Here is a 144179-nt window from a genome sequence, read left to right as displayed (position 1 = left end):
GGTCAGGAAGCAGACAGACTGGCTAAACCGATCGTCTGCTAGCCGCCTCACGTCACCAAAGTCAGTTAACTCTAGATATCACTCTATAGAGACTGTGTCTGTTCCCCGAACTAGAAAATACAGAAAACATCCAAACCAAAGTAATAGTAACAATTTAATTGATGTTCAACAAATAAAAAAACGATATAATACAGATAAACACATGATAAAGCTTGGCTTATTAAATATTAGATCCCTTTCTTCAAAAGCACTTTTTGTAAATGATATGTTCACTGACCATAAACTAGATGTGCTTTGTCTGACAGAAACCTGGCTAAAACAAGATGATTACATTACTTTAAACGAGTCTACACCCCAAGATTACTGTTACAAACATGAACCGCGTCCAAAAGGTAAAGGGGGAGGTGTTGCTACAATTTATAGAAATATTTTCAGTATCTCTCAGAGGTTGGGTTTCAAGTATAATTCGTTCGAAGTAATGGTGCTTCATATAACGTTATCCAAAGAAACAAGTGTTAATGATAAATCCCCTACAGGCCACCAGGGCACCATACAGACTTTATTAAAGAATTTTCTGATCTTCTATCGGAGTTAGTGCTGACTGCAGATAAAGTCCTAATCGTTGGTGATTTTAATATCCATGTTGATAATGACAGAGATTCGTTAGGATCAGCATTTATAGACATTCTAAACTCAATTGGTGTTAAACAACACGTGTCAGGACCTACTCATTGTCGAAATCATACTCTAGATTTAATACTGTCACATGGAATTGATGTCAGTGGCGTTGAAATTTTGCAGCAGAGCGATGATATCTCAGATCATTATCTAGTCTCCTGTATATTCCATATAGCTAAAGCTGTAAAGCCAACTTCTTGTTACAAATATGGTAGAACCATTACCTCTACCACAAAAGACTGCTTTATAAATAATCTTCCTGACTTATCTCAGTTCCTCAGCATATCCAATAGCTCAGAACAACTTGATGATGTAACAGGAACTATGGACTCTCTCTTTTCTAGCACTTTAGATGCGGTTGCTCCTTTACGCTTAAGGACAATTAAGGATAAGAGTCCAACACCGTGGTATAATGAGCACACTCGCCCTAAAGAGAGCAGCCCGGAAAATGGAGCGCAGCTGGAGGAAAACTAAATTAGAGGTATTTCGTTTAGCTTGGCGGAAAGTACCCTATCCTACAGAAAAGCATTAAAAACTGCTAGATCTGATTACTTTTCGTCTCTTCTAGAAGAAAACAAACATAACCCCCGATATTTATTCAATACAGTAACTAAATTAACGAAAAATCAAGCATCAACAGGTGTTGACATTTCCCAACAGCACAGCAGTAATGACTTTATGAACTACTTCACTTCCAAGATCGATACTATCAGAGATAAAATTGTATCCCTGCTGCCGTCAGCTACAGTATCGCATCAGATAGCGCACTATAGACCCCCTGAGGAACAATTCCACTCATTCTCTACTGTAGGAGAGGAAGAATTGTATAAACTTGTTAAATCATCTAAACCAACATCATGTATGTTAGACCCGATTCCATCTAAACTACTAAAAGAGCTGCTTCCAGAAGTCATAGATCCTCTTTTGGCTATTATTAATTCATCATTGTCATTAGGATATGTCCCCAAAACCTTCAAATTGGCTGTTATTAAGCCTCTCATTAAAAAACCACAACTTGACCCCAAAGATCTAGTTAATTACAGACCGATCTCAAATCTCCCTTTTCTGTCAAAGATACTAGAAAAGGTAGTATCCTCACAATTATATTCCTTCCTACAGAAAAATGATATCTGTGAGGAATTCCAGTCAGGATTTAGATCGTATCATAGTACTGAGACTGCTCTCATTAGAGTTACAAATGACCTGCTTCTATCATCTGATCGTGGTTGTATCTCTTTATTAGTTCTACTGGATCTTAGCGCTGCGTTCGACACTATCGACCACAACATTCTTTTGAATAGACTACAAAACTTTGTTGGCATTAGTGGAAGTGCCTTAGCATGGTTCAAATCGTACTTATCTGACCGCCATCAGTTCGTAGCAGTGAATGAAGAGGTATCATATCGATCACAAGTGCAGTATGGAGTACCTCAAGGCTCAGTACTAGGGCCGTTACTTTTCACGCTCTATATGTTACCCTTGGGAGATATTATCAGGAGACATGGTGTTAGCTTTCACTGTTATGCTGATGATACTCAGCTCTATATTTCTTCGCGGCCCGGTGAAACACACCAAATTGAGAAACTAACGGAATGCATAGTCGATATAAAAACTGGATGACGAGTAATTTTTACTGCTAAATTCTGAAAAACAGAGGTGTTAATTATCGGACCTAAAACCCCACATGTAACCTAGAACATTATCTAACACTTGACGGCTGCTCTGTCAATTCTTCTTCATCAGTCAGGAACCTAGGTGTGCTGTTCGATAGCAATCTGTCATTTGAAAGCCATGTTTCTAGCATCTGTAAAACTGCATTTTTCATCTCAAAAGCATATCTAAATTGCGACCAATGCTCTCAACGTCAAATGCAGAAATGTTAATTCATGCGTTTATGACCTCAAGGTTAGACTATTGTAATGCTTTATTGGGTGGTTGTTCTGCACGCTTGATCAACAAACTACAGTTGGTCCAAAATGCAGCAGCTAGAGTCCTTACTAGAACCAGGAAATATGACCATATTAGCCCGGTTCTGTCAACACTGCACTGGCTCCCTATCAAGCATCGGATAGATTTTAAAATCTTGTTAATTACTTATAAAGCCCTGAATGGTTTAGCTCCTCAGTACTTGAGCGAGCTCTTATCGCATTATAGTCCTCCACGTCCGCTGCGTTCTCAAAACTCTGGCCGTTTGATAATACCTAGAATATCAAAATTGACTGCGGGCGGCAGATCCTTTTCCTATTTAGCACCCAAACTCTGGAACAGTCTACCTAACACTGTTCGGGAGGCAGACACACTCTGTCAGTTTAAATCTAGATTAAAGACCCATCTCTTTAGCCTGGCTTACACATAACACATTAATACGCTTCTATTATTCAAATCCGTTAAAGGATTGTTAGGCTGCATTAATTAGATCAACCGAACCGGGAACACTCCCCATAACACACGATGTACTCGTTACATCGTAAGTTGAATGGCATCTGCGCTAATGTTTGTCTGTTTCTTTCCTAGTCTGTTTCTCGGTCCGTGTCCGATCAGATGGTGGGTCGGCGCCGGAGGTGACGTCTGCAGCCCTGATCGCCGGGCGGAGACCAGGACGCCCGGATGACCCCAGAGATATATCCCCAGATATATCAACCAAAAATAACAAAATAACTAAAATATAATAAAATACCTAACTACATAATACTACTATTGTTAGAAATTGCAACAAAATTAAAATAGAAATAGAAACTTTTGAACTGCGGGTTTCGCCTGGTCAGAGGGGAACTGGCCCCGACTGAGCCTGGTTTCTCCCAAGGTTTTTTTTCTCCATTCTGTCACAGAGGAGTTTTGGTTCCTTGCCGCTGTCGCCTCTGGCTTGCTCAGTTGGGGACACTTAATTTCTAGCGATTATCGCCGATTTGATTGCACAGATACTATTTAAACTAAACTGAGCTAGACAATGACATCTCTGAATTCAATAATGAAATGCCTTTAACTGAAAATTGAGTGTTTAATCTTATCATTATACATTACTGACACTCTATCCTCCAATTTGATACTGTTAAGTGCTTTGACACAATCTGTATTGTAAAAGCGCTATATAAATAAAGGTGACTTGACTTCTAGACAATTCAACATGGCTGAGAAGGCTGAAACATAATCTGTTTACAAGTACTGCTTTTATTGAGACAATTACAGCAGCATGTGATAGACAGTAATAATTACAATGATTAATATAGTACAATATATCCATTGACACATGTACAGAACGTATAGGCAAACTGTTTTCATTAAAAAAAAAAACATGCCTAACAATAATGATATATTTATATTGAAATTTAGACTACACATTATACATAGATATAGTCAGAAATGTAACTATATATTCACAATTTACATTTATATATGTACATATGTTCATGAGAGACAAAAAAAACATCCTTTTGTAGAAAGACTTGTCAAAGGCTTGTCTGAAGCGAAGCCAAACATGAATAAATTCATACATTCAGATCTGCATATTTGTGGTGGAGAGAATATAGGGCTGAGCTTTACTGGAATGTGACAGCCAGCACTCTGGATACGTCTCCTGATGGAAACAGATGTGAAACTTAGCGCTGTTCAGATGGAAAATGCTTATTTTTAACTACAGGTGACACAGTTTAGCAATCTGTGTACCATAACACAGAGGAAACACCTAATCGTCTTGCTTCCATTAAGGGACTTTATCTCACATTCAGTGATATAGCCACAGGGTATACGCTTGCAATGAGCCGCCTGAAAAAGAACAGGAGAGGAAACGGCAGCTGACATGTTACATAACGCGAATGCCACCATGTTAGAGACGTGCAGCGTTTAGTGTCTGCACAGACTGCTCAACAGCGTACGGCTTGGCAAATCTCCTCACCTTCTGCTTATGTATATTGACAGGCTTATTTTTAAACTGAAGTTTGAGGACATCTGTGGTAAAAGCACAGTGCTTATCAGCAGTACCTAGCTAGTCAATACATTTGATTTGAGTTCGGTACTTGAGATGAGAACAGTAAGCTTCAGTGCAAGGTCACAAAGGCCCCAGTGAACGAAAGCATTCTCTCAGGCAACTTCGTCGTCCTTCCTAAGTCAACGTGAACCTTTGTAAGAAACCAAAGGACAAGATGATTAAATTTCCCCCTTCAGCTACACAGACTCGAAATACAAGAGGGAATATACAGCAAGGTCACGACAGTCTCCATAGCGTAGACCAGCGACATGTTTGTTTGTCCAAGTCATTTCCCTCCCAGTATTTCCATGAGGTAACTAGTGAAAGGTAGAAGAGAAGAGATATAAGAATTTAACAACTGTGATGTAAATGCAGTTGTCTAAAGGTTTTTAAGTGGTTAAAGAGACACTTGCAATGAAAGTGAATATGGGCCATTTCATGAATTTTAAAATACTCACTGTTTCAATATATAAGTCACAAGTAAACAATATCCATGTATTAACATGAATTCAGAGGTGAGAAATTTAGGTTATTTGAATATGTTACTGACACACTATTATAGGTTTTAATCATATTTTGAATCAGTTTTTTATTTTTATATCTTCCATTTGCAGTTTCATTTTAGTTTAAGTTTAAAATGTAAAACAAAATTGAAACTAAAGTTAGAGCCTTTAAAAAAACGTACGTTATTTGAAATAAAATAAACATTATTGAAATAAGCGTGATAAAAAAAAGAGTACATAATAAACAAAGTGTGTGTGTGTGTGTGTATATATATATATATATATATATATATATATATAATTTCACTTTTATTTTAAGTTATAGTGCATCAAGTTCAAATAAATTAAAATGAGAAATGTTGCCTCATTTTAATGATAATTTTTCAGTATTTTATTTCAGTTAATGTTTATTTTATTTCAAATAATAAAAGTTTCTAAAGGGTCTACTTTTAGTTTCAATTTAGTTTTAATTTTAGTTAACTATAATAACCCTGGATTTTATTATGTTCATTATATTCAACTTTACAACATTGTCATCATTACAACATAATGCCATTAGCCCTAAAACACCTGTAAAAAAATGTGTATGTATATATATAACATTGCTAATATATCTATGCAAATGCATATATTTTTCCTAAAATTCTTCATAAAATTATTAGCTTCACATTTCTGCTTTTAAATCCTCCAAAAATTGCCAGTTGCCACTCTGTGAGACAAGGAGAGACATTTATGTATTTATTTATTTACGGTAATTAATTAGTTAGTTAGTTAGTTAGTTTGTTTGACAAAAAAAGTAGTGAATACACTCAATTCGTCAAGGATAACACAATAAAGTTTAAAATAAAACTTGTTTCCATTGTGGTCCTTGATGTAAAGCACAAACTCCACTCCCGGTAACAGGTACACTGGCACTGCATTATAAATTACAATAAAATTCCACATTTACAAAAATTTACAATCACAAATAACCACGTACGTAATACAAATTCATCAACAAAACAACCTACTTTTAGCTTTAGTTATTGTGATTTATTTATTTGTGGTAATCAACATTTACTTTTTAAAAAAGCCAAGTGACATGTTTGTTTGTTTGCGTTTGTTTGTTTGTTGAAGTCGACTCCCTCCCTCGATCTTCGTGAGGGACGAGTGAAAGGTAGAATAGAGGAGATACGACGGGGACGGGTAAAGGGAAACATCAGCACGTCTGGGCATAATCAGTTACTATGACACTCCGAAGGATCAAAAGCAATGAGCTGCTGACTGTTTAATAAACTGGGAGCTTACGCTGCAGTATGCTCTTAACTATGATTCATTACTGTCACTAGGTCCTGTATGAAAATAAAAGAGGTGCCTGAGGAGTCTGCTCAATTCCAGCCGCACTAAATTGCCATAAATTGCCTTCGCATTGCACGTCAAGACTTTGTATGGAGTTCACTTTCACACTTTTTTAAAGATCCAATTAAAAATACATGAAAAGAAGAATTTTAGAAATCCTCGCAAGTAGCTAAAGGGTTTAAAGTTTATGTATTGGAAGTATAGGCTGATATTATATTCATTAGAGGCTTTCGTTTAATTACAAAGGTGGAATTTTAATGCTAAATAACCAAGATGATAATTCAGATACAGATGTCAATCATATTACTGAAGTCAATATGCAAATTAAATCTGCATGCTCAGTTTGCAATTAGTATTCAGAATCAAATGACTGTATATGGATGACAGTGCATCTAATTGTTAAAAAATACTGATTAAGGAGTGTAGAAAAAAAACAGCTACAATATTAAGAATTTGTGGATACCCTTGAGATTGAGAAACGTGTTTGATTGTGTGCACTATATTATGCATTTTAATACTTCTGTATTAAAATGCATCACTATGTTTGCTGGTAATACTGCAAAAGCAGAGAAGCAAGAAGAGAAAGTTCACCTTTAGAAGAAACGTGTGTGTTTGCTAGAGACTTTAGTGTGCCCTTGCCCTACCTGGATCATGAGAGAAAGGGATTCTGGGAGTGTGAAAGAAATCTGAGGTGAATGCCCTAAAACAGTTCCCACACAATAAAGACTTCACACTCCTCTAGTATAACATGATCTATAATTTATCGTGCTGCATTCATTATCATTCCCATGACTCTTCGCTTGAGAAGCTGGACAGTACACGGGAAGGCTGCTGTCATAAGCAGTTATGAAAAATGTATGTATTTAAAACGTCAATTACTGTGAAAAGCCCGTTGAAGTTGCACTTTTGATGTATATTTTAAATGCACAAATTTAAGATTTTTCACAGTGCAAAACAGCTTGAGGCGCATCCAGACTGACAGTCGCATATGGAGATGCCAATCTTCTGAAGATGAGATCGCCAACAAGTAAATTCAACAAAACGAAGGCTGATCTGAAAATGTCATAACTTTACTGTGATGTAAATGCAGTTGTCTAAAGAGTTTTAAGTGAATGGGGTCAATCCATAAATTATGCAATTACGCTAAATTCACATACTTGTTTCTCCAAAAAAAATAACGCTATACAGCCCGCTAATAATTTATTTAGAAATGTGCATTCTGAGTCCCACTGCCAGTTTACCCAATGGCATTTTGACACCCGGGTTGCCATTTGGCAGAAAACAGCATATTGCAGCAATGGAAACCAGCAGATTCTACCCGGCCTACAAAGCCTCAGCATCCATCTAAAAAGCTACATCTACATCTAAAGGGCGGAGGGGCAGAGGGGCACATTGTGTTGTTGTGAGGAGAGATTTGTCACTGACACTGATTTGGATTCCCCTTTTAACACTGTTTGCTTGAGCTTGTAAATAATTTGTACATCATTGTAAATTTTGAGGGTTTGTGAAAGTAAGGAGTTTGACGACATTATTGTTTATTGTAAACCTTTTGATCTCTGTTTTTGGCTAGGAAGTTAGGTTAATATATTGTATTTTATTTTATTTTCTTTTGGTTAAGGCTTAGGTAAGAGGTTTTGTGATTGTATTGTTTGTTATTTTGGTCAACTCCCGAAGAGAAGTTCCCTATTTATTTGTTTGACTGTTGCATTTTTGTTTGGTTTCATTAAAACCCTCAAAAGATTCCCTGCTTCCACTCTTTCATTTCATGTTGCATCCTTAACCCCTAGACAGGGCGTAATAATGTATATATATATATATATATATATATATATATATATATATATACATACATACATACATACACTACGACGGCGTTTTAGTGCCACGTTAAAAATATATAAAAAATCTAAGATTACGAGATTACAGTCGTAATATATCGAGAATAAAATCGAAATTACGAGAATAAAGTTGAAATATTATGACAATAAAGTCGAAATGTTTCGAGAATAAAGTCGAAATATTATGAGAATAAAGTCGAAATGTTTCGAGAATAAAATCTAATTGTTTTGAGAATTTAAATTGAAGAAATTAAAGTTATAATATTTTGAGAGTATAGCCTACATTGCGCATGGCCCGCATTGAGAGCACCGGGAGAAGTTGCCAGGCCTCCGGAATTGATTTGAATATTGTTGCATCCGAGTGGCCGCATCATGTTACTGGGATGTCAATTTTAAGGACTCGTGGAAACAGCTTAATATCAAGAATATGATATTTATTAACAGACTGAATAGGAACAACTGTTTATTTTAACATCAGCTCACACACTCAGTCGACATTCCTTTGGGGGGCGCTGTAGCTCTCTTATTTAACCCTTTTTTAATACACTACAAATATATGTGGGATTATTAGCAGAAATCATACCATGTGTCATACTCGCGGGGACAGTATGCTTGGAAATAATATTTCATGTCTTCCATTGCATTCATTATTTAGTGCGCCAGCCACCCAATAGCAATAGCTTAAGCTTTGTGCTTTTAGTGCTTTTAATATAAAACAAAGTCTCAGCTTTCAAAATCAGTTTTATAACGAAACACGTTTTGTGTCTTAAAATAATGTGATTTTCAAGATCATTAATGTGGCGTGACAGATCGCTGTATGTGAATCAATTCATTAAATTATTGTGAAAATTCCACCACCTGCTCCGCAAAAACATCTGTGGCGTCCAAACTTTCATTCCTCACACAGCCTGTTCAATTAATCAGCAACATTCTAAACGTTCTAAAGGTTGAAGTGAACTCAAATTTGTTAACATGCGTAATATTGTTGTCTTTTATGCTGTAAACGTTAAGTGACTATTCACAAACTGTTTTATTCATGGTATATTGTAAATGAGGACATAATATTTAACGTCTTCCATACATTTCTTGTAGCGCGCCAGCCAACCAGTAATCGCAACAATTTTGTGCTTTGTTGCTTTTACACACAGCTCAGATTTCAAATTCTGTCAGATTTATAACGAAATACAAATTATAAATGTGTTTTTTCTCTTTATTTAAAGTTTATAGCAAGATATAAAGTGAATGAACATCATAAGGCATGAAAAAAAAATGAAAATGCCTAATTCATAATGAAAATAATGTCTCGTCGTTCCTTGTTGTAATCGGAAAGATGATTGACTCACATGCCGCTTGACAAACACATTATTGCAATATAGCCGACATCGCTATAAAACTGACAGATTTTGAAAACTGAGATTTGGAATATCTCCCGGTGTTCCAATCCAGGCCATTTGCATGCGCAAAAGGCTCGAATAGCCTATCTCACAATATTATAACTAATATTTATTCTCGAAATATTTCGACTTTATTTTTAAAACATTTAGACTTTATTCTCGTAATTTCGACTTTATTCTCTAAATATTTCGACTTTATTCTCGTAGTGTTTCGACTTTATTCTCGTAGTGTTTCGACTTTATTCTCGTAATATTTTGACTTTATTCTTGTAATTTCGGCTTTATTCTCGAAATATTATGACTTTAATCTCGTAATTTTAGATTTTTTTAATTTTTTAACGTGGCACAAAAAATCATCGTACATACACACACACATATATAGCCTATATATCATATTTTCAGTTTTTGCTTTTTAATAAATTTACTGTTGTTGTTGTTTCAACATTACCTTGGAATGTTTATTTAAAAACAATCCTGCACTACATTTCCTCCATTGAAAACCATATGTGATGTGAAAATATGAATATAAATTTAAAAAAAAAATTGTGAAAGCAGTTTCATGCTGACTAATGACTTGGAGTGGTAACCAGATGGCTGTAGGTTCAGGGGGAAAAAAAAGAAAAAAGAAAAAAAAAACATTTTGGGTGGTGGGGGTGCAATCCAGGGGGCAAAGTGCTTCAGACAAGAAATTTTACTCCAGGCTGATCCATAGAGACCAGTTTCTGTAATAACTGTACTGTAAGTCAAAGCCTCAGCTAAAGTGCAAATTAATAATTAACACTATGACTGGCATGATGTTAGTCATATTGTTAAAGCTTTGGGATGGTGTTGTTAGAATCGTAGGTTCAGTGCCAGGTATGGATCAGTGTGAACTCCAAAGTTACTGAGGGAATTTCACCTTCATTGTGTTCAGCACTCAACCCCAGATTGCTCCAGAGGGACTGTTCCTGCAATTAGCATACTGCAATTTATTTTGGATGAAAGCATCTGTTACATGACAAGTAATGAAATGAGATACAAATGCCCTGTTCAAACAGGAGAAATACGGCATAACAACTGAGTCAAAACATGTTTCAATATGCTCAGGTGTAGCAAAGATGCCAGTGGCATCTGTTGTTATGGGACATGGCATTGAAGTTTCTTGAGGAAGACAGAGTAAAGCGTTCAGTTAAATTTTACCACATGAGTGTTACCTGAATTAAAAGTGAGTTTCATTCAACTAATATTACTGAGGTAAAGTCAGGCTGATGATACACGGGGCAACTTCTTGAGCAATTTTGCAGCGAAAACTTTTGAGCAATGTTGCTTGGGCCATTTGTCTTATTTGTTTGCCCGTTGACAGCAACATTGCCCAAAGTTGCCCAGCAACATTGCTCAAAAAGTTGACCCGTGTATCATCAGCCTAAGTAATAATTAAGATAGAACCACAGAAACTTGTGTGCCAATTGTCATTTGACAACAATTATGTTTTCAGTTGTTGCAATGCTGTTAGTTGTGTAATGTCTTAATACCATCCAGCGTAATCAAATCAATTGGCTGTGTTTAATTTGAGAAATTAACCAGTCAGATTCAAATCTGTATGGAGAGTAATTACTGATTTACTGTACTCATTTGCTTGAATGCAAACTATCTTCAAGTCTAAACCTCAGATGGTCCTTGAACATTGCTTAAAGAAAGCACTGTGGTTGGTTGCTTTGATTTTGATTGGACGACCCCATCCTGTGTAAAGTTTCGAAATAAACAGCAATGTCTACTTTATGATGACAGTCAAAAGTACAGCATGTATATGTGATACTATTCACAAAATTCCTTTATCCTTAATGCCTTATAAAATCTTCAGACAAGCATTTGGATAATTACGCAAGTATACTTTCCTTGAACCTGAAGGGTAAATCCAGGGTAAGTACAACTTAATCTCTTAAAGCTTGATGTTCTACATACTGTAAATTGCTGACTGATTGACTGAATAGTTTGTTTAATAAAGACTGTAAATGTACAAATATCTGCAAAGCAACATTCTGTTGGACTGGATTGTATAGTGTAAGGATGCCACTTTATAAACATGCTAAATATAATAACGTTTAATGAGGATTTGTGTACAACTGAGATAACTCAAGTAACATTTTAGAAAATAATCCATGAAATTGCTTCAGATTTCTGTTTATAAAATCTCCAGTACACTTGCACAATAGACTTCGGTAACACTTTAGCATACTGTTCCGTCGTTAATGAATAACTACACAGGAACAAATGACTAATGCACTATTAACACTGTAGTAACTACTATTAACTAACAAGAAACTCTGATTAACGATTTATTAAGTAATAACGCTAAGTTGAAACTGGTAGTTCACTATTAGCTAACCAATAACTATTTTTTTTTTTTTTCATATATCCTGAGAACTCCTAAGAACTACTTTATACAGGTTCATAATTAATGTGAATTATGCATAATGAATAATTAATTCCAAAATGAAGATCATGGTAACCCACTAGTAATGACTCAAGTATTACCAAATCCTTCTAAATGAACTACTAATTACTTGGATCAGTATTCTAAAGTGAAAATCATCATAACTTCCTAATATTGACTGATGTCATTGTGAGCTTTTGAGATATATGTAAGGTTTTGGATAGTAATGACTCAAGTGTTACTACATCCTTCTGAAGAAACTACTAATTATTTGGATCAGTATTCTAAAGTGAAGATCACGGTAACCCACTAGTAATGATTTAAGTGTTACCAAATCTAGCAAAATTAATTACTAACCAGGACCTTACAAAAACCTCAAAAGTTTACAATGACTTCAGTAATTACTAGATAATTATCATGTTATTCACTTTAGAATACTGATCCAAAAAATTACTAATTCCTTTAGAAGGATGTAGTAACACATGAATAATTACTATTCAATATTTTACAAAACCCTCAAAAGCTTACAATGATTTCAGTCAATACTAGAGTTATCATGATCTTCACTTTAGAATACTGATCCAAATAATTAGTATTTCCTTCTGAAGAATTTGGTAATACTTGCGTCATTACTAGAGGGTTACCATGACCTTTACTTTAGAATGAATTATACATTATGTATTATTCATATTAATTATCAACCTGTATACAGTAGTTCTTAGTAGTTCTTGGGGAGGTATGAAAAAAATAATAGTTACTGATTAGCTAATAGTGAACTACCACATTCGACTAAGCACTATTACTTACTAATTCATTGTTAGTTACTAGCAGTTACTAGAGTGCTAATATTGCATTACTCATGTGTTCTTGTGTAGTTATTCATTAATGATTGAACAGTATTCTAAAGTGTTACCTAGACTTCTATTGTAAGAATGATTTTCTATATGTAAAAATTGGCCTGCAAATGGTTAATAAACTGAATGGGTCGTGCAGAAGAACATTGTTTTGGTTGTGCTTCGGATGCCTCTGGGCATGTGCGTGTAAATGTGGTTAGAAGCACTGATGTACTGAAGTCATCTGAGCAGTTAAGTCGTATGCTGTTGTTTTGATTAATTGGAAACAGTGATGTTTTTTAAGTTAATGACGCTACAAAAGTTCACAAGTTGTCAGCTCTGAACCTTTGTGGATAAAATGTAACCAAAACAAAGGCTCAAGAGATAACCAGTTTAGATAGTTGCAAGTTGAATATTTAGACAACTATAACGTTGTTAATTTAGCAACCCATTAGATTTATAATTTATATAGTTAAAAATCCTTAAAAATAAAATCTAGCACAGCACAACAACCCATAATGAAATTCCCCTTTACAAGCTAACGCTATATAATTAACTCACTCTGCTCTGTTAGAGAGCTTCATCTATTGGTTAAATAAAATATCTTACCTGTTGAGGGAGAAAGAATCCATCTCCGGGTCGGTTTTAAGTCCTTTAAGCCACCTCTAAAAACCCAAGCCAATGTTGATTCAGGTTTTATTATGGACTCAATTTTCGTGAAATCCATCCCAACAGATCCAAAATATAAACACTTATTATAGGCTTACTGTAGTGATTCAGAGTAGGAAAACAGTTTGGAAGATGTATGCGCTCATTATTATTATCTATATATATATATATATATATATATATATAATATTATATTATATATATATACTGTATATATATATATTCTGTCACACAGTGTACCTTTAAGTTGAATTTAAAGTGGAATATTCCTTAAAATTCTTAATATGGATTTATTTATTTATATTTATTCAGACTTGTTAGCGGGTTTGCTTCAGTTCATTTGGCACAAAAGAACAATTTGCCAAAGTGTCAAGGTTATGTTAAATGTAGATATATTAGATATGGACATTAGCAAGGAGATTTTACGGCATGAAAGCATATCCATGTCATTTAAAAGCAATGCACTTGTAAGGTTGAGACATTAATAAAAATATTTAATTGTTTTTGAAGAGACAGTGCTAATGTGGCCTGATTTATTGTCTCTGTGAGCTCCTGTTCTGGTGCTGAAGAATTTAGCAGCTACATCCTAATAGAAGTAATGAGAAATCCCTCTTGCTGACAAATCTATTAAAGCACCAATTTACTTTCTAGAGCTGCTGTAGGTGATATTTATGATGCAAATGTGCGAGGGGGAGACAGAGCTGACGACCAAGTCATTAACAGTAAATGTATCTGCATTTGCATTTTGAGTGTCTCAGTTTAAAGATGATTTTTAGACACCCTGAGCTTTTACCTCCTTTATATTCCCCCACAGGCTTGGTGGCAAGAATCCTTTTAATGACAACCTACCATAATGTAGGTTTGCTTCATGAGTGACAATGAGTTTAAAGGCAGTTTTCTCACTTAGACAGGCTGTTAAACGGCAGCTGTACTCAAGGACACTCATTTGCATATTATCACTTCACAGGTTTTTAAAAGAAAATATAAGCTATCTATATATATATATACACATTTACACAGTTTCCACATTGTGATGCATTAATTTGGTAATTAAACAGCAAGTGGGTGAATGAAATACACATTACAGCTATGCGGCATAAGAACTGAAATTCTGTGTATTTAGTATTTTTGAGAAAATTAAATTAGAGTCAGTGAACTCAGAATGAACAATGAGGAGTGAAAAAGACCCAATTCAACATCACCTTAATCCCCATGACAGCTAATAGGGTTAATTAAAATAAAAAAAAAACAGAGAACAAAGACTCACATACCCATTAGCTTTTCCAGCTAAGCTCGGAGAAATATTAGAAGAGCCTGAACTTATTCGTCCATAAATAAATAATGTTGAGGGCTGCTTATGAGGGCATCTGGCTCCCCAGCCCCATATTAGCACTCAAGGGGCTATGGATCCTGATAAAGCTCTATTCTGCCTCCAATATGACTGCATGGAAATGAAACTGTCCATTTAGGAAGGCATTGAGAAGATGGGGGACGGCTTAGCTGTGGTCTTAGATGTGTAATAATGTTCATTTCCTGTTACAATACATTTAATCTGTAAAGTAATTGTGTGATTTAACAAATAAAACTCAATAAAAAGGACAGATGGCTCTAATGCAGGGTCCAAGATTAACTTTTTGCTACACCTGCCAGTGGTGGGTGAATTGAGATAGTTTGTCATAAACGTTTTTATTTGCAATAATACTGTACTTTACATATACATGTGTGTGCGTGCATGTGTGTGTGTGTTCAATTCAATTCAATACACGTTTATTTGTGTAGCGCTTTTCACGATACAAATCGTTGCAAAGCAATTAACCTGTTTAGTGTTTATTCTGTATATTATTGTATATATCTAACAATAATAAATGTAACTCTTTCCAACATTAGTGCCAATAATATGTTTAATATCTTTGCAATAATATTTTAATTTTAAAATAAGCACTTATATTCCAAATAAGACAAAATGTGTGCATATTTTAACTGTTCAAATTGATTACTTAGCAAAAATAAATAAATTAAAGAAAAAATTTTTTTTCTTTATTCCCCTAAATAAATTTCAAACCTTTATTTGTTTAACTATTTTAAAGTAACCATTGGTGTCTTTTAATTTAAAAAAATAAAAGTAAAAATTTGGCCCTTTTGGTCTAAACTCGCTCTTTTTTATTTATTCGCTCATCTAAGCACATTTGGCACTTGGCAAGTGTTCATTTTGGAACCCACTTCTACCTTTTTCTTTCCTATGATATTAAATCTTTGCAGTGTTCCAGGTGCACCATTGCATGACCATGGAGACGTTACCCTGTTATGAGCAGTGCAAAGACTTATATATTAGATGCCAAGAATATTAGGCTATATGATAAGAAACAACAGCAACAGCGTTTAAAGGAGGTGGTGGAATGCATAAAGAGAAAAAATATGTTTACTCCAGCTATCAGCCTTTGTTTGGAATTATATTAATCAAGTTGTGAAAGTACGAGAGCTGTAATATGACCTAATTGACAGGTGCAGAAGCTTCATTAAATCTGAGTGAAAGCTTCAGAAGCAGCAATCAAACCAGAAGGCATCTGCTGTCATGATGAATGAATGTGCATCAGTTCTCTGCAGTGATATATATCAGTAGGACTTGTGAAATGCTGTAATTATGCATGGCCGATCAAAAGCAAGTCCATCCCTCTCTCGCACAAACACACATGCTGTCATGATTGTTGCATGAGTCTCTGAAGATGAGATTTGATCCTAAGTAACTGTGTTAGGCTGTTCTACATGCATTGGGCTTTCCAGCATATAAATGAAGGCCAGTGGAAACGCTGTTTGATTATTGATCATTCCCTTGTTTGTGAACAGAAGCAGAAAACTCTCACAGATTTACATAGACATTGAGCTTGTGCACCATTCAGAACCCAATTGAGAATGTCTATAATTCAAATGTGATTCAATTCTTGAGTTCAAATTCAGTCAGCAAACAGAATGCCATCTTATAGTTTGAATTGGAATTCAAACGATAGTAAAATCCTGTCATCATGTACTTACCCTCATGTCGTTCTCAAACATATGGATCTCTCTTTTCTGTGGAACACAAAAGACATTCTGAAGACTCTGCTGGCCCATGCAATTACAATGAATGAGAGCTGAAGCTTTCAAGCTTCAAAAAGGACATAAAAGCAGAGTAAAAACAGTCCACAGCAAGTCTTCTGAGGCCATATAGCGTTGTGTGATGATCAGACTGCAATTTAAGCAGCTTGTGCTCTTAAATGTTATTGCTGAAACCATTAAGCCTCGTTCAGACTGTCAGCCCAAATCCGATTTTGTGTATATCCGGATGGAATCGGATTTGAATAACTGACTGTCCACACTCTTTAATTTTTACTGAATGTGCACAGTTTGCAATACAGATGTTGTCTGACCGTCGCGGTTGTGCTGTAGTAGTAGGCTATTATTTTGTCGTGTGAGGCAGCGGCAGAAGCGCAGGAAGCTTGAATGTCTGGCTTTATTCCGTGCTAGTTCGTTGCCGTTCAGACTGTCAGCCCAAATCCGATTTGTGCAAATCCTTTTCGAGCTACATTCGTATGTGGTTTGGAATCCTATTCAAATCGCATTTCTGGAAATCCGTTTCAGTCTGAACGGTCAGATCGGATTTAGCATAGCTTTTTCACGTCCTCACGCCACGTAAAACGTAAACACGTCAGACGTTTTTGCAGAAAACATGCTGAACATCTTTGCAGAAACAAGCTTGTGTCGTTGCGAAGTGCAAGTCAAGCGAAAACAACCAGCCTATAATGTTAAAAATCCACCAACTAATTTTTTTATAAAACCAATAAATCATGAAGTCTCTCCAAAAGAGCTGTTTCAGATTCTCCCTCTGTTCAGGTCACTGAGGGGGGAAAGTCCTGCACATTTGTGACGCTCTCTGCCCTATTAGCATACACACAGCCCTGAGTGAGAAGCTGCGGTCCACCATTACTGGAGATATATACAATGTCAGCGCCAAAGAGGCTTTACAAGTGTTGTGTTTTGGGATGCACTAATGAACATAGGAGTCACCATAATCTCCCCCTATCTGAGCCGAGGACACTGTGGTTAAATTTCATTTTCGAAGGAAATATCCTGGAAAAAATCAGTATGGTCCCCTAAACCGTCCCCTTGGAATTATAAGGTTCTATCTGACATTTTTGTCAAAATTGAGTTATTCACATATTCTTATTCTGTGACAACTTATTTACATTAAGTGATTTAGTTTTTTTTAAAGTTTGGTACATTTTAGGACTTTTTATTTAGAAAACTAAAGGGTTCTATCTACTAAGTCTAACTCTAACTTGGTTCTATAAGGTTATATCTGTGAATCAGCCAATCAGCACTTCCAATGCAAGCAAGAGGACCAATCAGGATCAACGTTCTTTGTCATGTCGCCAGACTGATCCTTAACAGCAGGAAAGATTAAACATTAAACAACAATAATTATGTGCCTGCATAATCAATAAGTGCAATTGCCTTTATTCGACAAAGTGGCACTGTTTACAACATAATGATGAAGTGATTTTTCACTCATAATTAGCGCATGCATAAAACAAATAATCATCTGCAAAAATTGAACTGGCTTGAATGGCTTTACTGCAGAGCAATTACTGTAAATAATGAAATATAAGTGTCACTGTCGTTTGACGCTGGATGGTGAATAGTGATCAATGTTGTTTTTGAAGATGCTGAAAACAATAGTTTTGAGAATATATTGAGATCGTGAATATGAGCCAGATGCTGAATGTATACTGTGGAAATACGCTCTGACCACGGCAGTGATGGTAAAATCATCTGCTCAAATCGAACCCTTCTAAGTTTCAAAAGGTATAGTATGCTTATTTTATTTTATTTTATTATTATTATTATTTTTTTTTTATGTTCTTAAAATATCAGGAGAGTTTGCTATTGCAGCAATTAGAGATCTGCCCGTGCTGGATATAAGTCTGGGTCGCTAAAGACCCGAATATGTAATGATTGGCGAAATATTCATGCAGTTTAAAGTCTTAAAATGTCTTAAATTTTATAACATTAAGCCTTCAAATAGTCAACAATTTAAATGATGGGGTCTTACAACAATAAACGTCAGCATGTTATCTCGGCCATACTGATTTAAAGAGAATGTCATTTTCCCTGTCCCGCTTTCTGTGGAATAAAGTCCTGGTCAGATGGATTAGAGCAGGGTTCCTCAAATCTTTCCCTGGAGGGTTAATCTGCTGCAGAGTTTAGCTCCAACCCTGATCAAACTCACCTACCTGTGACTCTCTAATGATCTTGAAGACTCTGATTAGCATGCTCAGGTGTGTTTGATTAGGGTTAGAGCTAAACTCTTGAGGATCCCTGGATTAGAGTAACGTTAGCTGCCTTAACTGTTCCCTCAATAATGTGTTTAATTACCTATTATAATCCTAGCTAAAATTAACATTAGCACTGAACAAAATATTTAGTATTGCCCTTTGTGCCTAACTTAACCAAGAAAAAAAATATTTATAAATGTGATAAAGAAAGCATTACATTTACCTTTCTTATACATGTTGACACATTGTTACAACACTAATTTTATGTTTCAAAACAAATTATAAAAAAAAATATATTTGTATTTCTTGAAAATGGTTGCTTCAATTAATGTTTTGCAAGATAGAACCTTATTATTCCAAGCGGAAAATTATTTTTTTTAATTCGAAGGTTCTATCTGCATTTGACTTGTTCCAAAAATCCCCTTTTAAAAATTTGAGAGGATTCGTGCGGAACATCAGCTCCAGACAAAGTAAGTATCATGCGTTTGTTTTCCAAATTGCCTTTCTGAAATAGCTTTTTGGCACTCTGTAAGGCTAATTGCTAAATCTATCATTGTCTCTGCCTGTTTTCACTGATGCTGCCTTCAAGTGCTACCAGAATGATCGTGAATAGGAATGTGGTGGTTAAAAGTTGCATATGAAAGCAATTTGAGTCGATTGCTTGAAGTTGTCGAGCTCATAATCAGAAGTGGGACTTATAAAGTTTGTGATAGCATGAGACCAGCTATGTTGTTATTTTTATCCCGCCGTGCTCCCCATCTGTGTAATTCATAAACGCGAATTTATTATGCACAGTATGATGACTGTCTTTGAAACAGAGTATGTTTTCTGTAAAGATAACAGGCTTGTACTAATAGTGGAATGATTATTTGCAAAGGCTAGCACTGCTAATGCCAGAGCTTGAGCTCTTGAAACTCCGCCCTCTTCTCCGGGAGCAACAGCTCATTTACATTTAATGCAACACACTCAAAATCAGAGATTGAGGTCTCTGCAGAGCAAAAGTGGGTGTTTCTGAATTGCTAGGCATTTTCAAGCTGCTGGGTGTTTCTAAATCATGCAATCAAAATGATCCCCCTGACCTAACCCCACCCCTAAACCTACCGTCACTATGACGTCAGCCAATCAAGTAACATGGTCAAAAAACGCCCCGATCTGGTAACTCCCATTACTTTGCTGCAGAGACCTATACTTGCAAAATCAAGCCTTTGGGCTCATACCCTAAAAGTGGAAATTTTAACAAGCTATAAAAATGTATCTCATGCATTCATGACCTCTAGACCGGACTATTGCAATGCACTGTTAGCTGGTTGTCCTGCATCTTCAATAAACAAGCTACAGATAGTCCAAAATGCAGTGGCTAGAGTCCTTACCAGGTCAAGAAAATGTGATCATATTACCCCAATTTTACGGCCTCTGCACTGGCTACCTCTTAAGTTCCGTATCAGTTACAAAATATTATTACTTGCCTATAAGGCCCTAAATGGTTTATCTCCTGCGTGCCTAACTTCTATCTCGCTACAATCCATCACTCTCCCTAAGGTCGCAAAACTCTTGGTGAAGACTCTTGGTAGTTCGTAGGATAGCAAAGTCTACTAAAGGAGGTAGAGCTTTTTCACATGTGGCTCCCAAACTCTGGAATAGCCTTCCTGATAACGTTCGGGGTTCAGACACACTCTCTCTGTTTAAATCTAGATTAAAGACAAATCTCTTTAGCCAAGCATTCACATAATGCATCATAATCTTGTACTGCAGTTATATCATTATTATTCTTTAGCATGGGTTGAACAAATCATTTTTACTTGAATGGTACAGCAGCTACGCTAATTATGTCTCTATTTGTTTCTCTGTTTTTGCCGCGGGATTAACATCCCATAGTAACTAGGGATTACACAAGCTTCAGTCTGGATCCAACCCTTAAAAGATCTGAGATGACCGAACACCTGAGAAGAGATGATGCCAACCCCTCAGAGGATGCCAACCCTCAGACAATATACAGAATTACCAAATTTTGCCATAAATTAAATATATTAAGTTTCCACAATATATAAATATATTGTAGAGACTTAATTTCCTGTAAAGCTGCTTTGCAACGATTTGAATAGTAAAAAGCGCTAAACAAATAAACTGGGGTATTTTGAGCTAAAACTTCACAAATATGCTCTGGGGACATCAGAGACTTATTTTACATCTTGTAGAAAGGGGCATAATAGGTCCCCTTTAAAAAATCACTACAGTAATGTTTGGAACTATATGCGTGTCTTGACAGAATTTACATTTTTGGGTAAACTAGTATAATAAAAAAAATTAATGAAATTCAAAGAAATTCCTGTAACTAAGTGTAATTTTAAATTATGTACTGTATGTACACCATTTTCAAGTTTGGGGTCGGTAAGATTATGTTTTCGAAAAGGTCCCCAATACTCACCAAGACTGCATTTATTTGATAAAAATCAGTTTAAAAAGTAACTGAAATATTGTTGCAAATAAAAACATTTTAAAATGTAATTTATTTCTGTGGTGTCAAAGCACCATTATTCCAGTCTTCAGTGTCACATGAACCTTCAGAAATCATTATAATATATGATTTGCTGTGCAAAAACATTTTCTTATCATTATCAATGTTGAAAACAGTTGTGCTGTTTAATATTTTTGTGGAAATTGTCATACATTCGCTGAAAAAAAAAATGGTGTTGAAACAATTTCACTCAGAAATTTCACTCAACTTGTAAATGACAAAGAAACTGCAAGTAAATGTGAAATTTTAAAGTGGAAATATTTTCCTGAAGAAATTGTATTTTCTTGTGAAACATACTCCAATCTTTGTTTTATTTACAACTTTGAAAATAATTTTTACAGTGTTGATATTGGGATTCTTTGATGAACAGAAAGTTCAAAAGAACAGCATTTATTTGAAATCAAAATCTTTTGTATCATTATAAATGTCTTAACCGTCGTTGTCACACACAAAAAAAAGTGCATTTTATCCAAGTATTCTTGTCATTCCGGTTGAACAACCTGTGAGACATGGGCAGCATTAATTCTTAAAATACTAATTTTTGCCCACAAAAAAACAGTCTGACAATGGCTAAGACAGACTTTAAGAATTACCGCAAATCATTTTAAATGAAAAACCTCCGGATTCTAGATGAAGTGAAACAGATTGAGTATCTTGGAGCAACTCATCCAGTATGAGGGGTGATAAAATCATATGGCATTTGAGCTCTGCTTAATGGCTGAGTACATGAACCCCAAAGATCTATATTAAAATCAAGCTTGGGTTTGGATTGTTGCGATGGGGATCTCAGTCAAACACTGTGCTTTTGTTTCCATGCCAGATAAACTCTGTATTTGTTTCTGCAGATAACATCAGACAGGAAAGAAAAGGAAATTATAGCAAGTCATCTCAAAAACAAGAACAATGGCCCCCAAAATATTTTGCTTCTGCACGTTCGCATTGTGTTTTCAGAGCGTGTCGTCTTCCCCAGAGCGGGAGGGTTTAGAGGATGAATGTCCTGAAACAATCCTTGATGATGAGGGTGTGAAGCAGGCGAGAGGCTCATCAAGTCTACAGGGAGTCTCGTGTCCAGAAATCCCTGCAGGGGTCTCGGTTTCCTGCTCGTGTTGTTCAACACTGTCTGGCCCAGTGGGCTGCGGTGGTCTGCGAGGATGTCCTGCATCAATCTAAAAGCTGTCGGCCCAGCTGACCTCATCGCACCACAGGAGAGACAGATCCCGGACCTCTTTATCTGTGGCCATGCTCTGGGTGTTTTCTTCCTGTTGTATCTGTTACTCTACACATCACTCTAGTAAGGTAATGACAGAATCATCTGAGGAAAGAGAAAGTGGCACACAGGAAATTAATAGTGGGGGAATGTATCCAGACCTGGGCGGACATGGAGTGAAACAGCTGAGCGTATAACTCATATAGTCAATATGATATCAAAATCCACACTATTAACTTTGTTATTACACATTCCTGGTCTTGTGCACAAGTGATCAGTACATGTTGATCAAAAGAAAAACGTGTGCCTTTGTAATTGTTCGTCAAAATTTATCTAAATTGACTTTCTTAATGGCTGACATTGCTAAAACATAAAAATAATGTTAATGTTAATAGCAGTGCTCCTCAACCTTTTGATCTCAAGGCCCTTCATTGTCAAATATGATATGAAAAGCCATAAAGATACTTCCACTCTGATCTTGCAAGAAAAACGTAACTATTTTATGAGGTAGTGCTTTCATATGTATTTGTATGATGTGAATCATAAGCAAAATGTACAATATTTAGGGGGAGTAAGCATAAAGGCCCAACATAAACGTAACCATCACTGGGGCATGCATGAGCAAATCATATGAAAATGTACAAATTCATACAAATTAGCCACCAATTTGCCAAAACATAAAATAGTAGAAATTATTCAATAATATAATTACAAATTAATAAAATAATTAAATTCCATTATTCCAGATGTTTACATTACTAAACTTTCTACTGCATTTAAACTTTTTAGTACCAGTATTTTATTATTATTATACACAAATATATTATTTTCTCAGCTATTTCTACCCAATAAAATATTTTAGAGCTTGATATAACTACAAAAAGTTACATTCATTAGAAAATTCACTTTATAATCACTTCAAATGACCGTGAGAACCCTGGTTTATTAAAAAAAAAAAAAAAAAAAAAAACAGTTGCTGAACTGACTACAAAAAGAAATATGATTTCAGCTTGCATCTTGATTGTTGTTGTGTTTTTTTCTTTCTTATATTAATGCTATTGTATTACTTAGTATTATTTTTAATTGTTTTAAGCTATCTTGCGGCCCTTGGAAGTATGCTGATGCCCCCTAGTGGGGCCCGGCCCTCTGGTGGAGAATCACTGATTTAAAGGGATAGTTCATGCAAAATTACAATTTTGTCATCATTTACTCACCCTTTAGAGCAGGATGGGCCAGGCCACTTTCCTTCAGAGTTTAGCTCCAACCCTAATCAAACACACCTGAACCAGCTAATCATTGTCTGGCTACAGGCAGGTGAGTTTTATCAGGGTGGATCAAATCTCTGCAGGAAAGTGGCCTGGAAGGGCCAAGTTTGCCCATCACTGCTTTAGAGCATTGGTCTCAAACTCAATTCCCGGAGGGCCACAGCTCTGCACTGTTAACTCCGACCCAAATCAAACACACCTGATCCAGTTAATCAAGGTCTTCAGGATTACTAGAAACTTCCAAGCAGGTGTGATTTGGAGCTGGTTGGAGCTAAACTCTACAGAGCTGTGGCGCTCCAGGAACTGAGTTTGAGACCACTGCTTTAGAGTGACATGAGGATGAGTAAATGCTGTATTTTTATTTTGGGGTGAACTATTAATTCAAGCAGTATCACACTAGCAAAAATATTGTGATTTGTTTCTACTATATGATCAAGGACAAGAATTTAACTGAAGAATTTACTATATGTTTCAGACAAAGTTTGGCCAATTAGCTTCTGTGTATTTCTTTGCTGCAAGAGAAATTAATTCCCAAAATAATCAATGATGTCTAACTTTTTAACAAAGATTTTAGCAATAACAAATAAAAAAAGATTTGAAAAAGAAGCATTACCATTGGTAATTAGTCCAGTTGCTCTTGACCTTCAGCCTCCATGACAAAGTCACCATCTCATTTCCCAGCAGGAAGAAACTAATAAATAAGGCCAAAAATTCCCTCTCTGCAATCGACTGCAACTTGCATTCATGTCTGACTTCATTTTTATGTGCAACACCCACTTTACCAATCATTACCCAGTGGATGAAATCAAGTCCTGATAATTTTTCTCATGTTGAAAATCTGTTCTAAGTTTCATGTTATCGTCCGTGACAGGTGAAAAATATTAAATAAAGCAAAAAGAGAAATGCAAATGCGTTGCACAAAGCATAGCAAGTAAACTTTTCACATGGCACACAATACAGTCTAATCCAAGATCTCAAAAGCATGCCTTCAAATAACCTTTAGAAAACAGCCAGCCTCCCAGTAATTGGGACTCATCTCCACAAAGCTGTAAATACACAGTTGCTCGCGATCTTTTTGATAATCTGCGGCTGTAAACAGCATCATACTGGTGACCTTTAGCAGGGTTTGTTGCATGCATGTTAAACCCAAAGTCCTCTTCCTCTCACTCTGATGCTCCTATGCTTGGCTCTGAATAGTGGCCCTCTATGTCTAGCCTTGGAGGAATCAATTACTATTGATTTTTTTACAAAGTTCTGTTCACTCTCCAGGGCCGAGTCAGAGAAAGGGGACAAAGGGGATGAAAACCACTGGTGAATTACTAAAGTAACCTGCTTTACTGTGGGAGAGAGAAATTATTGAGTGCAAATAAGATGAGCACAGTACGACGGACCAGGTGAATGCACGTAAATGACGCCATCTGCACCACTTAAAACCTCTAGTCGTATTGGAGTGGAGCTAAACCATAGGTTCCTCCACACGGCTGCTGTCTACCTCTCTTTATTGAGCCACCATGGGAAGAGATCCAGATGTCTGACTTCTTGTACGATTGAGAAACCAACGGGAACAGCAGCAGTGTGCAAGCATACTAAAAAGAGCTGTAGTTCTCAACTCACAACAACACAGGCTAGTTAAAGGGATAGTTCACCCCAAAAATAATAATTCTGACATTTATGTCGTTCCAAACTTCTATGAATTTCTGCCTTCTGTAGAACACAAAACAGAAGTTACGCAGAATGCTCACACTGCCCTTTTCCATAATGGAAGTTAAGACCCTGTATCTCTTGTTTCTTGTTTATACTTTTGCATATGTAAACTTTGTGCATCCTAAGGCTATCACATATACATCATATTCATTATATCATTATCATGGATGAAAGAAATCACAATAACAATATAGTGGAGAAAAATATTGCTATCAGTCAAATTAATCTCTACACATGCTGGGTTATTTCTGTAAACACGTTGTTGGGTTAATTGTGCTGGGTCATAATTCTGGGTTGTTTGAGGTACTCTAAACACACAGTTGGGTTGCTCATGCTGGGTCAAATGGACTGCAAGGGGTTCTTTCACCACTGAACACTTGGGTTGGGTTATTTTGACCCAACCGGTTTGTTTATTTTCCCTCTTCATCAAATTTTCTGGATTCATCACTTGTCTAGTCGTCAGACGGTCACACAACTCGCAGCAAGCAGGATTATAAGGTAAAATAATATGATGATGTGATTATTTACCTCTATTTGAGCACACTGATTTCAAGGTTAATGTGATATTTGATCTGTCGCTGTGCGGGTTAACGTTAGCGTTATTCTGTGAATGAAGTAGCCGCTTACATTTTTAGTTGACAAAAAAGGCCTCAACAATCTTTTTATAGTTATATAAAAGTTGTGTGTGTGTATATATGTATATATATATATATATATATATATATATATGTGTGTGTGTGTGTGTATGTGTGTGCGCGCGCGTGCAAAGTTTTATATACTTATTTTAACGCCTCATGGAAAAGGCATATCGTTAGGTCAGAAATACAGGGATAAGTGCAGTTAATTACTGTCTGTGTAACATTTCTGTATGGGTTTGTAATGTTTTGTCAGAATTAGATTATTTCGTACTAAAATTGATGTAAAATTGTCTGCAACGTACCGAATCCAACAATAACTTCCATTTTCACGCTCTTTTTTCCTCTGGTTACGTTAGCTGCATAGCTACCCTTAAAGTTAAACCACGATATTACACGGTATGTAATATTATTCTTAAATGGTATGTAATATTATTCCTAAATATTGTTACTTAAATGTAATGCTGTGTTAGCTACAGTATGTAAAGTGACTTAATCTCTCATGATCTTTGAGGTCCTTTTACTCTTCCTCTGTTTTAGTGAATGCTTGTGTTGCTTTAATCAGGACACAAGAGGTTTATCCAGGTTAACAGTAAGTTAGAGAGGCCATGTAAAGTGCTCTTTATATGTTACTGTTAGAAATAATAATTTGTATTTGAGATTGGTGAATAATAGGCAGATCACTGAATTTCCAGGCTAGCATACTGTATGGTTTTGCTAGCTTTTAACCCAGTTTTTCATCCTTATTTTACAGAATCTGTTTTGCCTCCCAAATTTTTTTTTAGAAATGGTGGATTCACAGCAATGGGTCTACAAGCATCCCAGAAATCTTGAAGGAGTTCCCCAGGCTTCTAGGAAAACTTGGCATGGTAAGAAATAATTTTGATTTTATGGTTTCGTTTACAGAAATTTGAAATGGTTAAATTGTTAGTGGGGTTGTGCAGATAGACGATAGTATAGTGTATTGACGATAGTCAGAAATATCGCTGAGAACTGATGTCTTTGTCGATAGTCAAGGCGATATTATAGGGGCTGCCCCACATCTTTTAAATTTGAGCACATTGTTTTCTGTGAGTGTACACAGCAGCAGCACCTCTGCCAACATCACTAACATTTACATATTCCTAATAAATTACATTATGTTTGTCTCAGGAAGTCATCAATGTAGGTTGATTAAGTCACACTTCAGCCATGCTATTGTCACATGGTCTGCCTGTGTCATTTGTTTCTGATCCAATCTATTTAAATCCAATCCAATCCAAGCTAATTAAAGAAATGAAGGCATTTTCACAGGAAAAGTGTTTCAATGTGTCGTTTTGATTGTGAGATCAGTTTTTCAGCTTGCACTGTATTACTCTTATGGTTTAGATAAGTAAGTAAGTATATAAGTCGTGACGTATTGTCAAGTATGGTGACCTATATATATATATATTGGGGGCTTTAAATACCCCATAATTTATGCCATGTTGGTTGGATGAAATTTAGGTAGACAACCAAGAAGTGCCAGTAAGCAGAAAGAAACCTAAATCAGTAACACGATAAATATTTTGTTTGAGCAACCTTTACCAGACCCAGTTCTCAGGAAAACCCTAATGGTTTGGCTTATTTCCATAAAATACACTTAATCGCTATTTATTTAAGTCAACTTAAATGTTACAACTTGTAAAAATGTAAGTTATGTTGCAAGACTAAGTGTTGTGTAATTAACAGGTGGGGACCAACATGGTGATGCATTCCTGCACATTCTGTGCCTTGGTGACGAGACAACGACATCGACATCCCACACCTTCGCCATTGTTTCAGGCCATGCCATTGAAACGGACTTGTTGCTTGAGGCTGTTTATCTTTTTCAAGTCCTTTTTTGTGCTTGATGTTAGCTACACTAACATCTTCCTTCCTGGGAACTTCTCCAGCATGCAGTATATCATATGGATGGACATGAGTCTTCATGTGTGAAGTAGTTAAGGGCAACAGTTTTTTCTGGCCACTTATAACATTTTAATTTTTTGTCACATGTATTGTCTGTTGTAGTTCTCTTTGTTTGGCTTAGTTTTAATGGCACAATGTTTGGACTGATTCTCATGTGGCAATAACCAGTTTCATAGTTATGATGCTGCAATGTTGACAAAGAATAGGAATCTACAGTACCTAGTTTACAAAGTTTTGTGTTTTAAAGAGACTGATCTACAAAAACCGTTGTTTTATTTGTGTTTGTAGGGGTGGGATGTAATGTGTAACAGTAGCACCCATTCAAAAATTGTTTTAAAAAGAAATATGAAAACTCATTAAATTGATATTTACAGTTGCATTTTTGCTTTTGTGTAATTGTATTACAGAAAAATAATAATTTTGCATTCCTTTGTGATTGTTATTTATTATTATTGGTAATATTGGTAAATATAAAGGTAGCAAGGCAATGAGACAACATATAACCCAATGTTTGGGTAATGTTTAACCCAGCAACACAGTTAACCTGATCCACTGTTAAATAAACAACCCAGCATTCTGCGTCAAATGGTTAAACCCAGCACTTGGGTCAAAACAATCCAGCACATGTTCTGTCCCATAGTTACCCAGCGGCTATTTTAATGCTGGGTTATTTTTTTCTACCTAACCGCTGGGTTGAGCTCGTTTCCTGTGAAACTTCTCAACAACGCAGCTGCTGAGAGCACGGGCTTTTTAAGTCGACAGGAGCTACCGATTTGATGCACTCTTTCGGGGAAACAGAGGTTTGTATACGTTTTATTTATAAAGTCTTTAATGTGGTGTAAATTATATTATTTTACGCAACGTAAGGACGAGATGTCAGTCAGCTGCGGTCGTTTCGCGCTGGACACGCCTTTGCATTGCATAACATAAATAGGTTTTATTCGTTATAATACTGAGTGTAATTAATTTGATGTTAGTTCTCTAATCTCAGTACTGTTTGTTTTTGGAGTCAGTCACACCATCTCTCAGCTAGGAGTGAAACGCGAGGCCGCGGTCTAAAGATCGCAGTTCCCCCGCGAACAGCAGCCCTCCTGGCTCAGATTTCGGCGGCACACCGGCACGAGAATTAGCACTATTTCGGTAAAAAGTGATTATAGAGAACGGTTAAATACACTTGAATTAAAATGCTATTTCTATATGCCTTTTTTATTACTAAAATGCTTGTTAAACGAGTTTAAATGTATGTAATATTGTAAACTATGCTGTATTCACCCAAATAAATTCAGTTTGTCTTGTATTATGTCCTGTATTTTGTCCATGGGCGTTCTTGCTTAATAATAAATGTTCATCGTTTGATTATTGCTGTTGCCCATAGTAATTCTGTGTGATTTTTTTTATTTTATTTTTTATTTATTTTTTATTTTATTATTATTTTTTTTTAATATCCAGCCCATTTTAAGCCAGCAATATACTTTTTAAACAATATATTAAACTCAGCATGGTGGGTAAAAAAGTTTAACCCAACCAGCTGGGTCAAAATAACCCAGCATGTGTTCTGTCCAATATTTACCCAGTGCTAGGTTGCCAAATAACCCAAGTTGGGTTGTTTTTAACCCAGCATTTTTTAGTGTACACTAAAAAAATGCTGGGTTAAATACAACCCAGCACTGGGTAAAATATGGACAAAGCCAGCAATTGGGTTGTTTTGACCCAGCAGTTGGATTACTTTTAAACATTTAATCCAACTGTTGGTTGAAAACAAACCAATCGTTGGGTTTGTCCATATTTAATCCAGCATTTTTTAGAGTGACTATTTATTTATTTATTTGTAATTTTTTTGTGGGTAGAGGAAACTCACTTTTGGTTTCTATGTGCCAGTATAGTAGCAATATACTGGCTGTATCTAAATATGCATTCTTCTTTACTTAATACTAAATTTACATAATTTAGATAAATACTAAACGGTGCATAATGAAACTTCTGAGAGATCATAGACAGTTTTCATTGCATGTACTGCATTAAGAAAATCAGTTAATATAAAGATTTTTTCATATAAACTATTAACAAAATTATAATTTTAGTAGTATTTTCATGTTGTGACCACAAGGGTTTGAAACATTTATGACGTGTCCATGTGCACTTACTAGACTGCAGGGTTGGCAGGTCTGCAAAACAAAACTAGCCCAATCACATTTTTTCCATGGTTAACCCCTCTGTTGGGGGTCTGCTCCATCAAAACCGCATTCCGGCTCGGGGAGGAAAGAGGAGGTATTTGGGGGTGGGACTTGGCAACCCTGCCTGACTGTCATTCTAGTGTTTAATGTTGAGCAGGACTGTAGTCTTGTAGCCTCAGATGGACTGGACTAGGAAGAATGGCTTGAAAAATACTGTATAAATTGTATAGTCCACTTTTATAATACAATTACAGACATTTTTGAAGCTCAACAGCACACTGCTGTTTTTCATAACAGAAAAAGAACAGTAAAAAGAAACTCATACAGGTCTGGAATGACATGACTGAGTAAATGATGACAGAATTGCCATATCTTTTCATGAACGGACCCTTTATCCATGGTTCTCTAGATAATTTAACAGCTATTATTGTTGGTCATATTGAAACAATTCTCAGTTTTCCTGTTCCTCTAATGAGACCAATGCATTATCTTTCTTAGCGCAGTTGCAGTTAGAGGTCAGCGTGCGCACAAAGGGCCCTCTGTTGATCGGTATTCAACACATTTTTCATCGTCCCTCTGCCCTTGACTAGAGGCGCGGCGTAAAATGAAAAATTTGCATCTCAAAGGTAAATAAGCATAATTTGACGGTCTTATTTTCACTGAGGTTAGATGTGAAACAGTTGGGAACATTTAGGAGCTTTTTGAAAGGTTTGTTCCCTACATCTCGCATCTAGCTACAGCTATCCTGATCATGTTAAATGTGCAATTAAACCAACAGTCAGGTAAGTGTGTACTCACTCCACAAAGGAAGGAAAGGAACTAATGCGCAAGTCTTACTAGGCAGATTTAAGGCTTCCTGTCTCAGGGCTTGTGGGATGCGGACTGATGCCGCAGACATTGAAGCGCTGCAGGGGAGTAGAGGAAGTGACAGATGATTTCACCTCACGGGCTGAGCTCTAATGGCCTGTGAATGACTCTCACAATCCCCACTACTAACTGTCATAATTAGCCAACACAATCGGGCTGAATGGCGATGAACACAGTCTTCATCTGGCCTGTAAAGACTTTGGAGCGCTGATCAGACTGCAGATCGAGCAGGGGAGGGGTAGATGTCCGGGGCAGTGAGAGAGGAGACAGTATTAGAATGTGATCATAAACAGCTGGGTGGGATTCGCAGTGATGCAGTGGACTCAAATGTTGTGAGATGCCTACCTGGTATGAGTGGTGAAGGTTTAGCTGGTAAAGCTTTGTTGGAAGCTCCACATTAGCTCCTGCTGGTCGATGTTGTAACTACACCATCTGGGGCCAAAAAGTAACTTTTTCCACTGATGGTAGAAAAAAAGTAGCTGCATTCTGATGAAATACCCTTATGAAGAATAATGTTTTTATTGTAGTCAAAGTGTAGTAACCATGTTTTTTTGTTGGCGTATTAATTACCAATTGTATAACCACAGTTTTACTATAATATAAATAATGGTTAGTGTAGCAGAATCATGGCTAATTTGTTGTTACCATGGTTTTTTGGTTTTATTTGTAGTAAAATCATGGTTAATTTTAGTATGGGTAATTTTGTTAAGAAACTATTTTTTTTTTCTTTTCTTTTCACCTTGAGGTATCAGTTCTGAAGTTACACTGACTTCTAACGAGGCAAATGGCATCTGTTTCTTTCCCACACTCCACCCCGAACGTCTGTTCTGAGAGTTTGGTGAGCGGGTACGAAATACCGCCAAAAGGCGAACTGCTTTACGGCAGCAACAAACACACATGCAGCGGTCCACTGTAATCATGACATTGATATATACGACAGTGAATTTAGGGAAATAGGGGGCTTTAAAAACACAAAAATAGGCTAAACTATATATATATATATATATATAAAAAATACAATTCTGATTAAATTCAATTATTTTATTAAATGAAAAGTTTCTGCGTCAGTCGACCAGTTTTGCACTGTGGCTCAAGTCACATCTTGTTCATATAAAAGCATAAATATAGATCACATATATTTTAGTAGGCCTACAGCTAAGAAGTTCCTGTTCCAAACATGATAGGACATTTTTTTTAACTGGGTTATGGCAATTTTGTTTAAATTATGTTGATTATTCTAATAACACTGGAAATAACACTATTTTATTTTTAAAATGTTTTTTTTTTTTCCTTCTTCTGTGGGCCCAGTCTACCATGTCTAGAGTATTGGATGTTTGATTGTACCAATATTGTCTAAAAATTTTGTGCTACTAAACAGCTCGCTGGGTTTACAGATGCAGCCACTTATATAGGAGATTCCAAATCTCAAACTAACAATTAACAGAAAAGCTATTAACAATGGCAAAACATAAAATGCCAAAACATAAAATGCCACAAAGAAAGAAATATTATTAATCAGGTTCCTCCAATCTGTAAATCATCTATGGATTAAACGGTGCAAAGAGCACTTTAGGTGAGCCTCTTTTTAGACTGTGTAAATGAATATTGCAGATGTTAAATGTTCAGGAATGCATTTGGACTCAACACCCAGGGCACTTGCCAGTCCTCAAAAATAGCTGCTAATGATAACAACATTCTGAAGAACTGGGCTGTTCACTAACACAAATGGCTGTCAGAATCTGTAATGAAGAGGGAGAAAAAGGAACGAGATGCTGATGATGCTGTATTTAAAAAAAAAAGCAAACAAAAAAGACTGGAAAAGAGAGAAAGCCATTTGAAATGTAGCACATGGTAATGTATTAGGTCTGCCGGTGCCTCTGAACACCTTGCCGACGCAGTTTGCTTAGAGACAGCTTTCACCTCTGCTGAGCAACGTGAAAACTGGGTGAAGTTAAGCTAAAAGCAAACAATAAATATTGTAGTTGTCCCTGGAGGCTTGAGATGCTGAGGGAGGGATAAGCCCTCAAAAAAATGTTTGTTCGGGTTGAAGTGTAGCCTATATCGAGGCTTCAAATGAAATAATAGCCTTGCTTTCTCTGCAGTGCAAAAACATTTTGGCCGCTATTCAAGCAATCACACAGAACAACATGAGCTTTTCTTAGAAAGAGGGATTACACGTGAACATCCACCTGCCATGTGAAACATTTTAAACACTGTTTACATTCACTTAAGGGATAATTCTGTCATTATTAACTTCCAAACCTGTGTGACTTTAATTTTTCTGTTTGTTGGTAATCAAACAGTTTTGGTTCCTACTGACAAAAAATACAATGTCAACAGGAACCAAAACTGTCTGGTTACCAATATTCTTCAAAATATCTTATTTTGTGTTCTACAGATAAATGAAAAGACATACAGGTTTGGATTTTCATTTTTGAGTTGATTACCCCTTGAAGACATGACTTGTGTTTACATGAATCTCTCACTCAAACTACAATGATTCCATTAGTACGCACTTTCATTATGAGCACCTTCATTTATAAAACAAATTTAGTCAATTGCCAAGGGCCTGAAGTCCTCCAAAGGGAGTCTAGAATTGCCTGTTTTTCCCCAATATGAAATATTCTGGATCGCTGCATATTTTTAAAAGCATGGTGGAAAGCCCCACCTTGTGGTCAACATTGGATATTACACCGCTTGCTGCAAAGAAAAGTTCAAACCCAAGCTAAACAAATAAAATGAATCAAAATAATTATTTTGAGGACAAATTTGAGGTTAGACCTCTAATGCAGGTCTATTTTTTTAATCATAATTCAACCGCCAACTTACATTGGGGAGACAATGTTATGAATACAAATGATTCTTCAAAGAAATGCATTCTTTAAAATAATAATAAAAAAAACAAACATTCAAAAAAGAAAAAAAAGTGCATACACATAAAACATACAAATAAATTAACAAAAAGCATTTGACTCAGTCTCATGCAACCAAACATTTACGTGGTTTTCGATTTTTCTAACCAAATATTATTTTCCTCTTTTGGTTGACCTAGACTGTTGTTCATATAATAAAATGACAGCCCAGTTATTAGCCCACCAAAGCAGGTACCAGTTCATGAACAAATATATGAAAACTGCTCTGGGCCAAGAGAAATCATTCAAGTCCAGTGTGTAAACCAAGAGCACGCATATTATACCATAAGACTGATACAGCTTCATTATAATGATAAAATCATCTGTCCTATCCAAACGCTTGATAAGACCATGTCATATTAGCACTTGAGCCATTGAAAACATCCCATATGCAGTAAGACTATAGAGAGGGTAATAGCACTTCTCTGAATTCATGGTCCGAGAACTTCACAACTTAAAACATGGAATGACGTGAAAAACAAAGTGAATGTATTGTTTAGTGTATCAGCATTGCAAGCGATGCAGGACTTGTGTGCACTGATTGAATGCTGACGATAAAGTTACATAGCTGATATAAGATACAACATTCCCTACATACTACATGTGAAAGCATGAGCAGACCACATCAAGCCAGCAAAATGTGAAAAACCAAAACAGGCTGTGACTATAAAAATATAAAAAATTAATTTATCACATGGAAACAGGGAGGTCTTACCCTAAAGAACAGCTTATGAATTAAAATAATAGTTTTAATAATAAAAAAAGATAGGAAAATAGCATGAAAATACAATGCCAATTGCTAATTCTGGAATACATATGATTAAAGCTAATAATTTATGTCCTCATAATTACAATATTTAAAGTTGGACAAGTGTGCAAAAAAGCAAGAAAATGGAAACAACTCATGCTCTGTTTTCTTATAAATAAAATCCAAAAACAAATATCAGACATTAATAACCAGACTCGTCTTGTTTAGCAACAGTTACTTGCATAGTTAAGTGCATGCGTTAATGTAATCATGCAATACTGCTTTTTACAAATACTTTTTCAGTGCACACACAATATGGGCCTGTCGCAAAAAATAAGAAGCGTGCTACACATTAGGTTCATTGCTAAATTATCTATTTTAAGATAAAGTGTGCTGAAAGAGATGGGTTTCTGAGACCGAAGAGCAGCATGAAAATGAGAACGGTTCAACAGTGGCGTCAGCAGCGCTTGGATTAATGTTTTAATTACAGGGAAGCAAGCTGAACAGCGGCCGACGTAATGACACTATTATGCAAATGTAACAATAATGACTTGTTTAACCTTACATTTCTCCTGTCATACATAACATTTTGAATTATTCCAAATGAACTTGTCTAAACTAAATCGAGAAGAAAATATATTTAGGTGAAGTCGATGGTGTTGACAAGTACACAAAATAAACAAAGGCCTTTCTGCAGAGCCATTTCAATTGGATATTAAATCACAAACTCTTGCCACAAAAAAAAATATTATATATAATATGAAACCCATTATTGTGGTGAGCCATTACAGTCCTGAAAATAATTTTGATTTACATTGATTAAATGTTTATCACTATTGCATATGCACAGTATTGATATTTAAAATAATTTGTTTCTAAAACAGTAACATTAAGTTGAACATGTTTCCCAAATACATAAGGTCATATATCGGTTCTCCTACAAAGTGTTGAAAACTATTGCACTGGTTGTCCACAGATAAGTATGGGAGATAAAAACCATCACGCAAGGGTTTAACCCCAGCTCGGAGCATGCCAAATGAAAACCGCATATATGTTGGCATTGGACTTGGCGGGCGTGAAATGGTTCAAGTATGATTGTGTGGCTTTTAAACTTTCATTGAAAAAACAAAGATATACAAAAAAAAAGTCATGCAGGGCTTACACTGCCTCCATTAATATCCAGATAAGGAGATCTCACAGCGTTTTGCTGGAATAAACTAAATATTGTGAGTTTAAAGATTGTCCTCCACTAATGTACCATTCGAAAGATCACATTCATTCAGCAACAATTCAGCTATCGGCCTGTAGTTGGCATTGTTGCGCATATTTCTAAGGGCAGTAATGCTACTGGAACACTTGTAACTGCTCTCGAGTACAAAAGAAAAAAAGTTGGGGTAGGAGAGCAGGCTTTGAGAGGTACCAAAGAGATTGTTCTGACTCTGCCGAACCCCATTAAATCTACAGTCGCAAATTCGGCCAGGTTTCATGATGTAACTCTTCTCAATCTCATGCTGTATCAGTGCCAGGGGAACACTGGACTGTAAATAGCACCAAGTGTAGATGTGGAGTGAATTGGTACAGTACTCCAAGGAATATCGCAAGAGTCTAATTTCATCATAAGTGACTTGTCCAAATAAAAAGGAACGGTACCAAGTTAAAAAGTATTGTACATAGTATCCATAACATCTAAGCATTATTCGAGGGAGAAAAAATATATACAAAGTGCTAAGATAAAACATTCCTATTCAGAGTCGTGAACAGTAGTAGATTCATATACCATACCTTGCCAGAGGCAACGATTTGGTTCCATGGCAGGATAGAAAGGCGCTTTCTGATAATTTACATATTTTCTTTGAGAAAAGTAAAATACAGGTATATACTATATACTTTATATTCTTCTTAGGCACATCAAAAAATAGCTGCATTACAGAAAATAATGGAACTGCTATTAAAATTTCATTGAGGCGTCTGTGTTGGCCGTGCAGAGGATTGCATGCTGGAAGAAAGCTTTTTAGAGGATGAGATCTTTTCAAGAGGCCTCTTCCCATTGATGGGAGACTGAAGGCTAGTCTCAGAATTGGAAGACTTGGACTTGCCTACTGGTAAGAGAGAGCGTTTGTTGGGGGCGGAGGTCTTCGAGGACTCTTTCTCATTGGCGGCAGCTTTGCAGGAGCGCGGCTCTGGAGAGACCTGGTGGGACGAGTTTCCCGTGCCTTCGCCCTCGTCAGCATCGAGTCTGCACTGGCTGCTGGACTTGGCAGCCCTCTCCACAGCCTTCTTGGCGAGAATCGTGGTCTTGCCCAGATCGGCCGACCGCCGAGTCTCTTTCTGCCGAAGCGCGCTCTTGAAGAACGAGAGTCCCTTGTCCTCGGATTTGCTGCTGCGGCGGAGGTCTCTCGAGGAGACGCTTGGGGAGCGCAGGCTGGTGACTGAGGAACTACTGCTGGAGCTTCTCACCGGTCTCCTTTCGGGCCGGCTTGCCTCGGCAGTTTTAGGTTGGGATGTTCGCGGGGTGGCATTGACTCTAGATTTCTCTGCCAGGGGACTGGTGTGCGCCAAGTCCTTGGTGGAGCCTCTCTCCACCAGCTTCTTCTTGCCAGACACAGAGCTCCTCTCAGCCACCGAGGAGCTCTTTTTGGATGTGGGCGAGGGAGAGGCAGAGGATTGGGGTGTGGAAGTAAGGGACGGCTTCCCCTTTGTGCCTCCAGACACCGGAGACTCCTGTGCCTGCAAAGACTCTTTCCTTCTGGAGGGCGTTCCTGAAGGTGTACCCTTGGTACTCTTGGGAGAATCGCTCTTCTCTTTTAGATTGGTCGCTTTGGTGCCCTTCGCTTGAGGGCTGGAAGACACTTGGGCGGATGGAGACTTGGTGACAGAAGAGATGCTCTGGCGCTTCTTGGAGGGCTTCTCTTGGTCCCCCTTGGTTTTGGTGGAGCTCTTCTTGCTGGAGCTCTTCTCATCTGCTTTCTTCTCCGACCCGGAGCTCTTATGCTTCTGCTCTTTGGCGAGCACTCCGAGAGTATTCTGGTCCACAGCATTAATCTGGTTGTTGTTGTCGACGGGCTCACCTTTAGAGCTCTTCCTGTCGGACTGTGTCGGAGCTCTGCAATAGGCCTCGTCTAGGATCCGTTTCCCACTGCCGTCATCACTGCCATTACCCTCCATCATGGCCAGTGGGGCCTTACTGCTGGGCTGACGCTCATGTCTGCTGTAGCCACCAAAGCAAGACGTGGACACTTTATCATCACAAGCTTCACCTATCCTCTCGAGAGGAGGGGAAGAGCGTGAGTCCAAAGAGAATCGCGACGGCGAGTTGGATCTCATTTGTAGTTTCTGTGACAGGGACCAGGAAGGTTTCATCCCATTTTCACTGAAAGCCAGAGGGCTGGTAACCGACGATCTGGAGGACAAGCTCTGCCGCTGGATGCTCCTCACGAAGGGCCGCGTTGAAAATCCTCCTTTACAAAAAGAACAGAGAGATTTAAACTAATGCGCTGATACCAGACTGAATGAAAAGAACATTGGCATGCAGTTTTGTCTTAACTGAGCAAGGCGGGAGATCCTGTGTTAGTAAGCGCTAAAGCTACAAGAGAGAGAAGACATAATAAAGAAAGGCAAGAGTAAAACACTGGCACAATACACAGAATAAGAGGACACAAGGAAGATGAGGGCAAGATACGGTACTACTCAGCTTCTAAAGATTTACATGTTAAAGACACCAGAAAGATGAACACCCATGTTAGAGGCATAACGAAGCTCCTCACCATCATCTTCACTGCGATCACCGGGAAACTCCACTGACTCTGCCAAAGAGATCAGGGATGTGCGTCTCGAGGAGGCTCCGGAGGCCAGGCTGGGCGGCCTGCTGCCCGGAAGCCGGTTAACCCAGTGTTCACATAAAGATGAGCTGGTGGAGCCTAAGGGAGTTACACGAATCCAAAAACAAGGATTTTCATTTACAGGGCCATGTTCTGCACTGTTGTAGAAGAGCATTCTTCACAAAAAAAACAACAACAACAACATTCCATTTTCTGTCCACTCTCTGACCCTTAGAATTAACTGGGCTGTTTTGATACAGTACTCTTCATATGCTGATCTTTTAGACTTGTAGACTAACCACTGCTGATCATCAGGGTTGTTGAATACTAAGACAGATCGTAATAGTATCGTAATCATACGGTACAATTTTTTTTAGGTATTGGCAAATATCATATTGTTGGCTATGAGAATCGATGTCATATCGTTTTGAAATGAACGTGCTCTTTACACCCCTACAAACTACGCCAAACAGCTGATTTCATTGGTCATCTACATCACACAATACCCTGTGAAGTTAAGTTTAAACTATGAATTTGGTTAAGAGTTCAGAAAATCATGGACAGATGTAATCACAACTAACTATACTGCTACCTAACAGCATGTGCTACAAAAGTTATACTAAGGTTTAGATTAGGTTAGTTTGTTACATTGGTTATCAGTTTAGAAAGAAAGGGAGAAATTTTCCTTTTTTGGTGAACTGTTTCGGTAATGTGTTCATGACTCTGATGTTAAATGACCCATTTTTTCTAACTTTGTCTCCATAAATAAGCCGGAGGCCCTTCAATGCTAGATATGTCTAGACAGTACAACAAACTCTTAATTCTTTTATTTTATATTTCGCCGGAATGGAATCAGGCTCTACTAAAAGTCTCATCAAAGAGTGTCATACTAATATGAAGCAGTTTCATCGGGCTGGAAAAAGAGGGTCACTTGGTTCACATGCCAGCACCTTCACAAGCCTTCTAAATGAACAAGACAAATGAGTCAGCAAACTGTGTCAACCCAAAACTCAATAAGGAACAAGAGTCACCTGCGACAGAGCTGTTTGCCGACCATGAGGGAATAGTTGTCCTCCTTTGATAGAACAGAATGTATGCGGTTTGCTGACAGACATCCTCGTCAGCTACAGGCTGAACCTCACTGTCATCAAAGCAATACCACTGCCCATCAATGGAGTTCTTACAGTACGCTGTTAAGAGTTAAAAGACAGGGACTGAAATATCAAATCAACCATTCAAAGAGGTAATACAGCGAAATTTTGACATAAATCCAAGCACTTAAGTTCTTAGTGCATTACCTGTGTAATGCCCTCCGTGCATGTTGCCATGATGGTTACATACAGCATAGAGGTCATAAAGGTAGTCATCTGGGTTACGGCCAAGTCCGTATGGTCGTCTCCATGGGGACCAGTGTGAGGGTAAGCTCCAGCTGCTCTGGCTTCTCTTCACCACATGAGGCGCCATATCCATGCCAATCAAAGGAAATCGTACCATGTTTTGCATCTTTACCCTCCTGTCCCCTTCCTTGAAGACACAAAGCCCACACATTAGTAAGCCATTTACACACATTACACACTTTTATCCAAAGATAGTGAACTGGAATGCTAACACACAACTCTCCAGGTAGACCTTTGTGATATTTAAAGGATCGCCCCCTGGTGGGGTTCAAAGTTTAAGGCTGGCCGCACACTAGAGGATTTTAAGCCCGATTTTAAGCCCGATTTGCACCCCGAACGATCAGGGGGTGTGGCACGATTCCCGGCCAAAAATCCTCTATTGTGTGGTGTCATTACAATTATTTATCTGTTCCCCATCGAGACGGAGCGTCGTCGAACTCAAATCGAACTCTTCATCGGGCTGCCTCTGATGTGATACCCGCGATAGCCAATGAGAGCAAGCTAACGAGCGTCATCTACCGGATGATGCGTGCTTCTATAGATGAAACTTGGCAGCCACAAACATGACATGAAAGCAGAGAATATCACCCATATTCTTTTCTATACTTTGTTTTTCACTGTGAAACAGAAGGCGCGCCAGAAGAGCCAGCTGACTAGGCATGGGCCGGTATGAGATTCTGACGGTATGAAAAAAAAAAAATATCACGGTTTCACGGTATCACGATTACAGCTCTAAAATATGTTATTTTTAAATGTCTGGGTAAAAAACAACAAAAACAATTTTTCACTGAACACAATACATTTTATTTTTAAGAAAAATATAGAACATTTTGGAACGGTAAACATGTCAGGCTAAAAAATTAATATAAATAACTGAATTCTTGTTAATTAAATTACGTACAGTCACTTAAGTGAGCCTAAACCTGCAGCTCAACAATAATCATAATATAAATAAATTATTTTATGTAAAAAATTTTAAAAAATTCTTCTAAATGAAAAATAAAAATGCAGTCACTTAACCTAAACCTACAGCTCAATAATCAAAAACATAAATCAAAACAATTTCTGTAAAAAATAAAAAATGCAGTCATTAAACCTGCAGCTCAACAATGTTTTTTGGAGATATGCTCACTTTCTACACATTCATCTTTCAGTCCAAGTTATGAGCGGTGAGGTACAAAGATGTGTGCACATACACATAAGGAGAGTAGGCTTGGGCGGTAATACGGTAATATGGTATACCGCGGGATCTAAAAATAGCAACGGTATCAGTTTCAATACCGTTATACCGTCATAAAAAACAATGCACATATATAGGAGACGAGGATTAAATATTAAATATAATTTATTTAATGCCTAAAAATGCGTATGCTTGGTTGTCATCACGTGACAGCGTGGAGTAGAAAGAGAGAGAGGGGAAAGATGGCGAGTCGCGCACCAAGTGAGCTGGTCTCGAAAAAGAACACAACTTCTGCAGTTTGGCAGTATTTCGGGTTTCGACCGAACGAGAAGGGAGAGGCGGTAAATACGGACGAGGCAATTTGCAAATTGTGCAACAAAAAGGTGACCGCGAGAGATGGAAATACCTCGAACCTAAGGTCGCATATACGAAACCACCATCCACTCACTGCTGCGAGGATGGACCCGAATTCACTCAGTGCAACAGTTTCAACGCCTCCCGATGCAGGACCAACAACATCTAGGTCCACCGACAGCCGCTTTGCAATACTTTTTATAATATGGATGTTTATGTTAATTCAACTCTGGTTGACTGTTGTGGGTCTATTTGCACTTTTTTTATAAGCTGCTCTTTGTTATTAAAAGTTGTTCAGGCGCTGTGATTTAATTTAATTGATTTGTGTGCGCGTCTCTGCGCAAAAACTGTTCTGGATGTTTATGTTAATTTAATTCTGTTTGACTGTTGTATTTGCACTTTTTTCTAAACTGCTATTTGTTGCTAATAATAGTTGTTAATATTGTTGTGCATGTTATTTTGTTATTGTTTCAGTATTAGTGTTTGGTATTCAGTTTCTGAACGGTTTAGGCACAAGCCAACAGTTTGGTGACACTGTCTGAGCCTTATGTCATAATTTTTTTATTATTCACGGTAATACCGTATACCGAGGTAAAATAGGGAGGAGGTTTGACGGTATCAAAATTTGGATACCGCCCAAGCCTAAAGGAGAGTGCGCAATTGTGTCACACACACACACACACACACACACCGTATAACACTCAAACAGTGGCAAAGACACCTGAGCCAGCAGTTTGTTTCTTTTTTAAATTACGTGATTTTGAACAGATGTAAACAATGGGAGGAGGCTTAAAATTATAGACGTGATACCAGCTAATGTATTGTACTAAATCGCAGAAACGTTGTACTTTAGTCTGCTATTCCCCGCTCTGTGAGGTAACGTGAGGGAGGAAACTAGTTGACGTTAGCTAGTTAATTAGGTATGTTATCTGCCTCGGTAGCAAGCCAAATAGTATTTATTTCAACACTGAAACAACCAGCGAATGGGTCTCTGTCTTGATCGAGGGTGAAAGAGGGAGAAATGAAGACGACACGGATATCGTTTGTGTACGACCTGGAAGTATTTATTTAGCGATCGGCGCCAAAACGGCATCTGTACGGAATATCGTCTACGTTACCCGAGAAATTCCCATACGGCAGACTTCGCCTTTTTCGACAGGGGAAAAAGTTCCAGGGATTTGCCTCATTCGGCCATCATCCTACACACAGGTGACTCTCACTGACTTCTGTCCGGAGGGGGAGGGGTCGTGTGACTCGTTACGCTCTTCACTGCTCACAACTGAGGGAGTCCTGCACTTTCCGTCTTTGACGACACGTAAAAAGAGGAGCATACCGCAGGAACGGTATAACCGAAAATTTTAGTGGTTTTGAAACCGTGAATTTTCCAAACCGCGGTATACCTTGAAACCAGTTATCGTCCCATGCCTACAGCGGACAACGTTGATTGTCCTCCATTTGTTTTTCTTCTCTAGTCACGTTTGATCTCGCGAGTCTTTGTGAGATCTCGTGTCACTGTGAAGTCGTTCCTACAATCTTCAAGTGTGTGGTCTCGCGGTCTGGTCTAAAAATGTAGTGTGTTTGTTCAGAGGATTATAAGGCTAAAAATCGGTTGAACTGTCTTCATGTCTGTGGTCTCCCATGGTTTTAAAATCGTTTAAGATTTGAAAATTGTCTAGTGTGCAGCCAGCTTAAGTTACTATCCAAACGTTCACCACAGGCCACTCTCCACAATTGGCAGTACTACATAGTTCAGAGTCTTTGTAATGTGTTTCAGCAATACATTTCTAACATTTGTAATGTGTTTAGAAACAATTCTCAGAATTCTCTTTACAAGGACTTTAAACTGAACTGTACCATAAATTTGTCCTATGGTGTGACATAGCAAAAATTAAGAAAAAAAAGCACTCTTAATAATACATAAATAGCATGAGAGAGATTTATCTTCATTGTTAGCCACTTATTTTCATATAATGCTATTTATTTAATATGAAATTATAATTAATATTTTTTCCCCATGACTTGTTGGGCGATTTCAAGACACTTTGACAACAATCTGTCATCTGTTCAAAACTGCTGAAAATTATACCATTTTAAGCCGAGTGATATTTGTATCTCCCTTATTGCAATACTCAACTGTTTTTTTTTTTTTTGAAGATGCATCACACCATAGGACATCACGTCACACTAAAGGACAGAAATAGTAGTTATTAAATTAATTCTATTTAACTTTGAACATGTCAAAGGAGAAAGAAAGTTTAATTTTGATACAAACAATATCAACATGTTTTTTAAACAAAACAAAAAATAATTTATCAACAAAATTCAGTCTCTTAGTCAATCTGTATGTTACTAAAACCCCGCTGCATATGCGGCACAGCTAAAAATGACTGATATTCAACCTATATTCATTAAGATGTGAATTATTTTTTTTTAAACTATATATCTACTCTTTTTAAAGGCATAATTTTGATTGTCCTTCAACTAATTCTCTGGAATTGGCCGATTTAAAATCAAAATGTATCAAGTTCCTACGCTTTCAGAAATATATGGATGAAAAAAAAGATTGCCATTTACTAAAATAGACACTTGTACAATTATGCTGGGTGTATTTATTAACATTTTTATGCTTTTTTTTTTTCATTTATAAAAGTAATTTATTGAACCATGCTTGGGACAGTCAGACCATAGGACAATTTTGAGACTTAGCTCAAAAATTAATAACATTGCAGCTTTTATAACAACGGGTCCACATAGGACAAATAAATGTTTAACCATTTACTGCATTTTAAATAACGACAATATTAATTATATTAATTTTTATCTTGTGGGACAGTGAAAATGCCATGTCACGTCAACAACCCATTTACACTTGTCTAGTTTAGTCTGGAATGCATCCCAGACCACCTCCTGAAGTGGTTTGAGCGATTGGATTTAAATGCGTCTCGAAAGCATTTCGGAGGGCATTTACACCTGGTCTTTTCACGATTGGATAGCTATCCAATCAGAGAAAACGCACAAAGTGACCAGGTGTAAAAAGGCCCTATCACACATATGCATGAAGAGAGCACCATTTGTGCAGGGAATGTGATTTGATCAGTACAGCACCTGTCTAAACCTCTTGAGGTGCAGTATAAGAACATCCGGCAGGGTCCACAGGCTGAGTTTGATCCGCCCCTGTTGCAGTTGCCTGCAATGGGGGCAGCGCCAAGCATCATCTGGGGCCAACTGGAAGGCATACAGGAAGCAGACATAAACAAAATCAGTCAGAGAGGTTTTACATTTACAAATCTGGCTGTTCCTTCATTTTCCTTAAAGCACAGCCAGTTCCAAACCCTTCCTTAGCTGCCCAAGGCTGGCTCTGGCTAACCACAGTGTATATTTATACGACATGTGGACCCGTTCCAGGGTTAAAGATGTGTTCGCAAAAAACTAGCAATTTTAAAACAGCACTGACAGCAGAAATAGAGTAACATTGACATACGCACCCACAAAGACAGCTTTGGAGAAGTAGAAATTAAAGGAGCGTGAGGGCACTTTTAAAGGAATAGTTCACGCAACAAATCAAAAGTCTGTCTTCATTCCTCACTCTCATGTCGTTCAAAACCTGTTTGACTTTCTTTCTTCCATGAACAGAAGGAGAATGTCTGAGCTGCTCTTTTCCATACAAAGAAAGTGGATGAGGGCTGTCAAGCTCCAAAAATGACATTAAAGCATCATAAATCACCTCTTGTGTGAGGAAGGGACAGAAATTTAAGCCATTAGTCAATAAAAAATCTTGTTTGACAGCCTCAGACTTTTCATTTTCATTGTATGGCTTAGTTTTGAAAGTCGGTCAAACAGGTTTGGAAAGACATGATAGTGACTACATGACAGAGTTTTCACTTTTGGGTAAACAAATCCTCTACGTGGGTAAAACTTGACGTGTATTATGCCAGACTTTTACCTGCTCCTCTTTGGTGTAGAGCTGGAAGCACTGAGCGAGGGTGCAGGCCTGCGGCTGATGGTGCTGCTCTCTGTGCAGATACACACTCTCAGCATCAGGGATGTACTCTTCCTCAGTGTGTCCAAACAAACTGCGGGAATCAGAACATACGCTGGAAACAAATCTCTAACCAGACCGGTCAAGCATGTCTGCGATCCTCTCTGTGACTTCAACAGACATATTTATTTCATCTCTGCAAGATATTTTCTCTAACAGTCTGCCAGGGAATGTTTAATGCTTGCAAACATGTGGTCAAGAAACTCCTTTGACACTTACAGTGTTGAACTTCAAAAAATGTTTGAAATGACCCTTCCTTTCTGGCTTCACTCAAATTTCTTGCTCTGAAATTTTTAGCCATACATTCCCCTGTGGAATTGATCTTACCCCAAACTACCTTCAGGAAGTATACAGCAGTATAAAGTTTTGATGCATTAGACAAACAAATAAATAAACCAACCAAGTGGCATCTAAAAGGCTCCTTTTGTGTTTTTCTTTTCTTTTTTTAATGCAGGGGTTCCCAAACTTTACTTTCAGCTAAATACATTTGACTCCCTGAGATTTAAATATAATATTTCAATAATGTAACAATACACTTGCATGTACACAGTTAATGGTCACATGACATGCAAGGGAAACAAAAACAAAAATAAAAATTATATTAGAAATAAATAAATATATATATATAAAATAAAAAAATTTATCTGTTTTAATTTTCATTTAATTTAATAATTTAATTATTAGCTTTTCATCAACTCATGAACTCCCTGCAGTTCCCTCGCGAACCACCAGGGGTTTTCAAATCCCAGTTTGGGAAACCCTGATCTAATGCAATTATGTTCAGCAATTTTTAAGTGTGGTTTAATTGTCTAAATATTATTTTGGGGCCACTACAAGAAAAACCCCCAAAAACAGACAAGTTATTAATTAAGGCTCCGTTTGACTTACTATTCCTTGGTCTCTTTGTCCCACTCCACTACAATTTTAACATGAGGTGGTCCACCTGGCCCACAGGATTTATATGCTCTAAAAAGGAAAGACATGACGTTTGCCAAAAATGAATCAATGTTTGTAGTATTTTGTTTTATTACACGTGTTAAATTCATTGATCACACTAAAGCAGTTATGATAAACTTTTCAACTACACTCATTAATTCATCTAGCGTAACATAAAATGTCTTTGGTTTGTGTAGTTCAAAATGCTGTTGTAATAAAAGTACTGACAATTTGCTCTCCAGTGGAAGAACCGTCTATGTGCATTAATAGTAGAACAATATACATGTCTAAATCAGTCAGTAGGACACCTGAAGTTTAAGTTCACACAATATGCTCTGAACACATGATTATGCATTACAAACCTTTCCACAGTGGGGTGACATAGTGGCTGTTCCTCCTGTGGCAACAGATATGTGATTCCAACCACTCCGACCACACGCAGACTAAAGGGCCCAACCTAAAAACACCAATCCTCTTTATTAGAAGTGCAAGTTGTATGCAAGAAAAAAAAAGTCATATTTAATTGTACTGACTTCAAAGACCTGTATTTAACAACAAGTAGAGCTTTCACTGACCTGAATGTAAACCCCTAGCCTTAGTAGGTGACGCATTTTCTCCAGAATTTCTTTCTGTAACACATCCCATGTCACAGTGCGTTCTAGATATAGTACAAATGGAAGACCGAACCTGGAACAAACAGAAAGTACAGTACTGCAGTGATTTTCCACTTCATGCTACATTATATTGTGCATAATGAGATTACTACATTTTCTCCATGTACAGTAAGATAGTGTGTCAAAATAATGGAACTTCAACTCGTGTGAGCATGTTGGAAAGACAATAATTTTACCTCCGTCCTTGATGGCCAGTGCAGGCTCGGTTACAGATCAGCAGAATCATTTTCTCACATCCAGTGTTTTTGTTGGGAGATGCTGGATTCATCGCACCCTGCATGAAAGACGGTGTCCGGCTGCTCTCCGCTCCGTATTTCAAATTGTTCTGATTCAGATTAGCAAGAAGGCTCCCTGGAAATGGTTAAAAATGTTACTTGCATTCTTGCAGACTCTCCAGTCTACTTTTATGATGATCCTAATCTAAGCTACTGTAGATATTGCTTCTATGTTTTCAAAGACAAAACACTACCTTTAGCTCATTTTGTTTTCATGTTTCAATAAATGCTGATTTCTTAGAATTAGGATTATTTGATACACATTCAGTTTTTCTTAAACCCGAAGTATACTTCGGTTTTGACGTGTATGCTAGGGCACAGCTCGATTTTTCTAACCGCACATACTCTGTACACTCAGCTCGTACATGTGCCTTGAGTTTTTTTTTTTTTTGCATTAATTTGTTGGTCCAAATGGGGGGAACACTGGCCCGGCCCATTGTTTCTGACTACTGGAGATGGTGACAACAACAAATGCCCACCTAGATGAGCGAGTAAAGAGATACCTGCAACTCTAGTTTTAACAAGTACAAAGACATTTTTATTGGTCAAATTCTGGAGAGAAATGGCACAGACCAACACTGGACAAAAATAAAACTTTCTAGTGCACATGTGTTAACCAGCTGTGTTTGCGTATGCTATCAAATGGAGAGTACTATGAAAGCAAGTGTGTTTGGCTGTTCGCGTCAAAACTGATGTATACTTTGAGCTATAACTAAAGTGCAATGCATGAAAGAGTACCTCTTTTAGAGCGAATGTTTTCTAATCTAAAAGTCTCAGGAGTTTCAAAAGCAAAGATTGAGTCACTTTCTTGAATGATATCAAGATCGTCGTCATCGTCACAAAAGGAGCGGTGGAAACCGTCGTAATACATTTCAGTCAGGACAAACTGCACAGACATAAGAGAGACGGATGGTCAGAAGTGGTTTACACTCAACATCTCGGTAAAACAAGGCAAACAAACAGGAAACGGCTTTGGTTGATGACGTTATGTGGGAAGACGAACATACAAACGGCAATCAACCCTCCATCAGTGTCCAAACCTCAGTATTAATGGAGAATCAATATTGTATTCAGGGAAACAGTAAAGAACTTTACACCATGGCCGGAATTCGATGCAAAATAACATCTCAGTATTTTGGCCAAAAAAAAAAAAAGTGGAAACTGCACCTGGTCTGGTGGGATCTTGGTCTCACGTGACACGGCCTCTCTCAGTCTGGACACAGTGCTGTTGAGTGGTACGGCCACACCGATCCTCATGCAGTGAGAGTACTTGCCTTGATAAACCACAGTCACATACAGAGGCCTGAGGGATGCCAAGTGATACAACAAATTAATCCAAAGCAACTTCAGAGAGACAGTCGCCCTGGAGCAACCAACGGCAAAATAATGAAAGTTCATTTATCACCCCATGCAAACCTACAGGCTTTTGGTTGCCAACCCAGATTTTTAGCCATTAGTTCACCTCACCACCTGACTATAAACTCAAAGGGTCCATCACCCCGAAATAAAAATTCGGTCATCATTTACTCATCCTCATGTCATCCAAATCCATAACACTTTCGTTCTTATTCAAAACACAAATGAGGACATTTTAATGAAAACTAATAGATTCCTGTCCCTCCACGGAAAGTCCATTCCACCATAATTTTGATGCTTCAAAAAGTTTATAAAGACATCACAAAAGTAATCCGTATGAATTAAAACTAATGGCTAAAAATAGTAATCGAGTTAAAAAATGCGCTCATGACACGCAATGATAAATTTCATTGACTCTCGCTCATCAAACAACCACATCTGAGCTTTTGTTTACCACATTTGATGTGTTCTATGTACTGTATGTGCACTGATCAATGTTTATATGCAGGGTTTGAAATAAGCACCCTCCAAATGCAGGTAAAAATCAGCTGTGGTGTGCAACGCTGTCAAATCACAAGCCAATTTGGTGGGCTACTTTTCGTAATTATGTTCAGTCATTGATTTCTTGGTGCAGTTCATGTGAGCCAAATCTGCACAGATTTAGCATAAATACTGAACTCAAGAGGAATCATGATATGTTAAATACAGCCTAATTGTGCAGCATCTGCGGCTATCTAGCTTACTTCAACATACTCGTCACAACACAAAAAATAACGGCACACTGGTTTCCTTTGCACTGAAGCAATAGTGAAGTGTCGAAAAACGACTGAAGACTCACAATATGTCTACACTGGACACAAGCGACGCAGCACGGTGCGACGTGACAAAATACAATATTAAAGAACCCATTATAATCAGTGGTGCCGTTTACACAATGTGTTCGTTCAATTCATGATGTACTAAAGTACAAAAGTTTTGCAACGGTTGCTTTGCCTTGCTGTAGGTTTACTTCTGTTTTTTTTTTGGCTAGTAGAAGTTATGAATGGCCGGTAACTTTATAATTTTGTAGCCAAATTGGCTGGTGAGAGAAAAAGTTAATTTCAAACCCTGTTTATATGCGAATTAAAAAATTAAAATAAAATAAATGATTTTATAAAGTGGTTGTGTCTTCTCAGAAAACATGGATTAAAGGGTTACTCCACCCCAAAATTTAAATTGTGTCAATAATCACTTACCCCCATGCCGTTCCAAACCAGAACAAGCTTTGTTTGTCTTCGGAACAAAATTTAAGATATTTTGGATGAAAACTGGGAGGGTTTTGACTGTCCCATTGACTGTAAATTACACTGTCAAGGCCCATAAAAGTATGAAAGACATCGTCAGAATAGTCCATCTGCCATCAGTGGTTCAATCTGAACTTTATGAAGCGACAAGAATACTTTTTTTTTTTTTCCTTTTCAGTTTGTGTCCAGTGGATTCTCTCTAATATGGTGCTATAGTGACGTGGAGGAGACGAATTGTTGAATAAAGTTGTTATTTTCATTTTCTTTGTGTACAAAAAGTATTCTCATTGCTTCAAAGTTCAGATTGAACCACTGATTTTTTTTATTTATTTTTTATTATGCAAGTAAAGAATGTGACGATGTTTACATGTGCCAAATACAGAATCACTTAGACAAAAAAAACATATACTGACAGCCAACATTACAAGTCTGTTCTGATTAGCTGCTGTATTTGCATTCATATGTCTGAGAGCATGCATAGGTTGGTGTGGGGGTGGGGGTGTGTGTGTGTGTGTGTGTGTGTCTGTGTCTAGGGGTTGGGGAAGAAGCATACAACAGAGTTGAATCACTGATGGCAGATGGACTATTTTGACGATGCCTTTCATACTTTTCTGGGCCTTGACAGTGTTATTTACTTGGCAGCCTCCCAGTTTTCATCCAAAATATATTAAATTGTGTTCCGAAGACGAATTAAGCTTTTACTGGTTTTTGGAACGACATGGTGGTAAGTGATTAATGACAAAATTTTCATTTTGGGATGGAGTAACCCTTTAAACCACTTAATTCATATGAATTTATTTTACAATGTCTTTATGAACTCTTTCAGGCTTGAACGTGTTGGTAGAATACACATTCAATCGAGGGACAGAAATCTTTTCCACAATTCCACAATCTTTTTACGCACTCTTTCACAGATTGGAGAGCCTCTGCCCATCTTTACTTCTGAGAGTCTCTGCCTCTCTAAGACATCCCTTTTATAGCTAATCATGTTACAGACCTGATGTAAATTAACTTAATTAGTTGCTAGATGTTCTCCCAGCTGAATCTTTTCAAAATGTCTTGCTTTTTCATACCTTTGTTGCCCCCTTGCCAACTTTTTTGATGACGCCAATTTAGATTGTTTTTTTAAACTATTGCTTTAAAGACTAATGCTAATGCAACTATATTCATGTGCAAAAACATCTATAATTCAGGTGTGGATAAAATAAAATAAATAAACATTACAAAAAAAAAAACGTTAATTTAAAATACAAGCTGATACAATGCAACACACTACTTAAGGTCCTTTTATTGCATTCAGCAGCCTGTAAGGACTGAAAGCATTTAGAATTGCTCTAATGATGCTTGATCACCTCTCTAAACGCATTAGGAAGCAAACTCATCTCTAAAGAGGAAAAGCTGTGTGCAGTGGCCCCAGAAGGCAAAGCAGACTAAATCAACAACTCTTCATCAATATCTGCCCACGTGAAGTGGCATATCAGAGAAGCGTAGGGAATAAATGGCCTATGAAATAATACACAGATATAACAGCACTTGCTAAGCATGGATAAACAGAATTAAGGAGAGGGCAAATGAAATCTACTCCCACAGACTGTGACGACCAGGGCAACTATCGCTTAAGTCGCACATCACTGAACTTCCAGATGAAATTTCCTCTTCCTCGGATCGGTCATTGTTCATGCTGGCAGAGCATAAGCTCCAAATCTAGTCTTTCTCTGCACTAATGTTTTTCAGAGCGGAGAGATGCCGACAGTGCAGAATGCCACAGTGGGCGGAGGGGTCAAAATATCCCCCGATTCTTCTTTATGATGTAGAACCTCTTGGATTAGGGATGATATGAAGACACCGGCAGGGTTTTACTCAATATGTGAAAGTGAAACCTGCCCAGCTATTCAACTCTCCCAGGGACTATTATTCACTGGTTCATCATCTCTGCTGTACTATGAGGGGCAGGTGTGCTGTAAATCACTGTCGGTCTTCTAATACTACGGCTTCTTTAATCATTAATGTGTACTAATAAATTCAGCAGCTTAAAAATGCCACCGGATTAAACCAAGTGCTCTCCTTGATCAACCACTACACTGGCCTCTTAAAAATAGCATCAGAGCACCTCAGGAGAGAAGTAGAACAGGATGATCATTTGAAGGGAAAGGTATATATTTAGCACCTAAAACAAGGAGAAAGTAGCTTCGGAACCTTTATATTTTATGAAGAAATATTTTGAGTAAAAGTACATCGATATCCATGGCATGCTGTCAATTTCCACAGTAAATAAGTTTAATTTGTCCATAAGCTTGTAAAAACAAAGGAAAATGTCTGTACTGTTTAGTAAAACAAAGATATGGGGCAAGTGTTAGTGTTGTTTTCATTAACTAAAACTACAAATCGTTTAAGTAACTGAAAAAATAAAATAATTAAATGCAAACTAAAAAGGACTTTAATAAGTTCAAGGTTAAGCAAAAAAATTACTAAAACTGAATTCAAAATATATTTTAAATATTTTAATAGAAATATACAAAAAAAAAAAATACAAATTCTGACAGCAAAGCACAAAAACGTTACAAATTAAAATGAAAACATAAAATAAGTTAATTCAAAATATTCATAAATACTATAAGCAGCATTAGACAATGAGAGGTGTTTCACTTCTTAACCTTGTCTGTGCAAAGTTAAATGCAATCTTTCATATTTCGTATCATATCCACATTAACTTGGTAAAACAAGTAGCTTTAGGACCATATTGTACAGGAAATAAACATTACAGAAATATCCACAGGAATAATGACAGTAACTTTTCTATCTCCCTAGAAAAGTAGTCCTGCCTCAAATTATTATTTCCTGTCAAAAATGAGATTTTTTTTTTTTTTTTTAAACCGTCCAGTTTACTTGCTCCATATACATCTATTGTAAGGGTATTACAGTACATTACCTTTTTTTTTTTTACCTTTGTTCAGAAATCAACATGATATTGATGCTCTCAATATAGCTGCATTTAATTCAGAATTTCTTTAAGCAAGAACAAAACCACACACAAAAAAAAATCATAATCAAAGAATAAATACACTACTGTTCAAAAGTTTGGGATCAGTAAAGTATTTCTTTTTTAAAGAAATTCATACTTTTATCCAGCAAGGATGCATTAGATCGATCAAAATTGACAGTAAAAGACATTTACAATATATTTTATATAAACACTGAAATTTTGAACTCTTTACATCAAAGATTACAGGGGAAAAAATGTATTACAGTTTCCACAAAAATATTAACACTGACTGCTTTGAGCAGCAGATCAGCATATTAGCATGATTTCTGAAGGATCGTGTGACATGAGTAATTATGCTGAAAATTCAGCTTTGATATCACAAAGTAAACCTGTGCTAATATATACCAGATTGTTTTTACTGTATTTTTATTTGAATATTTATACATAATATATATAAAAATGAGCATAAGACACTACATTCAATTATATTGTAACCAAAACGTTTGATCGATAGTGTATCTATATAATTGCTACAGAGCGACAACAAGTCTTATGATTGGTGACAATATGTGGTGGGCTGAGTAACAGCAGACCCAGCCCAACGTTCAGTTAAGAATTAAATGAAGCCATTAGTTTTCTATGAAATGTAAAGTGAAAGTCCATAGCAGACTAAAAAAAATTAACAACATCATTCCAACAGTCATGAAATCGAACACTTCATTTAAACTCAGGTGTCTGAACATTAATATCTACCCCTGTTGATCAGTCACACCATTAATAAAGACATGACGGCTGATCAATCTGCCTTCATGTCTACACCTACAGAAGAAGCATGATGCTGTCATCAAAACACACAGAAAGGAATTAAATGGCGGTCTCTCTGACATCAGTACTTACCGTGTGTGAGGTAACGGTATTGGGAGGGAGATGCAAAGAAAAGGATCAAAAGTGTTGCTCTGTTTCTGACAGTGTGGACAGGTAAGCGAGGATCTGGAATCAACAGAGGCCACAGTGAGCCATTTCAACTAACACAAATACTGATGTCTGTCTGTCAGCTGTATTTAAATGTTTATTACCTGTACTGAGCTTGAAACAGCTCTTGAACAAATGAGCCGGCTGAAAGAGGAGGTGAAGGTCCCTCTAACGCTCCATCGTCTTCCTCAATAGGAGGCTACGGTGACAAACATGAGATTTTTAGGCAATATTTAACAATATTAAAACCAGTAATTCAAGACAAACCAGCGGAAGGTCAATTATTAAATATGCATATCACGTAACACACACTTACCAAACTAATAATAAAAATAAAAAATTATAAAATGTGTCATTTGCAGGCAGATCAATTTCAGGTCAAGTACATAAAGAAGGGCCACAACTACATAATAATTCATAAAACTTTTGAAAACATGATAACCACAAGGCGAGTGTCAAAGTAAATTCTCCAAATGTTACGCAACAAATGTTTTACTGGACAGTTCTGAACTACAAACTGCATCACATGCACTACAATTCAAAAGTTTGGGGTTAGTAAGATTTTTGTGTTAAATAAATATATTTTTTTTTTTTATTCAGCAAGGATGCATTCAATTGCTCAACTGACAGTTAAGACATTTATAATGAAGATGAAAAGATTGCCATTTTTAAATGAATGCTTTTTTTTTTTTTTTTACACTTTATGCTAATCCTGAAAAAAAAAAAAAAAAGTGTCTCACTTTTTCCACGAAAAAACAATATCAGCACAACTGTTTTCAACATTGATAATAAATGTTTATTGAACATCAAATCAGAATATTAGAATAATTTCTGAAGGATCATGTGACACTAAAGGCTGGAGTAATGATGCTGAAAATTCAATTACATTTTAAAATATATATTTAAATAGAAAATGACTATTTTAAAATTATAATAATGTTTCACAATTTTTCTGTTTTTACTGATCAAATTAATTCAGCCTAGTTAAGAAAAAAATTCTCAAAAAACAATCCAACTAGTATATCTGCTATTAAACCACCCAGAATGCTGCGATTTAAACACTATCTACACAATCCAAGCGCACGGAAGAACTGTTGACAGAAGTCAGATTAAAGGTGCATAATGCTGCACCGTAAGGTAGTGCTTGAGATAATAAATAAAACCCTGATATACTGTCGAGACAGTGTAAGTGATTAATAATTTGAGACTGGCGTTCTTCTATAAGTTTAAGATCCCAGCTAAGCATCTGGCTCTTCAGAGCAGCGCAGTCAGTCAGCCAGGAAACTGTCAGCCTCGTGCTTCTTGGCACAAACTCCAGGAAACCACAACGTATATCTAAATCAATCGGACAAGCTGAATGACCTCATGCGAGTATGCAAGTAGCTGACCCTGACCAGGACACCACAGGCTGTAAAAAGAAACCGAACGAGCCCTCTTCCGAACAGGCCATAGGATGCGACTTAACGTCCCATGCATTTGATATAGGGGAGAATTTAAGATTCCTAAACTCTTCTGTCCCGATCTCTGTCAGACTAATGTCTGATGTGAAACTCCTAGCTGCCATTCCAAGGCAGAACGGCTCTATAAATCCAGCCACATTTGGCTCTTCTCTCGTTCTGCTAATTAAACAATTGAAATCCCAAGTTTTTATGGAGCTGCTGATACAAACGTCATTCTGTGCAACCTCTGCAAACAGCTAGAGGTTACAGTGTGTCATCCTTAGACCAAACAGCCAAACATCCGGTCATTAAACCCAACTATCAGCCATACCTTTATAGTGGCTCTGATGTTAGGGTGTACAAGATGGTTGAGGTCTTCATGGACACGGTCGAGTAACCAGAGAAGGAACTCCTGGGCATCGTGTTGGGCATTTCCCCGGTACTGCATGGCACTCCTGGCCACAGCATTCTACCACATCACACACACAGAGTATTAGTCAAGTTTTGAACAATAAGACATGAATGCTTCTAATCTACAGAAGCAAGATCAGGTATGGAAAACGTCTGTTCAGTGTTGACAGCTGTGCCTTTTAGGGATTCACTTTTGTGTGTTTTTTAACCATTTAAAGCCTACTGAATCATATTTGATACATGATTCACTAAGGACTCCTTAAGGAAACCTTGATGACTGATAGTACTTTATAATTTTATTTAGCAAGAAAAATGTCTTTTAGTGTAATTTTCAATATTTCCACCTTCAGGTTGTCTTTTTGCTGTGAAATCTTTAATGATTTTTAGGAAGTTAATGTATGAATGAACATTTCAGATTAACACAATCACAACAAATATGAATTAAATCACAACGTCTGCAACAATTTTTGCTCAGTTTGGGCCTCTGAATAAAATTGAGGTGGTTTTTTTTTTCCCCTTGAGCATGAGCTTCATATTCTCACTATATCATACTATATGTGCCACATATATCATACTATATGCGTTTTATTACATAAAACAACCATATGCAAACTTTGTTACATGTTGTCTAAAATTTCAATAAACCATTCTATTAAGAAAAAAGGACTATTTTCACATGTCAGGCTTTACAGGGTTAATATAACACTGAATAAAACTCATGTATGTTGCTCCACCAGAAGTGGACTGTAATAATGCCTAGGGACCACTTGAATATATTAAAAGGGTTAACCAAAGGGAACCAAACAGGTTGCCCAAATTCTTTTAAAGCACTTTTCCATGAAAACTACCTATGGCTTGCTTATGGTTGTAAAGTGGAATAGGAGAAACTATTTACATTTAAACCTTAAAGCAGACTAGCAACTAACAAAACGCCATTGCAAAAATAATCACTGTTTGTGAGTAGTTTGACACATTTCCATGAATCACTTCTTTCGAAAAGTATGTTTCCAATAAGTTATTCAAAACCAAAGACTACTAACACCCCGTTATATATCCGATTCTCAGTTCAATGAATCAGCAAGTCATTGACCCGCTCAAACCAATTCATTCTAACTCGTGAACGACTTTTGTGAAGCGGGGATGTTGAATTCCAAACACTCAGTGTGAAGGTAGTCAGGTTCGGTAGTTTTCTTGAAAACAAAGATTTAGAATTTGATATTAATTTCCTGTTATGTTTTGGTACGTTTTTTTATTCGCAAGTGCAGATGGTTTAAATCTAAACCCAACTTTATCCTATGGTGTAATTAAGTGAAACTCTTATACAGATCTTTAAAATGTGTTAAGCACAAGAAAGTTGACTTCTCTCTTGGATTTGTTTAATTTAATTTAAAAGCCCTTTTTGTTGTATTTTATTTTTGAAGCATCTTATGCATTTATTTTATTTTTATTTCTGGTTTAGTTTAGTTCACTGATTCTCAAAGTGTGGTAGTGGTACGCAGTGGAATCACTGAATTAAATATAAATTAAAGTTAAAACACTTAAGTTTGCAAGGTGGCTAAGTGACGCCTGTGTTAATTTTTTGATAAAAAAAAACACATTTTTTACTTTACATTTAAGTACAGTACAGTTTTTATTTAACTTTAAGTTACAGTACATTTTAATTTAATAATAATAATAATAATTTAATTTTTTATTTACCTGTATGTAAGCACAATGCAGTGTTAATGTTCAAACTGTATTTACAATGTTTAAAGTGACCGAAAATAATAAATATTCTTATCAGGAATAAAACCACCTCGAATAAATAAGCTTCCCATTAATGTATGGTTTGTTAGGACAATATTTGGCTGAGATACAACTATTTGAAAATCTGGAATTCTGAGGGTGCAAAAAAAAAAAAAAAGTATTGAGAAAATCACCTTTAAAGTTGTTCAAATGTAGTTCTTTGCAATGCACATTACTAATCAAAAATTAAGTTATAATATATTTACGTTAAGGAATTTACAGAATATCTTCATGGAACATGATCTTAACTTAATAACCTAATGATTTTTGGCATAAAAGAAAAATCTAGAATTTTGACCCATTCAATGTATTGCTGGCTATTGCTACATATGACTGCTTTTGTGCTCCAGGGTAACATATATTCCCAGGCAACTTAACCACACTCCTCCATGTCAACTTAATTTAAAACGTATGTTTCCAATAAATTGTTCAAAACTGGTAATTTCCCATTATATGTCTCGGCGAATAATTAAACTGGCATACCCGATTATCGGTTCAATGAATCAGCGAAACCGATTCATTCCAACGCGTGAACGACTTCAGTGAAGCGATTAAAGTGATTCACTGAAAAGATCCGACTCAAACGAATCATCAAAACATCCCTGGAGGTGTCATACAATTTCTCAGGACTCGTGTGGGTTAGATAATCTTTCACGCGCGATTACAGCAGATAGGTAAATTATTCCCAGGTGTGTGTCACCACAACTCACTTTGAATTCGCGGCTGTGCTGCGGCGTGTACTCGAAGGTCCACAGGGCTCGGACCAGCCCCGACAGCTGCTCGGTCACCTCTCCTCTGTCCTGACCGCCCTTCCTCTGCACGACCCCGTTGGTCTTGGGCTTCTCGTCGTCCGTCTGGTCTCCTCGGTACTGCTCCAGCGCCAGATACTCGGCGAACAGCTCCGTGTTGCTCAGGCACTGCAGAATAGCGTTCATGAAGCACGTATTGCCGTGGTTCTTCAAACCGGACACTCCGGGGATTTTGTCCCTGGCAAGAAACCCCCCGCAGTCGCTGTCATCCGACGCGACGGATCCCTTGCCCTCGTTCTTGAAGGCTGTGAACCCCCCATCGTCCTTGTCGCCCTCGGGCGCGTGCAGCTCCGATCCGAAATGAGAAAGCGTGGAGAGGGTCTTCAGGACCCTGCTCATGAAACTCCCCACGGAGCGCACCGAGCCCCGGCGGAAGAGCTTCTTGCTGAAGCCGGACTTCTTCTCTTTGCCCGAAGCTTTGCTGGACATGTTCGGAGCGTTTAGGGCATCCCCTCTCTTGCCGGCGAGAATCTAGCTACAATTGCTAAAGCGCTGTGCAAACGCTGGCTGCTTATTTAGAGCATAAAATCCACTCAAGATCTGGCATGTTACTTCGCAAAGTCACGGAGAGCTAGCTAGCCGGAGGCAGTGCCTCTATTATCCAAGTGTTTGCTTCAGTGACACAATCCGAAGTTGCCTTGAGAAAATGCATTGTGAGACGCGCACGCCTGCCACTTTTTTCAGATATAAAAACCTGTCAAGTTGGCAGTAACCCGGCTATTAACTAGCAGCCATCTACTCGCTGCGCATCTATAACGCACTCTATTATTCGCTCACTGGATGCACCCTCTAGTAAAAACAAACCGTTAGGGTTTGCATGCTGTCTATAATCCAGTGAAGTGATTTTTTTACTAGCTAACACTGTGGCTAGCTTGGCCTGCTCTGGCTAACCGTTTGCCATGTCAATGAAGTGACGGGCAAAAGTGAATTTCTACCAGAGATCATCGCGTCTAGCACCAGCATCAAAGTCAAACGCGCTTGACTGCCACGCGTGATGATCAAACGCTGCAGGCATGCAGATCACTGTCATAATACGGGACAGTGGTTAGCTTGCGCTGCTAGTGCGCTAGCCGATGCCGCTTCTTCATGCATAATTGAGCGATGCACTGCAACTCCACCCAGACAATGACGCTCCGCTCCGACCGCTAAATATTATTCATTCGCGCTCAGTCGAGATGCTTCGGCTTGTTTGTCTCTTTTACATCCGACAGTCTCAGCGACAGCTATCCTGCGCGAGACCGACGCTACAGCAGCAGATGCGCGCGAACCAGCCAGAGATCGGCGTGCAGCACAAATCCCAAAATGTTTTCGCGTGTTCCCGTTGACTCGGCGGTTTTCTTCTGGTGTCCGGTGGATTCCGATAGTGATGGTGGTGGTGCGTCGGTGGGCCGTCGCGTCCGCGAGCGCTTTAGTTGCTAAAAATCACTGACACTGCAGGGCGGCGGTGCGCCCGTGACGTCACAGCCCCGCAGCTGTTTCTGGTAGCTACTGTCCTGGTGATCGTGATTTGGGGTGTCCTCCTCAACCTTTAGGGGGTCGTAGTGCTTGGACTTCGTAGGCTACTGAGCAATGCACGACAATAACATAAAAGTGTTTTAAAACAGTTTAATAAGCGGTTTTGTACCTCCACAGTCTCCTAGTAATGCTCAAGTATCCCTTAAACGTGAAATGCGTTCCTTTCACTCATGTTACATGTGACCCTGGACCACAAAACCAGTCATAAGGGTATACATATACATATATATATAATCCATACATTAATAAGCTTTCCATTGATGTATGGTTTGTTAGGATAGGACAGAATTTGGCTGAGTTACAACTATTTGAAAACCTGGAATCTGAGGGTGCAAAAAAATAAAATAAACAAATATTGAGAAAATCAAATTGTCCAAATGACGTTCTTAGCAATGCATAGGCCAGTGGTTCTCAAACCTGTCCTGGAGTACCCCCAGACCTGCACATTTTGTATGTCTCCCTCATCTATCACAGCTGATTCAACTCATCAGCTCATTAGTGGAGACTGCAAGACCTGAAGTAGGTGAGTCAGATATAGCGAGACATACGAAATATGCAGTGCTGGGGGGACTTCATGGAGAGGTTTGAGAACCACTAGCATAGGCTATTACTAATCAAAAATTAAGTTTTGATATGTTCACGGTATTTATACAAAATATCTTCATGGAACATGATATTTACTTAATATCCTAATGATTTTTGGCAAGTAAATCATGTTTATAACTGTGACATAACTAAAGGCTATTTAAAAGACTAGCCTATTTAAAAAAAAAAGGAAAAAATGCCACAGCTTTCATCCATTCTGGGGAGGGCGATCATTAAGAAACTTTGTGGGAAAGATTTAACATTAAATACAATTTCCTTCAAAGACTATTTTTGCTTTGCAGCAAAGATTGGAGAAGACATTGAAAGGACTGAGGACACTAAATGTGAAGACTGTATGATATCCATGTGAGAGGCTCTGAGATCTGAAGACACTGAGGCGGTAACATTAGTCACAAAGACGCCACAGAAACCTGTTCTAGATTAATTTGAAAATCTTGTCAAACAGGATTTTAACTTAACTGATTTTTATGCTTTGGGATGTGTCCTACTTAGTGGTTTTGCATAGCCAGTATATACACCAGACAGATCTATAGAGAAATGTTCACATTTATTTATTAAGAAAAGGGTACTGATGCCATTTATACTAAAGCATTATGCTCTTGCTCACCCTTGTTCAATAAGACCCTACTAAATTTTTCTTAAAAGAAAGTATTGATTATGTTGACATTAAATACACACACACACACACAGTATAGTCAACATTTCAAATGGATCAAAAAAGTTAATCAAAGTTGTCCTAAGACAAGAACACATTTTGGTTCTAGGTTTTAGGACAACTTTGATTAAAGGTTTTGATCCACTTCAAATGTTGACTACTGTACTATATACACACACACACACACACACACAGGTCTGCCAAGAATTGTCAATGACGCTTAAAGAAACCGTCCTGCAAAGCTACAGTATTGTGAAAAGTTCTAGGCACTTGTGTAAAAATGCTGTAAAGTGAGGATGCTTTCAAAAATTATTTATCAATTAACTTATAACTAAATCAAAACAACATTTTGTGTGAGCATCCTCTGCGTTTAAAGCAGCTGTTGCCCTCTGTGCACTTGTGCATAGTTTTTCAGATAGCTTTGCAGGTAGCTTTTGCAGCTCTTGAAGCATCTTGGAGACGTTGCCACAGTTCTTCTGGATTTAGTCTGTCTCAGTTTGTTCGGTTTCTTCATGTTATTCCAGACAGACTGATGATGATCAGATCAGATCTCTGTGTGGACTCCTTGTGCAAACAAAATATCACTGGATTATTATAATTAATGGCAAAATGAATGTTTGGAAAGCAAAAGATAGAAATAAATTACTTAAAACCTTTTTTTTTTTTTTTGGTGAAAATACTAGTGGCTCAAGACTTTTGCACAGTACAATGTGTGTGTGTGTAATATATATATATATATATATATATATATATATATATATATATATATATATATAATTAGATTAACATTAAGATTATCTATCTATCTACAGTGGGGGAAAAAATTATTTGATCAAAGAAATGATTAGTCTATAGCTTTAACCTTCAGCTCCCTCCACAGATTTTCTATGGGATGAAGGTCTGGAGACTGGCGGCCACTCCAGGACCTTAATGTGCTTCTTCTTGAGCCACTCCTTTGTTGCCTTGACCGTTTTGGGTCATTGTCATGCTGGAATACCCATCCACGACCCATTTTCAATGCCCTGACAGTACATGGCCCCATCCATCATCCCTTTGATGCGGTGCAGTTGTCCTGTCCCCATAGCAGAAAAACACCCCCAAAGTATGTTTCCACCTCCATGTTTGACGGTGGGGATGGTGTTCTTGGGGTCATAGGCAGAATTCCTAACGAAAACACGGCGAGTTGAGTTGATGCCAAAGAGCTGGATTTTGGTCTCATCTGACCACAACACTTTCACCCAGTTCTCCTCTGAATCATAGGCAAACTTCAGACGGGCTGTACATGTGCTTTCTTGAGCAGGGGGACCTTGCGGGTGCAGCAGGATTTCAGTCCTTCACGGTGTAGTGTGTTACCAGTTGTTTTCTTGGTGACTATGGTCCCAGCTGCTTTGAGATCATTGACAAGATCCTCCCGTGTAGTTCTGGGATGATTCCTCACCGTTCTCGTGAACACTGAAACTCCACGAGGTGAGATCTTGCATGGAGCCCCAGTCCGAGGGAGACTGACAGTTATTTTGTGTTTCTTTCATTTGCGAATAATCGCACCAACTGTTGTCACCTTCTCACCAAGCTGCATGGCGATGGTCTTGTAGCCCATTCCAGCCTTGTGTAGGTCTACAATCTTGTCCCTGACATCCTTGGACAGCTCTTTGGTCTTGGCCATGGTGGAGAGTTTGGAATCTGATTGATTGATTGCTTCTGTGGACCGGTGTCTTTTATACAGGTAACAAACTGAGATTACTCCCTTTAAGAGAGTGCTCCTAATCTCAGCTCCTTACATGTATAAAAGACACCTGGGAGCCAGAAATCTTGCTGATTGATAGAGGATCAAATACTTATTTGACTCATTAAAATGCAAATCAATTTATAACTTTTTTGAAATGCATTTTTCTGGATTTTGTTGTTGTTATTCTGTCTCTCACTGTTCAAATAAACCTAACATTAAAATTATAGACTGATCATTTCTTTGTCACTGGGCAAACACACAAAATCAGCAGGGGATCAAATAATTGTTTTCCCCCACTGTATCTATCTATCTGCATCGTCAATGTAGATTGATGATGATAATTAGACAGATTTATGTAAATATGTATATACTTCTTTCAAAATTACATTTTTATTTAATTCTGGAATTTATCATACAAATGCATGTAGAAGAGTACTGAGTGTGAACCATCAGGCATCGGTTTTGGCCTGCCTCCACAGCTGATCCAGTTGTTACACATTCAAGGTCGTTTGACTGAGGTCTGGTGTAACATGAGAGCAGCATCTCTATGGCAGAAAGCTCTCTGCTCTTCCCCTGCAGCCCATCCATCCTGCATAACACTCCATCTACACACACAACTCTTCTCTTCTGCATGGCAGTAAAGAATAGCTGGGATGCTCAATATAGGACACATTAAAAATGCATGACCTTTAATGACTGTTCATTTATATCTTTATTGCTTTTTTCCCTGTGGATTGTGATAATTATGTGGATTCTCAAAGCACCGCGTAATGTACGTCATCCCAGATCAGAAGCAGAAAATGACTCCTTTATTTCAAAGGCAAGTCGTTTATCGCCTTTTCGTGTGAACGACATGAGATAAATGACTACAGTTCTCATGAAAAAGACATATGTGTTATGTTAGTGCATTCAGAATGCCATCTCATGAGGGAAAGCTTTCTTTGCCAACAAAAGCCCTGTTTTTCTTACATACCTGGCTTTGAATCAGGCTAAGATGCAACAGGGCTGTCCTGTTTGGGCAAATTCTCTGTAATAATGCTTAGCTCTTGCGTCGCTCCCCAACAAATCTATCACTTCTGATGTTTTGGCCAATAGAAATCTGAGCTTGGTGCAGGTTGTACGGAGGGATTGGCTGGCTTGTTGCTAAGAGTCAAAGTGCAGTAACTCATCGGAGAGACAGGGCATTCCCACACTGCTGAATAGAGAACGCACCCCATTAAGCAGACACACATACACAAGGCAGACAAGCGTGTCGCAGCTTGTTGAAATATCATGGGAAATTGCACAAGTGCACCTGCAACAAGCTCCCTGGATATGCATGAGCAGAATGTTTTGTGCAATCAAAAACAAAAGACACTACAAACTAGAATCAGTTGAGGACAGAGTAATGAGAAATAATAGCGTTTGTTATGCATGAATATTTGTAAGCGATTTAACTTTGAACATTGTGGGGTAGTGCATTTAATTATTTTTCAAATAAGGTCTGGGGCCCCCAGGGGGCCACAAGGGGTACAAGGTGTTCCATGGAAGGGGGTGGAGTTAAATAAGTTTAAACTTACTGAATTTGGCATTGTTGTTGTTTTATACTGCCTTCTAAAGACTGGTTATAAATCATGCCATTAATTGGGACTGTATTAATACAAAATAAAAACAAATCAAATATATTGGTAAAAAAAAAAAAAAAAAAAAAAAAAATATATATATAATTTTTATTTTATGTATGCAGTAAAAAGTATTACTGTGAAATATTATTGCAATACAATAAAGTTTTTAATAAATAAGGCCAGGACACTTCTGAAAAAGAGGCTAATCTATATATTTCATGTCAGAAAGTTTATTTTCCTCTATAAATTTAAGGACAATTTACTAAACCGATCAAAATTGACATTAAATTACATTTTGAAATACAAATAGAAAATAATTTACATTTTTGAAATATGCCGTTTTGTTCTACTGTATTTATGATCAAATAAATGCAGCCTCGTTGAGAATAAGAGACTTTTTTCAAAAACATCTTGATTATTCCAAAGTTTTGAGCAGTAAAAGAAAAAAAAAAGAATTTTTTTAAATTCTTTACAGATTCATATATATGGATGCTTTTATATTTTAATTTTTTAAATAATCATTATATTTTGGGTGCTTTGGCATCAAAAAAACAAAACAAAAAAAACAAAGTTCCCTCACAATTGTTCCAACACTCAAATACCTAAAAATGCCCTCTGCTGTGCTAGTTGTGTCACTACAGCTAAAGACACTTAAATTACACATTCCTTTGCATTCATGCCTGGGTTAAAAATGCAGAAAGGATGAATATCAGTATAAAAAAAAAAAAAAAAAAAAACACCTTTCAGAATTCAAAAGTGTTTATTTAGTTTGACCAGGTTCTAGCATTACCATCATATACATTTTCCCCAGTCGTAACTTGCAATTACATATATAATATACTTTGTGAATACACAAATTGTAAGCATAAAAAAAATACAATACAAAAACATGTTATAGGATAATAATAATAATAATAATAAGTATAGGAACAGCAGTGACAAAGTGGAGCAAAAGACAATTCAGTCTACTTTTGCCCGTTTTCAAAATACATTTTGCAGATTGCACGCTTTAAATGGAGAGAGAAAAAAAAAAATCTGAGGTGAGATACCAGCCTCAGGAGAAAAAAAAAAAAAAAAAAGCGAACTCACCGGGGCCCATCAGTAACAAGTTTAAGTAAACAGGAAACTGAAATGTAGACCATGGCTGACAAAGTTCAGCAGACATAAAGGAGAAGTGAGATCGGTGCATCAGTGTGCGCATCCTACATTCTCCACTAAGAACTTGGAGGCAGGACGTTAAAAAAAAGAAAAAAAAAAAAAGAAAAAAAAGGAAGAGTTTAAGGGCTGCAGCACCCTACACAGTGATGACCATCACTCTCCAGTGTCACGGCCTGGACGATGGGTGTTTTCAGTGCGCTGTCTGGAGCCTTGGAGGCCATAACAGTGGCACGTTTCACCACAAGACACTGACTCAGTGAGCAAGCAACTTAACACTCCACCGATACGAATCCAAACTTCCTCTCTAGCTGCTAAGACACAAGGTTGACGCTAACTAACTAGGTAACTGAGAGGATATGTAAACATACAGGTCTTGAAACCAAACTAGAATGTGGTGTCACATAGTCAAGGTAAGTAAACGTGTAGTATTATTGTTTATAAAACACTAGCCATGTAAACTTCGCCTCGATCAGGCAATATTAAGAGATCGGATGAATCTCTGAAAAAAATTATAGCTTGTATTCCACTAGTAAAAGCCCTTTGTGTGTGTGTGTGTTTGTGTGTGAGAGGATTAGGAAAAATAACATGCACTGAATATGATGCTCTATAGTCTATATACACAATGTCAAATAGATATGCTTGAAGCCTAGCAAAGTGATGTGTTATTTCCCTGACCACAAGTCCAAATGAAATTCAGATCGTGTGTCGGTTCATTAAAGGCAACATTGTCGAAATGTTTTTAAATAAACTACAGGATTATGTATATTTGGAATCAACTTTCAAAAAGTTGAACCGAAGCAAATCAAGAACTACAGTGTTAAACTATGTAGATGTTAATTTTTGTCACTCGTCTAGAAGTGCCCGTTCTGTCTCAGTCTCTTACCAAAGCGTCAACAAAATAAGCCCTACAACACCACTAATTAACAGTCGCTGTCATGTAAATAAAGCGTTGTTCGAAACGGTATTGCCAAAACAAATCAGACTTCTTGGCTTCGCCTTAATTCTCCAATTAAACCAAATCTAGCTCTGTCACAAAGTCAACAGTGTTTGGTGTTTTTCACCCCCCAAAAAAACGTTAAAAATAGTTCCAGTTTATCCAAAATCCAAGTGGAATGAATGCGGGGATGGAAGACAAACTTTATCTGTTCTGTTTTGTTTTGAACCAACTCAAGGCAGCAACAGCAAAACCTCACAAAACGTGAGGAAACTTTGAGGCAAACTGTTCTGGATGTTCTTTCACCCTTCCGGTATAAAAACTATCACTATGCGAGTAAAAAAAATAATAAAATCAAATAATAATCCCATCTGTTCTTACAAACACGCTAAAACACAAATCCTTGCTTTAAAAATCCACCTTAATAATGTAATCTCAATCAAAAAAATACTTTTACTTTTTTTTAAAAACTCCACTCTCTTAATTTTAATCTTAAACAATGAGGTTCAGCTTTCTGGCATAATATACAGTTTTAAGTTGTTGTTGTTTTTTTTCCATTTTAACAAAATTGCTTACTGGACCACAAATGACATGATAAACATATTTTGTGAAAGTCGATAAGAGACCCTGAGTAAACATGATTGGACCAGGCGTGATTGAGGCCCTTTTTGCTCAGCTTACTAATGACATGCATATTCCTACCTTTCAAACAAAACGATTCGGATAGATCCGCCGATGTCAAGAAACAACAGTCCGGTATAACTGTGCAGGCACAAACAAGTGTCAATTAATCTAAAACAAAACAGAACATCCATTCCAAATAGGTTGTCATTCCGCTTGACAATTCTCTCTCGATGTGATATGGTGCGTGTTGTTTTGCCCAGCAACTGCAGGACCGGAGGATATAAAACACAGTTGTTTCACATTCGAGAGCCTTGTTCTTGAAGAATCTGCAAGAGAGGAGCAACTGTTAATGGATGGATTGGATGATGAAAGTGAGCATCTCTAAATAAAACAGGGAAAGTCATTAAATATTTAATGCATGATTTAAAATTCATCACAAAAAAAGGAACAGCTCATTTCTGTGAATCAGTCCAACAGTTAATTCACTTCAATGATGACAGAAACACCTCCGTAGTGTTTTACATATAATTTCTGAAAACACTTTAAAAAGTGTAAATATATGGCTGTACATCAATTAAAATGATAAATTTGATAAATATGATAAAAATGATAAATATAATAAATCTTTAAAAAAATCATTCATTTAAATTAATGTAAACAATTTAAATAAACAATATAATAAAATGTATATAAAATAAAAGGTTCAAAAAATGTATATGTTTTATAGTTATTTTAGTAGATCAAGTTAACCAAAACAAAATTAAAAAGTAATGATGCCAATACAATTCAACACAAACTAAATATTATTGGTTAACTAAAACATTTGGCATGGTAAAGAAAAATCAAATATTTTTGATTTCGGTTTATTATTTGGCATCATTACTTTTCAAAAGTATTGTAAACTTTTAATAAAACAAATTATAAAAAAAAAAAACCCATCTTAATCTTATTTTATTTCAGCTACAGTATGTAAACACACACACAGCTTAATATATACTGAATTAAATTAAATATCTTTATGTTATAAGAAATGGTGTGGAAAAGAAGCCTTGATTGTTTCTTTTACTAAGAATTTTACTACTGTGTTTTACTTATTGCTGTAAAAAATTTGGGATAATGGCAGTTTGATCGAAAAATAAAATTTAACATTAAGGCATTGCAGAGCAAATAAATATCAAAAAGTACACTAAAAATCTTTAAAAATCTGAAAACTTTTCCACAATCACCCAGCCCTAAACGTGAGGCCTTTGCTTATTTGTACAAGCGACTGTGTGGCCCTCACAGGAAGCGTACAACAATGCCTTGGTGATATCAACCCAACGTGTTTATTACTTTGCATAACCCCTGTTGACCTGATACAGCATTACACTACCACAAAACTACTGAAACAGAGCCGAATGAAGCCATAGAAGATGATTTTCAGAAAGAAACTTGTGGCTGCAGCATCTGATGGGGAAGCATTAAATATTGAGCAGGTTTTCCATCATTATCTGGGATCAGAAAGCAGACTAGATGAGCAGAGGATATAATTGTAGGGCTTTCTAATAGGCACGAGTACAGGCAGACAGCATGTGTCAAATTGAGCATTAGTAACAGATATTCAGAGAGGGAGGGAGCGAGCGAGCGAGAGCCACTGCCTTCAGCATTCAGCAGAGACCTAATTATCAGCTTAAGTGATATGTAAATGATGCCTCACCAAGAAATACTGAAAAAAAAAAAACTATTTCCACATCCTCAGTTGTGCACGGCATGCATGGAAACAAAACACTCAGGCATGAACACATTTGATCTGGTTAATCAACTCTGAGTATGTTATGTCATGTGACCATACGAAGAGCAGAGCTGTGGGATATTTTCTTATGATATGTGCGTAAGTAACTATTTCTGTCCGGGCACGAGGGAAAGAGTGCACCGGAGACTGTGAAAGGGTTCTGTCAGCCTCACCTTGGCCTTTTCACTGGGCTCGCTGTTTGTGCCGTATGACTGATTGTGCAGCTCCTTGGAGACCACGCAGAGGAACTCGGCTTGATCCTCATTTCCGTAGTTGTACGAAGAGCCGATACTAACCAACTGGCAGGAGAGAGGAAAGGAAAACACATGACGACAGTATTTCCATAGTGAACCGATTTGACTACATAAGATATAAATACAAAATACACTTCCTTGTAATATATTGTTGTTGTTGGTAATAGTGTGTAAAAGAATACATGTAAAAAGCAGAACCCAATCATAGGATGCTTTACATCAAAGACCACAGAACAATTTGAATACAAATATAACAAATGTGTCCAGGTCATTTTACCACAAATTCAAGAGAGAGAGAGAGAGAGAGAATAAAATTAAGTTGCACTGCAAATATTTCTACGTCATAGTAATATTACCGGATTTTCTTTTTGGAAAAAAAAAAAAAAGGATTTTTTTTTGCATTAAAGTAATATTTTGTGGTGATGAAATGACTGTAATGATACATTAATTATTGAATATATATAATTATTTAAATTATTTTTATATATAATTTACATTTTTTGCATTAATTCAATATTATACATACGTATTAGAATTCAATTGCATTGCAAATACTAGTACTTTTTCTTTACTAAACTGTATTTAAATTAAAATTATTTCTGCTGATTTAATTATGCTAAATTACAAATTATTTATTATTATATTCCAAAGCAAAAAATGCAATTTGAAAGCCACTTGTTTATCTTTTGGTGTAAAGAAACAAACTCTAATCATGACAACATGAGTGTTTGCTTGTGGGGGTGAAAAAAGTCAATGTCTGTGTCGCATTGAGAAATATTACAGGAAAGAGTCAAGTGGGCAAGCAAGATGAAGAAAATCAGTAAAACCCATCACAGATTATTCACAATCAATCTTTTGTTTAGACCCTGAACAGGAGCATCAACATCTCAGGAAGGCGATCATTGACTCTACTTGAGTACTGATGCCTCTGTCTCTTGAGTTTCTAGTTAGTGATTAGACTGAGCCACCAGACGCTCCTTTAGATCAGGGGTGGCAACCCGCGGCTCTTTCATCCCTCTGTGGTGGCTCCCTGCAGCATGGGTGTACAAAATGTGGGGGAGGTGTATATAAAATATATTTTTTCTTATTCTGTCTTATTCTGTGATAAAAATTGAAAAATTGTTTGTAGTATATAAACTATTATACTGATTATACAATCATAACCATAAAATTGTCATTAGTAAAATATCAAAAATATTATAAAAGACAAATGATTGGTTATTGTCCAGCAGTGCATTTTATTTCTTAGCCAATTAAAAGTAAGAGATGAGGTTTTTTTTTTTTGTTTTTTTTTTGTCAATTAGACATACATAACTAAATATTATTAATATTATTGTTATTATTACATTTGACATTTCTGTCCCCCTTGTTTATGAAATGATTGCTACTCCCCTGCCCTGTAAAATGACTGAATATAAAACTTTAGCTATATGCAGTGTTATCTTTATTTGGGGATCAAATAAACATATGGCTCCACATGAATTTTATTCGGTGGAAAGTGGCCAAAATGGCTCTTTTGACGTTGAAGGTTGCAGACCCCTGTCTTACATGCTTCACTCACCACAGGCTGTTGAACTCCAGACACTTCCTCACACCTGCCACTGAGTACAGATGATCTCACTTGTGCACCTAACCGCCCACCGCACCACAAATTACAGCTTGTCCCTCAAACACCCCCAAGCGTAAAAGCATCACTTTGTTTCTGTGCCTTACCCTTTCACCACGAGCATGAATATGCAAAAATAAAAGCAAACACTATTTAGCATGCTAGTCAAATAAAAGCAAACTTCCAAGGAAAAACTTCCACTGCTCCTAGATGATATCGATTTCAATGCTAAAAATTTCAGACTGCACCCTCAAGGCAAGGCAAACATCACATTTACCAAAGCAAATGTGCATCACTATACTAACATAATATACACTTGTTCCATTGTTTTACTTAAAGGGATAGTTCATGCAAAAATGAAAATTCTGTCATTAATTGCTCACCCTCGTGTCGTTTCAAACCTGTAAGATCGTTCATCTTCAGAACACAAATTAAGATATTTCTGATGCATTCCGAGCGCTCTCTGACCCTCCCACAGACAGCAAGGATCCTAACACGGTCAAGGCTCAGGACATGAGCAGCAAGGACATCGTTAAAATAACACAAAGCTACGAGAATACTTTTTGTGCGCAAAAGTAAATTCGGTGTTGATTACTACCGAAGCTTCGAAGCTCAAAAAAATGGTATTCGGTCCAGCCTTGTTTTTAAGAAAGAAGCCATACCAATTCATGCATCCACTACTTTTCTCAGTATTATTCATGAGAATGATCCAATCACTGAGCTGTATTATGCATGAGGTTATCTTACAGCGGAAAATTCAAATCTGATAAACGAGCTTCCGCGCTGTCAGTTCATCTTTGTAAACATAACCGTAACAATATTTAATATGTAACAACACGTGGAGCGCGCATGAGAGAGCGGTTTCTGCGCGGAACGCCACGACGAGATTAACAGTCGGATCATAGTTCATATCCGGACCGGAGCAAACGCGTTTCATTTATATTTTATATTCTCTCGTGCTCCAAACATGAACCAGCACCGTATATGCACACATATCGTGTCTTCAAATGAAATATGCGGGAATAAGGGTGCTGATACAGCGTTACATCTGATCATGAACGCGATGACACGATGGATTATTGTGATACACAGCAAACAATGAAAGAAGAGTAAACAATAAGTGACTGCCTTTATTATTACCGTTTTAAAGATATTTTAATATTCATTTGTCTGTATAATAAGGGTGTTGTAGGTCTGTGTTTTATTGGTTGTTTTCTGCCCTCTTCCCACCCTCTACACTCCCACTTTTCCACAGTTTTACACGCCCATTTCTGGAGTCTTTTTCAGATCTAAGGTGTGAGCCACCAGTGCTGAAACTGGGGGGTTTCATGACACTTTAAGGTCACATAAGGTAACACATCAGGACGAGTCAAAAGCAGGTCAGGAGTGCACAAACACCTCACTCACTGCACCGGGGAATACCCTCCTATACCGCACGCTTCATAAATTGACTAATGCCACCTACACACCACATGAAGACAGCAAACTTCCCCATTCTCTACAGATTTTGCTTTGAATTTTCAATGGATGGGTGTCAGTGTATTTAAACCCGAGAGAAAGAAAAAGCACACTGATTCAAACAAGTGAACATAAAATGTTTTGCAAACTGGTGTTAGTGTAGTAAAATTAGCGTCCCCACATTTGAATCAGTAAGTAACTTCTAAACAGAGAAAGCAGCAGAAGTACTTATTTAAACCACTGGCTTTAAATCACAGATGTCCACAGATGACCATCATATTTAAAGAACAGCATATTAATCAAAGTTGTTCCACCCTGTCTACAACAGACACAACCAATGACCACAACAGCTGGAGTCAATCGGCACTAGAAGCTGCAAGCTATTGTACAATTCACTAACTCAAACCAATCAGCAGTAAGCTCAAATAAATGAATGATTACTTATATATACACAACTATGCTGCAACAACTGATGAATGGCTGCTTTTATGATTAGAAAATATTTCATCCAAAAAAAACAAAAAACAAGTGAATTTAGGCATCACAACATTGTAATGTACAACATTAAAAAAAAAAATAATAATAATAAATTGAGATTACAATTAACTGGTGTCATCAAGTGTTTTTAAATGTTAATTGTTTTTTTATGGGGTTTTTTGGGCTGAGTATTCTTATGATCAATGAGGACACATTTATATGATCAAAAATGCAGGATAACAGTAATATTGTGAAATATTATTAAAATTTAAGATAACTGTTCTCTATTGTAATATATTTTAAAATGTATTTTATTCCTGTGATTTCAAAGCAGATTTCAGCATCATTACTCCAGTCTTCAGTGTCACATGATCCTTCAGAAATCATTATAATATGCTGATTTGCTGCTCAAGAAACATTTTATCATCAACACTGTTAAAATCAGTTGCGCTTCTTAATATTTTTGTAGAAACATTGATATTGGTAGTATTGTAGTAAATAAATACTACTGTGTTTTGCTGTAATTTTATAACTGCAAAATATCTTAGTAACCCCAAGCCTTGGACTGTAATATATTTAATCTATAGTATATTGAATTAAAACGTGTGTGATATCAGCCAGTAACCGATATTGTACCAGTATATTGTGCATCCCCAAATAAAATTCTACAGTTTTCCTAAAGAGCTGAAACAAGATGGTAATCCTAATGCTCTCTTGTGTTTCTAATCACCTGTTCAAACTTCCAGCCATCTGACATGGTGGAGACCATCTGTGTCAGCTCCTCCTCCTGACACTGCAGGACTCTGTAGACGTGCTTCACAGGGAGCTGAAGAAAGAGGAAAAGCATATGAGAAGACAGAAAAATACTACATGAAGAGGCAAGGCACACCTTTTCTTTCTTTTTTTTTTTTTTTTGTCAGTGCTCTGATTTAATTGCAAAATGACTGTAATTCCTGCAGATCCACAAATGTCATCAGATTAAGCTGAGAGGGCGGATTTCAGAGGACACATTTGTCATGGACATTTTGAAAGGACCTGGAAATGCTGTGGAAGATGAACCTATGTAAAAGAAAGGTCTGCAGAATGACCCAAATATTTCTGACTGATTAATATGTTTGAAATCAATGGGCCTCATTTATGAAACATGAACAGAACAAATATGTAAATAATCTGTTTAATAAATAAAGCCTTTAATAAATATGAGCTAAACCACTGAAATGTTTTTTTTTTGTGTGTTTTTCTTTTAACAAGGCTTTTTATTTCTTTGTAATGTGTTTTTTTTTTTTTGTAATTTATGAGTTAGCTTTCATGTTTCCAAAGAGCACAAGTAGATATACAGTATACTTTTATACCCCTGCAGCACAACCCTTTTTCTATATTTTGAGTATTTACATATTTTTCACAAATTTTACACAATAATATATATATATATTTTGTTAGATAAGTAAAGTAGCAAGCTTAAAATAAAATATTTAAAAAAAATCTAAATTACATTCAAGTTCCAAATTTGAAGTACCTGAGCCGTCTTACAATCCCTCTCCCTGATTTTGTCTTTGACCAGTTTAATCAATGAAGTGATATTGTAGAATTCAGCCTCTTCCAGCACGCCTGACAGATGAAACAGATGAAATATTTAATCAAAAACCACATATCATAAACAAAACAGCTTAATGTCAAGAATGTCACAAACAAGTTTAACTGAATTTAGCTGCCAGAAAACAGAGAGAAATCTAACAGCATGTTTAGACATATCTCAAAGTTCACGATGGCATTCCCATCATACCTTCCTCTGCTAGGCCTCGATTCAGCACCAGCTTTCCATGTCTCAGATAGTTGAGCACCGGACCAAAATAAGTGGGATCGCGGTCTATCAAATAAGCACCGGTTTCATCCTGGATGAGGAAAGAGCAATGTTAGTATAAGACGCGTCTCCAAAGGATTTCAGCATAATAAACAATTTATTAAAATGTGGATTATTAAATCAGGCTTAAATGACTTTGCAGCTCACCAGATAGTTTGTTTAAATCAGTATCGGTACTGAAGAGTGTCTGTTAAGACAAGGTGTGGCTGACATTTAACATACATGCTGCAGAGCCCATAGGGACGCTGATCCATCTGCAGCACAACATCATTACCACGGATCAATACTGAGGTCAGAAAAGTGAGCTTTATTCCACAATGTTTACGCTCAAACAAAAACAACTGGCAAGTGAAACTTTACAGTTAAATCATGCAATTTCTGTTTTGCAATGAAAACTTCTTTAATTGTAAGAAATATTTTTAACTAAGCCGATGGACAGATGAAATTCTTTGTCTTTTTAGAGGCTTTCAACTGTCGTTGCCCTAATAAATGATGCATACTGACCTTTGAAAGTTTAAAAGCATCCAGATAACCCTATTTCTTCTTCTGTCACAAAGAAGAAACTAGACGATTTATTAAAAAGACCAATATACTTATTTGACATGATAGATAATCAAACTCGGTGCATAACATATTAGCACTAATTAAACCAGTTTAATTGGTAGCCAATTCTATTCTGGATCAGTTCAGTGTGTTTTAAGTATTAAAAGTGCTATTCATTTAGTTATTCACATTATTATTTAGTTAGTTATTTACCATTTTGCTGGCAATTTAAAAACTTGTAAACTAATTAAAAAATAAATAAATAAAAACCTTTCCCTACTTTTAAATATTTATTTATAAACAAAAGTAAACTAACCAGCAACTCAATTGTTTTTTATCGTTTACTCCAGATAAACACTAGCAAAAGTATTTTATTGTTTAATAGGATAATTAATATTAAAGGTGCCATAAAATGCATTGATACAATATTTTAAATTGTTCTCTGATATCTACATAGAAGGTATGTGGCTTAGGTAAGGACAAAAATTCTCCAGAAACGGTTTTACATGTCCATTTACAACCCTAGGATTTCTAGCTAGAATGAAGTGGTCTGTTATTGGCTTAATTGGAAGGGTCCTGAATAATAATGTTGAGCTCTGCTCTGATTGGCTGTTTCACAGTGCAGCTCATTTCAGTACCTCACATAGGAAACACAGGGAGGGAACATATATATTTCAATACTTTCTTTCGCAGTTATATCGTTGGGTGATTATACTGTATATAAAATGCGGACATTCAGGGAGCCGCTATTCAAATGCACGATCGCTTTTTACTTTCACTTTCGCTTTTGAGATTCGCGATCGCACGGACTCCGTTTATACTATGGAGCGGCAGTACTTACCACATATTTTACAAGATCAGATGCTTGTCAGTGGTGCTCAGGATATGTAAATCATTCGCCATCATCCTCAGTCATCTCTCCTTACTCTGTTTATGTGGTAAGTGAAATCTTATACTACAATGTAACAGGCTACAGCTAGCAAGAAGCTAACCATGTCCCTTTAGTGGCTCGCGTTATTTTATTAGAACACGTTATTTGCTTTCCGTGCCTTTCTGAATACAGACACCAACCCATCCCTGCACTTCACATCCCCTGCACAGCCTGGGACATAACATTTATTACCACGATCTGCCATTTTCGCTGTTGAACTCTTATTATTCACTCATGCCAAGGTAAATACAGTTTTCCATTCTATGGCACCTTTAATACAGCTCATATTTTTAAAGTTTAATCTGATAAACATTAGTAAAATAGTTTAATTGGTTTAGAACACAATTTTAACGCAATAGTTAATATATCTTTGGTTTATTCAGATAAACAGTAGCAAAAAAATACTTTATATTGTGGTAACACTTAAGATACATAAGATAGCACAGTATAAGACAATGTGTTTGATATTATGAACTACCAATGAGCATTTAATAATCTTGGTTAATTGGCATACATCAATTGTTAGCTAATGTGAAAATATACAATTGTACAAATGCTATAAATGCTGTAAAAGTATTGATCATTATTAGTTCAAGTTAACTAACGTTAATGCTTTTAAACACAGTCTTGTGAAGTGTTACCAATATCAAGTTTAATCAGATAATAGCTAGACACTTAGTTTCGAAGTTTCCAGACAGACAGACAGACGGTTACTAACAAAGACTAGCAATCTTAGTAATATATAAAGTTTACTTGGACAAGCATTAGTAGTTTTTATTATTTGTGGTTTAGTGAGAACAACACTAGTATTAAGTTCTTCAGTTAGCACTTGACATGTAACCTAATGTAGCGTGCAAGTTTGTAATAATAAAGGATTACAGACATTAAAGACTTAAACGAGCTGATGCCATTTAAAATATACCGCAAACGACCTCTTTAACTAGATCTGACAGTCTAGAGCTGACTTTGTTTGGCGAGCGAGCTACATCAAGTGTTATCAGTTAGGCTAAGCTAACGTTAGTAAGCGGGACTCCATTCACTGTAACTTTACCAGCTAGCCGTCTAGCTACAATATTAAAATACACCAATATAACGAAATGAAACACTACAGACCCGTCATTTTGAGTTTTTCCAGTTTAACCGAACTGTTTAAAGCCCAGATAAGCGAAGTGGCGGTTAGTGTTTATTGTCATGCCCGCGGTATAAATACCTTGTCAGAGTCGAGGTCGGGGTCGGCCTGGCACAGGCGGTACAGGAAAGACTTCGGGTCTCTGCACAGCGTTTGTCTTGTCGTGAGAAAGTACGTGCCGCCGACGTTCAGACGAACCCATTTGGACGAGCCGCTTGCAGACGGCTGCAGTCTCTCTCCGGGAGAAAGAGCGGGACACCTGCGAGCGCTCGAGCCGCTCGGGTCAGGGCTCTTCTCCGCCATCCCTCCTCTGCACTCCCGCTGCCTTCACTGATGATGGAACTGAGCGAGAGCAGGAAGTGTGCGGAGTTTGAGAGCCGCTGTGCCCTCCCATCCCAGCCAAATACACCGCCGGGTGTGTCTCCAAACACACAGTGCTTACTATCCAGAATGCACACTTTTGGCAGTCAAGAACGCTGCGCGCGCAGCGACGCCCTAGAATTCTACCTAGATAGACAGCTCGGTACCTTTTGACACGTAACCATGATTGTTTTTTTTGTTTTTTGTTTTTTATTCAAACTGTTAAGACTTTTTATACCCTACAGGAATGTTCTTTTCCCCCCTCAAACTTCTTCTTTCTTAATTCTAAGAAATGATGTAATTAAAAAAGCAGAAGTGGACGTCCTTAAAGCATGCTTTGGTAGATCTTAACAAAGTGATTATGGCATAGCTTAAAAATAGAAATGATGTGACAAAAAGTGAATAATGACATACCAAGTCAAAATTATTACATACAGAGTAATAATTACGAGATAAATAGCTGAAATTATAAATGACATCAATGGCAAATATCAATTATGACATAGAAAGTAAAAAGTGCATTGCGTTTTAGGGTTAAAGAAAATGTCTGTAACCTTACTGTAAACTTAAACTAAACAATTGTGAGATAAAGCCAAATTCTAAGATAAAAAGTCAGTTATGAGATAAAAAGTCATAATTATAAAATACTATGAGATAAAAGGTCAAATATGACAAAAATGTGAGGAACTAAATCATAATTATGAGATTAGAATTTGATTTAAAAAATGGCAATTAAAACATACTAAGTCAAAATTACGATATACTAAGTCATAATTGATAGACGTCAAAATTATGAGAAGCTGAATTGACTACATTTTGACTTTTCGCCTTAAGCCGGGCTCACACTGTGCGATTTTTTTAAAGTCATTTAGGATTGTACTTGTCAGACTGTACGAACATGATGATCATGTCACACTGTGGGATCTCAGTTGTCATAAATGTCAGACTGTACGACAGTCGAGACGAGTTAAAAACGGGTGCGCGCAAGAAAACTTGTCCGGAGTTTTACATTATCAACCCATACACGTCCAGTGACTGCGAACTGAATTGCACGCGGGACCGAAATGTTGGCTATCATGAAAAGTATATGAACGGCGGTAATACCGGCGTGTTTAAGAAGAATAGTGTGTGTATTCATACACACCCACATGAAAACAGCGGCGCAACCAGTGTTTATATAACAAAATTAACATGTTATATAAAAAATAAACATATCAGATGAATTCCGTGAGCGGAGGACGGGAGCGCCGGAGTTTATGGCTGATAGAATAATTCTCAAGCATTAATTCTGCTCATAACTTGCCTTGAAAAACGGAGACAGTTTGATATTCGTCGTAGGGGTACTCACACTGCAGGACTGTGTGCCAAATCTTCTGACACTGCCAGAATTTCGTTGGAGGTGAAATTTGATCGCAACGGCCATTAATCGGCTGTCGGATTACAGATTTTTTTTTAATTACGGATTTTAGCGTAGGATTACAGGAATCTTTTAGGATTTTCAAAATTTGTCCCAGACGACCAAATCGTGGCCAAAATCGCACAGTGTGAGCCGGGCTTTAGTCATAATTTTATTTTATGTCATTATGATTTACAAAAGCAATATAATTTTTTTTTCTTATTCTGTGAGAACAGGCTATAGGTAGGGCTGGGCGGTATATCGAGTTTGTACGATATATTCTTTATAAGCGATACGGTATGAAGCAATACCGTTAATATCGATATAAGTAGGTTGATACGAGCGCATCTGAAAAAATATCTAGTGAGGACACAGACTGAACTGCTGCGGAGAAAGTGCATAATACAATTTGTTCTACATGTGTCAGGCTTTATATGAAGGGCTTTTAAAAAATCGTAAGATATAGTAGCCTATAGTTAATAGTTTCAGTTTAAAGCGGCTCTGACAGAAAGGCTGTGTGTGCCGCTGACAGAGTTGTTCTTAACGCATAACTTACATTTCACAGGTATATTCTCCATCTGTAAATGTTAGAAAGCCATGGAAATATTCCCATTTTGCTGTCAGAAGAGCATGAGCTTTTGCTTTGCGATTCTCCGCTAAACTTCACAGACCAGTTAGAACGAGCGCCGCCGCGCGCATGCGCGCCAAACAGACAGCGCGCAATGAAATAAGAGCGCAATGACTGACTAAAATATACATTTTGCTGAAATATTTGTAGTTGGAAAATAAATGAGACATATGTAGAATTTTAAACCGACAAGTATGTGTATTTGTATGATAGCACTAACCGTAAAGTGTAATGGGGTAATCAAAATAGCCTTTTTACTCAATTAGTCTGTGCTTTTTTATTATTCTCATTTTTAGTTTAGTAAATTTAACTTCTGCTTTAAAAGCATTATTTTTGTTTTTAGATTGCGATGTTACAATGTAATGTGATTTGAACCCTTTTTGCACATACTATATGCCTTCATGCTTACATTCACTTTATTTGTTTAATCCAAATACAAAATGCCGAGATATATACCGTATACCGCACATCAGCCAAAAAATACCGAGTTTTTGAAGTTTTGCTCATATCGCCCAGCCCTAGCTATAGGTAGTATTTCTTTGGTTTAATAAGATAAACACCAGTAAACATTTAATAGATCAATGGTTTAGTTTGACAAACACAATTACAGCTGTTCATATTTCAATGGCTTCGATAAGTATAGTGATCTAGTTTATATTTCTATGGCTTAATCAGATCATTTATCTGCATCGGTGTGCATGATTGTGTTCTCATGTTCAATAAGCATCGAATAAAGACTATTTGAGTGAGCCACGTGAAGACTGATAATACAAAAGACAGTAGAGTGAACAGCAGGCATTTATCATCATGGTCCTGCTATTGCTACAGTATAAAGTGAGATGTGTTTCTCATAGCTGTTGTGGGCAATCTCTTACTGTATGTTTCCCTAAAACCTGGAAAGCTGAATGGTGAGTTCTGTATGAACTCATTTCAGCGCTGCAAGATGTTGAGAAATGTAAACAGCCAGCATGCACGAGAGAGCCAAATGTACAAGACATGGAAAGTCCATTGGGAGCTGTTGTCTTAGCACTGCTGTCTCGCACATGCTACCAACACACTTTCAGAAACACAAGCAGAAAGATGTTACTCTTCATATACACTTTTATTATGAGACTTAACATGATTTTCTCCTGGACATTCTTCAGTATCATTAATGGTGTGCAGAAATCCAAGGGCATAAACATCGAATATGATATAATTTAAGTGACCTGATTAGGACACATACAAATCTTGCAAAATATTACAGCCATCTTTTACATTCAAAGGCTTTACATCTCAATATTTACAACACGTGGCCCCTGAACATGAGTCAATTAAAATCTCTGAATATTAGATTTTAAATAATATTAGGTACTACAGGCTGAGCCGCTGCCAGCAAATGATCTTATATAAGAATAAAATTATACAAGGTGCAAATCCAGTAACAGTGTTACTTTCTGAACAATACATCATCTGTACATCACAGTTATAATCGCTGACAAACCTAGTCGAGTTATAAATACACGATTGAACAATTCCTCAAAAAATGCAAGGAGAAAACACAACAGAAGAAGACAAACACACTTCTGTGCTTGGTTCTCACTTGTAGTTACAGCATTTTCGTTTGTCTGTGCTGGACCAACATCCTTTTTAATGTACAATAAAGTGGTCAAAAACTGCATCCGCAAACACGGCCCTTATTTACATTCTCTTCACAGCTCAATTCCCGTAGCTATAACACCATAATTACACTGCAAGAGAGTGACCCGGCTTTTGTCGCAACACCTAATGCTGCTCGCTTGCTGTGTATACTGTGTAACGTACCTTATCAAGTACTTATTTTCAAACTAAACCGATGTTTATAAATAAAGTATAATATAAAACAAATATAAACAGCAGATTTAAGGAACCCAGTGCAAGTTTCACAGGTGAAACCACAAAAAAAAAAAAAAAAATCCATTGCTGGGTAAATTTCATACTAAATATAACGGCTCAAAATTGATTCTTTTTCAGATGATGATAATTACATGTAATGTGATATTATACAGGTGAACAACATGACTTGGAGAATAAATATAAATATATTAATGATATGTTTATCAATTTAATATGTACTTGACCTGTAGGAACATTTGAGTGTCCTCTATAACTATCTTTATTATTTTAAAAGGCAACAGATTTGAGTGTTTTTTCCCCAAGCTTTTGGGATACCTCCTATGTATATACATATCTACATACACACACACACACACACACACACACACATACATATACATACATACATACATATATATATATATATATATATATATATATATATAGTACAAATTGTGGATTTGCTGAGTTTTAATAATCTTTGATTTTATATTACACCTGCTAAATATGACTAAAACACTGCAAGCAATCTTTTTACGTCAAGAAGGAATATTGATGCACTAGTCCCATAAATGCACAGTTGACTTCCTGATAGGTAGTTGAATGGTGAAGGACTCAGACCTCTAAGATTTGCCTTGACTCCAGTGGTCTTCTGATGCCCCAGCATGCCAGTAGTCTCTTATTAGTGATATACTGTTCCCCACACCTCTTGAATCTTCTTACACCATTTGTCCGCATTACCATTGGGATCCATTAGATAATATGTCCTGTTTGGCTGCATATGAGAAAACAATGAAAAGATTTAGCAGCATTTAGCAAAGTCCCAAGTAACATTATATTACCATGTTTTCTTTGGATATGTAACCTTAGAGCACCATGTTAATGCTACGTCATATAAATTATATTTAAATATATATTTATATTTAGCCAGCAGCCATATCACCCTGCAGCCCAAGACTGGTTACCCACTGAAGCTAAGCAGGGTTGAGTCTGGTCAGTATCTGGATGGGAGACCTCCTGAGAGGTTGCTGCTGGAAGAGGTGTTAGTGAGGCCAGCAGGGGGTGCTCACCCTGTGGTCTGTGTGGGTCCTAACGCCCCAGTATAGTGATGGGGACACTATACTGTAAAAAGCACCATCCTTCGGATGAGACGTTAAACCGAGGTCCTGACTCTCTGTGGTCATTAAAAATCCCAGGATGTCCTTCGAAAAAGAGTAGGGGTGTAACCCCGGCATCCTGGCCAAATTCGCCCATTGGCCTCTGACCATCATGGCCTCCTAATCATCCCCATACACTGATTGGCTGCGTCACTCTCTCTCCTCTCCACCAGTAAGCTGGTGTGTGGTGGGCGTTCTGGCGCAATATGGCTGCCGTTGCATCATCCAGGTGGATGCTGCACACTGGTGGTGGTTGAGGAGATTCCCCCCCTTTCATGTAAAGCGCTTTGAGTACCCAGAAAAGCGCTATATAAATGTAATGAATTATTATTATTATTTAATAATCATTCAGTATGATGCATTTATCAAAGTACCATACATTGAAAATGTACTCACCCTCACGCCATCCTAGACACAGATGAGTTTTTTTTTTTTCGAACAGATTTGGAGAAATTTAGCATTACACCACTTGCTCACCAATGGATCCTCTGCAGTGAATGGGTGCCGTCAGAATCAGAGAACAAACAACCGATAAAAACATAACAATAATCCACAAGTAATCCACACAACTCAAGTCCATCAATTAACATCTTGTGAAGTGAAAAGCTGTGTGTTTGTAGGAAACAAATCCTGATTCAGACAAGATGACGTTTTCACTGGAAAAAGCGATTTTAGCAGGAATTGCAGAAATCTTGATGGATTTGTTTCCTACAAATACGTGACTTTTCGCTTCCAATGATGTTAATTGATGGACTGGAGTTGTGTGGATTACTTGTGGATTGTTGTGATGTTTTTATCAGCTGTTTGGACTCTCATTCTGACGGCACCCATTCACTGCAGAGGATCTACTGGTGAGCAAGTGATGTAATACTAAATCTCTCCAAATATGTTTCCGATGAAGAAACAAACTCATCTCCATCTTGGATGGCCTGAGGTTGAGTATGTTTATTTTTGGGTTAACTATTCATTTAATACCATCCATAAAGCTTCTAGAGAAGGCAACTATTAGTCAAATAACTATAACATCATAACCTACAAAATCAATTATAGAAATATCTATATGAAGAGTTCAGATGTAAAAGCCTCTTAAGTGCCACCTGAAATTTTCTTCTAAAATGAGAATTCTTATCAGGCTCCTATATTTATGTTCAGTTATTTCACTATAATTGCATAGAAAAGGACATATAGATTGCCATTAGAGTAAAATTACCTAAACATAGCAGCCTGATAAAAATGCTCGTTTTAGATAAAAATTTCAGATGGCACTTAAGAGGATTTTGCATCTGATCTCTTCATATATAAAACTACTTATGTATCTATATTATAATGTAATAACAAAGTTTTAAAAAAATACTAGAATTTTTACCGTGTGGACAAAAAATGTCTTGAAATTCTTGGCCTCGGGACGCAACTCTGGAGACCATGGAATTTCCCCCTTTAGTACTTTATTCACAGGATCCACATAATATAGATGTGGCCCTTCTGTCAGTAAAAGCTGACGGCGTCGAGCAAACAGTCCCTGTGAAAAAATGATAAACAAGAAAGGGTCAAAAACATTTACTGTCATTACCAACTGCAGCCAAAAGAGGGTGCTATTTGTTTTCGTATTCAACTCTTTCAAAAATGAAAGAAAACCATGCACCTGTTTTTCACTCAAGATACCATAAAAGATTAAGAACCAGGGAGAAATTTTTACCTTTCGTTTGTCAACTGGTCCCATTTTATATATCAAGTTATTTTCAACAAACTGGTGCCTTTAAGACAGATAAAAATAGCAGATGTTAATGAATAACAAGCTGGCAGTTAGTACTTCTTGTGTTGTTGAAAACAGAACTATAATGATCAAGAGTTCACTTTACAACATGCTATAAAAAAACCTAACAGGAAATGCAAGAGATAAAAAAAGATCATTATTAGCACATACACACGCAAGCCTTCATAATCTCTATTACTATGTGCAATAACAAAATGAATGTGTGTTTAAACTACGCTGTCACTACAGGATGGCAATTTAATATTTAACCAGAATGAATGTTTATGAGCAGGAATACAAATTTCTGAATGAAGGTTATTACATACCAAGGGTTACCACTTGTTTGCTTCTGCAGCAGAAGTCGTTTCTCCTCACTGGAGAACTGCAGGTCCAGCTCAAAGGAGTTGCTGTCCAGGTCATGGATGTACTGCTCAATATTGCTGCAGGATCTCAGTGGGACGATCTGAGATGAGCTGGATGGGACCACCTGCAGGCTGCTGAAGTGACTGAGGAGATCTTCATACTGTGGGATACAAATAAAACAGCAAATCAGCACACAGTGACAAGACCCAGCGAGCCTGCACTTATGAGCTCACAATTTGTACCATTAACTGACTTTAGAAGCTTAAATGTTTAACTTTAATTTAACCTGAACTAGTGGCCGATTTTACTTTGTATCAAAGAGTGAAAACGAATATTAAATGAGAAAAAAAAAAGTAGATGGCAGGGCTTGATTTTAGCACCATCTCTAGCTCACAGCAGGTTGACGGTCAGAGGAGATGGTATAAGGATGTTCTGCACAAGCCGTCAAGCTGACGTCATTAGAAGAAACACCATTCTAGATGGGAAGCAAATTTTCAGATTTTGACGATATTACGAAGTCAAAATAATTTTCAGTGGATTAACTTGACTAATAATGTGTGCTAAGTAAATAGGATCCATTTTGATTTCATCCAGACATACAGAAACATGAAATGTTAGCTGTAAAGTAGAAGCCAGTTTTATAGGTTTAATAAGTGGTCAATTTTGATTTCTTAAAACATGATGTATGAGGCAATTAAAAAAATAAAATAAAAATCAACCCCATACAATGCAACAAAAAACAACCAAACAAAACACAAAACAAAAATAACAAAATAAAAGTCATAACAAAAAACAACCAAGCAAAACAAAAATAACAAAATAAAGAACATAACAAAAAACTACCAAATGAAACACAAAACAAAGAAACACAAATAACAAAATAAAAATCATAACAAGAAACAACCAAATGAAACTCAAATAATAAAATTAAAAAATAACAAAAAAACAACCAAACAAAACAAAGAAACAAAAGCAACAAAATAAAAATCATAACAAAAAACAACAAAACAAAGAAAACAATCAAAACACTGTTTATATGTAATTTTTCACAGCATTGTGCATAATAGGTATGATAAATCTAACTAACATTGCCATAGTAGTCTTCATCATCTTCAGCCATGGCTGGTAGGTAAGGGGTCAGCTTGGGTGGAGTCTGAACCGGCAAGTTCTCCCATGAGATTGTCTCAAAGAACATATGGCCTTTTAGTGGATTGAACCCACCCATTTCCTCACATCCTAGCCGCTTTCTATGGTCCAAAGACTGAAATCAGAAGGAAAACAATGAGTGTGCTTCAACATACTTGTGCGGCACGAAAGTGATGATAGGTAATGGAAACAAAGATCCTTACCAACAGTCGCTGCACCAGATCTTTAGCTTTAGGGAAGAACTTCTCAGGAAATTCATATTCCAGCTTTATTATCTTTTGAAAAATCAAGTACTCGTTCCTATTAAAAGACAAAAGTAAATGACTAACTGAACTAAATCAATATCGACTGAATGGTTTGCAGCGAAGAGCTCTGAATCAGCTGAGAGAACGAAAGGCTTAAGTTAGTCACGTGGTTGAATGTTTTGTTTTCAACGGCCATCCAAGCCAATTTATTGGTTGTAATGTAACTAAAACGGCATGCGGGCCATGTGACCCAGTGGTTGGGGTTTCCTCAGAAGCCCTCTGTACTGTCTACACAAACAAGTCATAAACACCAAAGCCAACACTTCCTGTTATTTCACACCATGTTTTTTAAAACTGCGATTACAACAGTGATCAACCACCAGCACTTCAGCTGAAGTGCAAAGCATCATCACCACATTATTGTTTAATTGAACTAAAGCTGAATTGATCAGTAACTTACCCAGCTCTAAACGGAGGTAATCCAGCCACCAGCTGGTAGATTATACAACCCAGTGCCCAGAGGTCAGAACTAAGAGAGAAATATCAAAGAAAAGAAAATAATTTCAATGCAACTTACTCACATCTTAATCTGGTAATATTGCACATTAAATGCCAAAACCTTTTGCAGGCTGATTTTTCCGTCAGCAGCTCTGGAGAAACGTACTGTGCAGTGCCAACAAAAGAATTGGCTCTTGCTGTAAAGACAGATTTTGATATTAAGAGCAGATTTAGGTGGGCAAAACATCATTACATATCTTCAGTGGCCGTAACCGCACTGACAACTCATATATGTGCACAAAAAAAAAATGATAGACTGTCCCATATTTATGTTATTTGAGAGCTGTTGTGAGTGTATCTATAGATAACAAACGCTTCATGCCTGACCTACAAGGGGGCTGAAGGAAGTTAACGACAGTCGTTAGTAAAAAAACAACAACCAGAGCAAAGCAATTCCACGAAATATTTAATAATGGTGCGTTACTTTGAACGCTGTCTGCTGACAACTGTTTTGCTGTCCCGAAATCTGTAATTTGAATGTGCATGTCTTCGCTCAGTAAAATGTTCTCTGGCTTAAGGTCCCTAAATAAAAAAAACAAAAAAAATACAAATGAATATTTAAAAATGCATTACGAAATTATTTCTAGGGTCATATTGTTGGTCATAAATGTAAATTACCTGTGAATAATTCCCATTGCGTGCAAATACTCAAGTGCACAAACTATCTCAGCAGTGTAGAATCTTGTGCAAGTCTCATCAAATGAGCCTATTTTGCGAATGTATCTAAGTAGTTCTCCATTCTTTGCATAACTGAGGGCGAAATCTGATGGATTAGAAGTTAAGAACATTTTAACAAAGTAATAATGAGTTTAACAAACACACACTTGATTTCATTTCAGTTTCACAACTCAACACCACAGTTTTACTCTGAAAAGGATACATAATTTATGGGAATCTTGAAATGTGAAGAAGAGCTTTACGAAAAAAGGATGATCTATGCTTGACAATATATCCTTCTCTCTAATCACATAGTGTGCTTTATTCTCTTTCCTGATGTGATTCTTCTCTAGAATCTTCACTGGAAAACAAATTGACATCAGTTTAGTTCATTTAATTATTATCATATATATATATATATGTATGTATGTATATAATTTAAAATAATATAATGCCCATTACTTGCATACTCCTTTCCTGTAGCCAGTTCCTTTGCAAGCACAACCTGCAATTAAAATGTGTACAGCTATTACAACAAATCAATGAAGCCATCGTAAAACTGTATTGTTATTCAACTACCAAAAACATTTGTCATTAAACTGGCTATTTGGACCCGAAAAAATATATATATAAATTTGTTTTTAAATTGTTAATTATTAAATAAATATTAAACATTTTATTGCAAAGTCTTCTGACATGCAGGCTACTGAAACAAAAATTGTACCCACCGTTGAGAAGGAACCCTCTCCTAAAATTTTGCCAAAGCTGAAATCCTCCTTCTTGCGTGATTGTGGAGGCTTGATGGTAGACGTCTTTGGCTGAGCGCTTGCCTCACCCCCGCGGATCTCCATACTGAGACAGTGAGGAAGGTTGGAGTTGAGCTGAGTCCTTACCATTGATGAAGAAGCACAGGAGCACAACACCACGCTAGGCTGGATGGGAGCAGCATCGTACTGAACGAGCAAAACACACACAGAGAGCAAACATGACACAGACTCAGACATGCGGCTGCATGTGCAATGAGGAACAAAACCACCTTGGAGGCAGTAACCAGCAGCTGATAAAGTACAGTAGAGCTTCCGCAGAGGGGAGGGCTGTGTTTGTTTTCACCCAGGATTACGAGTACTCACATTCATTCACTCAGACCTGCCTTTGTTTACGCTGCAGAGCATGCAAAATATTTACCCTGCTGAAGTTACAAAAACATCATTTTTGCCCCACGGTTTTGGTTAGGTGTAACCACACTTTTGATGCTAACCACATGTACTGTACCTCAACTAAACTCATGGGGTGATCGTTTGGAGGTGCTCTCCTAGTTATTTTTTTACTTTTTAATAATTTTACACATACATAGTGTAAAATCACTCCAATCTTGTCAGTAGCCTAATTAAACAAATACTTTACCATTGCTTCTGGACAAAATATGAGTCCATAATAACCCTTCCTTAGTAAAAAAGTCCATCCCCCGTTGTCCTCTCAGGACTGTTTTTGAAAAGGCTTTGCTTGTAAGCACTGTGCATATTTCTCTCCTGATACAGACGAGGCGAATTGTTCACTGGAGAAAGCAGTATTATGAATAGAGGACTCATGTTTTTGCTGAAAGCAACATTAAAAATGTCTGTAGCACTTTACAATAAGGTTCATTAGTTAACATTAGTTAACAACATTAGTAAACATGAACTAAGAATGAACAATACTTCTACAGCATTTATTAAGCTTAGTTAATGTTAATTTTAGCATTTACTAATGCATTATTAAAATCTCAAGTTGTGTTTGTTAACATTAGTTGATGCACTGTGAACTAACGTGAATAAACAATGAACAACTGTATTTTCATTAACTAACATTAACAAAGAGTAATAAATAGTGTAATAAATGCATTGTTCATTGTTTGTTCATGTTAGTTAATATATTAACTAATGTTAACAAATGACACCTTATTGTAAGGTGTTACCAAAATGTCTCATTATTGGATTTGTTTCTTATAAACACAGCTTTTACTTCACAAGAAGTTAATTGATGGACTGGAGTCATGTGGATTACTTGTGGATTATTGTGATGTTTTAATCAGCTGTTTGGACTCTCATTTTGATGGCACCCATTCACTGAGGATCCATTGGTGAGCAAGTGATGTAATAATGATCCATTTCTCCAAATCTGTTTTGATGAAGAAACAAACTCATCAACATCTTGGATGGCCAACAAAATTTTCAGCAAATATTCATTTTTGGTCATTTACTTTAAATAACATCCAAGCAAGTACAGTAGGATTCTTTCTTGTAGGCAAATCTATCTCTTTATTTATTTACTTGTAAATGCCATTTTATGGGGCAATGTCACATTTAGATATAATAATTATGACTTCACAAAGAGGAACCTGAGAGACAAGACTAATAATAATTAATCTATCCAATTAGGAACATGTTGTTTACTGGACTGCTAGACCACTGCTATATATGTGTGTATATATATATATATATATATATAATGTGTGTGTGTATGTGTGTGTGTATATATATATATATATATATATATATATATATATATATATATATATACACACATATATAGCAGTGGTCTAGCAGCTGGCATAGTATCGTAAGACATTTTTATGGTATCGTGACAACCCTAGTGTGTGTGTGTGTATATATATATATATATATATATATATATATATATATATAATGTGTGTGTATGTGTGTGTGTGTGTATATATATATATACTTATATAATGTGTGTGTGTGTGTGTGTGTGTATATATATACACACACTAGGGTTGTCACGATACCATAAAAATGTCTTACGATACTATGCCAGCTGAAGTATCACGATACCATGCAGTATTGTGTTAATTTAAAATTCAATTCTACAAAATAAATAAATAGATGTAAGTGAAAACAGACAATATTATTCTCTGAATACTTAATGTGAATGAATGACTGGCTATTGTTATCCATGAAATGATCTAAACAAAACTCATCTTAGCACTGCACAGAAGCTGCATGGAGTGACATTTAGATGTGGCATTTATACATAATTGCATAAATAATGTTATGAGATTAGTGTTTTAAATACTACATTCTGAATATAGAAATATGTTGGAAAATAATGTAATATGCCTACTTTTAGATGGGAAACTTAAAAACGGCCAGCAGGTGGCAGAAGTTCGTGATTGAATCACTGAGTCATTCAAACGATTCTTTCAAAACGGCTGAATCCTTCAGGAGCGAATCAAATGACTGTTTTTATGAATGGCTCAGTGAATCAGTGATTCGCCCAAATCAACGCGGATTTGGATTCGAACACAAACGAAACAAAAACAGCACTCTTGCTCGTGTCGTATTGCCGAACTGTCAGGAGCATTTTTTTGTTTTTGTATCTTGAAATTTCCGAGTTAGCAGCATGTATATTAAAACATAACATTATAAATGAATAAACAAAATATACATAATGATAGATAAGAACCAAGTGCAAAGCCGCTATGCTGATGAATGGATTTGCGTTCGTGATCGCAAGATGCTTCCAGAAACGAACTATTACACCTGTTCTAGAAGTGGTCAAATTAATTAAACTGTGAGAATACTTTCTTGTAAGATATTATGATGTTGAATAAGTGATGCTTGAGCTGCTGTTTTTTTTTAAATGACATAAGATGGTCTGAATCAGACCCTTTCTTCTGATAAACTGCAGCACGAACAACGACGTGCAAGTGCGACTTCCCATTGCAAACTGAACTGAAGCATCGGGAAACACTCAGCACCATATAACGCGTAACGTTATACACAAAGCACAGCAGAAAGACAATTGGCAATCAACTTGTAATGTTTCTGCTGGCATGCATGTTCAAATGAACGTTTTAAACAGTGTTCTTGCCGTGCATACAACATATCTTACGGTATCATATGGACGATACTACCGTTTAAAAAATGCAATGGCACCGCGGGTATTTTTAAGCTTTAGTATCGCGATACTACCGTAGTACCGGTGTATCGTGCAACCCTAACACACACACACACACACACACACAGTATATATTTAGAAAATATCTACATGTATTTACATGTCTATATTTATATTCATATAATTAATATTATATATAAATATATTTAACATATAAACATAACCAATTTTTCTTAAATATATACATGCATGTGTGTCTATTTATATATACGTAATAAATATACACACATATATGCAGAGCTGGGTAGATTACTTACAAATTGTAATCCGTTACTGATTCCAGATTACATGACAAAAATTGTAGTCAGTAACGTAATCTGTTACATTACACATTTTAGGTATATATATAATCAGATTAATTTTAGATTACTTTTGATTTAACTCATTTATCACATTCCATTCATTGTAATTTACAACATGAAGTGCATTAAACATTATATTACATCAAGGTTTCCCAAACTAGGTTTCGTAAAGGAACTGCAGAGGGATTGTGAGTTTAATGAAAACCTGACAATTAATTAAATAAAAAATACAAAAATTAAATGAAAATAAATCATTTTAAAACAAACTCCCTTTCTTTTTTTCTTTTATTTGAACTCCCTTTCGAGGAAAGTCTCTTCACTCTTCACTTTCTTTGTTTCTAGTCTCTTCACAGGCGTTGCCATATTTGCAACACCTCCGGGCAGCTCGTACAAGACCAATCTTAATGAATGGAGGAATCCTGAAATCTCAAAAACTGCTCGCTGAACTCACAATTAAATTACATTATGTCAAATCAGCAACAAAAATCTGAAATTAATTGCCCCATGAATGTTGTTTCTTATGCTCAAATAGCGTTTAAAAAGCTTATTTTTCAGGCTAGACCAGCCAATGCGCATGCGTAGTTCCAGTGTGCATTGGCTGGTCTAGTCAGGTTTCTATGGGAAATTTGGCTCTGTCATTTAGAAGGTGGGACTATTCCTCCATATTGTGCATTGCAGTTTCTCCCATTCATAAGTATAGGAGAGAACCGTCTTTGCATTTCTATAGTCTTTGTTTTAAATAAAACACTTACTAAAACAAGGTGAACTATTTTTATTTACCTGCATGCAATGTGATCATTAATCAACATCAAAGAAACCGTGAGCATGCAAATGTGTTACTTAACTATTGAAATATTTATTTTAAAATCTCAGGGGTACTTAAAGCAAATATATTTGATGAATAAGGTTTAGATGACAAAGTTTTGGAATGCCTGCATTACATGTAACTAAGAAATAACGTGAATATGTGCATTTTAATTAGTTATAATTAATAATACATTAAAAAACCTACAGAGTAATAATTCAAATAAAAATGAATGTGTTCATCAGTAGTTGATGCAATGTTGAAACCCTTCTTAAACCTGAAATGATTTTTGTAAATGCAGTGTTCAAATGCTGTCGCCACCTGACTAATGACTGATCTTTGTGTGAATGTCCACAAAACTGGACTATATATACATATATAATATGTATATAATCGGTAGGCTATTTTAGAAAGGAAAATTTAAAAGATGAAAAAGAGAAATTAGGGAGAATCAATGATTTATGAATAATTTATTGCTATTGTGTGAATAATATGTAATCATGTAATCCATAAAAAAGTAACTGTAGTCTGACTACAATTATTTTAAAATGTAACTTACTCTAATTACAAGTACTTAATTTTTGGAATCTGATTACATAATCCAGATTACATGTAATCAGTTACTACCCAGCTCTGCATATATGTAAGCAACATGGAACGAGAGGACGTGCTGTATCGTGAATAAATCACGGCTGAAGGGCATTGTTAGGCACGACGCGAATCGGTCTGTTTTAAAACTTAAAGACGGAAAACAGACATTTTCTTATGCTGAGAGATAAGCAGATGTATGTGTGTGAGAAAATATCATATATGGTGTTAAAAAAATAAATGACACAGCGGATGATAAGAGCTCCTATTCTCTGTTTTTTATTTAAACTCCATTTTATTTAAGCTCCATATATATATAGCTCCATTTTTATGTAACCTCCATGATGAGGCATGTTACATCTGAACATTCTCTTGCCGTATACTGTTGCTGTCAGGAACATTTTTTTAGCGGAAGGACAGCATTTAACAAACTTGCTTCAAAAAAGTAACATTTCAGTACATACATTTTTAGTTTAAATTTTTTTTTTATTGAGTGGTAACCATTTTATAAAAGCAATAAGGTACTCGAGGCCTTGCTATATCGTAAATAAATCATGGCTGAAGGGCTTCACGTCATGCCTAACAACGCCCTTATACACATATACACACATATACATATACATATATATATATATATATATATATATATATATATATATATGTATATAGACAGAGTATATACATATACAGTGGGAAAAAAATATTATTTGATCCCCTGCTGATTTTATAAGTTTGCCCACTTAAAAAAAAAAGAAAAAAAAGAAGGGTTTATCATTTTTATGGTAGGTTTATTTTAACTGATAGAGACAGAATATCAAACAAAAAATTCAGAAAAAAGCAGCATACAAATGTTAAAAAAAGATTTACATTTTAGTAAGTCAAATAAGTATTTGATCCCCAAGCAAAACATGACTTAGCACTTGGTGGCAAAACCTTTGTTGGCAATCACAGAGGTCAGACGTTTCTTGTAGTTGGTCACCAGGTTTGCACACATCTCAGGAGAGATTTTGGTCCACTCCTCTTTACAGATCTCTTTCTTAGCCGTCTCTTGGAAACTTGAAGTCTCAGCTCCCTCCACAGATTTTCTATGGGATTAAGGTCTGGATACTGACTAGGTCACTCCAGGACCTTAATGTGCTTCTTCTTGAGCCACTCCTTTGTTGCCTTGGCGGAATGTTTCGGGTCACTGTCATGCTGGAATACCCATCCACAACCCATTTTCAGTGTTCTGGCTGAGGTTCTCATGCAAGATTTTACAGTACATGGCCCCATCCATTTGACCCTCAATGTGGAAAAGTCGACCTGTACCCTTAGCAGAAAAACAGCCTCAAAGCATAGTGTTTCCACCTCAGTGCTTGACTGTAGGGATGGTGTTCTTGGGGTGATAGTCAGCATTTCTCTTCCTCCAAACACAACGAGTCGAGGTGATGCCAAAGAGCTCAATTTTGGTCTCATCTGACCACAGCACATTCTCCCAAGCCTTCTCTGAATCATTTAGATGTTCATTGGCAAACTTCAGACAGGCCTGTCCATGCATGTGACTTCTTGAGCAGAGGGACTTTGTGGGCGCTGCAGGATTTCAATCCATTGCGGCGTAGAGTGTTACCAATGTTTTGCTTGGTGATGGTGGTCCCAACTGCCTTGAGATCATTAACAAGCTCCTTCCGTGTAGTTCTGGGCTGATCCCTCACCTTTCTCACGATCATCCTTACCCCATGAGGTGAGATCTTGCACGGAGCTCCAGACCAAGGCCAATTGATGGTTGTTTTGTATTTCTTCCATTTCCAAATAAATCGCACCAACAGTTGTCTCCTTCTCACCAAGCTTCTTGCTGATGGTCTTGTAGCCCATTCCAGCCTTGTGCAGGTCTACCGAGGTATTACATTCTGGTATCGTACCGAAGCCAAAATTATGGTATCGAGCCATCCCTAGTGTATATATATATATATATATATATATATATATATATATACACATACATACACACACACATATTAGGGGTGTAACGGTTCACAAAATTGACGTTTCAGTTCGATACGATACAGTGATGTCACAGTTCGGGACGTTTTCGATACAGCGAAAAGAAAGAAATGGCAGAGAAATTTCCTTGATTTTTACCAAAAAAAAATTATTTATTTATTAAAAATATATATATTTTTTCACTTTGAACTAGGGATGTAATGATTAACTGCGAGCTGATTGAAAATCGTTTCAAATATCCATCTTTATTTGACCCTCTAACTCTAGCACTCTCTATTCTAATTCTATTTTATCTATCTGTCTTCTTTTTATTTAAAAAAAAACAAAACAAAAAAAACACACACACTTGACCCTCTATCAATTGCATATTTATTCTCTAACTGCTATCTTTTCTTGAAAAACTAACACTAGCTTTCTTTTTTTCGATTTCTACCTACTTGTTTCTTTAAATAAAATAAATTTAAAATAACGTGTACTGCATTAGGCTAACCAAGACTTGTCATAGCACTTGCATGTTGTTGCTCTTTTGTTGATTTTGATTGCCTCTATTGTCCTCATTTGTAAGTCGCTTTGGATAAAAGCGTCTGCTAAATTACTAAATGTAAATGTAAATATGTGACGATTCAAATAGGTTGAGATGCTAAACAAATTGCGATTCAATTAGGGGTAGGAGTTTATATGAATGTATGTCTGAGGGGAACTTACTGTCTTTAGAAAAGTTTAGATGGTATTTGTTCTTTTCATCTTGCCTCTGTATAATGCATATTAAAGTTCATAAGTGCAGCACTGCTTTGTTTACAGCGGAAACCAAGGAAATGCTTAAAGCGCCACCTTCTGGCAGAGAGTGAATCTGCGTCTCATTCAGCTCGTCTGCTGTTTCTGTTTCATGCAGATATTTTTTATTTATAGTTTCACAAAACTGAAGTCAAGCCATTCTGTTTTAGCTTCAAATTTCAAAATTATATAGTCTAATTTAGATTAAAAACTGCTCATGTTGCATGTATGCAGCATCTTTGTTTAGATCATGATTAAAATGCAGTGGTTGCCTCTAATTTTAAATGGAAAGAGCACAGACAAAGCCTTATTTTGTTTATATGAAGAGATTTCTTTTATTTGTGTTACTTATTTATTTGATTTGGGGCTTGTTTTAAAATGTAAATTTAGTGTTGTTATTTACATTCACATTATATTTAAATTTTGTTATTTAGCAGATGTTTTTGTCCAAAGCGACTTACAAATGAGGACAACAGACGCAATCAAAACCAACAAAAGAGCCATAATATGCAAGTGCTATATTAGTATATTATAGTGTTATATTTCAATTTCCCAAAGAAATGTGCAACATTTTGTCCAAGCAATAATAAAAGGACACATTTAATTTATAATTTGTCTTAAATCTCATTTTGTTAAAAAAAATTGTGAATCGAATTGTGAAATCAAAATCGTGAATCGAATCGAATTGTGAGTTGAGTGAATTGTTACATCCCTACTTTGAACAATGATGGCGCTATACTTGACACATCTTCTTTTATCAGCATATAAAACAAAAACAGCTCCGATTTGAAGTATTCCTGCTGATGTAGCCTATTGTCATGCAGCAGATTAATCTTTTCCAATAAGCTTAAATTGATTTTTACCTTTTATGGGCATTTTTTACCTTTATAAAGCCTTTTTTTTTTTTTTTAAAGTGTGCATCACCTTTTGAGTCTTTTATTTATTTATTTATTTATTTTTTACATTTAATAAGTCAATAAGACATTTGGGCTGTTACCAAGCAAATTAAGTCAGTATTGACAAAATTCATCTTTGCAATGCAGAGGAAACCTAGAAGTTACATCTGAATGGCATTTAGATGCCTTTACACTAGGGGTGGCACGGTACATGTATTCGTACCGGTCCGGTGCATAAGGCCTTACGACGAATACAGGCAAATCACCCCCAATCCAGAAGGGGGCGCCCGCAGCAATGCAACGCTGTTTGATAACCGTCAGCGCCAGGAGAAGAACAGCGAATGCCATGAGTTGCGCACTTGAAAACAAAGCCCACTAGACAGTGACCATGCGCTGATTCTGAACGCATCTCTCACATAGACTGACAAAGGATTATACTTTAAAGGCTTACGCACTCAATTGTTTGCTAAATGGAGCTTTGTGCTCGTGTATCCTACCTCTCTCATTCAGCACAAATCCAAATATTCCATAATATTTCCATATTTGCGATGTAATGTATCTGAATGCTAAACTATTATTTATTATGTAAATTATAGCCTTTGTACTTCAGTCGCGTTCCAACGGTGACACAGAGACGCGCGCGCTGATGTTTGGCTCACTGTATTTTATTTTGATAAAGTAACAACTGCGCTGTCAAGTTAGCAATGCTGGAACTGATGTGTGTGTGTGCGTGCTCCGGTGCGATCACTTCAACTGTTTATACTAGCAGAATCAACTTTAAACACTTATTGTCTTATTAATAATCACTGTATAAAGGTATGCTTTGATTTGTGTACACTCACAATGAAAACAAAACAGATTTTATATAACATGTAATAATATTTAGTATTTTCACATCTAGATGGATTTTTTTAATTTGCACTACTGTCTGTTCAAAATAAATGAAAAGAAACAGAGCATAGTAGATTATTAATTTTTTTTCCATGTTGTACCGAAATCGTATCGAACTGTGACCCCCGAACCGAGGTACGTACCGAACCGTGACATCTGTGTACCGTGCCACCCCTATTTTACACACTGTTTAATGCAGCTCAGAGTGACGTGTAATGCTTTAAACTGCAGTTACAAATGCATAAATAATGTTTTGATATTTTGAACATAAAACGTTTACAACTGATGTTTGAAATTAATAAAAAAAAAAAAAAAAAGATACATTAAATGTGAAATTAAAACTGCCAGCAGGTGGCAGCAAGTCACTGTTAATAAGTGAGTCATTGCGATTGAACCGAATAATTTAACGGGTGATTAGTTCAGGAACGAAACATCGTCATGTTGCTCAGAGACACAAAACTATGGAAGCCCGTTTCCACCACTGAATTAAAAAAAAAAAAAACGTTATTGCGACGTTTTATCTCACAATTCTGACTTTTTTTAACAGAATTGTGAGATATAAACTTGCAATTTCGAGTTATAAAGTCAAAATTCCGAGATTTTATATATTTTAGTTTATATCTCGCAATTCTGACTTTTTTTCTTGCAATTCTGACTTTTCAATTCTGAGAAAGAAAAAGTCAAAATTGCGAAATATAAACTCGCAATTGCGAGTAAAAAAGTCAGAATTGCGAGTTTTTATCACAATTGTGACTTTGTAAATCGTGATTCTGACTTGAATTTAAATTTTAAAACAAGCCCCAAATCAAATAAATAAGTAACACAAATAAAAGAAATCTCTTCATATAAACAAAATAAGGCTTTGTCTGTGCTCTTTCCATTTAAAATTAGAGGCAACCACTGCATTTTAATCATGATCCAAACAAAGATGCTGCATACATGCAACATGAGCAGTTTTTAATCTAAATTACTTGTTTACTTGTAAACTATAAATAAAAAATATCTGCATGAAACAGAAACAGCAGACGAGCTGAATGAGACGCAGATTCACTCTCTGCCAGAAGGTGGCGCTTTAAGCATTTCCTTGGTTTCCGCTGTAAACAAAGCAGTGCTGCACTTATGAACTTTAATATGCATTATACAGAGGCAAGATGAAAAGAACAAATACTATCTAAACTTTTCTAAAGACAGTAAGTTCCCCTCAGACATGCATTCATATAAACTCCTACCCCTAATTGAATCGCGATTTGTTTAGCATCTCAACTCATTTGAATCGTCACATATTTACATTTAGTCATTTAGCAGACGCTTTTATCCAAAGCGACTTACAAATGAGGACAATAGAAGCAATCAAAATCAACAAAAGAGCAACAACATGCAAGTGTTATGACAAGTCTTGGTTAGCCTAATGCAGTACACGTAGCAGTACAAGTAGATAGAATATAGAAAAAAGAAACCTAGTGGGTTTTTTCAAGAAAAGCTAGCAGTTAGAGAATAAACATGCAATTGATAGAGGGTCAAGTGTGTGTGTTTTTTTTTTAATAAAAAGAAGACAGATAGATAAAATAGAATTAGAATAGAGAGTGCTAGCGTTAGAGGGTGAAATAAAGATGGATATTTTAATCGCTTTTCAACCGGCTCGTGGTTAATCGTTACATCCCTAGTTCAAAGTAAAAAAAATATATATAGTTTTAATAAATACAATTTTTTTGTAAAAATCAAGAAAATTTCTCTGGGATTTCTTTCTTTTTGCTGTATCGAAAACGTACCGAACCGTGACACTGCTGTATCGTATCGAACCAAACCATGAATTTTGTGAACCGTTACACCCCTAATACAGGTGCATCTCAATAAATTAGAATGTCGTGGAAAATTTATGTATTAAATAAATTCAATGCACACAGACTGAACTAGTTTAAGTCTCTGGGGCCGGATTCACGAAAATCTTCTTAAGAAATAAGTAAAGAAATTTCTTAAGATAAATTCCACGAAGTTCGTAAGAATGTTCGGAAGTGCAATTCTTGAAAAATTCTTAAGTTCTCAAATATATTCTTAAGAACATCTTAATTTTTTTCTTAAGAAGAAAATGACAGTCTTTATCTGAGTGAAAACATGATGAACTGATAAACTCACTGCGCTTCCTGCAGATTACCATATAATAATCATAATAAGCACGCACACTCTTTTTGTCGCGACTTTGACTGGCACTCAGCTTCACGTTTTTAATGCGGCGTGTTTTTGAACAGCCTGTCTGTCTCAAGCTGCAGCGATCTGTTTCATTCGTTTTTGTGCTATGCTTTTGTGCTCTCATCCGAGAGAACGCTTCCGGTTTGTGTGTCCGCGCTGCTACAGCGAACACGTACTGTGTATCGGCGCATTCATATGCGCTGCATACTGCCAAAGATTATGTCGTATTTATAGGCTAAAATAAAAGCGTCCAATTAAAGCTTCCTATCTGACTCGTTTTTGTAGTGTTGCTACTGAGATTTGAAGTCAGAAAAGAGTAGCGTCACACATAGGCTAATCATGACCGATCATTGTTTACATTATCAGTCATCGCTGTCACTTCAGAAAACTCGTGCACATCCCTATTAATAGTCCTACTATGTATTATATGTAGCTAATGTTGTTGTAATGCTTAAATATAACAATTAATTTGAAATAACCCAATACATTTATTAAATAATTCTTACTGTTTTGGATTTAAGACAAGTCTGGGGCTGTCCTTAATTTAAGAAGTTATTTACGATGATTTTTAAGAAGATTCCTTTCAAGAATTAGAATTCTTCTTAGGTTTCGTCTTAAGAATATTCTTATCTTTTTTCATAAGATTGTTCTTAAGAAGAATTTTTGGGAATACAAAATATTCTTAAATTTTTTCTTAAGTTAAAAAATAAGAAGAAAATGGCAGTTAAGAAGAAATTTCTTCTTAAGAATGTTTTGTGAATCCGGCCCCTGGTTCTTTTAATTGTGATGATTTTGGCTCACATTTAACAAAAACCCACCAATTCACTATCTCAACAAATTAGAATACTTCATAAGACCAATAAAAAAAAACATTTTTAGTGAATTGTTGGCCTTCTGGAAAGTATATTCATTTACTGTATATGCACTCAATACTTGGTAGGGGCTCCTTTTGCTTTAATTACTGCCTCAATTCGGCGTGGCATGGAGGTGATCAGTTTGTGGCACTGCTGAGGTGGTATGGAAGCCCAGGTTTCTTTGACAGTGGCCTTCAGCTCATCTGCATTTTTTGGTCTCTTGTTTCTCATTTTCCTCTTGACAATACCCCATAGATTCTCTATGGGGTTCAGGTCTGGTGAGTTTGCTGGCCAGTCAAGCACACCAACACCATGGTCATTTAACCAACTTTTGGCAGTGTGGGCACGTGCCAAATCCTGCTGGAAAATGAAATCAGCATCTTTAAAAAGCTGGTCAGCAGAAGGAAGCATGAAGTGCTCCAAAATTTCTTGGTAAACGGGTGCAGTGACTTTGGTTTTCAAAAACCACAATGGACCAACACCAGCAGATGACATTGCATCCCAAACTAAATATCACAGACTGTGGAAACTTAACACTGGACTTCAAGCAACTTGGGCTATGAGATTCTCCACCCTTCCTCCAGACTCTAGGAGCTTGGTTTCCAAATGAAATACAAAACTTGCTCTCATCTGAAAAGAGGACTCTGGACCACTGAGCAACAGTCCAGTTCTTTTTCTCCACAGCCCAGTTAAGATGCTTCTGACGTTGTCTCTGGTTCAGAAGTGGCTTGGTAGCCCTTTTCCTGAAGACGTCTGAGCGTGGTGACTCTTGATGCACTGACTCCAGCTTCAGTTCACTCCTTGTGAAGCTCTCACAAGTGTTTGAATCGGCTTTGCTTGACTGTATTCTCAAGCTTGCGGTCATCCCTGTTGCTTGTGCACCTTTTCCTACCAAAATTCTTCCTTCCAGTCAACTTTGCATTTAATATGCTTTGATACAGCACTCTGTAAACAGCCACACCTTTCAGTAATGACCTTCTGTGACTTACCCTCTTTGTGGAGGGCGTCAATGTTCGTCTTCTGGATCATTGCCAAGTCAGCAGTCTTCCCCATTATTGTGGTTTCAAAGAACAAGAGATACCCAGTATTTATACTGTAGGGATGGTCATTTATTCAAACTCAAATGTAAATATTCTAATATTTTGAGATACTGATTATTGACTTTCATGAGCGGTAAGCTCTAATCATCAAAATTAAAATAAATAAACATTTGAAATATATCAGTCTGTGTGTAATGAATGAATATAATTTACAAGTTTCACTTTTTGAATGGAATTAGTGAAATAAATCAACTTTTGATGACATTCTAATTATATGACCAGCACCTGTATATATATATATATATATATATATATATATATATATATATATATATATATATATATATATATACACACACACATATACACATATATCAGTGTTTCCCCTGCCATTAATTTTATTTAATTTTCTTTTTCGCTAGATCACAACAGAAAACATTTAAAGTTACATTTCCTATAGAACAGGTCTATACCTTGTTGTTTTATTAAAAAAACTAAATAGCCTTATGTTATTTATCTTATTTGCACGACATGTCATTTCTGTCTCTACGTTACATGATCGCGCTCTCTGTATCGCGCACACACAAGTGAGCACACCACTCCCACTAGTATTTGTAAATATTAAGCCGCAAAACGACTACTTAAATATGAATTCTGCAGGTCTCTGTGTTATGAGTGGCACAGACGGGCGGTTTTGTTTACTACTCGTACTGAAGCGCGCGTGACACTTGCGGTGATATTAACTTCTGCCGCCTCACTAACCAGGACATAAATACATGAACAACATCTCCAGAAGTCTCTGAGTCACTTCATGTGCATTTGACCGTTTCATTTGAGTAAAATTATGCTCATATCATATACACACAGATATGTAAAGGTATTCTTGGCAACCCGTCAAAATAAAAGTTTGTTTGTCAAAAAGACAATGTGGCAGAAATAATATTACTATTGTTCAGTAGTATGTACGTAGGCTACTACTACTACTAAAATGATTAAAACCTTATTTTATAATAATCATACAATATTTCTTCAATGTTTTAATAGTAATATTAAATCCCCTTTATTTTTCAAAAATAAAATTGTTTAATTTTCATTAATTAAAAGATAAAAATGAACGTTTTATGCCTTAATGTAAATACACAACAGAATTTCTGAGGGAAAAAAATCATAAGGCTATTGTAAGAATAAATTAAACTTGTTTTTATGCTTTCAAATAATTAGACATGCTAAAACAGAATTTGGTAACAATAAAACATAAGGTTGGAAAAAATAAAACATTTTCTAGGGCCCTAAACATGTCATTTTTGTAAAACTTTTAATAAATTGATGTTAAATTGTTTAAGTTTCATGATTTTAATTAATTATTGATTAATACAATTTAATTTAACCATTAAAAAGCAGTCCAGCTAAATTAAAAGAACTCCCATATATATATATATATATATATATATATATATATATATATATATATATATATATATACACATACATATAAAGTTAGATCTGTATCAACATGAGGCAGTTTAGCTTTAAGATAACACCCAAAGCCATGCAAATAAAGGAAGACCTGCTTCCCCACAGCAGGTTGATCACTCTCATTTGTTTACTATGAGAAATGTGGAGAGAGAAAAAAAAAACATATTCTAAAAGGTTCTGTTATTAGTGTAAAACCCTGGTACTTTCCAGACACCTGCTACATAAGGCACTTCTCCAATACCACTTTGCCAAACACACTCAACCACAGAAACTAAAGAGGACTGTCCCCCCTGCCTGTAACTGACAACATGGATGCTGAAGGAGCTTGACATACAGAAAAAATAGAAATCATGCCACACACTGTATTATGATACATTAAAAGGTAGAATTTAAACTGTCCGCAAACAGCACTAAATAAAGTACTAAAATAAGAAAATCTCAGACATGTGCAGCACCACAAGTTTTCACACACCTTCTAATTCTTTTTTTTATTACCATTTTATTTATTTATTTAATCCTTCATTTCTGAATAATACTATTTTGAATATTATTTTTTTTAAGTCAACAATAGTATGGAAAAATGCATTATGCAGTGAAAAAAAGGAGCATCCTAGGACTTTTGGGTTACCAGCCATTCCAAATAATCTTAATTCTTAGAATTATATTTTATTTTTTTATTATTATTTGTGTATTTAAATTATCAAAATATGTACTGTCAAATTATCTCGAATACATGAAAGCCATTTCCTCCACATAAAGTCATGCTTTGGTAAATCATAATTATGACATAAAATGTGATATTTACAACATAAGAAGTCAAAATTATGATAAGAAAAATATGTTACTTCGTATGTAATAATTTGTACTGTCGTTAATGACTTTTTATCTCATAATGACTTATTTCAGAATTTCTAATTTTGTCATAATTACGTTACCAAAGTTTTTTTTTTTTAAATTAAAATATTGGGTTTATGAACAAATACACACATAGACATTGTGTTTGTCAGAATATAAAATCATGAGAAACTTGACTGGTAGTGTGTGTTTGTAAAAGGATCAGCTATCTGAACAGATACTAACAGGTAACATCACTTCCTTTATAGCACATTAATAATATAAATGGGAGTGGCATAAACACAATGGCTAAAAGAACAGTAACGATTTCAAGCTGCGGAATAAGGCCTCCACCTCCCTCAGGATCAATGCCATCAAAATAGTGTACCACACTGTAATCTGATCGCAAAACGGACATCTTTCCTGGAAGTCACATTTAAAACTAGATTAGGAAGTCAAGTTTGGATAGAGTCAACAAATACAGTACCCTGACATGACATCTTTAGCAGTCAGCATTGGGTGACTTAAAAAGCAAATAGTGGCACTTTATGCATGAGAGAACACTATAGTAAAGGTTGACAGGCTGCCAAAATAAGCGTGAATGCAAACGAGTTGGTAAGCCTGGTCATAAAGTGCCTTCACAAGGAAAATACGTTCATAAAGGTCTAGACAAAGTGCTTTTATGTTTTAAAAAACAAATCATAATCTTAATCAAACACAGCATATATGTAGACAATGTCTAGCCTGTCTGCATATTGCTGTCAAACATTTGAGTGACAACATCTCTGTAGATGCCACATGTGTCGAGACATACAAGCTGCAAATGTCAGATCGTATCTTCGAGAGTATAAACACTTGTTTAGCTCACACACAGCCATGCACAATGACTCTGAGTAACTGTTTCATTCAATGAATTTGTAGGTAAAGGATGCAGCATGAATTTCCTGCATGTGCTGCGGCTCATTATCAAATATGTGGTCACATAAACACCCTAACACAGATGTCATAACACAATTTTCCTACAACAGCTGCATTTGTATAATTAACTTTAGTATTTATTAGCAGCAGGCTATTGATCTTGTGGAAGTAATTACAGGGTCTTTTCTTCTGGCCCCTAAATTTTAGTGAATTAAATTGTGATCCTAAATAATTTGTTTTAAAAATAATTGTGTGGAAACTGCTGTGGTGTATTTTCCATCTAAATCTTAGAATAATATATTTAAATTATCTTTTTTTTTTTTTTTTACTGCCAAATAATCTGTAATACGTGAAAGTGCATTTCTGCCACATAGAGTCATAACATATAAAGTTGAAATGATGAGATATTAAACCATAATTATGAGAATATAAAAAGGCAAAATTTAAAGATGAAGAGAATGACTTTATATGACATAATTTTGACTGCCGTGACTTAATATTGCATAATTTCAACTGTTTGTCAAAATTTCAACGTTTTAATCTTAAAATTAAAGTTTCATTAAATTTGACTTATGTCATAAATGATAGTTTACCAATGCATGATTTTTTTTTCTTATGTGGCAGAAACTTGCTTCTATACTAAAAAGACACAAAATGCTTCTGAAAATTAAAAAAAAAAAATTGATTTAGAAATTTAGCCTACACAATATTTAAGAATTTATCTTCCAGGTTTTCCATGACTATAAATTTAAATAATAATGTATCGCAATATTTCTGTGCAATATCTGAATGTTCAGTTTTCTACTACTGTTTTTTTTTTTTTTTTGGATTAGATGTTTAGCTTGCACTAATTTATGTGTTAAAAGCGTAACATTTCGTTTCGTTATTTTGTTTTGTAATATTGTGCAACAAATGTCCTAAAAAAAAAAAAAAAAGTAAACTGTAAAATGTAAAACAATTATTTTAAAACACCCATAAAATGCTAACTTGTTTGAAATTTTGTTTTTAATCAAAGTAACAGCCAAGAAGAAAAATCCTTGTACAACTATCCCCTGCTTTCGAATCTGAATATGGGCTAATTTGTGGAAACGATCATGTCGGCCTGATGATAAGTAATATTTGTTTACATGTCTCTTCTGCTGTAAGGCGTCGGAAACAGTCAGAGTTGCCTTTTGAGTTGGATTAGCTCGTAATATACGGCTGGTTAAAAGTCATAGTGTTGTCTGTCAAGTGAACCCGTCTCTAGTGAGAGCGGTTTCATGAGGTGACTGTACAGACACCTTAAACAAATTAAACAAATCCACCATTAACCGACTCTGCGCTGCTGCGTCACTTCCTCTGGCATGTTCACGAGCGCTGCTGTTTGTTTTGAGCCTGTCAGCTGACAAACTACATGCCAAAACATCCACAGTAATTAAAATAAAATCACACTGTATATAACTAATGACATTACTACATGCAATAACGATGAACTATGTTAAAGCACGGATTTTTTTTTTTTTTTATAACATAAAAATTAGGGAACGCTGACACAAACAAGCCCGTGTCCTTCGGAAACGCCTAAACAAACAAACAAATTACTTAAATTATTTGAATTATATGCACATAATAAAACTTACTAAAGTGAAACCCCTCCCAAAACACACTAAGCTGCTTAGCTAGAAGAAGATAGCAAGTGGCTAATTTAGACAGTGTGAATAAAGATGCGGCTCCAGGACATCCTCTCATTCGGTGTGACTCGAGAGGTTGTGTTGTGTTTTTCATCATATACTCACAGCTTGGCTCTTGGTCTTGGCCATGGACGGCTGCAGGCGGGTAATGTCTCAGTAATGTTGTCATTACAGAGCTCTGTCTCTGTAGTGGATGGCCGCTGCAGCTCTGACGTCACACCACAACAAGCGCTCGCGCGCGCCGCGGAGGCAGAAGCGCAGTGCGCGCTCTAGACAGCAGAGGGCGGCACAGCGCAGGGGATCAGGGAGACACATACATATTGCATACTGTCCACCCTATCTGCCTTAAATAGTACTGAAAATTACTAATATCACATAGAATTTAGGATGGATAATATGCACATTGGCACGCAGGCCTAAAGATCGCATTTCGCTCTTCTGACGGCCGCAATCCATCTCTCTAGCTGTATTGTTTTCATCTTGTGGATAGACTTTTCTTTTGCTGTTAAAGCAAATGTGAACGCAAACATGTACTTGCTATGTCCAACTATAGAAGTTTACCTGCTCAAAGTTATAATTACTTCCAAATGTATTTATACCACTCTTACATTTCCCTCTATAGAAGTTTACCCTCCGGAAATTTAGTCATGGTTACTTTCTTATTTATTTATTCATTTATTTATTGCTTGTTTGTTTGTTTGTCTGCACTCTCCTATATAGTCTACCTCTGTAGAAGTTTATCCTGTTAAAGTTTATTTATTTATGTAGCCTATTTATTGTCTGTCTGTCTGTGCTCTCCTATATGTACCAAGAAGTTTACCCTGGAAGTTTACTTACAGTTACTTCCTTAGTGTTTTCCTTAGTCCATTGTCGAGTATGAAAAATAAAAATCCCCATTCATCTAGCAGAGCATTTATGAGGTCAAATGATGAGAAGATGAGATGAGAAGGCCTGCCTCGTAATATCTGTTCCAGTTTATCTCAAAGGTGTTTAAACTCATCCAGACATGTCTTTATGTACACTGGGGCACAAATGCAGAAAAGGGCCTTCCCTAAACTGTTCCTCCAAAGTCTTACGCATAGCATTGTCCAAAATGTCCAAAACGCAAATGAGCTGATGCTCCCATCCCCCTTTCCAGAATAGAGCTGAGCCTTTATAGCTCATACCTCAGATAATCTGCTAAAAACATCTGTTTGGTTTTGATATTTGATTGACTAAAAGCACACATCCGAAGCATGCACAGAGAAAGCATCAGTCACACAGCGTGTGAGCACTAAACTAAGTTCTCTTTCATGTCTTATGTCTTACAAAAACAGTCGGTTATGTCTGTGAAGGTAAACAGCTGGGAAAGAAATTGCATGTTTATAAAAGATCTGTGCGGCAGCAGTGTAATATACAGTAAATTAATCAATAAATCCACTGCTCTCTTGTGGGGCTGGGACTCCAAATAGTGTTCTGTGCTCGTCAGTGCAGCCAAAGACAGAACAGTTAGCATGCTTTGCTCAAACTTTCACCATGGCATTAGAACTGACACACCATTGTTGCTTGCGAAAACACAATGGCGGCACCGTGGGTGGAAACATGTAGATTAAGGGGCGTTAGTATTATAATAAGATCCCCTTTCTATGTCACAGAGGAGCAAAATCTGAGCGGTTCTTTTTTTCCACAAGCCTGCAGAGAAAGGCTTACAAAAAATAAAAAAATAATTACTGGGTTGTTCTTATTCACGTTTTCTGGGTTGGCATATGCACCAGTGACCCAGTTATAGCACTTAAATATAGAAAAAGTCAGATTTTCATGATATGTCAACTTTAGGATTTCCCTTCACTGAAAGTATAAGGGGCCTAGACCAACCCCTGAAAAATAACTCCATGCCATTATCCCTTCTCCACCAAACTTTACAGATGGCACAATGCAGTCAGGCAGGTAACATTCTCATGGTATCCGCCAAACCCAGGCTCGTCCATCAGTCTGATAAACAGATAAGCATGATTCATCACTTCACAGAACACATGCGTGCAGTTGCTCGGCTATGGAAACTCATTCCATGAAGCTCCAGCCTCACACTTTTTGTGCTGATATTAGTGCCAGAGTTTGTTTGTAACTCTTCAGCTATAATGCTGCCGACCTTTACCCTCCATGCACCTCAGCTCTTGCTGAGCCCGCTCTGTGACTTTGCCTTGTGGCTGAGTTGCTGCTTTCTAAACGCTTCGGCTTTCCAATAATACCACTTACAGTTGACCTTGGAATATCTAGCAAGGATGAAATTTCACAAATTGACTCATTGCAAAGGTGGCATCATACATCACAGCACCACACCTAAATTCACTGAGCTTTTCAGACTGCATGGCTAGGTGCTTGATTTTATACAACGGTACTAATTTTTGTATTTAATATGGTGTATGTTTATAGTTTTAATTTCACACATATTAAGAAAATACAGTACATAATAATTTTTTTTTTAAATTTATGCTCTCTTATGTACCCATATAGTTATTTACCCTGGTAAAGTTTACTTAGATTTACTTAAACTGCTAAAATCTATCTGTTCTTCCAGGTGAAATTGCAGTCAGTTCAGGTTTGGCTTTAACAGTCTTAACCACATGAAATACATTTTCTTCACAGTACAAATACCACAAATGGAAATACAGTACATTCAACTTTAATGTTACTTAATGAATGAAATAAAATGAAAAACACAAAATCATATAATCAGTGCACACAAAAACTCAAATCTCACTTGAAATGTCAACTATAGTAGAGGGAGTATAATAGCTACTTTACCACTGGACAACTTGTTTTCATTGAAGTACAGTATAAGAATGATTGTTTACGTTATTTGAAAAGGCCTGTACATTTTGTTCTAGAACATAAATTATATACAGTCTTACTTCAAAAGTGAATAAATGATCAGCATTAGATACACTCTTAAAAAAGGTGCTTCATGATGCCATAGAATAACCTTTTTGTCTAAATGATTGCATAAAGAACCTTTAACATCTGAAGAACCTTTCTGTTTCACGAAAGGCTCTTTGCAGCAAAAGAATGTTCTTCAGATTATAAAAAAAAATTAAGAAAGAGATGGTTCTTTGTGGAACCAAAAATGATTATTCTATGGCATCGCTGTAAAGAACCTTTTAAGCACCTTTATTTTTAAGAGTGCATCAATTCAAAATGCCTACTTATCTACAGAAGTCCGTGGTGTAATATCTTCCTGCATTTAATCATTGGAGGTGTTTTCGTCCTACTCCACATCTCTGGTGAAGGTGGGAACGGGGCCTGTGGGAGTGTTGGTAAGAGTGCAGTAGTCTCGTTTGAAACACGCAGGCTCTGGGTTAATGATAACCGGTGCTTCAGAAGCTTCGTCCTTAAGACACTCAAGACTAAGAGCTGAGTCCTTCAGAAACAGAACATCCCCACTCAGACACGCCAAGTTCAGAGACTGGAAGAGGTTGTCCACTTTATCAGGCAACTCTTCGCAGAACAAGGAAAATTCCTCACACGGGATGCTCATCTCGCTGCGTGTATCAGGCATTTGGCACGGGGCCCAGACCTCAGCTGTGGGGCTCACATAGGGCGTGTGGCATTGCGCTGTGGGATACATGCCCGTTTTCTCTACCTGATCCTGTAGTGAGGTAAGGACCTCGGAAATCTTGTCAATTTTTGAAAAGTCTTCCATAACTTGAAAATCTTGTAAAGGACTTTTTGCCAAAACCCAACACTTGTGAAAAAAGGAGGAGGGCAAACATTAGTAGGATCTGAATCTATGTATATATCTTACACAATCACATTATATATTATTACAATTTAAATTAAATTAAGTTTTCCATAAGAATAAAATGTAATTTATTCCTGATGTCAAAGTTCAATTTTCAGCATCATTACTCCAGTCTTCAGTGTCACATGATCCTTCAGAAATCAGTTTAATATGCTGATTTGCTGCCCTAGAAACATTTCTTAAGTTATTATTATCAATGATGAAAACAGTTCTGCTTTATAGTTTTTGAAAGTGAGTTTTGTAAGTTGTTGTTTTTCTTTTAATATATATTAACACTTTTATTTAGCAAGAATGAATTAAATGGATAAAATATGGTAGTAAAGACATTTGTGACCCTGGACCACAAAACCAGTCATAAGGGTAAATTTACTGAAATTGAGATTTATATATCATAAGATTTCCACTGATATATGGTTTATTAAGACATGACAATATCTGGCCAAGATACAACTATTTGAAAATCTGCAATTTGCGGGTGCAAAATAAATAAATAAATAAATAAAATTGAGAAAATCGACTTTAAAGTTGTCCAAATTCAATTCTTAGCAATGCATATTACTCATCAAAAATTAAGTTTTGATATATTTATGGTAGGAAATTTGAAATTGATCTTTATTTAATAACCTAATGATTTTTCGCATAAAATAAAAATCTATAATTTTAACCCATACAATGTATTGTTGGCTATTGCTAAAAATATACCTGTGCTACTTAAGACTGCTTTTGTGCTCCAGGGTCACATTTATAATGTTACAAAAAAAAGTCTATTTTAAATAAATGCAGTTTTTTTTTTTTTTTTTTTTACTTTCTATTCAACAAAGAATCAAAGAATCCTGGAAAAAAAATGTAACATGGTTTCAATAAAAATATTAAGTAGCTGTATTTATCATTGATAATAATAGCAAACATTAATAATTGAGCACCAGCTGATAAAAACTGATATTAGAATGATCTCTGAAGTATCATGTGACCCTGCAACATTATAAAGTACCCACTATCTCACTAGCCCCTTCGAGTCATTTCATGAAACCCCAAAGGGTTTAAACCCCTGGTTATGAAACCCTGGTCTATTTTAAGTGTGAAATATTACCTGAAAATTGCCATGGTAATTTTGATAAAGTGGCTGGAAGTACGTTGCTGGTGTTGGCACCCATGAAATTTCTTTCATCTTAAATCTGCAATGCATAAATATCACATAATATTCCCAGTTATCTTCCCTGTGACACCTGAGTTGCTCATAATCTCTGTATATTTTTCCCATGTACTGCGCAGAATATGATAAACAATTACCTGGCGGCAGGAATGGACATAAGCAGAATTAAAATTCCAACCATTGCAAACATTCCAATGGCAATCTTGCTGACTTGACTGGGCTCATCTTGTACAAAAATCAGAGACTTAAAGAATCAACAAAGCAAACATGGACGGATCGACTTTGATTTTATGTTAACAGATATATTAGAAATGAGAGTGTAAATATAAAGCAGTAGCTATTCACCTCTGTGCGCTGTTTTCCATTTCACTGCGCTGCTCCAGTCACTCCACGTTCCACTGTACTCCATTTTTTTACCTATCTTACTCCTCACCATCACAGTGTACATAGTGTTCGGATCAAGCTTCATTTCGTCAATCTGAATCATTGTTTTGTCTGGTTGAACACTGACCTCCTTAAAAAAAAAAAAATACACAGATAGATGGTGACATATGTGTTTCTTTGATGTGGGTGAAGCAGAGGATGTTCTCTGAGAACATGCCGTATGAATGACGGACATTCATAACTGAATCATCACTATAATTAGTCTTACACTTGTGTGATCTCCATCTTTGCAGTACTTGAATTCGTATAGGAAGGGTAGAGCTTCTCGGTATTCATGAGTTTCATATCCACTCTTCCAAAAGAAACGATACGTCCCATTTGCATATTGTAACGTCAGATTTAATGGGGATTTTGGTTTAACTGAGGAAAGAGAGAAGCTTCATGTATGTGTAATATAAACTGTGTAAATCACTTTTTGATTACATACAAATCTACTCACTATTTTTTACTGGCTCAAAAGAAGCATCCAACAGAGACGAATTCATAGTTCCATTTTCCAAATAATGAAGTGTCATAGAATATCCATGAACACTCATGAAGCCTGATTCTACTGTGAAATTGCAGATGTGATCTTCGTGTACTCTCTGAAGTTGGCAGCTATAATTCCTGTGTGTGAAAATCCATGTTTGGGAAAGTCTTGCAGTGCACTGGTAATGCATACTTCCATTCGCATATAAAAACTGAAAAATCGTGAACAAATTACGAATTAAGAGACAATTTTAATGAATAATTGGAGCATGCTTACTGGTTACTGTTGATCAAATGAGCCTCCAGCCAGTATGATATCTTTCTAGCAGATGTGACTGGTAGTTTTAAAGAACAGCTGATGGTTTTCCAGTAATCTGTCACACACATGTGCCCTTTTTTCAGAGATGAAACAGGGAAATGGTCATACATTTTTTAAAATCCATTGTAACTGAAACTGCAGGTTTAAGAAGCATGTTTTACCCCGTGAAGCGGCTGTAACCTGCACTGAAAAAGCCAAGAAAATGCAGAAAATCCAAGTGCGGCTCATTGTTCTTGAACAGAACCGTAAGAACACGCTCTTCCAGACTTCAACTCGGCCAGAACTCACAACTCCACACATGCAACTGACAAGATATGAAATGTTCAGCATAAATGTAACAATTTATTCATTTAGAAGACATTAAAGGCAACTTACAAGTGAGGAATACAATAACCTTCAATATAAGATCCCCTCAGGTTCCATTCATTTAAATTTTAAGTGATTACAAATCTAATCAGTAAAAGTCAAAACACCCAAGATGCTTAAAAATCAAGTATGTATGTACATTCAAATTTTAAAGAAGACACACATCAACTCACCAAATTTATTCTGAAGCATTAGAGAAATATTACATAATAGCGTGAAAGCTGAAGTCTGAGGCAGTGAAGATGGCTTTATATACAGAGAAGTTCCTGTTTATGTAGGAGGTCTCAACCTCAAATTTTATCTAAAAATCTCATTAGTGAAGATGGCATCTCAAGGTTCTTACATCAAACTTCACGAATGGAATCACATGTTAAACTCTCACAATGAATTAACTTTTGCAGGTATCGCATCCGCTTCAGAGATTTTAAACAGTATATACAACATAATGTATCTGTAGCAAGAAGAAAGTTTGCTCACATTATGCACAGAAGAGTTCACGTACAGGTATTATATCAAAGGGAGTATCTGAATGCATTTTGAATAGGCCTGAACATGATTCTTTGTTATTTTTTTATTATACTAAATTACACATCTGTAACATTTCCAGTCAGAAACATCTTGATGTGACTTTCCCCACGTATGACTGATTCTATAAATGACTGCAGCTGACATTTAGCGCAGTGATTCAAGAGATTAAAAGTTACAAATGTGAACTTTTATTTGTGGCTTTCTACTGTATGTCACAGTGTCCTTTTCATCTTTCACTTTCAGCTGTTGCAGAAAACGTTTTAAAAGTGCTCCTGCATATACAGTTTGAAAAATAAGGGCTCAAATGTTGCTATACAAGTTGATGTTTCTTATATAAGGAAAACGGTAACACTTTACAATAAGGTGTCATTTGTTAACATTAGTTAATCTATTAATTATCATGAACGAATACATTTATTACACTCTTTATTAATCTTTGCTAATGTTAGTTAATAAAAATACAGTCATTCATTGTTTGTTCATGTTAGCTCACAGTGCATTAACTAATGTTAAAAAACAAAACTTGTGATTTTAATAATGCATTAGTAAATGCTGAAATTAACATTAACTAAGATTAATAAATGCTGTAGATGTATTATCCATTCTTAGTTCATGTTAACTAATGTAGGTAACTAATGTTAACCAATGAACTTTATTGTAAAGTGCTACCAGGAAAACTTGCTTGTTAATACTTATTTGGCTGAATAGCTTTTAAACAAACAAATTGTACGGTAATAAGGCTAAAACAGTAATGTAAGTTTACTTCAAACCCGCTGCAAATAAAATCTGTAATCACCTCTAACCATCAAAGTGTCTACTTCCTCAGTAATAAATAATCATATCATTAAAATTAAAGTGCATGAATCATTTCATGAAACTCAGAGCATTAATGGAAAAATGAAAAGGTTAAAAAGCACTTGACAAAAAAATCCCCCAAACAAAACAAAACAATCTAATATTCTCTCTGCTGAGCTAATGATTTGTGCAAAAGATCTGATATGTAGAAATACCCGTAGTATTATCAGGTGGCTGGCATTTTGTAGATCTATCTGAAACATGCCTTATCTTGCTCAGAGCAAACTCTGATAACTGCAACATCGTGTTCAATGACAAAAGAACTGCAAGCTCATGCCTTTGTCACGCAAAACAAAAAGTCACAAAATGCATAATTCTCAGTCTTACCTCATTAGATAATCAGTATCTAAACACTGGTCTCACCACACATCCCATACTTTTGCTACATGCTGAATAAATGTACTTCAGCTGCAGCTGAGTACGTAGTAAGATGGTATGCCAGTATTGAGACATACAGCCACATCATAAAATCACCACAAACCCCTGTCATGTATTGTTTGTGTTAGCATGTAGCTAAATATGTTACTTTAGGTTCCAAACATATTTACACTTTCTGTAAATACTTTGAATAGTTGATCAGTATGGGTTTTTCAGTTACCAAATCTTGAATTTAACAAAAAATATGCAGAGATTAATCTTTTTTGGACAGGTCACCTGACATAGTAAAAACCCCTGCACTTTTGGCATGTTTTTTTTTTTTTTTCCCAATGGAGCATGATTTGGCATGCACTAATTCTACTCTTGCACACTAAATGCAGAGGTTATGTGGTTAGTTTGGCAAAATTGCAAATGCATAATTCAGAATGCTTTTTATCATTCACACCAAGAATGCTAACTATATTAGCATCCACACCAATGCACAATAAAGTTCTATTTACATAGAAGCATGCTTTAAGTGCTTGAGCTTGTTAAAGCAGGATGGATTCTGATTGGCAGTCAATGCCTTTATTGTTCATCAGCTGGAAAACATCATTCTGAAAGTGGAATCGTACATCTTTATTGTTGGAGTCGTAGCGTGAATTCTCTTAGATTTCTTGGTGTGAACGGGCCTCAAAGGACACTAATTATGGAAACCTGCCTCAGAGTAAAATGAATTATTTAAAAATAAACTACAACTTAATTTGATTTCAAAAGTAGGAATTGAAGACAGTAATTCATGAGAAGTTCTTGTGGCAAAGTCACATTAAAAATGATCAAGTGTTACAAAATTTTACTGAAATATAAAAATAGAGTATGACGGAAAAAGTACAACCCAGTCCATTAGTGACAAATAATTATCATTAGTAGCACAACCTCTGATTACAGAACTTAATCATGTTAGACGCCATATTGAATTTAACATGGATTAAAACGAGGCTGTGAAGGACAGGCTTACAGACTTTACAAAGTTTTTTTTTTTTTTTTTTTTCTCTTTCTTCAGTGGAAGAATTGGTATATTTTTAAACAACACTACAATCCTTTGAATGCACCGTACTTCATGCTCTCACAGCCTCGTTTCCAAACCAGTCATATTAAATATGGCGCTACCCTGACTAAAGTCTATAGACCTAAAGGAATTACAGTATGCAAATTGAGATTTTCAGCTACACATACTGTCCTGCAGTCTTAATGTAGACCAATGTCCTGAGAATGATCACACAACTGATGTCTAATGAGTCCATTTATGTCACAAATACAGTTCAGTGTAATAAAAAACAGCTCACAAACACATTGTGTGCAAGTTAGGTCCAACCAGTGAAGTCTTCTTGCAATTTGTAGATTCTTTCACTTTCTATTGCCTATTATTCAGCAGTGATTTAGTTTGTTGTAGCAATAGAAACGCCCATGAACAGCTACTTTCCATTGCTGTGGGCATCAACTTGAACTGATGTAAAAGCCACCCACTGTTTGACATAATTTGAATGGGAGCATCCCACACCTTCCAGTGAAGAAGTCTCCATCTGCTCGTTCCCATCAAACGCAGAGGGGCTGGAACAGTCTGACTCCAGAAATCCACTGTCTATAGTGTCCAAATCCAAACCCATTTGTGGGTAGCCATCATCGGACTGCTCATTTGAACTGTAGGAGTCCAGCGAGACCTGCTCGATGTTCTCCAGGTCGTGCTCCTGTAGATGCCAGTCATCAAAGTCTGAACCCTGTAAACTCCTCCTGCCATCCGGTACAAGAGGCTGCCTGTCATCCATCTCAGCCGCTCTCTGATTGGCATCTTTACTGTTGAGGAAGTCCTCTAGGCTCCGTCTGTGACTGTCACCGGACCAGTCGGCCATGACGCCCTCCTGACCGGACACTGTAACGGTGTCCATCGATATGTGGCCACCGGAGTGTGCGATGCCTTGACTGTTGCTTCCAAGGAAGTAGAGTTTAGATGAGTTTTGATCCGCTGGACCAAAGTCCCGTTCGCCGGTCCTGTTAGCAGGTTCCTCCGAGCGTTCATTCTGCGGTTTCTCACAAAGCACCTGCAGAGTGGTGCTCTTCTCAAGGACATCAAAGTTGTTGAAGGTCAGGACTGGTCCGACCCATCTCTGAAATAAAACACAAGAAGATCCTTTTTCATTTTGTCATGAAAATAAATTTCTTTATGCTCCTCTCAAAAAAAGTAAACAAATTTTAATTCTTAAAAACATTTTCATCTAGTGTACTGGTCATGTGAAATATATACGCTATCATTCAAAAGTGTGGAATCAGTAAGACTTTTTAATGTTTAAAAAAAAAAAGAAGAAAAAAAAAAAGTCTCTTATGCTCACAAAGGCTGCACTTAAACTGTTTATACAGTAAAAAAAAATATAATATTGCAAAATATTACTACAAGTCTACTCAAGTCTTCAGTGTGGCATGATCCTTCAGAAATCATTCTAATATGATGATTTTTCTAACATGATAATTATTATTGATATTGAAATGAGTTATGCTGCTTAATATTTTTGTGGTAAAAGGTGATGGACTCCGGTGTCTTTGAATAAAAAGTTCAAAACATTTGACAAATGTTCTATAAAATTATAAATGTCAATGTCACTTTTGAGAAATCTAATGCATTCTTGCTGAATAAAAGCATTAATTTAAGACTTTACATATATCTCCCTTTAAGCTGTATGAAAATCTAAACCAAATGAATTTGCTAAAACACTGATTATCATCGAACCACTTTTTCACAAACGACGCCTACTTGCAGATAACGCAAATGACAACCGTAATCAACTTAGCCATCATTTCCTGACTTTTAAAAATGTGTTAATTAAAAAATTAAATAATATATTTCATTAAATGTTTTTACATACGTATGAATGGTTAGTAAATGCTCCAACACATAAAATTAATCACAAAGCAACATTTGTCGAGTGTTTGTATACACAATGAGAACTAATTTTCTAAACACTAAACAGTACAACTACAAAAAAAAAAAAAAAAAAATAATAATAATAATAATAATAATAATGTTTCAATTATTTCAATCATTCATTTTGTAGCATATTCTCAGAAATCTACAGATAAATCTTTAGAATAAGAGGGGTTGGAAAATTACAGCGGTGTCACGAACAAGTTACACCAAACACGGAACAGATCAAAATACTTACCCCACTAACATCTCTTCGGTTTTGACAGTACGTAAAATTATGCTATTTTAAGTATATCCTTTTGGAAATATTTATAAAAAAAAAAAAAGTTAAGATGACGTTTAATGTTTTAAACTTTCCATCTGATGTCACCTCAGTCTCTGGATGTCACACAGCTCTCGCAGCATGCTACTGACCCCTACTGGAATACGTGTTCACTTGCAGGTTTAAAAAAAAACAACACCCACACACACATACAACTGCTACAGTTCCTCAGTAACTGTTTACTGAACCAAAGCTGGTGCCAAAAGTTCACAACACGGTCACATTTCATAACACTTAGGTTTTAGAGAAATCCTCAAAATCATAAGAAAAGCTGTTACTATTAATATCTTGTCAGTGTTACTAAAGTCCTCTGAGGGACAAAAATAGGCTAACTCAAGAAGCAGCTCTCAAACTCCTTTTTATTTCTGTCGTACAAAGCCTGAGATAAAGGGTAGTATTTTCAGCTCACACTAGCCTACCCAGCGGAATATTCACTAAATTCCCCTTTAGTTAAAAACAACTATTTATAACTACCCACCTTATCAGAGTTTGGGTTTGAACTCATAGTACTTTCCATTAGAGGGGAAAACTGCTGCTTTCAGTTTTCATGTTTAACGCAATCTCAACCAAATGTTAAGTGAGCCCTCCTGTTCCTTTGAAGCCCCTACAGATTGACTCATTTGAAAAATGTCACATTCCCCTCTTGCAAGTAAGGTTAAGCATGTTGCACTTCTGAAAGTCCCCTGACAAGACATGTTCTGCTTGTGCACCAGAGATTTATACACAAAGTCAAGAGAAAACATACCTTAAAATCTCCTTGATATGTATGGTAGAGTGGTGTGAAGTACTCATGAGGGCTTGGGATGTGTTGCCATAAGGACAGCTTTTTGATGCCCCCTCTGTAGATGCAAAAGACAAAGTGTTCAAGTAATGAAGTGTAGTTTGGTGGATGCATTATCAGGCTGTTATTGTAGGACACGTCAAGTCAGCTTTATTTTTATAGCGCTTCATACAATGGAGACTCTTTCGAAGCAGCTTGACACAGCATTAAAATGTGAAAGTAGCAGAATCAATTATGCACACTTCAAAAGTGAGGCAAATCCAAATTTTGCTACAAACACATGCTGATTATGTGCTGAAAGAGAAATAGAAACAGCAGCTGTCATGAGAAACGTCGAGCTTTATGCACTTGCAGAGCTTGTACGTCTGACTTCCTCCAGTTTTTGACCTACATGAAAATAGACGGTCTGCAAAAACATATCTACTGCTGTTGTGGTTTTCGTGAACGTGGGAGGTGAGAAAGCACTATTCATATACGGTAAGTGCCGTCATATCGATTACTGGAAAACTCATTTAGAGGCGGCGCTATCGAAATTTAAGATCATACTCGTCTACAGTCTTTTATTAAGCCCGCCACTTTGCGGGATATCAGGCAAACTTCTCAGTACATCATCTTTCAGATTTTCAGGAATGAGTGAACTGATCTAGACCGTTTCAAAGGTTAATACAGGTTTTGCAGGCATATGACTTACAGATAATAAAGTGACTCATGTGACTCAAACTGACTAACAGTCATAACAAGAGAGGTTTGAGTTTGCTTCACTTCTCCATCTTCCACAAAATGACTTCTCTACAATTTGTACAATTCCCTAAATGTGCCTCATGGCCTTTATAAGGAGCCAGACTTCTTGATTTCAATTTTGTCTTTGCCAAGTAAACAGTTTGTACTGAGAAAGGTCATTTATTTCAGACTAACGCATATCTGAACTGAAACAGTGAAATATTGGTCAATTAAATGCAAGATTGATACTCACAATTTCCCACTGTACACAAGCAGCACCACCACCACAACAGGAAGTGCCAACAGCAGGAAATAGTACTGTTCTGACACTGGAGAGTCAGAAGTCCATTCAACGCTGTTGCTCCATTCACTCCACATGGATGTAAAAGTTGAAGGATGCACTGCAACCTGAACTTCTGCCACATACTGCCTTCCTGGCAGGAGTTTTTCACTGATGATAACCATTGATTGTTGGCTCTGCTGCAGGGTGTAAATTTTCGCCATCTGAGGGAGCAGCACATGGTATTCAGAAAAAATGTCAGCTAAACAGGTGTGATTTTATATTATACACACATGCATACATATATATATATATATTTTTTTTATTATTTATTTATTTATTTTTTTAAATAAAACAAATGAGTTTTACCTCATCTGGGTCACTTTTAGTTCGTAATCGTACTCTGTAGTATAATTTTTTATACAGAAAGTGTTCTGTATAAGCCACATCCCAAGTGAGTTTGAATTCCCCATCAATTTTTGTAATGTTTAGGTTGAAAGGTTGTTTTGGCTTAACTATAAAACAAAAAGAAAACCAATGTTAGTGCATTGTACACAAGTAACCAAGACTATTGAATTACAGTGGGGTCCAAAAAGCCTGAAATCGCTCTAAAAATCTGGGACTAAGATCTAATTTTAACCTGAATGTTTTAGGATTTTAAAATTTTACACCAAAAAGGTTATGTCCATTAAAGCTCAAGATGCTCTCCGGATCAGATCATGCTAGAGAAAATGATCATCAGGTTTGGCACTAACTGAGCAAAAGAGGATAAACCAAATACTATGAGATTTTGAAAGTCATCATATTAAATGATAAAATCTAAGCTTTTTAAACATTGGTGTTCTTGAACATTCAGATGTCACTGCATCCACCTTATTATGCAAAGCATAAGGGAGCTATTTTTGTAAACACACAAGACTTCTGATTCATTATAAGAATAGCAAAGTGTAGTAAACTGTAAAACTACTGGCAGTGCATTTTATAATGACAATACGTTAAAAGTGTTTGACAAGAAATAGCAGTTTGCTATATACAGCAGCATAACATTGTTTTTGTGCTGCTAAAATAACCTGAAGCGAAAGACACCGGAAGTCTTCAAGTTACAAAAGTCCATGCACACCCTTACGTTAAAAATTAGGTGGATATGACGTTTACAGCAAGTAGATATCGGGACATACCATATTTGTATAAAATTATTTCTTCAGTCTTTGTTGGGGTCTCCATATTGCCTTGTTTGGCCATTTGTGTTACTATGATAGAGCAGTTAGTAACAAAGGACATTATCAGATCCATATCCTCGGACTCGATTGTGCACCAGGATTGTGGCGAATTGATAGTGCAGCTCCCATTCACAGGTTCAACTCCATCCCTGGAAAACATGAAAGTGTGCCAATTAAACAACATGTTGCTCAGTGGTAACGGCAGCTTAAAAACAATGAGCAGGCTAGACAATGTTTCAGCAAAATGAGTCACTTTAGGACTTCAAGTAAAAACACGATGTGCTAGATCTGTACCTGCAATCTGCCACAACGTGACACGAAGCTGCTCCTGCCGAGTCAGAATTGGAGCAGTTGAGCATGGATATAAAGTCTGTGGTGCAGGTCACGTTGCACACGCCGTCATCTGCAAACGGTGATGTGAGAGGAAATGTGGTCAATCGAGCTACAGAAACCGTAGCATTTCTTCTCAAAGCAACACCTGAATAGGTCAAAGGACACCAGCTAAATTGCTTTTACTGCTGCAGCTACATCCTTTTGAGGGTGCCGTGTTTAAATGCTAAGTCTGCACTTGTTTTACAAGATGTTTGATGTAGAGGAACGGATATTGCAATAAATGTACACTTACTGCACTCAATAAGTCCACAAACTACAAGCAAGGCTATGGCTTGCCATAGAGCCATCATGGAAGAGGAGGAAAAGAATCTGCGGCCAGCCCTGCTCAAATGCATTGTACAGAGCCCACATGCAAACTGCAACGAAAGTAAATATGTTTTTGTACTGCTGTTATGTATTAATGTGTAATAAATTAATTTGTCGTCATTTAAATTCTACATTTCCAAAAAATTAAAGCAACAACAAATGTAAAAAAATAAATAAAAAATAAAACATACACACATACACACACACACACACGTGTACATTTTTAAACATAAAATGTACAAAAACATGACAATGACGCATTAAAGATTTTTTTCATAAATACTTTAGTCTATAATCAGCATATTTGTATTAAACAAGATATTGTCAAGTTCAAAAAGATGAGTGAAAATGCCTATAAAAGAAAAGAAGTAGAGTAATTTTAATTTAAACTTACCTTGATATCACTCCCATCGAGTCGGTTTACAAAAATCTAAAATTTGAAAGAAAATAAAATTCTGTTGTTCTCAATCAAACACCAGTTGTACATTGCACAAGCCTTGACATTCATACCATGCCAATCTACTGATCAACATGCACAGTCAGAGTGCTTGACTGCTTGTGACGAAAATATGACACTAAGGATGTGGTTGTGGTTAAAACAAGAGCCTATTTGCAGATGCTCCACCCCATGTGAGGCCAATTAAGGGTATTTCCTGTTATGTAGGTGTTGTCCTCAAGGGCCTGATAAAAGTGCAATGTCATCAGGACAGAAAAATCATGGCTTGGCATGAATTTAAAAATAATAATAATAAATAAATAAATATAAATGAAAAAGCAGTGATAATGTGTGACATTTTATCTTGTGGTGTCAGTGCTGTAATATACAATACTGAATTAAATAAAATATTGTCAAAGATTAGATTATGTTTTGAATATTAGACTCTAATATGTATCTCCTCAATCATATTTAGCCTACAACAAGAATACATGTGCGCTCGAGAGCTAAGAGATCCTATATGTGTCTAAGAAATGCCTGACCAAAATGTTTTAATGTCTTAAATCAGTGGGTTTCTCTAGCTCAGTTTGTAAAAACAAGCAGCAAAGAAATTGAAATGTATTGTTGTTGCACTAATCACATAATATGAATGATTGTGTTTTAATCAGTTTAATTGTTTTATAAGTCAATTATCAATTATTTGTTCTTCGTTTGCTTTGAATTGGACGTTCAGGTGATATTCATCAGCTTGTGTTTATAGATAATAGCTTGCAACTCATTCGCTTGTAACTGAAGGAAACAATCCATTCAGTTTGACTCAGGACATATGGACATTGTTGAAACTTTCACACAGGCATCTGCGTGTGTGCTCACGGGTCCTAATTATCTTGGGTAAATGTCTGTTTTCTTTTTTCCAGGAGGAAACTTCGATAGATTTTTGCTTTGAGTTTGCCTTGAATTTCCAATTAAACTGTGCTTGGTCTAGAGTACAGTACTCGTCTTCACTGAAAAGGTATGTGTGAGCTAAAAGTGAGTTAATTTCTGAGCATTAACTGTAGTTTGCGGTGTTTTTGTTCGCGGCTCTTGTTAGCTAGCCAGCTATGCTAGGCTAACAGTTTATTCATACCGCACGCAACGCGACAAACTACAGCGCGCATGCATTATAATAAAGTAAATGCATGCATATAGAGTAAACAATTCTGTCCATGCAGTTTTTACGCGAGCAGTATATCGCAACAAAGCGTGAATTGGCTCATGCAAGCGGCTAAAGTGCGCAGAGAGGGATGCTGGTGTGCGGATCGCGCTGAAAATGCGCATCTGACAGGTCCATTCATTCACTGCGCGTTATTCGCTCGTTACTGTAATCAAACTTAGACAACATGTTCATTATAGTAAATTGCTTTGATTGTGCTAACTATAGAAGCCCTGAATGTAATGTACATGCATGTTTAAGCCTTCACGCTTTTCCATTCATGCGTTTTTTTTTTTTAAACATTTTTACTTGATATAGATTCAAAGTGTCTGTTAATTGTTTTCCGCGATTTAATAAACATGTTTGATAATGGTTCTCACTTCCTCTTACTAAGTTAACCCCCACACACACACACACACTTTGTTTATTTGGATTAAACGGTAGTTTTTGGATGCGTTAGTTATGAGAACAGTGCATATTTTTAGCATTTTCGCTTCTCCGTTTATATATTGTTCTTTCACCAGAGAGTTTTACTGTGCACCTTCGATATATTTAAATTTTCTGCAATTTGACAATAATGAACATGCTTGTAATTATCAAGTCAGCGTGAAATAAATTCACCTCATCTGTTTCTAAATGCATATTTTTATAATTGTTGTGTTTTAGGGTTAACAGAATATCAGTAAAATTAATTGGTTAATGGATAATGTCTTGGCAGAAAATTGCCCTTTTTTTTTTTTTTTTTTTTTTGCATGTGCATATGTTCTGGGCCATGATCTTCCTTGTGAAGTCACAGACTTGCATTTATTTGAATGCATTGCCCACATTTTTCAGGGAACCAAGTACCGTCCTACATATTACGGTTTAGATAATCCATTGTACTGTAAGCCACAATACTGGAGAAAAAAAAAAGTTGCTACTTCTGTTTCATTTTGGTTTTAATAACATCAACAGGCTCTGAAGATATCTAAAAATGGCATTTTATTGGATCAGATTATTATTTATTTATTTTTTCAGATGTCATTTGAGAACATGACATTATTGGATTATGCACATGTATGTCTCTTCCTCTTCCACTTAACCTTCAAACTATTTTCTTACAGTAGTTTGGTTGTCGTTGAAAGTGTAAGCATTGTGAATCATGCCCAGTTCTGATTAGTTCTTCTTTTGACTCATGATGATGAGCATCAAACCTTTAAGGTTATTAATCGGGAAACGTTTTTGCTGTTTGGCTATTTTTCATGTCATTGCATTGAAGGGAGAGCTGCACTATTCCTCCTTTTAGAAACCCCAGAGGACCATGTTCTAGAATTGTATTAAACAGGGAAACATGTATTAAATGGTTGATGTTATGTGAGTGCATTACAACCTATTAATAACTACTAGTAAAATTAGAAAGTAAAGCTCACAAATACTGTACATAAGAATCTGTAACCAGCAACGTTATGTTGAGAAAAGCCTTTTGTATGATTTGGTCAGATCATCTACTAATGGAGATTGTGAAGTGTACAATCATTCTGCACTAAACAGGAGTGTATTGTTTCATATCACTATTGCTACAATTTCACTGCTGCATGTTCTTATAAAATAGAAACTAAAAAGCTCTCTATATATGAGACACTACGGTGACACTTCTTCATTGGTGTGAACCCAATGTGGTTTTAAGGTTTAACTTTTATGGTAGTCTCAACCAAATGCAATAAAATTCTGATGAATATTTTTTTTTTTTTTTTTACCCCCTCCCAATATTCAGTCTTGTAATAACTTAAGCCTTCATATGAAGTTGAATATTGTCAAAATGCATTTTTATTTTTATTTTTTTAAGTTGCACACTGACTGTGCCTAGCTTTACAGAGACATGCGTCTTATTTAAGTGAAAAACATTGTCCATGTTTTCCAGATTTTCAATCATTTTGTGGGCCACAAGTCATGTCTGGTATAGCATTAAGTCGTCTCGCACAAGAACGGAAGGCTTGGCGGAAAGACCATCCTTTTGTAAGTATGCAACGTTTCCAATCATAAATGTGCAGTTGTTATACAGAAATTCAGAAAGCGAGCGAGAGAGGTTTGTTTAACTGTAGTGTTTGAGATGCAACGGGTTTAGAGACCGTGTCAGTTTTCAGTCCCTTTTATAAATTTATTAAATTTAGAGTTTTCGTATTAACCTTTGGAGGAAAAGCACTGAAGGGGTTAATGAAGGGGAGTATGTTCCATTTGTGGGGGAGAATCTGTTATTTTAAGATGTCACTATTTTAATTTATTCTGCTGAGAAGTCACTGTTGAAACTGTTGGGGTGTATTTGCTCACACAAATGAGACCACAGCTTAAAGAAAGTTTCTAGAGTCTGACATTTTGAAACCTTTGCAGCCACCCACAGGATTAAAAAATTTTTTTTTTTTTTTTTTATTTCCCTCAGGGTTTTGTAGCTGTACCAACAAAAAACCCTGATGGAACTATGAACCTGATGAATTGGGAGTGTGCCATCCCTGGAAAAAAAGGGGCAAGTGTCAATTTGGATGTAATGTTTGTGTTCTATGAATACCACATTAATATTCAAGTTTGTAAGACCCATTACTATTTACAACTAGGTTGGTTTTTTTTTTTTTTTTTTTTCATTCTCAAATGTGTCTTCTGTGAACTCTATATGGATTAATGTGGTTTGCAAAAAAAAAAAAAAGTTTCGGACCTTCTATGAGCTTGACGAAGATAATTAAGAAAGATTTTTTTTTTTCTCCCCAGACACCGTGGGAGGGAGGCTTGTTCAAACTTCGGATGCTGTTCAAGGACGACTACCCTTCCTCTCCACCAAAGTGTAAATCCGATGTTTAGTGGATCTAATCCTTTGTTTGTACTTTGTAGTATGCACATTGTGTCTAATTTTGGCTGGTTTTTATCATGTGACTTCTACAGGTAAATTTGAGCCTCCTTTATTCCATCCGAATGTATATCCGTCTGGTACTGTATGCTTGTCTATATTAGAGGAAGACAAAGACTGGAGGCCTGCCATTACAATCAAGCAGGTAAGCTGTAAAGGTTGCACTGCTTTGTAAATTGATGGACGCGTTGTTAAATGCTCTTTAAATAGGACAGCCACCAACAAAGTGTAGTTCAAGATATGTTTAAGGATGAATTATATTTTCATTGGATTTCATTTTCAGGTTTTCTTCTAAGCTGAAATGCAAATGTCATTTATTTGTGGTGCATCTTAAAATCTCCTTAAACCAAATCTTTCATGCAATCCTGAAGAGGGCAGTGTTATCTCATAAAGCTCCACAATTGATTTATATTTCTAGATCTTGCTAGGAATCCAAGAACTCCTTAATGAACCAAATATTCAGGACCCCGCACAGGCCGAAGCATACACAATTTACTGGTATGCACCTCCAGCTCAAATATAGTCTTGCCTGTTGAGACTGAAATGCTTATTGCCTCTGTTATGAATCTTGTGTTTCTGTTTCTGTTGCAGCCAAAACAGAGTGGAGTATGAAAAAAGGGTCAGAGCACAAGCCAAAAAGTTCTCGCCGTAAACCCCAAGATTTCACACTGTATTAGAAATGGGTTTTGACCAGGTCTCCTCGCCCCTGTTACTCCCCCCTTACAAATCATATCCACGTCATACTAATTTACTGCTGGGCTTAAAGAAATGAATGTCGTGCCATTGTCAATCCACTGATGCTCGTCCTAACAAACTCTTCCTGGGGGTTTTAAATTTGGCCTTTTGTATAGTAGTCTTTTTGTTTGTTTGCGGTTTTTTTTGCCCATTTGGGCAACAGAGATGCTCGCACAAAGTTGTGAGTTGTGGATTATTTTTATTTTTTTTGGTGGGTGGGGTTACTTGGTAACAGTGCTACATATTTGCAAAAAAAGGCACAATAAACATCATCCACATGCAGAAGAAATGATATTCCACAGATGCAGAGGTATGAGCATAAAACTGCTTTCGTTTTGCTTAATCTTGGTTTTTGTTTTTTTCAGACTGGCCTCCTTAGTCTCTTTCATGGTTTTAATAATTTAAACCTAGCTATTAATGTCAGTATTTCAACTGCTGTAAAATGATACTTTTATACTTTCTTTACTTTGGATTAGCGTCTGTAGAGAGATTTCCATTCCTGATGCAGGCAGTGTACTAAGCATGTACCATTCAGTATGATAGCGTTGTGCTGCCTCGGCCGTCTGTGTTTTGCAAAAGAGGAAAAAAAAAAAAGACTTAACGTAAAAGGCCTCTGAATCAAATGGTTAGTTAACCGCTGCATCAGTCTCTTTGTGTTCATATGGTGTTTTGTTCATGTAAGTGTATAGAGTAAATAAAATGTTTATACAAAGCCAGTTGTGGCTGCAGGTATGTTCTTCTCATGAATGGATTGATTTCAACCATCTTGAAAGGTAAGTCTTCTCATGGTTCTTGATCATGGTCACTTTTTGATTGTTTGAATGTCATTGGACTGAGGTTTGGTTTACGGCCGTGTGTTTTTGTTTTTTTTATAAATGTCAAGTAGTAGACATGTATTTAAAAAAAAAAAAAAAAAAATAGTAGACGCCAGAAAACTGGATCATTTCATTGTTTAAACGATTTAAAAAAACGTTTCATTAAATGTGTTCGTAATATGCATATCAGTTATCTTCAAATTCGTAGCATTGATGACATCAATTGGTTTTTCAAAGTTATAAGATTTGTGATCTCTTTACAAGTTTTATGACTCATGTTTTGAATATGATAGTGATAATGTAACCAGTCTGACAGTGAAGTGCTATCTTGAGTGGTGAGGATCTTGCATAGTTTCATAACTACAGGAATATTGATGATTTAATAATTGGGCTTTATGTATATGTTTTGTATTCTGAATGAGATCAATTCGTATAAATTGGAGGCAATGTATGTGATTAGATGGAATTATGTATGTAGTGGTGGTACCTGGTTTGAGACTCAATCAGGTTAAATATGAAGGTGTTAATTTATTATTGCCATCAGATTTAGCAGAAGCTTTCTAGGCTCGACGCCGCCTAGCAGCTGCAGACTAGGACCCCTACTTGGAAGGTCAGTGTTTTGTTGGGTTGTTTGGAGGAATCTAATAGCCAGACACCCATGAGAAATATCCCCACCATTGAATGTTAAAGATGTAACAATGGCTGGCCTTGAATTTGATAAGACTCCTCATTGAAATGAGAAGTTAAAGCAGGGGAATTTCCATGCTAATTATGTATTCTTACTCGCATAGGTAATGTTTAATCACGCTGACATTAACTTGGTAAGGTGTTCTTACGGCTCTCATTCTCATGAGAATTGCAGGTACTGTGAGCTTGTCAAGCCTGTTCTAATAGAATGAGACAGAAAATGCCCACTTAAAATGTTATTCTGCTAGTTGCAGTAGGAGATTGCTAGAGTGTAACTTCTTGGTAATTACTGGGTTTAACTTTTTGAAAGCATATTTTGATACTTTTAAATTTTTGACTTAAGTACTTAAAATTTAATTAAAAATCTCAGCTTCACTAAAGCTGCCGCACTATAATTAGTGGTAGCTGTGAAGGCAAAATACTACTGAAGATTTTTCAAAAACCTTACCAATTTTGGTATGCATTTCATCCTTTTCTCAATAAAAATTATACCCAAAAGATTAGTGCAACCTAAATTCTGGAAATGTTGGGATGTTTTTTTAACTTTAATAAAATGAAAACTCAAAGACTTTCAAATCACATTAGCCAATATTTTATTCACAAAACAGAACAAATGTTTAAATGTAAAAAAGCAAGACATTTTGAAAAGATTCAGCTGGGCGAACATTAGCAACTACCGTATTGACCCGAATATAAGACGATGTTTTTTCCTTGGAAATACATCTGAAAAAACGCGTTCGTCTTATATTCAGGGTGTAGACTTTGACATGTCAATAATACACCCACAACAATAGGTGGCGCCAAAAACGCATAAAACGAGTGTGCCATGAAATATGTAATGTGTGTTGTAAAGATCGCGAATGAAAACAAATGAAAAAGAAAAGCTTACAGCAGCATGATCGTGACTGTATGTTAGCCTGATGGGACCAAACTTCCTCTGTAAGTGATTTTAAAACATAAGACAGTACCCAGATTTGAAGACTACAATAAGATTTCACGTCTACTGATAATAACAATTTGGTAGGCTACTATGAGTTGGATAGCCTAATTGTTATATAATTCAGATAGGCTACCTGTTATTTCAATGGTATATCAAAATTTTCCAATATCATTAATACATTTTACCAGTATTTACCATACTTTCAAAACAAAAATTAGAATTGGAAAAATATGCAATATGAAAATAGTTTAAGAATAAATGTGTTTTACAGAGAGATTTGTTTTTCAAAAAGCCTTTTTCGAACAGGTACATCTGGAAAAAGGGGGGGGGGGGGGTCGTCTTATATTCGGGACAATACGGTAATTAAGTTAATTGACATCAGGTCTGTAACCTGATTAGCTATAAAAGGGATGCCTTAGAGAGTCTCTCAGAAGTAAAGATGGGCAGAGGCTCTGTGAAAAGAGTGCGTAAAAAGATTGTGGAATATTTCAAAAACAACGTTCCTCAACATCAAATTGCAAAGGCTTTGCAAATCTCATCTACAGTGCATAACATCATCAAAAGATTCAGAGAAACGAGAAATCTCTGTGCGTAAGGGACAAGGCTGAAGACCTTTGTTGGATGCCCGTGGTCTTCAGGCCCTCAGACGACACTGCATCACTCATCGGCATGATTCTGTCATTGACATTACTAAATGGGCCCAGGAATACTTCCAGAAACCACTGTTGGTAAACACAATCCGCCCTGCCATCTGCAGATGCCAACTAAAGCTCTATCATGCAAAAAGGAAGCCATATGTGAACAAGGTCCAGAAGCACCGTCGTGTCCTGTGGGCCAAGGCTCATTTAAAATGGATTGTTTCAAAGTGGAAAAGTGTTCTATGGTCAGACGATTCCACATTTGAAATTCTTGTTGGAAATCACGGACGCCGTGTCCTCTGGGCTAAAGAGGAGGGAGACCTTCCAGTGTGTTATCAGCGTTTAGTTCAAAAGCCAGCACCTCTGATGGTATGGGGGTGCATAAGTGCTAGTCTCAGCCTCAGATATCACACCCACGGAATGTTGGCTAAACGTCTGATGCATATGGCACACTTATCTGGAAACACTTCAGGAGTTTTGTCGTCGTCCTCGGATTGGTTAGATTATACAGGATTTATGGGAGATGTGTGTTGCGTTCTTTAGCGTTCCGCTTGGAAACAAAAATGCAGTGGCGCCAAACCCTCTTGAAAGAAGAAAGCCGTCGTGTTTACAACTGATGACGAGCGCTTGTCAGGATCAACTAAATGCTGAATTTTCAAAAGTAGGTGAAAAATGTAAAGTTTGCGGTGTAGAATCCCGAAAATATGTCAGAGTTTTACACACCGGTCTGTTATTGTGGCGACATTTCCACGGCCCTAAACATGACGCGGAAGAAAATGAAATGTGATTGGTTGCACAATGTTCATTCAAAGCGGCCAAAGTTCCCAGACCTTCAGCCATCAGTCTGAAGGTCTGGCTACACGAGACTACATAAGTGCATACGGTATGGGCAGCTTGCATGTTTTGGAAGGCACTATGAATACTAAAAGGTGAATATAAATGTTTTAGAGGAACATATGCTCCCCTCCAGACGACATCTATTTCAGGGAAGGCCTTGTGTATTTCAGCAGGACAATGCAAAACCACATACTGCAGCTATTACAATAGCATGGCTTCATAGTAGAATAGTCTGGGTGTTGAATTGGCCTGCCTGCAGTCCAGATATTTCACCTATAGAGAACATTTGGCGGATCATTAAACGAAAAATACGACCACGAACTCTTCAGCAGCTGGAAACCTATATCAGGTAAGAATGGGACCAAATTCCAACACCGAAACTCGATGCCCAGACGTCTTCAAACTGCTTTGAAAAGAAGAGGAGATGCTACACCATGGTAAACATGCCCCCGTCCCAACTATTTTGAGACCTGTAGCAGGGATCAAATTTGAAATGAGCTCATTTCGTGCATAAAATTGTAAAATGACTCAGTTTAAACTGTTATCTATGTTCTATTATGAATAAAATATTGGCTCATGTGGTTTGAAATTATTTTAGTTTTCATTTTATTCAAATTTAAAAAAAAAAGCATCCCAACATTTCCATTATTTGGGTTGTACACTAAAATTGCTGACAATTTACTCGCCCTCAGGCCATCCAAGATGTAGAGGAGTTTGTTTCTTTGTTGGGGAAAGCAATATATGGACCGAGGACTTGCAACAGTTTGAAGTTAAAAACGTCTTAATGTTTTTGTTAATAACAAAGATACAACGTTTCACTTCATATGACATTATTTGATGGATTGGAGTCATGTGGGTTTCTTTATGGATTATTGTGATGCTTTTATCAGCTGTTCGGACTTGATCATTCTGACGGCACCCATTCACTGCAGAGGGTCCATTGGTGAACAAGTCATGGAATGCTAAATTTCTTCAAACCTGTTTTGATGAAGAAACAAGCTCCTCTACATGAGTAAATTATAAGCAAATTTTCTTTTTTTTTTTTTTGGGTGAACTATTGTCATATCTTGCAGATCATTAAGGACATTGATTTACATTGAAAGTCCTGAGATGTATGAATCTGAATATCATAGTGGTTTAGAGAGAAGCTCTTTGATTTAGGGTAGTTCGTAGACGACTAGCAACCACAAAAATGGGCTAACAACCACATAGCCATGCACTAGAATTATGCTGGGTTGTTTTGCATGGAAAAAACAACTTTAGATCAATAGATTTAGATTAATTGGGCATTAATGCTCTCTGTGAGTTTCATGGCACACAATAGGCTTTTGAAAGCGTATGCATCAATCTGCATTTTGCCAATTACAATGTAAAATGCAAAAATGTCTCCAGAAACTTTTAGAGTAATTTGTGTGTCTTAAGGGATTTCCTACAGTAACCTTGTCATCTTTGAGTAGCTGGTTAAATAAGATTAACACACAATGCAAATGACAGTTCTGCAATGCAAATTAAATCATTAACAGTGCTCTACCCACATCCTCGACATTGACGCAATTCATGCCTCTCTCCATTTCTGGAAAGGTGGCGTTGATTATTTTTCTCAGTCACGTAAATGCTCATTGCCATTTAGAGACCTTTTACTCCTGACATCAATTTCATTTCTAAATGACTTATTTTCTCTGTATCCAGAATCACCACACATAATATCCATTTAGTAATCACCGCATGTAATGGGAAAATTGTAGCCTACATGTTCAGATGTCACAGTCCGAGACCAGGTAGAGAAATACCTTTGCATTATTGCATTCCCTTTCCAAATCAATGCTAGATCCTAAAGCATTTTTAAATCAAAACACCCCACTATCCATCTTTAAAGTAAAGCTGTATTTGTTTTAAAGATGCTATGTGGTCGGTGCTTCAAATCTGATCCAGCTGGGGCAGTGCACTAATGATGTGCCCATGGAAACGGACAAAAGGGTCATTGTGAACCTTTTCCTCTGATTAAAAACCAACAGATATCTACAGTCGTCAACCAAGGGTTCTACCACACATTATATAATGTCAAGAAGCTGTCATTTATAGGGTGGGAATTGAATTCTCTGTGTATATTGATGCGTTAGATGAAATTTATGAGTCATTTTAATATCAAGAAATAACTTTCCTGTATTTGTGTCTGACTGTTTATTGAGCTGAGCTTTGTTATTCATCACCTTAGACTTGACGTTGGTGAAGCCTTCCGAATTAACTACATTTCTGGATGAATGACTCATGAAACGTGATTTCAGCTGCATCTGGGTAAAATAACAGACTTATTCAATTAGCAATATGCACAACATTTGGCAGTGCTGTATTTTAATGAACAAATGCTTCGTACAACCAAAATAATTGATGGAAAAAGTATGTGAGCACTTATATCTAGTATCTACCAGAATTAAGCTGCTTTAGCCCTTTATGTAGCCCTGCAGTACACTCTCAGAAAAAAAGGTATAAAGCTGAATAGTACCCTTTCAAAAGGTATAATTTTGTACCTTATTTACCCACAAAAGGTGCATTAGTACTTTAAAGGTACATATTTGCACCTACATTGTACAAATTATACCTAAATGGTACATATTAGTGCCTTTTGAAAGGCTACTGCCACAGGGACAGCTTCCCCCCACCCCCCCTGAGAGTGTGGGAGGGAGTTACTATTATTATTATTATTATTATTTATTTTTTCTAGACCTTTGTGAATCTGTGAAGCTTGTTTCCACCATGGGATAATTATAATTTTTTTTTTAATCTTTTTTTTTTTTTCTGTCTCACAATTCTGACTTTTGCTCACAATTCTGAGTTTATATCTCACAAATCTCAGTCTTGCAATTTTCTTTTTCAAATAATTCTGAGTTCACATTTCATGTGAAGGGAGGGGGCTGAAATAGATTTTGTAAACCCCTTATCAAAAATAAATAAAGAATAAATTACAGAAAGACAATCATATGGAAGCTTGTTGCAACTTTATATTTTGCACTTCTAACCCTATAGCTTACAACTATTTTTCTCTGAAAAAAAGACAATTGTGAGTAAAAACAATATATAAAGTTGCTTCTATGATTATGTTTCTGTCATATTTATTTTTTAATATGAAATTTACAAAATCTATTTTGGCTTCCTCCAGATTTCCTTAGTGCATGGAAACTAGTTTCTGGTGCAGAATTAGAGGTCATTGCAATTTTTATTTCTCGGATTTGACTTTATATTTCGTATTTGCAACTTGTATATCCAAGTTGTAACTTAACGTCATGAAATGTAACTATAGCTCAGTTAAGAAAAAAAAGAAAGAATAAATAAATAATTGAATAATATTTATTCTATATATATATATATATATATATATATATATATATATATATATATATATATATATATATATATACAGTGGGTACGGAAAGTATTCAGACCCCTTAAAATTTTCACTCTTTGTTATATTGCAGCCATTTGCAAAAATCAAGTTCATTTTTTTTTTTTCCCTCAATGTACACACAGCACCCCATATTGACAGAAAAACACAGAATTGTTGACATTTTTGCAGATTTATTAAAAAAGAAAAACTGAAATATCACATGGTCCTAAGTATTCAGACCCTTTGCTGTGAGTGACACTCATATATTTAACTCAGGTTCTGTCCATTTCTTCTGATCATCCTTGAGATGGTTCTACACCTTCATTTGAGTCCAGCTGTGTTTGATTATACTGATTGGACTTGATTAGGAAAGCCACACACCTGTCTATATAAGACCTTACAGCTCACAGTGCATGTCAGAGCAAATGAGAATCATGAGGTCAAAGGAACTGCCTGAAGAGCTCAGAGACAGAATTGTGGCAAGGCACAGATCTGGCCAAGGTTACAAAAAAATGTCTGCTGCACGTAAGGTTCCTAAGAGCACAGTGGCCTCCATAATCCTTAAATGGAAGACGTTTGGGATGACCAGAACCCTTCCTAGAGCTGGCCGTCCGGCCAAACTGAGCTATCGGGGGAGAAGAGACTTGGTGAGAGAGGTAAAGAAGACCCCAAAGATCACTGTGGCTGAGCTCCAGAGATGCAGTCGGGAGATGGGAGAAAGTTGTAGAAAGTCAACCATCACTGCAGCCCTCCACCAGTCGGGGCTTTATGGCAGAGTGGCCCGACGGAAGCCTCTCCTCAGTGCAAGACACATGAAAGCCCGCATGGAGGACTCCAAGATGGTGAGAAATAAGATTCTCTGGTCCGATGAGACCAAGATAGAACTTTTTGGCCTTAATTCTAAGCGGCATGTGTGGAGAAAACCAGGCACTGCTTGTCACCTGTCCAATACAGTCCCAACAGTGAAGCATGGTGGTGGCAGCATCATGCTGTGGGGGTGTTTTTCAGCTGCAGGGACAGGACGACTGGTTGCAATCGAGGGAAAGATGAATGAGGCCAAGTACAGGGATTTCCTGGACGAAAACCTTCTCCAGAGTGCTCAGGACCTCAGACTGGGCCGAAGGTTTACCTTCCAACAAGACAATGACCCTAAGCACACAGCTAAAATAACGAAGGAGTGGCTTCACAACAACTCCGTGACTGTTCTTGAATGGCCCAGCCAGAGCCCTGACTTAAACCCAGTTGAGCATCTCTGGAGAGACCTAAAAATGGCTGTCCACCAACGTTTACCATCCAACCTGACAGAACTGGAGAGGATCTGCAAGGAGGAATGGCAGAGGATCCCCAAATCCAGGTGTGAAAAACTTGTTGCATCTTTCCCAAAAAGACTCATGGCTGTATTAGATCAAAAGGGTGCTTCTACTAAATACTGAGCAAAGGGTCTGAATACTTAGGACCATGTGATATTTCAGTTTTTCTTTTTTAATAAATCTGCAAAAATGTCAACAATTCTGTGTTTTTCTGTCAATATGGAGTACTGTGTGTACATTAATGAGGGAAAAAAAATGAACTTAAATGATTTTAGCAAATGGCTGCAATATAACAAAGAGTGAAAATTTTAAGGGGGTCTGAATACTTTCCGTACCCACTGTATATATATTTTCTTTTTAAACTCAGCCTAAGATATTCTATAAGAAAATAGTTTTCTCTCTGATTATGCTTTTCTTTAGATTATGTAATGTTCTTTGAGGCTCTGTCATCCGATCATTTGTGGAAGCACTTAATAACCCCCTAATTTATTAATGCTTACGATTATACAAAGGAGGAGACGCATGTGCGATGACGATTCAATCCATGAAAGCTTTGAGTGCAGTCTATCAGGGAAGCTTGAAAGAAATATTTCCATTTGATCCTTTCAAACTGTGATATATTTGAATACAAAACAGTACGTCGCACCACAAGTGGGCTGGTGGAAGTGGAAACCTCTAGAGCTTCAAAGGACCCATCATTTGTAGCGAATGGCTATTTATAAAGTGCAGGCCCTAATTCTCCATGTTACAAGCACTCAGCGTTTGCAGGAAAACAACAGTAGCATCCTGTTCAAATCTAATTCATTCTGACCCGACCACTTAGCATGCACTCAAAAAGAAAGAAACCTGTGTGCTGTAGTCCAGTGGAGCTCATTACATTGGGTTATGGCTCAATAACAGTGCCTCATACTCTTAATTATGTTTTTTACGACTTTTAACATGTTTTAGTTGTTGTGAAAAGTCAGTTTCAATGCTAATGCATCTATAAATGACTAAATTGGACATATTAGATGTAACTAGTCAGCACTGGAGCCAAATGTGTCGTAAGAGAATGAGCTGTTGGCTGCAAATTGAGTTTTTCTGTGCTTTTATAGCTGCTCCGTGTTGAGGAGTAAGGTAGTGATGCTACTAAATTAGCTTATGCTGGGTACAGACTAAAAGATTTTTAAAATCTTATAAGATCTTCAAAATGTGAGAGACCAACATGAGGAAAAAATCCTAGATTTAACCGTTTTGCTCCTCGGGGTTCCCCCCCACACATCAGGATTTTTGATCATAAATATTCACCATGTTGAATATTTATATAGCATTTGGACCAATCAGAGATACCATTTTTCATTAGATTTAACAAATCAGTTGTTCACTAGATTAACAAATAGTCACAGACCCCTCACCCAATAAACATACTGGGTGCCAGGATGTCTGTGAACGACACCAGGCCCCTGGTTACCATTGCAACCAGGACACCTCACCCAGATCAGATAAATTTTACGACCTAAAAGCATGTAGAGAGAATCTTCCCCCTATTCAATTCTCTCTAAAACAGACACATACTGCTATAGGAAACGACTTCTTTCATTAATTCAGAGACAGATTTTTCTTTGACCTTCCTATCACATATCCTCAAGTCATTGTGTATATTATTACTGTTCTTGTATATTGTCTTTTGTATTGTATACTGTTTTATGCATGCTTACGATAGAACCACTCGTTCATGTAACCTTACCTATGTCATGTTTAGTATCTATGAATTCGTCTTCGGATGATCTAATTGAGAGTGTATATTATATGTTGATACTAGGGGTGGCACGGTACACAAATGTCACGGTTCGGTATGTACGTCGGTTCGGAGGTCACAGTTCGATACGATTTCGGTACAACAGGGGGAAAAAAAGAAATCTACTATGCTCAGTTTCTTTTCATTTATTTTGAACAGACAGTAGTGCAAATTACATTTTTTTCCATCTAGATGTGAAAATACTAAATGTTATTACATGTTATATATATATATATATATATACAGTGAGGAAAATAAGTATTTGAACACCCTGCTATTTTGCAAGTTCTCCCACTTAGAAATCATGGAGGGGTCTGAAATTGTCATCGTAGGTGCATGTCCACTGTGAGAGACATAATCTAAAAAAAAATCCAGAAATCACAATGTATGATTTTTTAACTATTTATTTGTATGATACAGCTGCAAATAAGTATTTGAACACCTGAGAAAATCAATGTTAATATTTGGTACAGTAGCCTTTGTTTGCAATTACAGAGGTCAAACGTTTCCTGTAGTTTTTCACCAGGTTTGCACACACTGCAGGAGGGATTTTGGCCCACTCCTCCACACAGATCTTCTCTAGATCAGTCAGGTTTCTGGCCTGTCGCTGAGAAACACGGAGTTTGAGCTCCCGTCAAAGATTCTCTATTGGGTTTAGGTCTGGAGACTGGCTAGGCCACGCCAGAACCTTGATATGCTTCTTACAGAGCCACTCCTTGGTTATCCTGGCTGTGTGCTTCGGGTCATTGTCATGTTGGAAGACCCAGCCTCGACCCATCTTCAATGCTCTAACTGAGGGAAGGAGGTTGTTCCCCAAAATCTCGCAATACATGGCCCCGGTCATCCTCTCCTTAATACAGTGCAGTCGCCCTGTCCCATGTGCAGAAAAACACCCCCAAAGCATGATGCTACCACCCCCATGCTTCACAGTAGGGATGGTGTTCTTGGGATGGTACTCATCATTCTTCTTCCTCCAAACACGTTTAGTGGAATTATAACCAAAAAGTTATATTTTGGTCTCATCTGACCACATGACTTTCTCCCATGACTCCTCTGGATCATCCAAATGGTCATTGGCAAACTTAAGTCGGGCCTGGACATGTGCTGGTTTAAGCAGGGGAACCTTCCGTGCCATGCATGATTTCAAACCATGACGTCTTAGTGTATTACCAACAGTAACCTTGGAAACGGTGGTCCCAGCTCTTTTCAGGTCATTGACCAGCTCCTCCCGTGTAGTTCTGGGCTGATTTCTCACCTTTCTTAGGATCATTGAGACCCCACGAGGTGAGATCTTGCATGGAGCCCCAGTCCGAGGGTGATTGACAGTCATGTTTAGCTTCTTCCATTTTCTAATGATTGTTCCAACAGTGGACCTTTTTTCACCAAGCTGCTTGGTAATTTCCCCGTAGCCCTTTCCAGCCTTGTGGAGGTGTACAATTTTGTCTCTAGTGTCTTTGGACAGCTCTTTGGTCTTGGCCATGTTAGTAGTTGGATTCTTACTATTTCTTATTTTATTTCTGGATTTTTTTTTTTAGATTATGTCTCTCACAGTGGACATGCACCTACGATGACAATTTCAGACCCCTCCATGATGTCTAAGTGGGAGAACTTGCAAAATAGCAGGGTGTTCAAATACTTATTTTCCTCACTGTATATATATATATATATATATATATATATATATATATATATGTAGGGAAGATGTAATGTGTTCTCCTGTTCTTTGGGGGGAGCTGTGTGTTGTTTCTCATTAGGGGAGTGAGCCCTCCTTTTCACCCACAGTTCTATTTCCTTTGTGAAAAGGCTGTCACCAGTCTGTTCTGCTGTGAGAGTGACTGTGTGGAGAAAGGAGCCTAATAAAAGAAAGCTGCTCTGTTTGACTCAACGATTTTGGTGTCCTCCTCATTCACCCCTCACCTCAACACAATGCAGAGACATTTGGGGGAGCACACCGACGAAGAGGGTTACATCTTTGGTGCCGTGACCCGGATCGTTGGTTTTCATGTCAACGGAAGTAAGCTTTTGTATAAATAGTGTGAGTAGAGTGGGGATAAAGTAAAAAAAAAAAAAAAGAACAAAGAACAAAGAAAAGCAGAAAGAAAAAAAATAAAATTATAATTTTTACTCCCCCTCACCTTTCTTTTGCCTTAAAGTGACGGTGTTAAATGTATTGTTGGACTGAACTGAGTTTTGCCTAAGGAGTGTTTATTTATTTTTTCCCTTTCTGTTTCTGAACACACAATATTGAACATTAGGAGTGTTAATTTGTTCTTCTGAGCAACGAATATGTGAATTGATGTGCTTTTTGAAACCATATTCTTTTTCTTGTGCATGTGAATAGTATTTTGGGTATATTTAAAGCTCTTACAGTGGATCAATTTATTTATTTATTTTTTTTCTCTACTTTTATTTACCTTAATTCTCGATAAAGCGCTTTGTGAATACAGGAAAAATAAGATACACGTAACGCATACACTTGCTGCATTAATTTGCATTTGACTACATTTCTCATATACTTACATTTGCAAACAATACACACAGTGTACTGCACACTACATATACACTGTGTGTTGCCCAGGCAAGAAGAGTCTAAAAGTGAAAGGAAAATGCAAGGGCTCCCCGAAACTACCCCTCATCGACCACCTCCTTGTCTCCAAGTACCACTAAGACAGCCCTTCCAGGCCACCCCATGGTTACCAGTAAAGCAAGACAAAATCCAACAGTTTGAATTGAGCATGCCTACCAATTTGAGCATTGATACTGTGTCCCAGCCAGACAATAACTCTCAACAGTCTGTACGGCCAAAGTCGGGGCAGTTAGTAGTGCACACACAGAACATACCTCAATCTGCAGTGAGCTGGCATCAGTTGGGAACCCACCCCACCCCTTCCGCTCAGCATCAGCCCTCAGCTCATCCACAAGCCTCAGATAACGCCCCCTGTGGACTTCCAATTACTGTGCACATGTCTTCACTTAGCCCCCACCCACCTAATGTGCCAAATGCCTCATCACAAACTGACGTGCATGACAATGTCACTACCATTCATGCTTCACCAAACATGGCCAGCGGAATGCCAACTGATACGCCCACTTCTCTAAATGACTCTCACATGCCCCAAGCATCAACTATGCCACCTAAAGCCCATATTCGTACTTATCCCAACATGTACTCATCTCCATATAGCATGCAATCTCCTGCTGCAACTGTTTTTTCACCCCAAACTACGTTGACTGGCCTTCCAATGGCTATTCAGGCCCCTCCATCCTCCTGCTATGGTGCTCCAAATGCCGTGTAACCAACGACACCTGACTCATTTCTGCCCCCAGCACCTCCTTTTTTGTCTGGACCCAATTTTCCTCTCAAAACAGATCCCACTCAAGCCTTCCAGACTTCCAATGACCAAAAGCGAACCTCACATTAAAACTGTGTCGTTGTGTCATCCTCCTCTACTCCTGTATATGCTCCTATGACAATGTCAGTGTATCCTGGATCACATATGTATGCACAGCGACCCGTTTTGCCGCAACAACCTCAGACTGCACCTCCGCATTTGGCTTATCAGCAAGACACAAACATCCATGCCTCTGCAATGACCACGCCACAACCCAGCTTTACACAGACGCACCAAGTACGAAATGTGCAAGTATTCAGTGGTGGTCCTGACTGCAGGATACTTATTGAAGCCTGGATACGGGATATGCAGTATCTACTTAATGCTGGAGGGATGCCTGCAAATTTGTGCTTTGCTACGATAGTGCGACATTTGAGTGGTGAAGCCAGGAGGCTGGTTCTGAATCTCCCTCCTAATGAGCAGACTACCAGCAGAGCTTTTGAAGAGCTACGAGCTGAATATAGTGATATGCAGACTTCTCTGGACCCATTAGCTGATTTCTATGAGAGATGTCAGCGCCCTGGAGAATCGGCATGCTCATATGCCATTGCTTTGGAGGCCACATTACGTTCGGTGGAAGAGGCGCAGTATGGAGGCCTAATGTTTCCAGACCGGGATGGTAAACTGACTCGTCAGTTCATGAGAGGACTGAGCGACGAAGAGGTTTATCAAAGGATAGCGCCAATGAAGCCTAGGCTTTTAAGTTTTTGTGAACTTCAAGCAGAACTTCGCAACCTTGCTCGAGAGACAAGGAGGTTTCAGACACAGCCAAGGGCCAAAAAGATGTACGCCCAGGCTCAGTTTACAACTGCTAATGGTGCCCAGAGTGGAGAAAACACGAGGACTGAGAAAGGAAGTAGACAGAACACGGATATGACTGAACTCAAAGCCCTAGTAAAGAAACTAGTGACCAGCCAAGAAGATCAAGTCAATAGGTTGTCACAGTTGGAAGCTAAAGTTGGAGCATTGCAGCAGACTGTGCATCCTCAGGCCCAGAGACCTTAAGGGGGTAGTGAAATTGCTGTAAGGAGCGTAGTGTGCTATCGTTGTGGGAAGCCAGGACACATTGCACGCCTGTGTCGGGCAATAATGACTGATGAGGTGGCCCAACCTGAAAGTGGAGCAGAGACCAGGCAGGATTTAAATGTGTAGGGCCTGTGGTTACCGGGGAAACCACAGGCATGCAACAAAAGACGGGCAAGTCCAAACCAGCTGATACTCCGCTGGTAGGTCCCTGTAATGAAGGGGTGGTTGAAGTGGATGGAGAGATGTGTAAGGCTCTCATTGACTCTGGCTCTCAAGTAACCAGAATTACTGATGAGTTCTGGCGTCGACATCCTGTCCTATGTACTCAGGAACTGCAGCCATCAGACATCCCTATTGAAGGCGCCGCTGGTCAACCTGTATCTTATGTTGGTGTGCTTTGTATTAACCTCAAGTTCTTGGGAATGGTCTACTCAAATGTTCCTGCTTTTGTTGTCCCTGTAACGGAGTACCGATCCAGTGTTCCATTACTCATTGGGACTAATGTCATACGAGTTTCTAGAAATGACCTCCAAGCAACATATGGCAGAAAATATCTGGCCAGGGTAAGGCTGTCAAATCCTGAGTGGCACTCTGCACTGGTGGCTGTAAATAACACTGAACCTGGTGGGGCTAAGGGCAAAGTGGGTCAAGTGCAGTATGCTGGCCACAGAATACACATACCAGCTGGCAAGGAGCAGGATGTTATTGGCAGAGTGTTGGGTGGCCCAAAGCAAACACAATACACGGTTCTGGTGGAGGGCCAGTCATCCAAAAGGGTACCAGAAGGTATTGTGGTTGCCAGGCTGCTTGCTAATGTTGAAAAAGGTTGTGTTCCTGTCCGTCTCTTGAATCTCTCTGAGAAGGATGTGATTGTCCATCCAAGAACCCTGCTTGCAGATGCTTTCCTGGTCCAGAATGTCGTTGAAGAGGGAGAAAAACACCAGATGTCATGCCAGAGTCAGATTGTGTGTGAGAGGCAGTATAGGAAGAACTCAGTGGCTGCATCTTGCCAGAGTCAACAACAGACTACCAGTGTTGAGTCTGAAAATGGTATGACATGTGGAGTTGATCTTAGTGTTGCAGCAGTAGAAAGTAAGGAGCAGTTTGCACTACTTAACGACTTACTGAGGAGAAATGATGATGTCTTTTCCAAGCATTCCATGGACTATGGACATACCACCACTGTGAAACATGAGATACCTCTGGTAGACCCAAAACCTTTTCGTCTCCCTTATCGGAAAATACCCCCCTCTCAGTACCAGGAGGTACGGAAGGCCATATCACAGATGGAAGAAGCTGGAATCATTCGTCTGAGCAAAAGCCCATATGCATCCCCCATCGTTGTTGTTTCTAAAAAAGATGATTCTATGAGGATCTGCGTAGACTACAGGAAACTGAATTCCTGTAGTACCAGAGACGCTTTTCCGCTTCCGAGAATAGATGATGCATTGGAGGCATTGGGACAGGCAAGATTCTTCTCGACTCTCGATCTGACATCTGGTTACTGGCAAGTTGAGGTGGCTGATCATGACAAGCACAAAACGGCTTTCAGCAACCCCATGGGGATATATGAAGCTAATAGGATGCCATTTGATCTGCAGAATGCCCCCTCAACCTTCCAAAGATTGATGACCTGCTGTTTTGGTGACTTGAATTTTGAGAGCCTCCTGATCTACCTTGATGACATAATTATCTTCTCTAAAACCTTTGAAGAGCACCTTGAGCGGTTGGAAGTAGTGTTCAGCCGGCTCCGCAAAGATGGTTTGAAGCTGAACCCTCAAAAGTGCAGTCTACTGAGGAAAGAAGTTCAGTACCTAGGTCACGTGGTGTCAGCGGAGGGTATACATACTGATCCAGAGAAGATAAGTAAAGTCAGGGACTGGAAGTGGCCATCAAACGTAAAAGAAGTGTTGAGGTTTCTTGGCTTTTCGGGGTACTACAGGCAATTCATCAAGGATTATGCCACATTAGCAGGACCCCTGTATGCGCTGACATCTGGAGACCCGAAGCGGAAAAAAAGGGGAGCGAAAAGAACAACTGGACCTGTAAAACCATTTGAGTGGTCAAATGAATGTGAGGCAGCTTTTGAAGCATTAAAAGAGAAGTTGACAACAGCCCCA

The 144179-nt window shown here is 36.9% G+C and overlaps 6 protein-coding genes across 13 annotated transcripts; 1 reads left to right on the top strand and 5 right to left on the bottom strand.

The window, feature by feature from the left end:
- Nucleotides 1–34027: 34027 nt before the first annotated feature.
- usp31 (ubiquitin specific peptidase 31) lies at nt 34028–60137 on the bottom strand. Of its 2 annotated transcripts, XM_058770016.1 has the most exons (17): nt 58508–60137; nt 55933–56070; nt 54267–54361; nt 54088–54180; nt 48736–48871; nt 48307–48454; nt 47470–47644; nt 47195–47306; nt 46982–47076; nt 46572–46649; nt 45588–45717; nt 44750–44869; nt 40012–40237; nt 39745–39903; nt 38660–38812; nt 38440–38478; nt 34028–38353 (listed from the first exon to the last, which is right to left on the bottom strand). In XM_058770016.1, the coding sequence occupies exons 1-17, from the start codon at nt 59033–59035 to the stop codon at nt 36852–36854; spliced, it is 3927 nt and encodes a 1308-aa protein (XP_058625999.1). In that variant the 5' UTR covers nt 59036–60137; the 3' UTR covers nt 34028–36851. The 2 variants fall into 2 exon arrangements, with proteins under 2 accessions (XP_058625999.1, XP_058626000.1); XM_058770017.1 differs by lacking the exon at nt 38440–38478 and having other exon boundaries at nt 58508–60135.
- Nucleotides 60138–65459: 5322 nt separating this feature from the next.
- Nucleotides 65460–77894, bottom strand: kctd5a (potassium channel tetramerization domain containing 5a). The gene is made up of 6 exons (XM_058771363.1): nt 77540–77894; nt 74778–74886; nt 74511–74602; nt 73725–73820; nt 69373–69498; nt 65460–67754 (listed from the first exon to the last, which is right to left on the bottom strand). Exons 1-6 carry the CDS (start codon nt 77759–77761, stop codon nt 67725–67727), a joined length of 675 nt encoding a protein of 224 aa, XP_058627346.1. The 5' UTR covers nt 77762–77894; the 3' UTR covers nt 65460–67724.
- Nucleotides 77895–80925: 3031 nt separating this feature from the next.
- Nucleotides 80926–106994, bottom strand: pdpk1a (3-phosphoinositide dependent protein kinase 1a). Of its 5 annotated transcripts, none has more exons than XR_009270155.1 (15): nt 88304–89943; nt 88038–88080; nt 87799–87936; nt 87537–87681; nt 87343–87440; nt 86980–87055; nt 86821–86889; nt 86319–86415; nt 86057–86230; nt 85364–85444; nt 84933–85129; nt 84550–84607; nt 84220–84372; nt 82666–83159; nt 80926–82471 (listed from the first exon to the last, which is right to left on the bottom strand). XR_009270155.1 is itself a non-coding variant. In XM_058770196.1 (15 exons), exons 1-15 carry the CDS (start codon nt 106877–106879, stop codon nt 82379–82381), a joined length of 1671 nt encoding a protein of 556 aa, XP_058626179.1. In that variant the 5' UTR covers nt 106880–106994; the 3' UTR covers nt 80926–82378. The 5 variants fall into 5 exon arrangements, 3 of the variants coding, with proteins under 3 accessions (XP_058626179.1, XP_058626177.1, XP_058626180.1); XR_009270156.1 differs by having other exon boundaries at nt 82767–83159; XM_058770196.1 differs by lacking the exon at nt 82666–83159 and adding an exon at nt 106856–106994 and having other exon boundaries at nt 88304–88528.
- A 2137-nt stretch (nt 106995–109131) lies between these two features.
- il21r.2 (interleukin 21 receptor, tandem duplicate 2) lies at nt 109132–113686 on the bottom strand. Its single transcript, XM_058769956.1, has 9 exons — nt 113452–113686; nt 113074–113216; nt 112871–112985; nt 112565–112731; nt 112334–112485; nt 112027–112195; nt 111819–111906; nt 111619–111703; nt 109132–110471 (listed from the first exon to the last, which is right to left on the bottom strand). Exons 2-9 carry the CDS (start codon nt 113210–113212, stop codon nt 109995–109997), a joined length of 1392 nt encoding a protein of 463 aa, XP_058625939.1. The 5' UTR covers nt 113213–113216; nt 113452–113686; the 3' UTR covers nt 109132–109994.
- Nucleotides 113687–113834: 148 nt separating this feature from the next.
- il21r.1 (interleukin 21 receptor, tandem duplicate 1) lies at nt 113835–122644 on the bottom strand. 2 transcript variants are annotated; one of them, XM_058769954.1, is made up of 8 exons: nt 122412–122644; nt 121944–122067; nt 121613–121796; nt 121277–121467; nt 120468–120613; nt 120072–120322; nt 119063–119156; nt 113835–117183 (listed from the first exon to the last, which is right to left on the bottom strand). In XM_058769954.1, the coding sequence occupies exons 2-8, from the start codon at nt 122044–122046 to the stop codon at nt 116494–116496; spliced, it is 1659 nt and encodes a 552-aa protein (XP_058625937.1). In that variant the 5' UTR covers nt 122047–122067; nt 122412–122644; the 3' UTR covers nt 113835–116493. The 2 variants fall into 2 exon arrangements, with proteins under 2 accessions (XP_058625937.1, XP_058625938.1); XM_058769955.1 differs by having other exon boundaries at nt 121613–121721; nt 122412–122639.
- A 573-nt stretch (nt 122645–123217) lies between these two features.
- On the top strand, nt 123218–127969 carry ube2ia (ubiquitin-conjugating enzyme E2Ia). 2 transcript variants are annotated; one of them, XM_058769958.1, is made up of 7 exons: nt 123218–123344; nt 125546–125640; nt 126062–126145; nt 126385–126457; nt 126556–126665; nt 126939–127018; nt 127112–127969. In XM_058769958.1, the coding sequence occupies exons 2-7, from the start codon at nt 125575–125577 to the stop codon at nt 127170–127172; spliced, it is 474 nt and encodes a 157-aa protein (XP_058625941.1). In that variant the 5' UTR covers nt 123218–123344; nt 125546–125574; the 3' UTR covers nt 127173–127969. The 2 variants fall into 2 exon arrangements, with proteins under 2 accessions (XP_058625941.1, XP_058625940.1); XM_058769957.1 differs by having other exon boundaries at nt 123234–123465.
- Nucleotides 127970–144179: the final 16210 nt, after the last annotated feature.

This window comes from Onychostoma macrolepis, chromosome 03, assembly GCF_012432095.1.
Source record: "Onychostoma macrolepis isolate SWU-2019 chromosome 03, ASM1243209v1, whole genome shotgun sequence".
Classification (NCBI taxonomy): Eukaryota; Metazoa; Chordata; class Actinopteri; order Cypriniformes; family Cyprinidae; genus Onychostoma; species Onychostoma macrolepis.
This window is presented reverse-complemented; position numbering and strand designations above follow the sequence as displayed.

Bases quoted from the DNA above. Each gene is read 5' to 3' on its own strand.
- usp31 (XM_058770016.1), bottom strand. From the start codon at position 59,035: ATGTCCAGCAAAGCTTCGGGCAAAGAGAAGAAGTCCGGCTTCAGCAAG. The intron at 40,238-44,749 runs GTGCTGTACTGA...TGTGTCTTCAAG, and splicing joins ACCTCAAGAGGTTTAGACAG to GAAGGGGACAGGAGGGTAAA. The intron at 38,354-38,439 runs GTTAAGACAAAA...CTTTTTGTAAAG, and splicing joins AGGATCTCCCGCCTTGCTCA to GAGGATTTTCAACGCGGCCC.
- kctd5a (XM_058771363.1), bottom strand. From the start codon at position 77,761: ATGGCGGAGAAGAGCCCTGACCCGAGCGGCTCGAGCGCTCGCAGGTGT. The intron at 74,887-77,539 runs GTATTTATACCG...TTCCTCATCCAG, and splicing joins CCGACCTCGACTCTGACAAG to GATGAAACCGGTGCTTATTT. The intron at 69,499-73,724 runs GTGATTAGAAAC...CTCTCCTGCCAG, and splicing joins ATGGCTGGAAGTTTGAACAG to TTGGTTAGTATCGGCTCTTC.
- pdpk1a (XM_058770194.1), bottom strand. From the start codon at position 88,579: ATGTCTGAGTCTGTGTCATGTTTGCTCTCTGTGTGTGTTTTGCTCGTT. The intron at 85,130-85,363 runs GTGAGCTAGAGA...TGTATCCCACAG, and splicing joins CCTCTGACCGTCAACCTGCT to TATGAAGATCTCCTCAGTCA. The intron at 82,472-84,219 runs GTAAAAATTCTA...TCTCATATGCAG, and splicing joins AGACATTTTTTGTCCACACG to CCAAACAGGACATATTATCT.
- il21r.2 (XM_058769956.1), bottom strand. From the start codon at position 113,212: ATGTGTGGAGTTGTGAGTTCTGGCCGAGTTGAAGTCTGGAAGAGCGTG. The intron at 112,986-113,073 runs GTAAAACATGCT...CTCTGAAAAAAG, and splicing joins GGTTACAGCCGCTTCACGGG to GGCACATGTGTGTGACAGAT. The intron at 112,732-112,870 runs GTAAGCATGCTC...TTTCACACACAG, and splicing joins CATTTGATCAACAGTAACCA to GAATTATAGCTGCCAACTTC.
- il21r.1 (XM_058769954.1), bottom strand. From the start codon at position 122,046: ATGCATTTGAGCAGGGCTGGCCGCAGATTCTTTTCCTCCTCTTCCATG. The intron at 121,468-121,612 runs GTACAGATCTAG...CATGTTTTCCAG, and splicing joins CACGTTGTGGCAGATTGCAG to GGATGGAGTTGAACCTGTGA. The intron at 117,184-119,062 runs GTATGTTTTCTC...GTTTTATTTCAG, and splicing joins CATATCAAGGAGATTTTAAG to AGATGGGTCGGACCAGTCCT.
- ube2ia (XM_058769958.1), top strand. From the start codon at position 125,575: ATGTCTGGTATAGCATTAAGTCGTCTCGCACAAGAACGGAAGGCTTGG. The intron at 126,458-126,555 runs GTAAATCCGATG...TGACTTCTACAG, and splicing joins CCCTTCCTCTCCACCAAAGT to GTAAATTTGAGCCTCCTTTA. The intron at 126,666-126,938 runs GTAAGCTGTAAA...TTATATTTCTAG, and splicing joins CTGCCATTACAATCAAGCAG to ATCTTGCTAGGAATCCAAGA.